Here is a 144,179-nt window from a genome sequence, read left to right as displayed (position 1 = left end):
ACAGTGACCTCCAAATGTCCGAGAATCAGGGCAGGACAAATGTATAGAAGTATGGTGTTGTACTACGATATACAGGCATGTTTAACCATTTTGAACCATCTTTTAGTATACCAATGAAAAGAAAAGTGTGTAACTACTTTGGTAATGATTTCTTTTTTTTTCTATTTTAAAAAGCAAAATTTTTCCTTTAGGACACTATTTTGCAAAAAAAAAGTAATCATGAGTGAATCGATACACCAAAGAGGGGCCTTAAATCAAAGTCCATTTAACCAGTATGACTTGATCTTACAAATTTGAAACGACAATTCAGATACAAATCCAATAACAAAAAGAAAACACAAAATAAAAAAAACAAAAAAACAACAACAACAACAACAACAACAAAAAAAAAAAAAAACAAAACAAAAAAAACAAAATGAAACCTTAGGGAGGGAAACAGAAGAGGGATCCGTTTGTGTTTATAGAAAATGAAAGTGACAAATACTAGTGTTTGACTTTTGTTTGCGGAAAGCTTCTCTCCAGAACCATAAAACAAGTGACCCCAATACAATTCAAAGGTAATGTTAATTTCACACATAGGGGCTCAGATGGGAAGTTTATTTTTTTGTGTTTAGTTCATGGCCACTCATGCTGAAGATGTTATTATGCTATTATAGTTCTCACTAAGAACAAATAAGTTTATTTACAAATATTTTATTAAAAGGCCTAAAAAATTTGTTCTTAAAGGAGAACAAAATCATTTCTCTGTCCTGGTCAAAAAGCACCTTCAGTGTGTGTGAAATATAATCTCTATCTTTAGGGTGCCAGGAGCCACATTTAAGCAAAACTGTGGATTTCTTGTGAAGTATTTGTAGTGTATTTACCATTATTATAAATTTTTAAATTATAAAATGATAGAATCTATGCTTCTTGTAACTGTCAAACAGATTAAAACACATTTAGCATGTAGCATAAAAGAAAATGTTAATTGGGAATTTATCTATTAACTGCTGTAAAGAAAATGCGTAAGACCGTGCTGTGGCATCAAAGTTTGGAGACAAAGGCAACAGGAAGAGAAAATACAGAAGCTAGAGACATTTGAGACTATTTAAACTATGTTCTTTTGACCCTTTTTAAAGCATACCAAGGTTTGTAATGCACATTCCTTGGCCTAAAACTTAGGAGTTCTTTTTAAAATGTCAACTTTCTATTTTATATTTACTTGCTGCTATTTTACACTTAAGGTGATGTATAAGAAGGTCAAGTATCAAAAAATAAAAATGAATGGTTAAGTTGAAATGTTGAGTGACAAGAGATATACATTTTCTTTATCAGATCAAATATAAAGTTATGTATTAAATAATTATTTTGTTTGAGACTATGTTTGCAGACAGGAAACTGCTCCATAACAACAGTGAATCCATCCCGCCTTAAAACAATGTGAAATATGCTATAAAGCCAAAGTAGTGTGTCAGGACGATCAGCTGTTGTCTCTCAGCTGATTTTGCAATCCCACTTTGTTGTGTGTCACCAAACAATGATGCTGCACTGAGCCTTCTGCTTTGTTTCGTGTTAAATGCCAAAGAAGGACAGCCGTGGCTTTAGGATGTCGTATTTGTGCTGATTCTACAGCTCTGTGAAAAGGCTTAAACATTGAAATGGGAATGTTGGGGGTTGGGTCTTCCGACAACAAAAGGCATGGGCAGATATAGTAAAAATATCAAGAGTAGCAGATTCTTTATATGGTAGAGTTAATTATTACTTTGGGATGTAAAAACCAATCCCTTATCTTTATATAAAAGAACCAAAGAGATATATAAGTTTTCCAACATGGTCGCTAACATGTTATTACAAAGCCACTGGTAGCTAGCAATATAATAGTACCATAATATGTCAAAATACATATGTAAATCAGGCATTTGAACCTTATTTGGATGAGTCCTACAGAAATTTAAGACCGTTTTTTTCCAAGCAGCCTTGATAAAGACAATAAGAGCATGAGTCTTTAAAATAAGAGCCAAGCTGACAAGAACCAACATCATCCAGTTATAAAACGGTATAAATAAATAATATATATTCCAAATATAATATTAATCTATTCTATAACTACTATCATTGTGGTAATGTCAATTCAGAAAAACAATAGCAAAATGGAGAATATGCCATTCTATCCTTCTCTCTTAACATAAAGTCAAGTTCAAGATCATTGTTTCCTCATGAAATACCCATAATAATGCACAGGACACCATCTTTGTAAGGACATCCATTGATAAAGGGGAGGAGCAGGTTTTCATCTATTTTTATTTTCGTCCGTTCTCTTTCTTGTGCCCTTCCACTCCTTCCTCCTGAACATTAAAACAACAACCTAAAGGTGAGTCAACTGTCCAGTTACTGTCCAACATAAACTGTCCTTAACCCCTGCCTGCCCACATCCTTCTGTCCCCGTACATGCTTTTAGCAGTCATGTTTGGACCTTTCAGAAACCCTTGTTTAGTCCCAGATTTCTGGACGTTGGTCACCAAGAGACACGTAAGCCAAAGAGTCAAAATGGGCTCTCTCTTCAGTTCCTCCCGCCCTCTCATCTCTGCCTCCTCTGCGGGTGTTTGTCATCCCCCGCTGAGCCAAACAGACGTGTGTTTACCAGTTTACTGTAGCTGGCCGGGGAGGCTTGTCGGTGTGCAGGCCAGCGCTTTGTCTCTCACACTGTGAAACACAACAGCAGTTAGACTTCTCCCTGACAGCATGCTAATCGTCTGATTTAACTCTCCCATGTTTAATCATGAGGGAAAACGAAGGGAGAGAGAGAGAGATTATGATAATTGCATCAAAGTTCTTTTGTGTTGGATCCCATCTGTACACTTTTAGAATGAGGTGTCCTTTTCAACATGACTGTTTCTCTTCTCCACGATCCAGCATGCAAAGGACTCTTCTTTAATATTTCATATTCTGTATGATAACATTTTCCTCTAATTAGTAAATGTATGAGATAGTGGTGTGTACTCCTGCTAAAGATTAAGTTTACAGAAATCTATCAAGAGATAAAGAAATTATTGTGATCAAGACAAGAGAGAGCATTATTTTCGGTCTATTTTAAATATAAAGAAGTACAGCCAAATGACTGATTCTGGCATCACTGGACCTGAGACAAGAAGAATGATTAAAGCTTGTTTCAACATGCAGGAATTTTGCTAGGTGGTCATAGCCTTGTTACCACATATACCACACATACCACAAGCCAGCTGGAAGTCCATTCATTCCTATGGGAATCACCATAATCTCTGATAGAAGCATGAAACAACACCTTCCCTTTTCCCCCATCTGGAATTTGCATCAAGTATGTTAAAATATGTCAATTCTTGCAGTGCTTTTTTTTTTAGAGTGAGACAGACTACAAATGAAGTAGCTAACAGGCTAACTTACTACTAAGTTAAGCTGCTCACTGTGTTTTGAATCTAGGGAGTATTTAGACAGTACTGTTATTTAGCATTTCATACGTCTTCTGTAAAACTTCTGAAACAAAAGATCTACTTTAACTCACCTCTTCTGGTGTTTAATTGCCATCACGTTTGCAGTAATTCTTTGGGTACATTGCATAAAAATTAAATGGAAAAACTAAAATACTGACATTAGCCTCCAATTTTTCCTTCTGAAAAACAAAAACACTTTTCGTATGTTAAATACAAGGAGGCACACTCGATATATCAGTATATAATGTATATTTTAAAATTAAGCACAGCAGATATTATGATTCTACAAACGTGAACAGAGATGGAGATTTTATGCAGCAGATGTTGAAAAGGAAGCAGCTGCAGCATCAGTGTGAGTCAGAGTGAGTTTAGGTGCTCAGCCCAGTAAGAGCTAAACATGATTTTAATGCTGCATGTTGTCAGAAATCCCTTGCAAAATTCAGACAACTTCTAGCCCAACAAGGTTATTCTTTTGGCTCAAACAAGCAACTAGGATGCATCACTGGCTTCGGCAAAAACACACAATGGGATTTCAATGTTGATTTTGTTATAAAGAGTGTTTAATTAGCAGTCTGGGTGTCTAAAAACTAATTTCACTCTATGTTTAGTCGCCAAAACTGACATTGTACCTTGAGCTTGTAAAAAAACACAAAACAAAACAAAAACAAACAAAAAAACAAAACAAAACAAAACAAAAAAAACAACACACAATCAGTTTGCTCAGTTATGAGCTAAAAGAGAAAATATTGATCATTATGAAAATACTTTTCCAAGCTCATGTGTCAGATGAAATGTGACCACACAAAGAAAATTTAAGTAAATCTCATTTTTCATATAAAATACTATAAACATGGAATTATACAGGTTGTAAATGGAAACCAAGATTTTTAAAAACAACTCATCCACAGCATAAAGTGGTTATCATTTGGTGGGATTTACATCTTTAACTGCTCAGTTTGTTCTTCAGTTTGCTCAAAATGGCCATGTGGCACTGTGGTTGTGCCTCTAAACAACACGGATGATCTCTAAATTGAGCTTTAATCTAAAGGTGTCATATTTTGTTCCTGATAAATCGCTTATATCTATGTTGCCAGTCCTAAAAAGAGCTCAGCTTGAAGTGAATGTAATAAAAAAGTCATTAGAAAAACTTTACATTTTGAATTTAACCCTATTGTACACAAGACATTAATGGACCATGTATATTTCTTTTAGATGTTTTTTTTTTCAGGAAAAAAAAACTGCCCAATGGGAGAACATGTGAGATTTACAGACACTACAGTGTGATGGGCTGCCACAACAATCAGAGCTCTCTGTGATAGAGACAATGGTGTGACTGTTTAACCACAGACGTAGAAGTGTCCAGGCCATCTGTCTGCATACTGCCACAGTACAAACATTGTGCTACACACACACACAGACACTCACTGCTGCCACCCCCAAATCAAACAGCACACTACTGTTATGCAAACTCATTCTCTGGTCAAATTATATTAAAATCCAAAGTGATGTTAATATAGACGTTTTTACATCTATCTCACTGAAAATAGATCGCCACATTCATTTATATCTTGATATCAAAAACTGATTTGGTGACAAAACAGCACTGACCTCAATGACTTGATTTGTATATAGCTGTGTTTTTAAGTAATGATTGATTGATGACATTTCTAGTGAATCTTTTCACCTGGAGTCAGGTGAGCTCCAGCAGCCAAGACCCTAAGGATAGGTTTGTACAACTGATCAGTGGACAAAAAATATATATATTTAGCTTGAGCTACTCCAATTGAAGTGATAATAGGCTAAATATCTTATTATTAACAGTGTTTGTTGCACTTGTAAACAACTTCAGCATTATTTGACAGTCAACATTTGAGAGTCAGTCGGGCTCTTTGCTAACTTTCTTTGTATGATTGGCACATTTGTAACTCTTAGTGCTGTAAATATGACATTTTGCTTTTGTTAGTTCAAATATAATGTCTTGTAAAAGCAAATACATTGCTGTAGGATAATGTGATTTATACAAAGTACTATAATGCATGTACTGTTTTGGCAATGATGTTGAAGATCAACTGGAAGCACTATCAGGGGGCATCCCTGTATTTTTGTATTGAAACGCCAACAACACACAAACGCGCCCACACACACACCCACACACACACACAAAGAACTTTACATCTAAAGAAACTATTTAAGGAGCAAAGACAGAGGGCGCATGTGTTTGTGTATGCATGCATGTGTGTACCAGCAGAATAAGATCGGGTCACCATACAGTCATGGTGACAGTTGAGTATTGAAAGGCTGCTGCTGAAGAGAGATGCCTCTGTGTGAGTGTGTGCACATGTGTGTGTGAGGCGGTGCAAAAGAGAAAGGATAATGAAAGAAAGTCTGCCGCTTTCAGACCCGTCCAATCTCTCTTGTCCAAAGCATCAAATTGTGTTTGTCTTGGCGTGTGTGTGCGTACTTACAGTGATTGCAGACTATTTTTTGTTGTTGTTGAAGACTTTATGTGTTTACTTCGTTTGACCCTTCCCCCGCCCCCTCTTTACATGGGTTTATTTTTTTTAGAGGACAACTGGGGTTTAGAGTTTGTTACTGATTTTAACAAAAAAAAAGGGAAGACTGGATCCAATATGATGACATTAATGTAAAACCTGCAATGTTTCCATAATGAAAAAGTAAATAGAAAAAAAAGGCAAGCAGCAACCCTTATTATTGTTATTTTATTTCTTTCAAGATGCTGCCAAAGTTGCCACTTGCCAAAAATTGTACCAGTGCTAACCTTTATTTCATTACAATTTTTTTCAAGAAATTTTGTGAAGCCATCACTGAGATGCGACTGTGGACTTTCTGATATTATATATATATATATATATATATATATATATATATATATTGTTCTTTGAAAGTGGCATTACTGAACTGTGGGATATTTTATTGCTGGAGTTTTTGAGCTGCTCTGATGTTTGCTATATGATGTGCTTCATATTCTACACGCTACCGATAAAAAATTCTTATATAGTCTGCGTAGCCTGTTTAAACTGCACAGTTTGTCTTCTCTGCCTCATTCAGTACTTGCTGCCTTGCACTAAAATAAGCTGCCTGCTTTCTCTGCAACTACTGCTGATGCTACTCGTTTGGTCAACCTCAGCCATTATTAAATGACATCTACCAAGTAAGAGTGACATAATTATAAATACATGACTAAAAAGGACACAAAGAATTAGTCACAATTTGTTTCAGATGGCATGTGAACTGAGTGATGTTGTGTTTTTTCATTGCTTTTTAAATATATGCAGATTAGATTAGAAGTGCTACTTTAGCAGGAGTTGCAATCACTGTTTTAACTGCGTTTGACAGAAGGTATTGTTAAAGTGTTATTTGGGACTGTTTATTGCTACTTTATGTTCCTTCATATTCATGAAACCTATGATTTTTATATATATTTATTTGTAATCATCTAATAATTTCCACATAAATATTGCAAAATTCTAAAAAAAAAAAACCTCCCATATTCTCAATCTCAGTAAGCCTTTTTATGACAAGAAAAGATTAAATAAGTCAGTCAATTATGACAGAGGTTGCTTCAATTTGCTGTAACTAACAGAGCAAATAAACTAAGTTAAAAGTCAGAGAGAGGACTGAAACGATCACAACAGCAATATAATAAATGGATGATGAGTTGAAAGACGTAATGGACTGGATGCATAATTATTGTATGTACAAAAACCCTGCAAACATCCTTTTTTTACATGCGAACTGGTAATTCTAAAAGAGCCTGTGGTCATCATGAATGGTCACTACAGTATATAAAACAGACATAATTTTCTCTCTTCACTCTCTTTCTCAGTTTTTGCATCCAGTAAAATTCTGATTCTTCTTTCTCGCTACTTCCATTGCTTTGTTTCTTTAGTTGTTATGTGTGCAAAGTTTTATAAGCAAATGATTAATAAGGAAAGTGTAAACACCTATGCATTTGTTTTCATAAAGGCTTGCAAAGGAGCTTTTTCTGTTCTCTTTTAAAAAAAAAAAGTAACTTAAACAACTACAACTAATGCTAATCCCACTCAAGTCCACTGGAAACCAGTTTACATTTGCTTCCTGTGAACTGATGAACTTATGGTAAAATTTTGCTGCTGGTTGCACAAGGCACTGAATAATTCTAGGCTCAACTACATCAGATCTTCTGATGCCATATGGGCAATTAAGACTTCTCGGATCATCTGCGTCATATTTACTTTCCATCCTGAGAGTTAAAGACTAATCAAGGAGAATTCACATTAAGCTTTTATTCTATTGATATCTGGACCAAATTTAAAAAACCCTGACGTTCACTCAAAACCTTAGTTTGTTTAACTCATGTCTTCAAACTTTTAATTGATTTGTTACTGGTTTTAATCAAGTTTTTTAATTTTCATTTTAAATATATTAGCTTGAAAATTTATACTGAATATATATTAAAATATATAACTCACTGTATGTGTTCTTTTGCCTGACTGTTTCTTTTGATTATCTATGACATGTGTTATATAAGTAAATTAGCTTTTTGTTACAAATTATAGTTAGGATAAAAGTGGAAATGAGGGAGTGGTATGTGTACATGTAGTCATGGATGATATATATACAGTATATAAAGAATGCACATGCCCATTTCTGTCTGAAACTACAGTTTTATGCATCTGGACAGAGATGTTTTATAGCACACCTCTGAATAATTCTCTAATATTTGCTCTGGAAGTGGAAGGTAACTAACTAATTAAAGCGAAGTACAGCTGCCTGTTTCTAAATCATTTCCAGTGTGGTGTGAAACCTCATAGATGAGACGTTTTAATCCTGCACCTCCTGTAGTAAGATTAAAAACACTTAAAGTGTGTTTAAAATAATCCTCTAGTTACAAACAAATTTAGATTTTTCTTTCTGTTATGAATATTTGATCCATAGTTGTTTCATTTTTGTAAAAGTTTCACTCCAAAGGCAAATTTTAGCTTCCTGTCATCATAATGGTAACTGTTTCAGTAATTTCTGGTTGCTTTAAAAGTTTTGTCCTCAGCTGACATCTAACAAATTCAGATAAAGAAAACATCAACATTATAAACAGAGGCTGGTGCTGTATGTGTGTGCACACGTGTGTTTTTTTTTTTTATCCTCTTTCAGTCTCAATCGTATGAAGACAAAGAAAACAAAGCCTGGGAGTCCAAATACACACCTGCATCTAAACAGAGGCCACATTCATGTCACAGTCTGAATGGTATTACTTCTTTCTTTCTGTCTCTTTATTATCTTTCTTTATTTCCCTCCATCTTTCTTAACTTCTTTTCTTGTATCTTGGGCCTCCAGCGACAGGCTGACCACTATATTCTGCATAACATGCACAGAGAAGCTCCTGTTTTCAGTGTGCGAGACAGTTGGCGGTAACAGTGTAATTCACAGTGAGTGCTGTCACAGTGAGGCAAGCAGAGACACACTCACTGTCTAACAGATGGCTCATCCATGCTGCAGGCTCTGAAAACCTTCTATTCTCACACTCAGATGTTTCAAGGAGCAGCAACTGTTTCAATGCTTGTTTGTTTTGCACACAAATGACAGAAAACACATTTACCAGCTGGAAAGTTGCAGCACTAAATCTTCCTGCTTTGTGAAAACAGACTGTTTGAATTTATTGCCTGATTCGGACACATACCTGTAGTGTAAATAAATGGGTATTATCTTTAGATTGTGACCTTTCTGGTTGAGAGTAAGTGACAAATTTATACATGTTTTAACTCCTATGACACCATGAAACATAATTAATAATCTAAATATTTTGTCATGTTTCCACTTAAGTACACTGTTATCACTGAACTCTTGCTACAGCACTGATAGTAAAAGTTTATGGCAACTTAAATGCTGCTTTGGTTATATTTTAGACACAGCAATTAGAGAAAGTAAAGGAAAGAAAATGCAAGAGCCAAATATGATTTATCTCCTCACATTAGACTGCAATGGCTCAGAGGTACTGCTCCTTAAAGAGGAATAAAATGGCTAAAGTTCACCGAGCACTGTGGAGAGTGGCACTGTGCTCTGTGTGAGCTCTCACAAAGTGATCTGGTCAAGGAGAAAAGCTGCAGATTCAATCTGTGGCTGATATGATTAATATGCTCCGTGGGTGCGCTTAAAACACCTTCTCGAAATAATAATGAGGATACACATCTTTGTTTTTTCCACTTCTACTTCACTAATGTGTGTTGTCCTCCATCTGTAACAACTGTCCGAGTTTTTGACCAGTAAGATTTTATAACTTTCAGCTAACTCAGCTCACCTAAATAGTGTGGTTGTCAAGTGCCCATTCAATAGCTTAATTAAAAACGAAGACAAAGTGCTTCAGTCAAAATTGTGGTTCAGATCTCTTGTCTAGTCCTGACTGCTCTCTGGTACTTTTTCAGCTCTGACATGAACCAATTGTTTACTGTCTAAAAACAGACAAGATCCCATGTCAGAAAAGAAAAGATCCCATCTTACTGGGTCAAAACAAGCCAAGTTTGCCATGGCAAGCCAAGAAAGGAAGTTATCTGCAGTCTGTGTCTTTGTTTAGATCCCCAGCTTTTACTACAGCTATACTTCCTGGGATCTAATCAACTTGAATAGTGACAATATAAAATACTTCTACTCACTAAACATCCCAGTTAGGGTTTCTTCATGATATAAAATTTTACATTAGTGTTTATTTAGTTTTTATTTCATATTCTATGATTCATTTATATTTCATCACCCTCCAGAACCAAACATAAGCTGTAAATTGATTATTAAATATTTCTCATTAAAAAAAATACAGTAAATGACCTCCTTTAACTTTTTGTATCACAATGGACCTGAAGAAGTCTCTCCCTGAACACATCATTTCCTCGCTGTGGTGTGTAGAGAGTGTGAAGTTTTGACTTGTTTCTGTAACAGGTCAAAACAAATTAAGAAATTATTGTTTTAGGTTTTTATTGTATTTTATGCAAAGAAATTTCAGTCTTTCTGAAAATAGGCTTTGGGCATAAAATAAAAAATAAACTTCAGCTGTAAAAAAAAAAAACAAAAAAAATAAAACAATGAAACAAAAAACAAGAAACAGGCTCTGACTTGAAGGACCTGTTTCCTGCTTCGTGAACTTCCCACCTCTTGTGTTAATGCAGTATAAATTGCTTTGATAATGAGGCCAAGCTGTTCATGAAATACAATGGAAAACAAGGAAGCTGGAGCGGATAAATAAACACATTTAAAGTTTTGACTGTGACAAGTCAGAGAACTCCTGAGCTGCTTAGTTTTGCTATAGTGATCAAAGGTCTATAATCTATAAATCATATTAATTTATTCTAATGTCAGGGTTATATCTTTTTGTTCAGTTTGAACAAGACCTGATTCTGCTTTCAGGATATTTTTCATTTGTTGTGAGAAGTTTTTTGGTTTTATTCACTCCCACTGCCCCTCTGAACAAGCACACCTGGAAAACATTTCTCACTCGCATGCTACCCGCCTAATGCCATATTAATTCTTTAGACTGAACAAGTCAGTTGAGTCGGTTCTTCTAAGAATAACCGTAATCTCTCTCCACAAACCAAACAAGTAGACAATAAACAGAAATTTGTTGTGTAACACAAGAACAGAGTAAATATATTGAGTATATAAACCAACACTGCACCACTATAATCATATTATCAATTCATTCAGTTGATGTGTTTTTGGACCATGATGTGTCCTTTAAAGAAGTTTGTAGGTTCACCTTCTTTCCTCTATGTTATTACGAAAATTTGGCTTATGATGAGTAAAGTTATGATGATAATTAGCATCAGAGACAGTAAGTCTCTGACTTTTAGCTTCTTGTGATTTTCTGCCTATAAAATCCACAAGAATTTAAAGTTTTTTTCATCACTCATCAAGTTTCTGATGGTCAAGCTCCATCAGATTTTAAAAATGACATTGTTCTAATATTTTCAGAGTACTTTGCTCTGAGGCTGCAGATAACATATAATTTTTGTGGTAGTGGGCAACAGTGGCAATCTACCAGATTTCTTAGCTAGAGAGCTTTTAACAAATTAGTACATTAGACCTTCAGTTTTTAACTTGGAGATCTTTGCAGAATACACTCTTTAGAACAAATGCTCACGTGGCTGCTTAGTTTGCTTATGCCTCGGACCAGCTCTGGTTGTACATCTCCTGCTGCCTGGGTCATGGCTGAAATTCCCACAAAATAAAGCTAGAATCTTTTGACTTATCCATACAATGCTAACACGAATGAATGCTATTTTGACCTGATATCTAAGAAACACTAAGATTTAAGTAGTCATTGCAGTGTGCTACTAACAGATCAGCACTTTTCTGTAAGAATACGTAAATCTATAGTGACCCATCTCTGGATTATGTTTCCCAATTAGCCAGAATGGCAGTCATTTCTACAGAGACTTTGACCAACATCTGAGACAACAGCCAGTGTATTTAGCAATTAGCTACAGTGTGGCCCGATGGGAGTGGGAGTGTCCTGGCAGAGAGAGAAAACATCAGGGACGAACCTGGAGACAGAGCGGGGTAGAGACAACTAATTTCCCTCAGGAGGACTAAGATGAACACACAAGCAAAAATGCATGAATACAAAACGCACACATACAGACATATGCACACAACCTCACTCACTCACACACTCACTCACTCACACACACACACACACACACCACCACCACCTCTTTCTGTCTTTGATAAAATCCTAGGGGAGTTCAGGGTTTGCAGCCAGCAATTGCAAACTGATTGTTGACCAGTGTGTTGCATTTTCAGTGTGTCGTGTATCTCTTGTCTAATGAGGCGGTGCCAGTTCCACTAGTTAATTTAGCAGAAGACTGTCGCGTACTGACTCACACTGACATTTATAGGCAATTAGGACCTGAGTAAAGTGTTTGCCAGTGTGCATCTGTGTATGCATGTGTGTATGTGGTAAGTGCAGCAGTTAGGTCAACATTATCATCAGTTCAAAACTGACACAACAGCCCCGCAGCTAATTTTGTTTGCATACAGATAATGGGGAGACATTATTTTAATTGTGTTATTACTTGTAGACATTCAGTCTTGAGTATTTTACAAGGTTTTTAACTAGCAAGTAAGTGTGGGGGCATTTCTATACACACAGAGACAACTGAGTTTTGTAGGAATTATGTCAAATTACTGATGGATATTCATATTGTTTGATGCTTGTTTCCCTTTTTGCTTGACCGTTATCAAATATGTCTAAAGAAAACGTCCATTAAAAGTTTCTCAGACAGTCTCGTCACATAAAGAATGACAATAATCTTGTGCCTGTTCATCTTGATTTCTCTAAGGAACAGGATGATTTCCTTGCTAATTTGGATAAAAACCCAGTTTGCTTTCTTAATAGAGCCTTTAACTGATAGTATTACTGATATTATCAAGCATATTGCATAATTACTACCACAGATTAATTCTAATTACTGCATGTTTATCCCGATTCCTGACGATTTTAGGGGATGGAAAACACCAAACACCCTGTACTCTCAGTCCTCAGATGAACCCGTAGCTTTTCTTACTGTCAAAGGTCACCAAACAGAGCTGAGCGGTGTGGCAGTGATCGCCTGGACGATCCTGTGTGATGTAATGCTGCTTGCATCACACTGTATCTCCCCCAGCTGATGACAGTCAGTTCTGTTTCCCCTGCCAGCACATCCCAGCTGCTATGAGGCAATGTAGTCTGCCAGGCACAATACGGCGTGTCAGCCCTCAACAATGGAGGACTTGTGCTCCCTGGATGGCATCATTGTCACACTTTTTTTTTCTTTTGGGGGGAGGGGCTTTGGGGGTTGTTTTTGTTATTGTTGTTTTAGCTTTATGTGTCTTTAGCTTAGAAAGTCATTAACCCTTGCATTGTTGAGTGGGAGACAATGGACAGTGCATGATGATGCACTCCTCATGCAAAGACTGGATGTGGGTCGTGGGAAGAAGAGGGGGTTTGATGGCGGCGTGGGATCACAGGGAGTTTCTGTTTCAGGTTTAAGGGATGGAGTTAGGTACAGTTACAGAAAAATCCAGTCTACCTTAGGGGTCAGGAGCGTCACCAAAGAATACTCATTTCACAGGCTTGATATTTAAATATAGGATTACACTTTTACATCAGCTGGTATGACCCACTTAGTGCATTTGCTTGTTCTGTAAGTACTCCCACATAAACTGATTTTATTAATCACACAGCTTATGTTGATTAAAACTATCCCTCCATCTATCCATCCATTTTTTTTATACCGCTAAGTCCAGTTCAGGGTCCTGGGAAAGCTGGAGCCTATCCCAGCAATGAGCAGGCGAGAGGCAGGGTTCACCCTGGACAGGTTTCCAATCCATCGCTGTGATCAAAACTAATACATTTAATTTATGTCTATGCTCTTAAGATTGGTTTTTAATTCGGGTCTTAGAGGGTGAAATTAGGTACTGACTCTACATGAGGAACCTGAGATAATACACTGGTGATTTGCAGCAAAGGGATGTGTTCAATTATTATCTAAAGTTTCCCATGTGAGTTAATTTTCATCAGAAAGCTGCAGAAAACTGAAGAAATCAGCAACAAACCTCTGGTGAAGTCTGGTGAAGCCACTGATTATCTTGCTAACTTTGCATCTTTAAAGTGGAAATGAACAGCTTTTAAATTTCATATTTGTATAAAGGAAAATGGATATACAGAAGTTTCTGGGAAACAGGATCTACAATGGGAGAATTGGATCAGGGAATCACTAAATGGCAGCTTTTGTGAGATTTATAGATGTCCCTAAGACTTATCGCATTAACTTGTAGTACCAAATCACACACTGGACAATGATTTGTGGAAGAAATGGGACTGGAAAACAAAATCTGAAACTCAGCGAAATGTAAAATGAGATATTTGAATGTGATGCTTAAGTTTGCTTTCTGTGATATCAATACTCATCTGATATCAAGGCCCAGTCTTACTTGAAAATATGTAAACATGTAAAACCTAAAACTCCATAACTGGTTGTGCCAAAATCCATCGTTAAGAGCTGTAAGATGTCAACATATGGTTGACATACATACATACATCCGACCAGATAAGGTGTCGGGTGGGACTGAAACTGTGTGCTGACCACTTAGCAGGTATTTTTCTGGATATTTTCAACCTGTCCTTGCAGCTCACAGTGGTTCCTGTCTGCCTCAAGTTTTCCATCATTGTGCCTGTGCCCAAAAAATCTGCTGTAACCTGCCTTAGTGATTATCACCCTGTCAGTCTGACCTCAGTTATCATGAAGCGTTTTGAAAGGATTCTCATGAAGCACATCAAGGACGTCAGCCTTGCTGGTCTGGACAGTGTTTAACAGGGGGAACTGGTCAACAGAGGATGCAGTATTGATAGCTTTTCATTCAGCCCTGACCCATGAGGAATTCCCTAATGATTACTTTAGGATGCTGCTTGTAAACCTCAATTCGGCATTCAGTACTGTTACGGTTGGCAGTTCAGGATGATCACTGAAGAACAAAACTTTTTACAGAACATAACACAAGACTTAATTTGGCTATATTATACTGTCTAAAAGCAGACAAACTGGCACCAACTGGAGAGAAAACCCAGGCTTACAAGCAGGAGGCAATCAGTCCAGTCATGGGTGATTTAGATGGGTCATCTGTCACACCCATGGAAGATCGGAGGAGAGTTGATGCAAAAATCAAAGGCAAAAGAAAAAACATATGAAAACCCACAGATGGTAACATAAACAAGCTAAACTCAGGTAAAACTTTGTTTACATCCACTTTTTTACACCAGGAACTGGCTAAAATTGGTTTAGCATGCTATGAAATGAATAGCTTCTAAGGTCTGTTGCTACATGCTAAGAACATATCAAGCTGCATGCACTGCCTGCATACTATAGTAAGTTGTTTTGAATTTGAGCCTTTGAGAATTGGTGGCAATTTGTCTGTTCTTGTCTTAAGTAATTGTGACCAAACCAATAAACATAACATGGATACTATAATGGATGCATAAATAGGACATCAAACAAGACAAGACATGAAGAAACGTAGCTAGATACTGGAGGTGCGCACCATCACTGCTATGGAAATTTTCAAAGTTGCTTATAAACTGTAACATTCTCTGTCTTGAGCTGAGGTTGGTCATCATAATGAGCTTAGCAGATCACACAATGAAGAGAGACAAGAAGAAGTGGTAGAAGTGCGATCCATCACTGTGTGAAGTAGCTCATGCGTAATGCGTTTAGTGAAGGCCTTTCCTCTACACACATTCGCAGCTTCTGTCCATACGTAGATATTCGGAAGGCTTGAGTATTAGTTAGTAAAGCGTTAAAGGGCGCATGTACCTGTGAATAACCAAAAAGAGTTTGTCCTTTTCTTGTTGTTGAGTCTTACATGTATGTTGTCACAAAGTAACTCCTGTTCTGACACCCCCCCCCACTCTTGCTCTCCCTTGATATAGAGTTAAAGTCATAATCCCTCACCCCTCCATCTCACCAGTTCCCTTGAGCTTTGCCCGTCCTCATTAGCGGGTATTTTTCCCATGTTTGTTAATTGTGTCATCGTTTTTGCACCACCTGCCCCTCCCCCCCAACCTCTCGCTCTCTTTTCCTCCCCTCACCCCCACCTTCCTGCCTACCCCTGCTCATCTGTGCTCTCTAACAGCCACTAATTGTCATCATAAGGATGTGTTCGCTGTCACAACTGGAGAACAGACTGCAGACCGACAGTGTGCAGCCTGGCTCCTCTGGCCCCTGGAGGCCTCTGAGCTGGTGCCTGGGGCCCCAGTGGACCTTAGCAGGCAGGAAAGTTCCCTCTGCAAATGTAGCTAATAAAGACAGGGTGAGAATTTTACCTGGAAGGAAAGAGAATCAAGGAGCGAACTCAGGAAGTGTAAACTGGGAATTAACCGTAGGACAGGTACAGTGGCTGCCTAATGAGCTATGACTCTGACAGTACAATGCAGAGTAATAGCATGTACACAGGATATCATTTCCATTGTTGATGATTTAATCACTCAGATGCTCACACAGACTCAAAGAGATCTTAATTTGTTTCTGTTTTCCTTCAGCTATTCTAAATTTTTTAAAATTTCAACCACAGAATTAAGTCCTACAAGCTTAAGTCATAACAATATCACAGCAAGCAACAAAGAACTGTGCCAAAAGAAGTTTGGGTTTGTAAAGGGTTCACATGTAAATTTTGTCCAAAATGTTCAGAAATAAAATAAGGAAATTAAATAAAGATATACATTTTCTGAATTTCTGAATATATTTATTAGTAAAAAAAAATATATATATATATATATAGACAAATTGGCTAAAGTTTATTTTATTTTATTTATTTTAAAATTGTTTGGTTCTTTAATGTTTTATGGTATCCCAGGTTTTGATATCCCCTCTAAAGACATCATAATTGCATGTTATTGCTTTTATTATATGTTATAATTGGTAATTTGAAGCACAATTTCTACTTTTCTAGGCTTTTATAAGATGTAACTGTCATAGTCTTTTAACTGCAATATTTTAGAAAGAAAAATATCTTGTGGGAGCATTAGTACAGAACCAGTTTGATTATTTGAAAATGAAATTTTAATCACTTGATACACATCTGTGTTTGCAGTAGCATTTTCAAGGAATTAGAAATTAGAAAGAAACTAATCTCCTGCACAGATTCATTGTCTTTTCAATTACATTTAGCTGGCAAACATGTCTGGCACAGTTTTTATTTTTAATGACTGAAAGTCAGCAGGAGGTTGTTGGGGTGGTTTGGCCACTGTACAAAATCTTCAACTCTTCCACCGGAAGCGATGGTTTGCATTCATTTAAGGCAACAAAATAACTTGGATCATTATTAAGTAAAATCATACCACACATTAATATTGGATTTGTAAGCATATACCCGCACTGTTTTTGGTTTGTGACGTAAAGCTATTTTCTTATAAAAAGAAAATGCCACTAAACATAAAAAAGTTAAATAAAACTTTAAAATGGGAATTAAAAATAAATCAGGTTTTACAATAATAATCAACAGTATTTGCCCAAGACTTCATTTTTGATAAGCAACCCAGTGTTGCTGTTGAAATGTAGTTGTATAGAAGCATCATTTCAAGAAGACAGCATTGCTGTGTTTGTGTTCAGGCGAGCATGTGTCTTATACATGCACATGTTAGTGTATGTGTGCGTGTTTGCGTGCAAGTGGGAATTTGTGCTTTGTGGCATGTGTGCTCTCAGCATGGGACCATGGCGGGCCCCGTGCCGGCCAGCTGGAGGCTCAATCTGTTGAGGGGGTCCGCTGCTCAGTGGTGGGAGGTCGGCTGGACCCACAACGACGCCCCGACCATTTGCCCTGGCCTCCCCTCTGACCGGGATGCGCTGCTTGGCAGGCCCAGCCAGGGACTGACAGCTCTGCACAACACAGTCCACAAGACACTGTGGAGGAGGTGGAGGGGGTGGAAGGTTAGACATACAGGAGAGCGGAGGAGAGAAGTGATAGGATAGGGTGTGGAAACTTTAGGGAAGGAGGGGGACAGAGCTCACAGCAAGACAGTGAAAACAGCAGCGCAGCAAACACCAGCATGCTACCAACTGCAGAGAGAGAGCAGATTGAGACAGACAAGAAGGTAGAGGAAAAGTTTAGACAAGAAGCAGACGTGGAATAGCAGTGAGTGTAGTTTGGAAGCAAGCTAGCAAACCAGCTCTACTCAAACTGTCTGGTGTTCATCGGGTTTCTGAATTCTAGATACATAAGAATAGAAAAATGTCATTCTTCCTTATATAGACAGCATGTTTGGTATTGATGAAATGCAGTAGAAAACCTATACGTGGGTAGGGGACAAAGACTAAAGCACATAAATAAAGCTAGTGCAGTGTCAGCTTTTGGATCACTGGCTTTACATTTTTAAAAACTTGATTTCAGCATGTTAGCTGACAGGGGTGTCAAACTCCAGATTTCAAGGGGCACTATCCTCCAAGTTTTTGTTGTTTTCCTGCTCCACACACCTAATTCAAATCAAATGGACCCAACAGCTTGTTGTCAAGTTCTTAACAAAGACCCTGCAAGAAATGTCCATCTGACCAAGTCTCACAAAATTTTATATTCAGCCAAAACAGATGACAAAAAGAATTGATCCTAAAGCCTAAAGCGAGAGAAACTAAACAAGAATTGAAGTACATGAAATACTATGGTACAGTTGGGGGTAGTGGTGCAGGTGATACAGCAGGTTATCTAATATGTGGTAGGTTGGGTTGGTGGTTCAACTCCCATTTCATTCGGGTCATTCTGGCCTTTGGCAAAAAAAAAAAACAAAGACCACTTCACCAAATATATAGAACTATTCTTGAATTAAAAAGAATCATTGTTTTTGGTTGCTCTTATTTGAAGATCTTTTCTCTCTAAATGAGAAACAACACTGAAAAGAAGCATTAACAGGCTAGTTTTAAGGGGATTTTTACTTATAAAGAACTTGAAATAAGTGTTTCACAATTTGTTATAAGATGTTTTTCAGGTGTCTAAAGTCTAGATATTTTTTCTTAATTCAGGAAATCTTCCCAAGTGTAATTATCTTACTGCAATGGCAGATTTTTTCACTTGATTATAATCTAAATCTTCTCAATTTAAGTGCTCTTTTACTCATATTAAGACTCATTTTTGCAGTGAAACAACAAAACCTGCAGGATAGCGACCATGGAGAATCAGAGTCTGACACCTGTGACCTAGACCAATCAAAAGGACATCAGTAGCAATACATATTATGTCAACCGACAGTGATTATTCAGAAGTGTGCAAAGAGGAGCAACCATAGTAACAGAAACAGAGCAGGTTAAAACAGTCAGGAGTATAGTGGTTTATATGATGGAGAAATCTAGAGGGTTCCAAGAAAAGCTGTGGTTGCTCCAGGTGAGAAACAAACAACAATCCCAACAGCAGGGATTGATTTTTCTACAATTTTTCCAATAATGATGGATTCTTCTATTTTTTTTTTTTTTTTTTTTTTTGTGCTAAATTAACAAACTGTGAGCAGGATACCAAACATGTACAAACCAAATCACAAACTGAGAATTTATTCAAACAGGAGCAATAAAGCAAATTCTAGTCAGTTTATTTTACTATTTTGTTTAGTTAATTGTCTGACCACATATGAGGTGAAATGATTATACGGTTTTATACATTTTTTCTGTAGGCATGTGTGTTTGGGCCTTTTCTGTGTATTTACCAGGCCAGTTTGCTGCTCTCTCTGACAGTTTGATGCAGGGCATCGAGGTTACATCTGAAGGAGCGCTTTTAGCGGTCACCAGTCTACAGAGAGGACGCTAGCTGGCACCATCTGGTCCTGAGATTCAACATTTATCTGGCACAGTCTTGGCCAATGTCCATACCTGCTTGTTACACACACACACAGAACACACCCGTACACACACTTTGTGGGGGTCAAGCTACCCCTAAACAGCAGGCTGAGAGCAGATGTCCGTCAACCCTCCCAGTCCAGTTAATTAAGCATCACAAGCAGCAAGGACACAACTCACAAACATACACGTACACACAGATGCACACACACCAAAAGCATACTGTACCTGCCCACAACCGGACAGTCTAACGGCTGTTTGTACCGTGTATGCATGGTATGCGTGTGTGTGTGTGTGTGTGTGAGACCAAAGATATATTAAGGTGAATGTCACTGAGGACAAAATGAAGAGGTCAGAGGAATCAGAGGTGACTGTTATTAACTGTAACATCTTCTACTCTGAATGTTTTGCAACCAGTTAATGAGTGGGGAGTCTTTTAGTTGCAGGTTTGATTTAACCCAAAAGTCAGTTAAATGCCAAAATGTATGGACATAACTGATGCTTGATCTATTATGTAACAGTATTATATCTCTTTGACGGTAGCAGGAAGACAAGATAAAAACTTGTTGTTTATTAGAAGGATGAAACTGTCAGAGATTTCCAAACACTGTTCAGTTTTATGATATGGAATATGTAAGACAATTGGTATTTAAAAAAAGAAAAACATGGAAAGTGTATAAACTGCTAATCATATACTGCTGCAATGACTGTGGGTATCGACTTTGGCCTCACATGGAAGTGGTGGGTACACAAAATGAAACACAAGATTATAATATTTATATGAGAACATGTTATAGCTGACATTTTCCTGTGTAATACTGGCCTAACTGTGTGATGTCTGCACACTGTAGTCTTTTTTGATGTGCATTGTGTCAACTGACATAAACACTAACAGTATAAACCAGTATCAGCACAGAGCACTAAACATACAGACATTTGAGAAAAGCATGAGAATTATGCAAAGTTCACACAAAGTTCACTTTGAAAGAATATTTTCAGATCCATGGTGCCTACAGTGGCATAGACTGTGTGCATATGTTTAAAAAGAAAGTCGCATTACAATTTACCCCAGAATGTTAACTGGTTCTACTGACATCTCAAATATCAAACATGATTCCTGTGCGCATATCGGGCAGAAAAAGATATGAGCCACTTCATGGTTGTGACGTTAAGTAGTGTTATTTGTTTACAAAGATTTATCAAAGAATAAGAAATCCACAATACAAACATAAGCTGCAGACATTAGCATCAGCTAGCATTGTTAGCATGCTCCAATAGCTCTTTTCTTTATGGTGTAAGGGTTGGTCACGGCGGTCTGTTTGAACCCATTCAGTGTATATCGTCCGTGCATCATTTTTCAATAAAAATGTGAAAATGAATGAGTTTGTTTCAACCCTCAAGACTAACAGTCCTGATGTTCTTAACCTTTAAAGCCTGACCACTCCCCACCTCAAAAAGAAAGAGGAGAAAATTAGAGATTAAATATAAACAAGATTTTTTTTTGTATATTTACCATTTATTACTCCATTAAATGTCAAAATTATTGTAGTACAAAAGGTATCCACCAGGGGGCAGAAGGTAAGTATAAGCGTGTGTACAAAAGGGTATTCAGCCAAGGTACCGTAGAGTGATGTAAAGGTCTTAGAAACTGTATGTATCAAATATACATACTGTAGTAAAAGGTTAAGCTGGTTATTTAACATAAAATCAACAAATATCCTACAACATCTAAAAATATTACTTGTAACTACATGTCATGATAACATGCGGTGATTAAAATATTTAATTTGTTATACTCATCCTGCTGACAAAATTGGATGTGATTTAGCAACATAGATGTAACCACACCAAAATCCTTCCTTTGCAGACTTTGTCCCTGTACAACACAACATTCTCCTTTTTTCTGTCATATTTTCTGCGACCACTACATATATCTGGTGCTTAGAATCCTGTTAAATAGTATATTTAGCTTGTAAACCTTTAAACTGAGTAAAGTGACCTGGTATAACCATGATAAAAAAGCTGTTCATATTCTTCAAATACCTAGGAAAGTTGTACACTGCTTCCTTTTAAATCTCCATTAGTATAGGATACACACGAAAGAAAACGCAGAAGATGATTCTGTCCAAAAATTTACAAAGTTATTTACTGCTGTGTAGGAAAAAAAAAGGATAAAGGGTTTTATAATTTTAATTTCAGTCAATGTTTGGTAAGTTTTTTCTATAATAATTACATTGTGAGTTGTAGAAGCTAAGACCACTTGATTGGGGTTAGAAAAAGATCCCAAATTATCCTAAAATACAATACAATTCTATTTTAATTGAGTACAATGAACACTTTGGCTAAATGCTGTAAGATAGGAGGGACACTGATAAAACACCTGTATGTAATGACTCATAGGTATAACAATAATTTTAAATACATCAAAACAAGATTTTGATCACAGAGCTTCTACTTCTTTACATGTAGGAAAAAGAACATTGTATGATATTTTAGCTGAAGGATTTATGAACTTTATGAAGATTTCTTACATATACAATTGTGCAGGTTTAATGTGTACTTAATAAAAATGGTGGTTGTTTTAATGAGTGTTAAAATTATCCAAAAGAGGAGTTAATGTCACATTTTAGATGCACAATATTTATTAATTTATTTCATTTTATTATTATTTTTTTTTAAACAAAAACAGACAATTATCTCATCTAGAACCTTGTGCATATGTTTTTACTTGGGTAATGCATTTTGCCCTTCCTGTTCATCCCTGTCCACTCATGACTAGTGTTAATACTTTAATCTAATTACTGATTGAACTAATGCCCTTTTCTGCTCACTGTCAAAACAGTGTTCCTCTCATTAGACACATTACCCAGTTTTGATGTTGGTGTGTTAATGGCCTGGCAGCCTGAGTAGTTGACTGTGGCATCATATCAAGGCAAATGAAGGGACTCAGTGTTTCTCCTGCCATTGTCATCACAGCAGGCAGTGGGGTGAAGTAAGGGATTGTGTGATCTAATGAAGCTTGCTGTTATCAGGGACTTCAGCCCCAGTCATGAAGCTGACATCATTCTATTGCCTCATTTTTGAACTGCGTGATGCACTCCAGGTCAGAAACCCCCCAAACCCCCTTCTACTTCCTTATATATCATAAATTATATTCCATTATAAACCTCCACATTTTCATTTGTCCATTATATTTATATATACACATATATACATCCATCTTTTTTTTTATCTGGGGTGGCACATTCGCCAGCTTGTCCAGGGGGATCCCGAGGCATTCCCAGGCCACCCAAGAGATGTAGTCACTCCAGCATGTCTGGGTCTTCCCCAGGACCTCCTGCCAGTGGGACGTGCCCAGAACACCTCACCAGGGAGGCATCCAGGAGATATCCTGACCAGATGCCCTAGCCACCTCATCTGGCTTCTCTCGATGCGGAGGAGCATCGGATCACTGATCTTCTCACCCTATCTCAGAGTGAGTGCCTATAGCCACCTTGCGGAGAAAACTCATTTCGGCCACTTGTATTCGTGATCTTGTTCTTTCGGTCACTACCCACAGCTTATGACCATAGATGAGGGTAGGAACATAGATCAACTGGTAAATCAAGAGCTTTGCCTTTTGGCTCAGCTCCGTCTTTACCACAACAGACCGATGCAGAATCTGCATCACAGCAGATGCTGCGCCGATCCGCATGTTGATCTCCCGCTCCATCCTTCCCTCACACATGAACAAGACCCTGAGATACTTGAACTCCTCCACTTGGGGCAGGATCTCATTCCAGATCTGGAGAAAACACTCCACCCATTTCCAGCTGAGGACATGGTCTCGGATTTGAAGGTGCTGATTCTCATCCCAGCTGCTTCACACTTGGCTGCGAATCGCTCCAGCGAGAGCTGAAGATCCCGGCCCAATGAAGCCAACAGAACTACATTATCTGCAAAAACCATAGACCGAATCCTGACCAATCCGGATCCCCTCAACACCTCGGCTGCGCCTAGAAATTATGTCCATAAAAGTTATGAACAGAATCAGTGACAAAGGGCAGCCTTAGCGGAGTCCAACCCACACTGAAAACAAATCTGATTTACTGCTCGCAATGCAAACCAAGCCAATGGACCCTCCTCTCCAGCACCCTTGAACAGACCTTACCAGGGAGGCTGAAGAATGTGATCCTCTTGTAGTTGGAGCAAATACTCTGGTCGCTCTTTTCGAAAAGGGTGTCACCACGTCAGTCTGCCAGTCTGCTTAGAAGACTGCGTTATAATATCCAAGGAATTTAAAATCCGTACTTACCCTTTATCTACCAGCATTTAGTAACAGCAGTGATCTGTCAAATGCTTCGTCCCTCTGGATGATTTCTTCGCTTTACTGAATTTGGAAAACCTAGATGAACATGGACATTTATTCAGATTACTAAATATGTTCTTATTATAATTCATCCAAGAGTTTATAATTTGTACAAAAACCCATCTGGACCCACTGAGAAGTTTAAAGTACTAATACTGAAGTTTGTAGCATTTTTTTTCCTGAATGTAGAGAGGTATTATATTGGGCCATTATATTGCACTTTTGTGCAGGATTGCCAACTATGCTGCGGGTTTTCCACCTTTCTCTGCTGCAGTGCACCTGATTTACATGACAGCTTGTTGTTAAGTTCTGCACAAGCCTATTAATGATCCATTAATAATTTGACTCAAGTGTATTGCAGCATGAAAACATGAAAGATCTCAGGACAGTGGCTCAACAGGTTGAGTGCATCCCTGCACTAGTGCATCAGAAAAATCTTCATATTTTTTAAAGGGCTTGAAACAACTCTGATAGATGAGTACAGAAAATGTTCATTTTAAACTTTTAAAATTGAATAAAAAAAAAAAAACTCAGTATCTTAAATAATTTAGATTAAGCACTTGCAGACCCAATAAGTATTTCTTACATTCTTAAATCAGCAACAGCTGTACTTTTCTAATAAACAGACCCAGTAAAACCTTGTTGTGTACAGTGGATCTATTCCCAGTTTAACATCATCATGGCAAATCAGCAGTTAATGGAAAGTGACTTCAGTAAATGTCTCATTCTTTTTATCAACACATCCATTAGTGCCAGTCTGATGGAGGTAACATTATTTTCCTACAAAGGTAGTAAGCTAAAGTTTATGCTGCTGTTGCTCTGTCATTGCCTTTTTATATACAGTCTATGGTCGTTGCTAACAGTGATGCTAACATTAGCTTCACAGTACAGTGACTAGCCTCTCCAGATGTGTTTTAAGGTGGATGAAAATGGGTGTGGTGGATTCAGCATCCTGGACTTTTATACCACAGACGTTCCAGTTTGCTGCACTTATACTAGTGTCTTTTTATTACGTTTCTAATACCCAAAAGTTACTGTAGCAACAGCTGTGCTCTCTAGTGCAGTCAACATTTTGACTGGCTGCACACTGTGGGCACAGCTGTGGCGTTAGGTCACTGTTACGTCTGGAGATATGACAGCAGACAGGTAATTGGACGATTGGACACCTATATGTATATGTATATGTATATGTATATGTATATGTATATGTATATGTATATATGTATATATATGTATCAAACATGATCTGAGAATATTACATTATTGTAAACTGTACACAGACCTCTAGAACTCTTAGGCTCAAATATAACAAGTTAAGACCTAATTAACTGGCTTGAGGCTTGACTGAGCTGGCGCTCTACTTGCCTGGGACTTAAAAGTCATGTTTTAACTGTTTGGACAGACAAAGCCAGTGGCATTTCAATAGTTTAAGATTCATTTTTAGCATTTTTTCCTGGCATGCCTTAATATTTTATTATTAGGATTTATTTACCAGCAAGAAAACACCAGGTTTCTGTCAACTAATTCTGCCAGCTGCAGTTGGATCTGTGGGAGATCTCATGAAGAAGAATTTATTTTCTCCTTATTCCAGGCCTGCATGTATGCTCCCTGCGTGCATTGCAAACAGGATGATGTCATGCGTGCACTGGCCTAACAATGTCATCCTTCTTGAATGAAACAAAGCAGAGTTACTGAAAATGAGAGGCAAAAGTTTTACTGTTGTTGTCGGCTCCGATAGTGGATCTTTTGCACCCTCTACTGGTGAAAGACTTGGTGTTGTGAAAGAAACTTTCCCTCTAATTGCTTTTTGGTGATGTAAAGTACACCATAAGAACAAGTAACATCCAGTTATTCTGGGACTGTGTTAAGTCACTACATTTCTATTTAATTATTGCAACTGTCCTGATAACTTCCAGACATAAATGCACAGTAGTTCGGCAAAGGAATGTTGAGAATTCTCTTTAGCAGCATCCACCTTCTTGAAAAGGGGAACTGGTAGTGGATTGCTTGCAACACGTGGGCTTGCCTTCATATCCACGTCGTACATTTGCTGACCTAGAGGGCAAGAGGCAGTAAGACTCATAAGTAGGTGACAATGTACCCTTTTTGCACATTTCAGAGAAAAATAAATCCAAAAATGATGCTTTGACTAGGTCTTGATTCAAATCTGAAGAGCTTTTTGGTCAAAAAGTAACTTTGAGAGCATTTGTTTTCACAATGTCAAACTTTTTGACCTTTATATTTCCTTTGTGCAGCAGATGCAAACTACATTTAATAAGAAATACTGCTGTAGAAACAGTTTTATGTGAATTAGAAAGCTTAACATTGGGATTTAAGATGGCACAGCACAACTGTTTTAAGCTAATTGCTAACATTAGCTAGCAAGTCAGTTTAGCTTTAGCATAAATAAGGAACAAAGCAGAATTACTGCTTTAGCAACAGTGTTATGCAAACTAGACAGTTTAACATGAGTCTATACATTGTGATTTAAGGTGGCTCAGCAAAACTATGTTGTAAGCTATCTGGTAGTACTAGCTAGCAAATAAAGTGTTAGTGCAGCTTTTACTTGCCAGCAGTTGCCAATGATAAAAACACAAGTGTGCCTGTGGTGAATTTTGAAAGATTTTGTTGTACATTTTGCCAAAAACGTATGTTACCAAATTTCACGTTTTTATTGCAACTGATCTAACTGTTGCTGAGGGATTTGTCACATAAAAATCGGATTTAATCTAAATGTAATGGGGTTGTTAAGAATTACCAGACATTTTTATTTTAACTAACCTAAATCTAGTGTGATTATGTATGTTGACCTTTTCATTATCACAGTAGTGCTCCTTAGGTTGCTCGGTTATACATTAACTGAACTCTTGACAGTATTAAAAAGCATGCATTTTCAAAGGTTAATATTTACATAGAATGTATTATTGAAAAAAATGTGGAGATGTCTTGTATAAAAGTAAAGATAAAAACTATGGTTGCACAGTGTTACTTGAACATTAGCAGTATCTGCTGATAAAACCGAAGTCTTAACTTATCAGCTTATGACAAAAATAAAACATTATGCATTAGTTTTCCAATTTTCTTTAACAATATATGAAAAAAATGTGGATGTTTATTTTAAGCTGAAGTGGCTAAACGTTTTTAAATTTGTCTACACCTAACAAAACGAAAAACAAGATATTAGAATAAATGCAACAGATCCATCAAAAGTGATAAATGAGATCAGTATTCATGTTCACAAACGTTTCAATTTTGCATGAATGTGCTTATTATTAAAGTGAAAATCTGTAAAAAAAAAAAAAAACTCCCATCAGTAATTTATGGACTATCACTTCCTACAATCAAGCTTTGAAAATGTTTATACCTTTAATGATGTGAGCGATGTCCTTGCAGACAAATGCAGCATCAAAGGGGCCTTTAATGCCCAGCTCTTTTTCTGCAGGCTTGGGGTAACCGTTCAGGAGGGTGTGTGGCTCACCAACTTTGTAAACAAATAATTGGTCATCCTGGAGAGAGAGAGAAAAAAAACATTGTGTATTATAGCATTCAGTTGGAGGTGATGACAACATCAATACATCTGTTGTTATTCAAATTTACCTTGATAATGTAGAGATGATCCTGATAAGTGAAAACAGTATCAACCTCACTGTGCACTTTTTTAAAGGCCTTCTCGATGGTGTCAGCCTTCAGTTCGTCACTGCCCTCGTCTTTACGGATGAAATGGTGGCCTGCAAAATACGGTAATACCTCATGTATATTTGGAAATGTTAATACCCTAATTAGACAAAGTCAACATGGGAAACTCTTTATCTGTCTAAAGAGTCAAACACAGTACTCTTGTCCTGAATAGAATAGGTAAACAGTCTACTAACCATACACTTAAGTTTCAGACACTGACAAAGAGATTCAACACTGGTGGCAATAAAAACAAGTTTTATCCAACTCTGTTGGGCCAGAAAGAATTTCAATGGGAGCCAACTTACATGTCAGTTTTTATTAGTGGGACAAAATTTAACCAACATATATTTACACTAGCTGTTGACTAACTAAATAACTGTGTGTACTGTTATGTTTTAACCACTAAGTTTCCACTTACTTGAACATAGCTGCGTATTGAAAACACCATATTGTAAAATATTTAGGCTAAGAAATGGTTTAGAACAGGGATGCCCAAAGTTGGTCCTCGAGGGCCGCTGTCCTGTAGATTTTCTAATGTTTCCTGCTTCAACACACCTGACTCAAATGAAATAGATCCAACAGCCTATTAAGTTTTGCACAATGACTCATCAGTTTGAATCAGGTGGTTTTGGAGCAGGGATACATCAAAAACCTGCAGGATTGTGGCCCTTGAGGACCGGAGCTGGGCACCCCTGGTTTAGAATATATTAAATCTGAATAGGAAGGAGATGATACAGGAATTTATTTTGACATTCTGAAGCTGTAGATTTTCTTCTGTAAAATTATTTATTGTTGAATTTCTGGTAAATATGAAAGGAGAAGGATATGAAACCAAGAGAAACTCTATACTGTTTACTTATCTTAATAAGAGCAACCCTGACTGTGTAATTAACACATCATATCCCATTTGCTTATTCTGTACTCTTAACATAAATGTAGATAAACAAGAAGAGCACAGACATACATGTTGGGACTCCATTTAACTATATAAATAACTCAATTGAGTGTATTCTGTTGTCATATCTCACCTCTGAAGGCATATATGTTTCCAGCATCATCAGATGTGATGGCATCCAGGTGCACACGGCTGCAGCGCTCTCTCTCCACATGGTCGCTACTTTCACCTGACAAGCAAACACAAAGTTAATGTATAAAAATAAATAATAAATATATATTTATCAGCTTGTGAGGTCAGCTGAAATTTAAAAATAACTCAAACATGAGCAGATTGAGCTGGGAATCTTTATTTTTTCCAAGTAGCCTGTGATGCTGGAGCACTGATTACTTTAAACTTGGGTTTTAACCTGCCATTGTTTTAAGATTTAGAAGATTTCTTAACAGCTAGAAACACATGCTGTTTCCAGCTACAGAAAGAGGAGGATATTGGAGGGATTGAACAGCACAAAGAGTTTAATGATTTAAAGAAGCACGTTTTACTTACTGAACTTGGAGCACCTCATGAAGTAGTCGCGTGCCTCTTTGGGATATTTGCCATGCACCTCACCAGTCTTGGGGTCAAACTTGGAGAACATGTGTCCTTGGAAGCAGTAGTAGTGTTCCATGAAACGGAAAGCAGATGTGCAGTTTGGCATGGACTTAAACTCTTTCTCGTCTACAGCCTTAGTTTTGACTGTGTAGTGGTAAATGTCGTCTCCTGTGGAAAAAGTAAATACACAACTTTAGATTTTAAGGTAATGTCATTCAACCTGAAAGGTTGTATGAACATGGAATGATAGCATTTAAAAGCCAGCACTCTAGCTTCATATCCAATTTAAATTTACTGCAGATTTTTCCATGAGACAAAACATTTTCAAATCAATTTATTATATATCATGATTACAAGAGGATTTTATTCTTTAGAAACATGAAAATCAGATAGATGATGCTTTGGCAGCACACACTGATTAGTTGCTGTCATATATATACATATAAAGGACATCTACACTGAAAATATCTGGAATTTAGGGAAAGTAAGAGGAAAGAACCAGGGATTAAATGTGGTATTTGTATCTACTTTAAAGAAATTTCAAATTACATTGTATTCATTGACAAAAACACATACTTACCCTTGAAGAAGATGACAGAGTCTTCATCACACTCTGGCTTTGGACACTCCACGGCAGCATCCAGGTGGTTGGGAATTCCAGGGAAGACTTCACTGATGTTCTTAGGGTAGCCAGCCTCCAGCTTGTGTTGGTAGTAGCTGAACACCTTGTGGTCCTGCATTAAATATTCACAAGTATAAGGTTAAAACTGAGAGGATATCTTGCTTTCACAGTCAAGTCACAGAAATGGATTAATCTGTGGCTTGCTATCATTGTCAACACAAGGAAGATGCAGGAAGGTTGGATGGTGCAATTATCATGATTCATTTTACAATGCGACTGTTCATGGATGCCATTTTTTTTACTCCATACTCATTTGCTCTTACAAATAGAAGAGGTTATGTATGCTGCCAAACTCAGATTAACAATCAAGAACATTTTTGGACCATACCAGGAAGAAGAACATGCGGTCATGGTGGGTGGGATCATCCTCGTAGTGCATACGGAAAGCAGCATCTACATGGCCCAGGTGGTGATGGTCATCCAACTCAGCAAAAGACTCATTAGACAGCTCTGCCTTGCCATGGAAGCCCTTGAACAAATGGTCGCCTAAAGAGAATTTAGCACATAATCTTTTAAATACATATATTCCTAAATAAAATAATATGCCTTTATTAAGAGAGGTGAAACTTCATGCAGTGTAACAAGATGCTTTGTTAGGACTTACCCTTGAAAAAGTAAGGAATCCCCTCTTCGTTCACAGCAACAGCATCCATCTCAAGGCCTTCACAACGGTCACGAGCAGCTGCAAAATATCAGGGTCATAAAGTTGTGAATTATGCAGTAACATGTTCGTTCATAGTTTTCATTCTTGTCACAATTATGCTTTTCAACAACTTACCATGTGCATGATGATGCTTCTTTGGCCTGAACAAAAATGGAAAGGACATATTCAGACCTGCTCATTTTGTATACTGTTATGCTGCTAGAGATTTAGAATAAAACTTTGTATTTGTATTTACATCTACATAGTCACATTTTTAGCAATATTTAAATGTTTAGTCCTTCTTATTGCTTCCTAAGGTAGGAAAAAAAAACAGTTTAAGAGCCTTGAAGCTTTGTTTAAGATTATTCTTGGGTGCATTTAGGGTTAGCTGAGGAGTTTGTGAAAAAAGAGAAGAAAAAAACGAGCTTTTCAAATATGCACTTTAGACTAATGCAACAGTGACATAATTGAATCTCCAAAGCCATGTATTACATAACAGAAGCAAGATAAAAGTCTGCCAGCAGCTGCATGGCATGGAAAAAAACATAAAGATGTATTCCTTCATGTTAGACGGGAGACTACTTACTGAGCCCATGACAGAGTAAAGGCTAGGCAAAGACACAGGGTGTAAGCGAGCAGTTTCATCATGAACTGTCCTCTGGTTCAGGTGAGCTGAGCAAAAGGTACCGTGACTGCATCTGCTGCATCTTTTTATATGGATATGTCACGTTGGGTATCAAAGGAGGGAGTTAAGGACAATGTGCAGAAACATTGTGTTTATCACAGACGCCCACTATATTTGACGTCCCCCAAATGTGCCCCAAAGATCTCTACCCCATTTTTGTTTCATCCTGACACAGCAGATTCATAGAATTTGAAGAGCTCTCTTTCCACCATGGAAATCAATAGCTGTATATCTTGTGTCCTTAATGAAACCATGTTGTCTAATACATGCAAATGTCATTGTATAAAAATGTAGGTTTTTTTTTAACAGTTTGTAAAAATACCTAAGCATGATTGATCAGTTTGAATTATTGGATATATAATTGTCTAAAGAATCTGACTGTTAGTGCTAATTAGTTAAAAAACACTTCACTAAAGGCTGACTGATGGCTGATCTATTCCTATGATTAAAAAAAATAAATGTATTAATTGATGATAATTATAATAGCAATAATAATTTCATTATTAACAACTATACATAAAACATTTAATGCCTCCAAACTTTCTATTTGTCAATATTTTGCATAACAATATCCACTCCTTTTAAGTTTTATAACTATGTTGCAGGACATGTCAGAAATCCACCATAGATGGACCTGATCTAACTTTGTGAGGTAACTAACCTCACAAAAATAAATAAGAACTGCTGATTGTTGCACTTTACAATCCTCGAAACAGCTGTTGCGTAATGTTGGTGAGGTGAACATTGACAGAAAATTAAAGATTGGCCTCATTATTTGTTATACTCAATAAATTAAAAGTGTTGCATCGTTTTATGTGTTATAGTAAAGACTCGTCCTTTCTATTTCTTTATAATATTTCTTCTTTAAAAGATGGCCAAAGAAACATACTGATGGCTTTTGTCGGTGAAAGAGGGGTTGTAGTTTTTATGGCTAGTTAATTTACCAGCTGGTAGTTGATCTAAGTGACCAAAGTGCATCCACATGCTTTGTATTTTCTTGAAAGTGCTAGGTCTTTTTCAAACATGTTACTGCAAATGCAAACATGGACAGATGAGAACACTTGACATGTAGAGTCGGACTTTATTAATTGTATATGTGATGCATGCACACTACAGATCAAGCATGCATGGTCAGAACAAATCAGATGACTTGCTGGATTTTGGTTGTACGGCACTTTGGTCAATCCTCTCTGTCTTCAAATGTGTTAAAATAAAATGACTTGACTTGAGCGCTTCAGCGGACCCTTGTATACTCTGATGGACTCAATACGAGTAACCCCTACAGCATGTAAACCTCCTAAGAAGTCAGATTTATCCATCAGATTAGAAAATACTGTCATGCATTCAAGCCATCTAAGATAGCAGCATGCTCGTTTCTTTGTGCAAGCAGCACCATATTTAATTTTAACAACCCTCTTTTATATATCTCTTATGCAGCCATGATTGTATATCCTTTTCTCCTCTGACTTTCTAGGTCCTACCATAATTCCTCAGTTTCCTTTATCCTCATCTGTCCTCTCTCTATCTCTGTCTGTCCCACAAGCTGAACTGTTATCTTGAACATTAACCATATGCACTGTAACTTTCTCTTTGGCCCCTTTACCGTAATTTAATATACAAGTGAGCTTCTTTGCATTAAATTTTCTCTGCAGGCTACAATATTTAATGCCGTGAATGTTCGAATGCCTCCTGGCTACTCATAGCTGTGTAAAGGGAGGGAAAACTACACAAACAAGGTGAGCACTGTTGCTCGAGTTACTGTTGAGCAACAATGCTGCAACAGGTCCAAGCATTAGTGACTGGGGCTGAGGCCTTAACCTTGACTGGGGCATACAAGCATCCAGGTCTGTCACGTTGTGCACGTACAGTTGCAAGAATAGCTGAGGCTCTCTTTTTGTTTTGCTCATAGAATCAGATAAATCTGTTGTGCAAATCTGTTTGTAAAAAGGGGGATTGTTAGCAGAGGCAGGTTAAACATTCTTTAGCTGCTCTAATCATTTTGAATTCTGGCCTAAAGGGGCATTTGGCCACTTGATATTTCAACATATTCTGTCTAAAACGCCACCATAGACATTCATTTCAGGTGCAGAGTCTCAACTTTATATTAAGCAACTTGAAATTTGAGTATAGATTCTAAGAGTACTGCTGTGTGTTGTTAAAACATAATTTTGCCAGTTTCAACTTTTAGTTTGTCAGATTGATTGTAATGTGAAACAAAGCTATATCTGTAATGTACAAAATCTCATAGAATTAAACCAGTCTGTTGGGTTGATTAAAGAAGGTGAGCTCAAGAAAATATGCAGATTTGTGGCAAACTGAGATGCAAAAGTCAAATGTATGTTCACAAAAAAGACTTTTAAAGACTGCAAAGCTGATCCAGTCTGGTCTCAAACCAGACGGTGTAGGATTAACGTTGGTCTACAGCAAAAAGTGATCTTGTTTTTACAATGAAAGCTAAACAAAAAAAAAAAAAAAAAAAAAAGATAGTTAATTGGCTGTCTAAATGTTTAAATCTCAAAAAATATTACATGCCTTATTTTTATGCTCATGTTTTTCATTATGTAAAACTGTTGCAAATGTAATATTCAAAAATGCTTAGAAGGAGATACTGCAGGTTGTTGCAATCAAAAGAGCCATTTTCGGGTTTCAATATTGTTTAACAAATTTTCACTTTACAACTTTGCTGTCAGTCACAGTTTAATGTTGGACAAAAAAAAATCAAGGTGAAGATATAGAATATAATTAGTGACAAAAAGCACATGTTTTGGTTGAATGATGAATAACTATATGATTACAGGTTTGCACCTGAACTCTTACTTTAAAAAATGGTTCTGAAAATTGTTGTTCTTCAGGGTCCTTTTCAAGAGGATGAAGAGAAACTATAATATGATAAAAACCTCTATTAAGAGTCAAAATCAGAAGGCTAAGCTGCAGTTTGAGAACACCTCCAATAAAAGAACCTGGTGGAAAATTATGGAAAGAAGTAAAAAAAAAGCCACCTAAAAACAACCAAAGTTCCTCACCTGTTAGATAAGGCTGCTAATAAAACTGGAACTCAGGTTAGTTTAATTAATCAGAGCAGATCTGCTGCTCTGCCCAACTCAATCTTTCAGACTTTTCCAGTAAATATTTTAATGATTGTTTTAACTTACCCCATGAAAATAATGTAAGCCATCTAGTTTTGTAAAATCTACACAATCACATTTAATTTAAAACATCAATACAACCATTTCCACACATTACAACACTTACACACACCCACACACACACCCACACAATTATAAAATCAAAGAAATCATTCTTATCCACAAAGAGAAAGAAAATCAATCTCATGACAAAGTTTTTTAGAACAAAATGTAACAGCAGGGCAGGATTTGGGAGTGAGTTGTGCACAATCAAATATTTGTCTCCACAGTACAACAATGATTAAACTGAGCACCCTCACTATAGTTGAAATGATAACGCTTGAACTTCTGAACATTTACTCTCTTTTGAATGATGACACTTTCCATAACTCTTATGATTCTATATTTTACAAGCAGTAAACTTCAGGACTGAAATATGGAACCTGTGCAACAAGAGATTAAAAATAAATTAATGAATTAATTAAAGGAAAAAGAAAACTTCAGGGATGATGCCAAAAAGCAGGTCAATCACCACAAACTAAACAAGCAAGTTATATAGAAATTCTCCACCTGCATAGTTTTCACAAAGGACTTTTTCTGTTTTTCTTCTTCTTCTCCTTTTTGTTTTTAAACATCACTCTTTTATTCAACTAGAGGGGAACGTGCCACAGTTCATGTTGTGATTGAAGGGATCCGCATGCTGGACTTAAAGTTAGTGTTGCTCAGCCAAGCAAAGATAACCCATGGCATTCATCTTTTGTTTGTTCTCAAATGTCAGTGATAGCCATTGATCCAGAATCAGGCCGGTTCAGCATTGTGAATAAAAACATCTCAAATACAACGGCACTGTTTTTCATGCCATCTAAACATGCAAGTTGTATAAAAATCTTCCTCCTGTGTAGCTTTTACAAGTGAAAAATTAGCCTTAAAAACTAAAACTAGCTTTTTTTTCAATACCAGTCTTTGAGCACGTTTAATAAAGATGGCCATTTTAAAATAACTTTTTGTTTTTTTCTTGGTTAGTTGGAGATTGAAATACATTTCTAACTGTTTTGCAGCTTATTAGCTTGTTTGAATTAGCTTTAAAATCATGTCAAATTACCTTTTTTGCCATTTAATATTTTACTGAGCAGTAGTAGAGTGAGAAGAAAGTTTATCACTCAAGGGATGACATTATGGACATAAAAAAACAAAATAAACGAAAAACAGAACAAGTTAAAAGCAGTGTGCATGCAGCTCAAGTTTATAGTTAAATAAATATCCTGCCCTGACTGCTGTATCTTCTGAGACATATGACTCGGGACAGTTGCATGCTCACAAATATCTGAAACTACTGTATTTTCCATAGGATGATCACTAAACTTATCAAGAATGTAATTAGCTAATAAATTAGCTAATTGTTGTATTATGTTGTTAAAAATGAATAAATAAAGAAATTATATTAAACAGTAAACCAGATACTTTTGTTCTCTTTTTAGCCAGTGGCTGTCATTAAAATTGCATGCCAAGGCATTTGTGTATCATCATCACTGTATTGACCCAGTGGCAGTCTAATGTTGTGGACTTTTAATGCATGAATGTAAAACCATTGTTGTCCCACCTTAAAAAAGGGCTTCCGTTGAATATAACCAATAAAATACTCCAGCATAAGGTGAAAACCAAACAAGACTGGTTGTCAATTAGCCTGGTATTTTATATGTCCTTGAGGAAATGCAATAAATGTAAAAAGAAAGCTAATCTCCCTGTAACCTTTGTTTCTCTTACAGCCAAATAAGATTTTAAAATTTTGACATCAAGTATGCCAATGTCTCACGACATCTGAAATAGAATAGAATAGAATAGAAATACTTTATTAATCCCTTTGGAGAGTCCTCAGGGAAATTTGGGTACCAGCAGCAATACAACAGCAACAGTAAAGCAGGATAAGCACAAGACACAATATATACAGGTACAAAGCAAAATAGAGGCAACAAGGTGCAAGAAAAGCACAAATAGAATGCAATAAAAAACAATAAAATAAGTTAAATAAAACAATATAAACAAGCATTGCACACAGTAGAGGTGGTACAGATTCCCAGTTCACTATTGCACGTATAAGTTATTGCAACTGTTTATATGGGTTATTGTGCATGTGTTGTATCAGGCGGACTGCACACCTCCCTCTCCCCCTCCTTCTCCCCCACCTGCCTAATGCAGAGTTGTACAGTTTGATGGCTCAGGGGACAAAGGAGTCTCTGAGCCGGTTGGTCCTACTCTTGGGGAGGAGCAGCCTGTTACTGGTCAGGCTTCTCTGTGTACTGATGACAGTGTGCAGAGGGTGACTGGCATCATTCACAATAGCCAGTAGTATTTTTAGTGTTCTCCTCTCTGCCACTGTCACCAGGGAGTCCAGCTTCATGCCAACGACAGAGCCCGCCTGCCTGATGAGTTTTTCCAGCCTGTTAGCACACCTTTTTGTCATGTTACACCCCCCCCCAGCAGACAACAGCATAAAAAAGCGTACTAGCCACCACAGACTGATAGAACATCCACAGGAGTTTCCTGCAGATGTTAAAAGATCCCAGTCTTCGCAGGAAGTACAGATGGCTTTGGCTCTTCTTGTACAGGTGATCTGTACAGCATGTCCAGTCCAGCTTGTTATCCGGCCACAACCCGAGGTACCTGTAGTTGTCTACAATCTCCACCTTGTCGTCCCCGATGGTCCCTGGACGTGGTTGTGGGCTGGACTTCCTGAAGTCAATAACCAGCTCCTTAGTCTTTGAGTTGTTAAGCTGGAGATGGTTCATCTGACTCCAGGTGACAAAGTCACTGATCAGATTCCTGTACTCATCCTCACCATCATCCCTGATACACCCCACGATGGCTGTGTCATCTGCAAACTTCTGGATGTGACACAGCTCTGAGTTGTAACAGAAGTCTGAGGTGTAGAGTGTGAAGAGAAGGGGGGCCAGCACCGTCCCCTGGGGTGCTCCTGTGCTGCTAATAACAGTGTCAGATGTGGTGTCCTTTAGCCTGACGTACTGCGGTCTCTCTGTGAAGTAGTTACCAATCCAGGACACCAAGGAGGGGTCCACCTGCATCTCCCTCAGTTTGTCCAGAAGCATCAGGGGCTGGATTGTGTTGAAGGCACTTGAAAAATCCAAGAAGAGGATCCTCACTGTGCCCCTGCCCTTATCCAGATGTACTTGGACACGGTGTAGGAGGTAGAGAATAGCATCCTCCACACCCACTGTCCGAGATATGTGGTGAGGCATTGGCATAAAAATAAAAAACGGACAAGTCATCAATACAACAATAAATCTGGAGTCAAAAGAAGCAACATCATTGGTTTTCATGACCTCATTAGTCATTTGTTCAATGATCCCACATGCTCATACTTTAAACATTTTCATTAGTTGGCCTTGATGTGTAGTTTCATGCTCCTCTTGTTTTGCAAGCAGTTTCAGCCCATTTTGTTCATTATGAATAAATCCAAACCCTGCTGATGATGCTCATGTTAAATGACAGAAAGATCCTGGTTTTCTGGTGAGGAGGTTGTGTTTTTATTTGTGATAGAAGTTAAATGTTGAACATTCAGTAAAGTCCATATGCTGTGTGTTTTTACAACCAATGGCAAAAATAATGCAACCACAACACTTGGAGTGGAAAACTTGTGAACTAAAATCTTTAGTTCTTTTTAGTGTGCAAGGTTGAGCAATTCCAGCTAGATATAGTTGGACTCACCTCGATGCACGGCTTAGGCTAGAGTTGCTCCCAGTGAGAGGTGCGGAGCAGGTGTGGGCATACTCATTGCTTCCCGACTTGGCACCTGTACATTGGGGTTTACCCCGGTGGAAGAGAAAGTAGCCTGCCTTCGCCTTCAGGTGAGGGAACTGACTGTAGTTTGTGCTTACCCACCCTTTTTGGAGTCCTTGGAAAAGGTGTTGGAGAGGACTCCTTCCAAGCACTCCTTCATTCTGCTGTGGGACTTCAATGTTCATGTGGACAATGACAGTGAGCTCTGGAGGGGCGTGATTGGGAAGAACGCCCCTCCGATCTGAATCCGAGTGGTCTTTTGTTATTGGACTTTTTTCAGTTTCAACCATCTCCAGCAGAGCTTCGACCAAGTCCAAGTGGGCTGTGTTCCGTGCCTCTATTGTTAAGGCGTCAAACTGGAGCTGGTGGAAATCCCTAAACTTGTTGATGGACATAAGTAGTGAGGGATGCCATCAATCTGAAGAAGGAGTCCTATCATGCCTTTATGGCCTGTGGGCAGCTGATGGGTATCAGCAGGCTAAGCAGAACATGGCTTTGGCGGTCACTAAGGCGAAAATTGTGGCATGGGAGGAGTTTAGAGAGGCCGTGGTGGCTCGGGGGGGGGGGAGCAGTGCTCCATCAACACTGTGTACAGTGGGGATGGGGTGCTGCTGACCTCGACTTTGGACGTTGTGGGCTAGTGAAAGGAATACTTTAAAGGCCTCCTCAATCCCACCAACATGTCTTCCGACAAGGAAGCAGAGTCTGGGCACCCTGGCATGGGCTCTCCTATCTCTGGAGCTGAGGTGGTTATGAAGCTCCTCCTTGGCAGGCGCCCGTGGGTGGATGGAGTCCATCCAGAGTTCCTTAAGGCTCTGGATGCTGTAGGACTGTCTTGGTTGACACACTTCTGCAGCATCATTTTATGGACAGAATTTCTAGGCGCAGCTGATGTGTTGAGGGGATCCGTTTTGGTGGCCTCAGTATTGGGTTTCTGCTCTTTGTGGATGATGTGGTTCTGTTGGCTTCATTGGGCCACAATTCGCAGCCACATGTGAAATGGCTGGCATGAGCACCTGCAAATCTGAAAAGGGTGAACTGTTTTCTTCGGGTCAGGAATGAGGTCCTGCCCCAAGTGGAGGAATTCAAGCATCTTGTGGTCTTGTTCACAAGTAAGGGAAGGATGGAATGGTAGATTGATAGATGGATTGGTGCAGCATCTGCAGTGATGCGGACTCTGCATCAGTCTGTCGTGGTAAAGAAGGAGCTGAGCCCAAAAGGCAAAACTCTGGATATACCGGCTGATCTACGTTCCTACCCTCATGTATGGTCATGAGCTGTGGGTAGTGACCGAAAGAACAAGATCATGAATACAAGTGGACGAAGTGAGTTTTCTCTGCAGGGTGGTCTCCCTTAAAGATAGGGTGAGAACCTTGGTGATCCGATGCTCCTCTGCATTGAGAGAAGCCAGATGAGGTGGCTTGGGCATCTGGTCAGGATGCTTCCTGGACAGCTCCCTGGTGAGGTGTTCTGGATATGCCCCACTGAGAGCACCTTGAGATCCCCTGGACGAGTTGGCGAATGTGTCCAGGGAGAGGGAGGTCTGCGCTTCCCTGCTTAGGCAGCTGTCCCTGTGACCAGACCCCAGATAAGCGATAGAAAATGGATGGATGAATAAAATCTTCAGTTTTTATGACAGCTTGAATTATTTGTATAAACTTCAAACTTTCTCAAAGGCCATTTTTTATGTGGAAATTTGCTTGTTTCTACAGGCACTCATACAGTCTGTATGTTATATTGGATCTTACCAAACTCAAGTTTTAACCATCATCTCCTTGTCCAGTGCAGATTTGTGATTCACCACTTTCATCCAACTAACTGCTTCCCTTGAGCTCACTGCATCCTTTCATCTGTCTAGGTGTAAGTGATTAATAATGTTTAGCTTTTCTGAATGTAAATAATGTTTTGTTTTTTGTTTTTTTCTTTTACAATTGACACCAGTTTCTGTCCATTTATTTCTCATTTTTCATTTTTTCATTTATTGAGCACTTCTTCTTTTCATGCAAATTGTTTTGAGTTTTCTCTCCTTATATCTGGCGATATATTATTTCTGTTCTTCTCTTACACCTGTGTTTATTTTTTCACATTTGATAGAGCTGTATGAGTCTTCTCCAAGTGCGCTAACTGCATTATCTTGGTTACTGGATATATTTTAAGAGTTTCTGTTAATTATTTGTCATTACCACAAGTATCCACTAGAGGACACTGTGACTTTGTGATTTACCTTACATACATGAATAAATATATATGTAACTGTGGCCCAATAAGTCCAGAAGGTGTAGCAGTGGCAGTCAAGAAGTTAAAACTTACATAGTTATATTTAGCATTTTACACACCAAGGAAAGGCAGAGACTTGTAGTTTAAGAGGCTGTCAAGACACTTGGCTTATTTCTTTATTAATGATCAAATTAATTAAAAAATAGCAGTGTTGAGTGATTAATTAAGAGAAGATGTGTTTGGTATTCGTAAGTTTGTAGGTTTCTGTTAGAATGCAGAGATTTGGTTAACAGGGTGAAAAGGTCATTTCTCATGTCAGTGTCAGCTCGCCTGTGATTATGAGACAGAACTAATGGGTTGAAACTGAGTTTAATTGCTGTGCAACAAACAAGTATCTGCTACATCTCAGTTCAAGGAAAACATAAATAATGTTTACATAATCTCCATGGTCTACTGATTATAATAATTATATTTAAACAAGTCCATATATTAACTGCACTGGTTGTGGATTTTAAATGATAAAGAATTAAATATTTAATCAATTTAGAAAAAATATATTTAATTACCAAATAGGTGGTGAGACTAAAATAAATGAAAATAAAATAAAAGCTAATATTGGACATGAGAACATAAATTCATCATCTAACTATTTAATCATAGAATCTATCATGGGATGAACTTCAATTTCATTTCAGTATTTCCTTTTCCCTTTTAAAATCTGCATTCCAATAATTTTTGTTTTAATCTAAACATTATACTATCATGGTGAGTTAGTGTTCCTAAATACTTTTTGTATTGTCTACTTTAGTCTAAATGAGCCTTAAACACACACAACTTTAACAGAGGACTGGAAACAGGAGGAACAGATCTCCCGAGAGGCAGAATACTGAAGAAAGTAATAACACAGATTAAATAAATTCCCCTTTAATGTGATGGTACGAAGAAGCGTGTAAGAAGACACATCCGGTGAAATGCTGGGGGCTGTACCGGTGCTGAGAGTCGAGGAAGGAGACGGAGATGGGGACCGTGTCCGTCAGGTGAGCCCATACTTTCAGCAAATCAAACTTAATTGTATATTTTTTTCTAGCAATAATAGCGTGACTGTTAAAACAAAGCATTGTCATAAACAGGTATTTTTTGCAGCGGTTTGTGTTTTTGTTTACAATGGTGTCGACTATCGAAGCCTAGAGTCCGTTTCACACAGTTTCACGGAAATTATTGTTTGAATACCGATATGAGAGAAATAAATGACCGTGTTGCTGCTGGAGTAGATTAGCTGCAGGTACCTGGACACCCGGACAGTAACTGCTTATTGGCTGGACTAGTAAATGCCAGGAATGAGACAAGGAACAGGGTTGATTGATTGATTGATTGATTGATTGATTGATTGATTGATTGATTGATTGATCGATCGATCTGGAGGAATGGGATTTTAAAAAGCTGCCCAATTTAAATGGAAATATAATAATAAAAATAACAATAATATAATAGTTTTGTTGTTTAAAATAATCATACCAATCCTTAAAACGTGTTCAACAAACATTTTAATTAAGTATTTTTGTTTTAACACTGAACCAAATGTTTATGTGTGAACCTGAAGAAGTTTAGAAAGAGTTAGTCTCCTGCAAGCTTGGCTAAGCCGTCCTGGGTATTTGGCCCAAGAAACAAACAGGAAAATAGAGAAAATAAATGAAGAACATTTATTTATTTATTTATTTATACTCCAAAGTATAAAACTTTAGAAAAAAATGATAAGTATGACCATTATAATTTTGCATCAAGCCTTGAAGATGAGGAAAATACCTTGCGCCTGATATAAAAAAGATGGTGAACAGTCATTTGTGTTTCCATTGTATTACACAGAAAAGGCATGTTAAATAGGTTGCTTTCACCCTTTCACAGTTCTTGACAAAAGGTCCCCAACAAATCAGATGATATAGGCAGTTGGTCTGTCACTGTGAAGGAAATTACCCACAATGATTTTGGGTAGATCAATAACACAAAATGCAGTATTATTGTGCCTTTTTTTCCCTCAGGTGAGGAGAGTGTATGAGATATTTGTCTACATAAAATTTGGATCGCTAATGTCTGTAAAGGCAGAAATAGTAAAGCTATCCATGCCATTCAAGTCAAAAAGGAAAACTAGGATTCTCTAATTCTGAATTCCAAGAGCCAGGAGAAGAAGGAATAAGAGTTGCATGATGTGTGATGGAAAGTAGTTTGACCACAGGAAGCCTATCTTGCAACATCAGCCGTCACACACCATCCAGCTGCAGGCAAAGGCCAGCTGTGATGGACTGAGCAAATGATGAGAGGAGGCCAGTGACCACTTCCACTGCATACCACTGGCAATAAACCCAGTGGGAGAGATCTTTAGACTACACCCAGCTAACTTTGATGTCTGATGCCCCCTGTCAAAGCTTAATACTTTTGTTTTTGAAAAAATGTATTTAACACCTGTCCAGTTGGCCTTGTTTTAAATTTGTGAAATTTGCAACAGCTCTGATTCATAGCAGCATCTTTTTGGATCGTTTCCAGTCGCATGAAATATTAGTTTGGATTTGATCACCATAATGTTCGCTTCACGTTTGCATGAATTGTGTTACAATAAATACAACCACTTAGTATTGTGAACAAGCCATGTTAGTCACCTTGTGTGACCAAGCTCAGCATGTAAGGTATCTTAACCACAAGAGCTGTGACTATTTGTAGTTTATGCAACTACTTTAGGGTCAGTTTTAGCTCGTACTTCAGCATAAGTGTTTTCCTTACATTGACAGGAACCATCTGTAATGTAACTGTTCATATTCCTCCAGACCATGCCATTATACAGTGATTGGTTCAACATATAAATTAAACACTGAAACTAACTATTAGAATAAAAGAACATGCATACACTGTGTAAATTGTCTATAAAAGCAACTATTCTTCCTGCTAGCCTATACAAACCCAAACAAAACACAGAAGACTGGCGCAGCAATGAAGCCCAGGATTTATTGAGCCTACATGTGTTGGAATATTTATGATTGTCAGGATTATGCCACCTCATTATTCCTATTGGCAGTGCAAATGCAGCAACAGAAGTAGCCCATGAAGACAATGTTGTTTTTCAGGGAACTCCTGAGTCTCCGTAACCCTCAGAACTTTTTTGGCCCGAATGTGTTTTCTGTCAGCTCTGGTGCACTACTATCATTCCTGACTTAGAAGTCTTTGTTGTGCTCACCAGTAGTTGGAGCCTGGTTAGGCAAACATGTTATTACCTTCTCAACCAGTTGTTGGCACATGAGCATATTTCCAGAAATGTCTCTTTCTCTGTAGTTGTATACAGTGTAATGTATTCCTAAAAATTTCATGTTTTTAGTTAAAGTTTGGTATTATAACAATATCTCAGATGCTGCATTGTCTCCACTGGTTGCCTAGCAACTTCATGTATATTACAAGATTGTTTTAGCTCATTTATTAAATGCCATTGTGTTAAGGAACCTGATTTCTGTAATTAAGTTTGAGGTAAATGTTAGCTGTGTTTTTCTTGACATCTATACTCTCTGCACAGATACATGCTTCTCAATATCTGGGTCAGACAGGGAGACATAATTTTAACTGCAGTGTGGCAGAATCACATTAAAGAAAATTTTATTCATTCTGTTCAAAGGTAAATTCATTTACTGTCAGAAAGTGACTAAATAAACATTCTGCATTTGTTAATTCAGTTCAGTTAGCATTGTAAGAACCAGGAAACGGTGCTTCCTAGTTTCGTAGCCTACTTCCAAATGAAGGTGTGGCAGGGATCTGACTTTTTTAAGCTTTCTGCATTGACAACATGTCAGGGAAGACTTTGGTTTTCTTTCAGCGTTTGTACAGTTCACATGCCAGGTTTAGAACGCTTTGTAAATACCACAAGTAATGACAAGAATGTAGACAACTTAACAGCCTGGTGCCAGATTACCTCTGAGCAGTCATCAGTTTCCTCCTAAAACATATCTCCTCGTTTCCCAGTGAATTGTAAAGACTTTGCACTCATCGACTGACAAAGTGTACAACAAAGATGTGTCGTCCATGTCTAAGAGAGTATTCTTGTTCTTAGAAAACTTAACTTACTCAGCACACTGTCTCATGCAGATGCTAGGCTGTCATGCCATAGCTGATATGTGTGGCAGGGAGTTTTTCTTGCGCAGTTCTGTCAGGCATGAAATCACAGTCACAAACTGCCAGATTTAGCTGAGTACTGCTGTTTGATTAGTCACTGACTTGAAATGAAGGGCAGTGTGCACTCTCATCACCATGTTAATTCTGTCACAGAAGGCTTTGACATTCTTTTACAGGATTCTCTGAAAGTTTTCACCATCTGCCATGATGATGGTTTTGCATCCGAACAAACATAACCCCATGTATCTTGTAGTGTCACGTAGCCAAATATGTCTAAAACGTTTTTTAAGTATTACATGCTGCTCCAATTAAAATGCCCTGTTCAAAGCTGATAACAGAGTCAGAAAATATGAATGATGCCAATAGCCCATAAAACCCTAAATTACACAATGACTGTCATTTTTGATTACAAGTGAAACTTTAAGCTGAAGCTGATCCTTGGAATAAGTTTCATATGAATTGTGTGAGCATGTCGGCGATATGTTGGCAAACTGCCATAAAGAGCTAAATAAATGAAGTTATAACTTAATGTTACATCCAGCCTCTCCAAACAAAATACAATGTGTAGAATTGCTGTGGAGGATAGAAAATCAATGAGTGGATTCAAAAACTGAAAATAGATTCTTAAAAGTGGAAGCAGAGCAGTCTATAGATAACATCTTTACTCCAAATCTCTTGAAGACCACCTCTATTTTATTCTTTCTAAATACAATGGCCACTTTATTATGTACACATTTCTGGTAGTCTGCCTTTTCCCTTCAGAGCTGTCTTAATAATACATGACATAAATTCAGCAAGGTGTTCCTCAGAGATTTTGCTCCATATTGTCATGATAGCATCACACAGTTGCTGCTGATTTGTCGGCTGCACATCCATGTTGATAACTCCCGTTTCACCACATCCCAACGGTGCTCTATTGGACTGAGATCTGACTGTGACTCTGGAGGTTATTCTATTACAGTGCCATGTTTAAGAGACCAGTTTGAGATTATTTGTGCTTTGTTTTCCTCTCTGGTCAGCAACAATACTCAAGTTGGCTTTGGCATACAAACAATTCTAAATTGATATTAAGGGGACCAAAATGGGCCAAAAACAATGTCATCCTGCACCATCAAAACCAGCCTGAACTGTTGATTGGCTGGATGGATCCATGCTTTTCATGTTGTTCAAATTCTGACCCTACCAACTGCATGTTGCAGATGAAATGGAAACTTATCATATATATATATATATATATATATATATATATATATATATATATATATATATATATATACCCGCCCATCTGGTACCAAAAACCATGCCCTTCTTCTTCTTCTGATGCTCGGTTTGCACTTCAGCAGGTCATCTTTACCTTGTCTACAATGCCTAAATGCATTGAGTTGCTGCCATGTGATTGGCTGATTGGCTAACCCTAATCAGAAATTACACAGGTGGACTTAATAAAGTGGCCAGTGAGTGCACATGACGTTACTACTTCACTGCAGCTTACCAAGACCTAAAATTTCTTTTCATTTACTTCATGTTCTTGGAATTACAATAAAACAGCTCTTTGAAATTGTAATCTGTATGAATACTCAGCTCTGTGTCTAAACTTAAAAGTGTGCCAATGTTGAATTTAAATGTAGGGAGGTTTTTTTGTTGTTGTTGTTTTGCTTAGTTTAGTTTGCTTGTTAGTGTCATTGTAAGTAATCGCTTACATTGGGATTTGCATAATTATCTTAGTTCCTTATGTGGAATTACCCTAAGTGAACTTTTTAGGGTGCATTCACACCAGTTTTTTTTAATACAATCCTAGTCCATTTGCTTGGAAAGTCTGCTTCATTTGTGAAATTGTGAATGCACAAATTAATTCTGATTTAAATCTAAGAAGCAGACTCAGTCCTCCTACAAACGCAGGCCTTGGTCCGTTTAAAGTGGACCAAATACTCCTACATCATCTGCACACATAACCATACAGTTGCTAAAGCTAACATTAAGGTTCTTCATGGTCCTCGACTCTTCAGGTAGAAGATTTCTAGGGGCAAGCTGAGGGTTAATGGTCTGCATGGATGACATACCTTCAAAGGCTGCATTTTTGATGCACAGCTGACAGAAAAATCTCAGAATTGATCCTTACTCACCTCACTGACCTCACTGTCAGTTTATTACTTTGTGTTTATTGTTTAGAAGCTAACATTTAAGGCTGTTGTTGATATGGGAAACATGTAAACTCAATCAAATACAATTATTATCAATGTGGCTTAGCATGAAAACATGGAGAGGTGTAGTGTTACCTAATGACTGAACCTTGAACTCAGGTAACTCCTCCCATCTATCAGCTGTGAAGTAGTTTACAGCTCCATGAGTCCTCCCTCTCTCCTCTCACTGGCTGATCTCTTGTACATGTCTTGACATGCCGAGAAACAGTAGGAGAGGGTGGAGACAGGAGAGAGAAAAAAAAAAAAAACAAGAAAAACCAGAGAGCATGACAGACTGAGAGCCAGAGTGAGAAGGAGGTATCAGCAGATGGAAGGGAAAGATCCAAGGGTGTGAGAAAGCGAGAAGGAAATTCTTGTTGAAGCTGCAGCTAAGGCGTTGATGCTCAAAAGAAAAGCAGGACAGAAACTGAAAGAGAAGATTGCGGCTGTAATTAAAAAACGAAGGACGGCTCTCACAAAGGGGTGAGATACAGTGTCACTTAATCTGTGAAAAATGTGCTGCCAGTTTTTTTCTTTGACTCATTCCTTCTTCCTTTTTTGATTTCTGCCTGAGCAGCTTCTCAGCCCCCTGGAGAGGCACGATGAACACTGGTAACCACTGCACTTCGATTCCAGCAACAAAAGATCAGAATGAATGAAGAGGATGAAGACATGCAGCTTTTGCTGACTTGCCATTCCTGACTTTTTTTTTTTTTTTTTTTTGACAACTCAACACTTCAGGATCTACAGTGAAAAGACATGATCCAGTAATAATTATCTCATAAGATTTCAGGAACTGAGAAACTCAATAATTGCCTGGAGCTGTCACAGATTAGCTGCATCTCTTCTTGAAAGTGGGAGTAAAAGTACTGGAGGAGAATGGGATGGGAAGTTGGGGGCTTTGAGTTGTCTTTTGGATGTCAGAACTTCAGGAACAAATGAGCAGCAGTGGATTTGGCAGCAGCTCCAGCTTGCTCCAGGGCCGGCGTTTCTACTGCCGGGAATGGGCCCTGGACAAGCTGCGTTGCTGCCTGGATGCCCGCTCCGTGCCTGGCCAAGCACCAGGGGTGCTGGTGACAGGGGGCCCTGGTGCCGGTAAAACTGCCTTGTGCACTGAGGTGGTGTGGCCAACCTCAAAAGCGGGGCTTTCGGTCGGACTGGCACAGCGCTGTCTGGCCTCCCACTTCTGCCAGAGGGAGGACCTGGAGAGTACGGTGCCATGGAGGTTCGTCCTGGGCCTGGTGGAGCAATTGAGGACCTCATCTCTCCTCTCTCCTGGATATGAAGAGATCCTTATCAGACCATCTGTATCCCCTGCTTTGGAGCCTATCAGCTGTCAGAGAAACCCTGATGACACCTTCAAGAGGTTTGTGTCAATTCCACATTTTCTTTTCATGAATATAACATCAGAAGTTTTGAAAATAAGCATGTCATTACAAGTCTTATGTCCAGTGTTTGATATGAAGCTGAAAACACAGTTATATCAGAATTTAGGGAACTTTCCCATTTACATGGTTGCCAAATGAAACTACAAAGGAAGTTGCTACAATAATCATGAAACCTATCCAGGAGCTCAGCATGTGTGTGCATGTTGGTATATGGTTGATTCCCAGCACAACTCAGCATGATTAATAAGTGATATCACACTCGGTAGATGGTGACATTGTTAATGGATGCCAGCATGTGTTCTCAGAAGTGGTTTATCAGATTCTAACACATATGAAAGCAACCTGATGGAAACCTGCTTTGCAACTTTTTTTGTTTAGTAAATTATCTTTTCAACTGTCCTTTTTTTTTTTTTTTAACAAAAACCTTGTATGACACAATTTATAATAATGTCATCTGGTTTACTATGAAGCAAACAAACCTTTAGTCTCTCAAACTTTACATGTTTTTTTTTTTTAATCATAATCATTATTACATCAAGACTTGTAAAGTATATGTAAACATTTCAGTGCTGCTGAATTTGTCCCAGATTAGCACACCCAGAGAAGGGGGTTCATCCTGCTACAAGCTTTGAACTGGAAGTAACTGAACAAACAGGTGCACAGGTAAAGAAGCAAGCCAGTAATGACATTTTTGGCAACAGCATTATAAACATAAGTAAACTGCTGCTAGAGTGTAACAGACCATCATACCACCACTCTATTTTTCCAGGTGACAAGCTCACCTAGCATAATGTAGCTGGAATTTATCTGACCTAAAACATAAGTTTCCAACTATTTATCTGAAGGATGTGTCCCTTTTTTGGTGTGCTTGTCCTTGTGCACATGTCAGCAATTCAAAGTGGGGGTGTGCAGCTTTTTTGTAAATGCAGCTGCTCATAGTACATTATCTCATATATTGTGGGCTATAAATTGCTATAAATATATTTAAACTTGCATCCACAGACTCAGCACTCCTATAACTATGGGAAGAAGCTGTATGATTAGTATACAGGGGTGCATGGCTTGCACGGTAAATGCACATGCACAGGTGAAGTGCAGGTAGGGGTGTTTGGCTACTATACCCAAAAGTAACATACTCCTGAGCAGCTGGTATAAAAATAAAGTGATGTAAAACTCTCCAGTTTAAAGTAATGAAAAACTTTAAAAATATAAGAAACTAAAAACCTATATATTGTTACTTCTCATAGTGAAGATAAACATTGCAGTAAGGCAAGGCAGTTTATTTGTATAGCACATTTCATGTACAGGACAATTCAAAGTGCTTTACATAAAACAAAGGCATTACAGATATTTAGAAATAGTAAAAGGCATCAACACATAATCACAATAAAATAATAAATTACGTTAAAATGATTAAAAGCAAGATAAGTAAAAAAAAAAAAGTTAACATGCAGATTTCATGCATAGGCGCATGAGAAAAGAAATGTTTTTAACCTGGATTTAAAAATGTCTACATTTGGTGAAAGTTTAATCTCCACTGGCAGTTTGTTCCATTTGTTTGCAGCATAACAGCTAAATGCTGCTTCTCCATGTTTAGTCTGGACTCTGGTTTGGACTAGTTGACCAGAGTCTTTGGATCTAAGAGCTCTGCTAGGTTTAAATTCTCTGAACATATCACAGATGTATTCTGGGTCTAAACCATTCTGGGATTTGTAAACAATCAGAAGGGTTTTAAAATCTATTCTGTGACTGACTGGAAGCCAGTGTAAAGATTTCAAAACTGGTGTGATGTGTTCAGATCTCTTAGTCCTGGTTAAAACTCTAGCAGCAGCGTTTTGGATGAGCTGCAGATGTTTAATGCTCTTTTTAGGAAGTCCTGTTAAAAGACCCTTACAGTAATCCAGCCTACTTGAGATGAATGCATGGATGAGTTTCTCTTGGTCTTTCTGGGAGAATAAACTTTTAATTCTGTTGATGTTTCTGAGCTGGTAAAAAGCTGTCTTAGTGACAGCTTTGATGTGGCTGCTGAAAGTCAGGTCTGAGTCTATCAACACTCCAAGGTTACGAACTTGGTTGGTGATTTTAAGAACCCGAGTCTCCAGGTGTTTGCCAATGCTGACCCTCTTCTCTTTGCTACCAAACAGAGTAATCTCATTTTTGTCTTCATTTAATTGTAGAAAATTATCCTTCATCCAGATGTTTATTTGCTTCAGACACTGACACAATAAGTCTATTGGACTGCAGTCATCTGGTGACAGAGACACATAAAGTTGTGTATCATCTGCATAACTTTGATAATTAATGCTATAGTTCTGTAATATTTGACCCAGAGGGAGCATATACAAGTTGAACAGAAGAGGTCCAAGGACTGACCCCTGGGGGACTCCACAAGTCATGGCCACTTGCTCAGATTCATAGCTGCCGATCGTAACAAAATAACTCCGGCCTTCTAAATAGGACCTGAACCAGTTAAGGACCGCTCCAGAAAGTCCAACCCAGTTTTCCAGCCTGTGCAACAGGATTCTGTGATCTACATTATCAAACGCAGCACTGAGATCCAACAGAACCAGGACTGATACTTGACCAGAATCAGTATTCAACCTAATGTCATTTAACACTTTGACCAGAGCTGTTTCAGGGCTGTGATGAGGTCGGAAGCCGGACTGAAATTTATCAAGATTTCCACTTTCATTTAAAAAGTCATTAAACTGGTGAAATACAAATGAAGTCTTCTGTGCTTCTGGGACTAGAACTGTATCTAAATGGCCTAGTCACACTGCAGCTGTTGCTCAGTTCAACCGTGGACAGAATCTTACACTGACTGGTAAAATGTTCTTTAACATTTGATCTGTGGTTTGTTGGTCATGTGGTTACTAATGGATAATATCCATAGAGGGACTTTTGCTTATGTACATGGGGCACCTGCTAAATCAGCCACCCAGTATCCCTAACACAATTCTTTTTATCGTTGATTTTTTTTTTGCAAAGGAACAAACAGCAGTTCGTAAAGTATCTTATCTGATGGACAGATACTTTAGCCAAACATCTGACAACAAGTCCTCCCTTTTTCAACTACTTTCTTGAGAAGTTCTGTTGTAATAGATTATCCATGTGAGTATAAACCGGCTCTCAACTCTGAACTGAAAAATGATTGCAAAACACAAGAGCACCTTCCTATTATTTAATAGGAGAAAAAATCCATAAAGTTTACAGGCTGTATATATTCTTCTTCCAAGTCTTTGCAGGTTATTTGAATGTCAGCAGACCAAAAACAAAAAAGTCTTAAATGGTGCAAATGTAAAACCTTTTGACCATCAGTGAAACAAGTTGAAGCCAGTCACAGGAAAAAGAGCGCAGTAGCCATTCTTCCTCATCTTATATTTATTTCTCTTCTCATAATGTAGCCCATTCACAGCACATACAATGGGGCCTCCAGTGTGAATGAATGCTACAGTGTTATTTACGACACAACATCCTTTCAGAGAGAGGGGAAAAAGAAGAACAAAGACACGAAAAATAGCTCCCGTACCCCAGTGACCGTCTCAGCACCAGTCAACGAGGTCACCCACCTCTCCAGGACTTTTAAACTTGCTCCCGGAATGTTTACTCTGCGATGAGTCCGAGTCCTTTTACTCTCCTGCTGTGTTTGCTCTCCTCTGGTGTGAAGTACCAAGCTAGATTCCACATTCCCCAAAGACTGGCTCATAGCCAGAAGCTGTTTTGTGTTTGCAGCTGAGAGAAAGTGGCTGCAGGCTAAACTCCACCATGTGAGAACAGCCATCGACAAACTGATGAAATATGGGCTGGAAACTGTTGTAAGGGGGACATGCAGTACGCTGTACAATTGACGTATGCCTTAAACCAGCTGGTTGTTCACTCCACTGGCTGTTTATGTGGTGCTAATATCTCTTGCTTGACAAGATTTTGGAGCTGCTGCTGAAAGAGTTGGTTTCAGTGTTTGAATTTAAATCCTAGTGTTGAAAAACCAGAATGTGGTACTATTTTGTTCTTTCTTTCTGTTAGTCTTGGAAGAAATTGTCAATTATAGTTCAGTCCATGTTCATGCTCATCAATAACTTGCTAAAATAAATAAATATAGCCTTTGAATCGTGGACTGAATTGTAAAGTTGTACTTGTATTATTATCTCAACTTAGGTGGAGTAATCACTTAAACACAAATGAGTAAAATAGATCTGCTGCACAATGGCAGTAATCAAGGTGATGGTCGCTAAGTGGCAACTACAGAGTTATTGATGGTAAGACACATCACAGTGTTTCTTTTTTTTTTTTTTTTTTTTTTAAACTTATGATCAGAGGAAGTCTTCACACTCATAGGCTCACATGTGTTGCCACAGTTACCGAAATATGTCTTTTTTTATGTATAGGCTAAACTGTCAACTATTTCCATATGCAATATTGTGCAAAAGTCTTAAACCATCCATCTTCTATATATAGTTAGCAAAATGGGTAATAGACGCAGCAATCAACTGAAAAGTAGCCATCCAGTAAACCAAAGAGAGGATGTGACGAGGAGTGTGTCGTAGAGCAACATGCTGGATAGCTTGCTGCCTCTCCTGCTACTCATACTGGAATGATTCTGTTGAAAATGGCATTTGGTTTGAACAGCAAAGTAAAGACAGAAACCCCAAGACGACATAAATTTGTTGTTGCTCCATTATTTACTTGCGGTGAATGAGCCTTTTTCAGTCCGGGTTTAATCAATGACACTGCCTCTGGCACCTGGGTCCAACTGGAATCACAGCAGACTGACTACCACTTAATTATGGGGTCCCCTACTGTTTGAATTCTTGCTTGTGTTGTTCTTACTCTCAGATCTAAGTCGCTTTGGAGAAAAGCATCTGCCAAATGACTGTAGAATAGAATATAATGAGCTGGATTTTCCTTCTCCTGCTTTTTTATTTCTTGTTTAGTGGTTTTTTTTAACATGTTGCCTCTAATGAGCAGTTCTCCAGACCATCCTTCTGTAAATGCACCATAAGTGTTCTTCAGGAATAGTTCTCCAGGCTTCTTGAAAGACTTTCCAAAGCTCTTCTTTGGACGTTAACTGCCTTTTGTTCTGTTTTCTGTCAAGATGGTCCTACATTGCAACACTAATGACAAGGTCTGGGCCCTGGGGAGGATTCATAACTCTATCAGATCTTTTGTCAGTGGTTTTCAGTCCAGTTCTCGTGTCATTTGACATACCTCAACCTTTTCTCATGGTTTCCTTTTCTAAAGAATGGCCTCCTAGCAGCCACCCTTCAGTGGAGACTATTACTGACGAGGCTTCAGTCAACAAGAGGATCAACAGATGGGTCTTTCAGGTACTGTGCCAGGTCTTGGCTGTGTTTCTTCCTACCTCTTCAGTAAATCACTTTCAGACACTGTTCATCTGATGTAAATAGACACTTCTTTTGTGCTTTAATTGTCCATTTCATTGCATGGCATGCTAAGATATGCCGTGCTTTGGGATTATGACTCTTCAGGAATCACATTGCTGGTGCGAAAATAAGATTTTATGAGAAACTTTATTATCTTTGGTATTTTTGTAAATGTGGCTAAATAAATGGGAAGAAACTATGTAATATTACAACAGGCTGTTGCAAAGACATCTGTTTTTAAACTGCCTTAAGATGCAATCAGAAACTGTTTTTTGGCTTGTTCATCCCTTGAGTTAGACGTTTTATATATGTTTGACTGATTCATCGGCCAGTGTTAAGTAGCTTAACAAAAACACATCCTTCTGAAAACCTCTGAAAAAAACTGAATAAGTTAGAAAAACAAGAAATGTTCAAGGAGAGATAAAACCATCAGAGAAGCTGAAGACCACTGTAAAAAATAAAAAGAAAGTCTGGCCCTATAGAAGCAAAATATGCCTTCTTCACAGTAATATCTACTTAGCTTATGAAGAGTGCTTGATAATTTCTAATTAAAAGATTGAATAAGTAGTATTTTAGCTTTTGAATTCATTTAATATGATTTTATGGCTGACCCATTTTTTCTTACAGCATAAACTGATGTACTACTTAATCCTAATCTTGTATCTTTTTTTTCTTTTTTTCTTTTACTTTTAAAACTGCACATCAGTTAATAATGCATGCTGTCTTGAAAAATTAAGCTCTTTCCATATGAGTTTAGTTTGATAGCAAACAAATGTAGTGTGTTTAAGTCAACTCAACATGTTGGTCATTAAAACGCATGCAGCAACTGGTAATGTGTGTCATGTTTATCTTTGACACAACATCCTTATTATTGCAGGTGTCATTGTGGCACACTCCCTTCAACAAAATCATTTAAAGCAGAGAATTAAAGGTCGCCAGCAGATGTGTGTCCGGTGCTGCATAGCCTGAATGAAGCGGTATGATATAAGGAAGAGTAAAAAGTTAACTGCACTTCCTCCTCTGTATGTGTGCCCTGCCAGGGAGTGTTGGTTTAATCAGATGACTAAAGCACAGGGTGGTATGATAAGCTTGTTGGAACTTAGATCAAGCTGCCACTTTGGGTGGGGATTAAAAAATCTACTTTTAACTGCAGGATATGACCAATAATAAAAGTCAAGGCTGTTAAGGTGCATTACCTTTGAGTCACACACATCAAGCCTGTCAAATTTTTTTAAGATTTCTGATGAGAAATGTCTCCGTCGTTAATCTGAAGAACTTGGACAAACATCAATTCAGATTAGTTGAGTGAAACCATATCAATCAAAAATACCAAACAGTGACTGCTTCCAGATGGGCGTGTCATGAGAAATACATATTGATAATAACTATGATACTTAAAAACAGAGAAATGAAAATACGGTTTCAAAAATATTAATTGGCTCATTCTTCTGTTAAGCAGAAGTGAATCCAGAGGTGGGGCCAGTGCTGCATGGCCTTTGAAGTGCCCCAGAGTCAGCAAAAGATACTCTAACAGAGACAAAATAGTCTATGTAGAGCTGGCCATTCAAACCAAAGATACCATTGGGCACTCAGCTGATTCTCAGGTGCTGGTTTACTGTCATAATGTACCAATTACCAAAGCAGAACAGCGTTATGATAATGTTGATGTTGTAGTTTGCACTTATAAATTACAACTGATAAGTGAAAGGGACTAAAGGCACATTAATGCTCTTCTGCAATGGTTTTTATATTATACACAGTCATATATCTATGTCATACACACTTTATTTGCAGGTGAAGAGATTTAAAAACCTATTTAAGTATTGGAAGTTACAGATTGCCTCTAATTTAAAAGAGGATTGACCTCCATACCTGTGATTTCCTTATGCAACATTATAATGGTACAAATGTCCAAGCTGTAGGGAAAGGAGCAGAAAAACTACTTTTGAATATTTATGGTGTTTCAGAAATTTTTAATAGCATTGTTCGTGTCTACAGGTACATTCATTAGTGCATTAATTTCTTTCAAAACTTGTCATTATGAGCAGTTTTATGCCAGAAGTTCATCATTACTGATGACTGATTTCTTTCATTTTAAAATGTTGCATCCCACTCCCCGCGCAGATGTGAATCTATGGACTGATATTGGGTCAGTGACCTCAGTTTGTTTACTTTACAGCCTTTCCTCAGTTAGCTGCTCATTTGGCTTCTCTTTGATAATGTAACAAGCTTCTGCGTTTCTACCAGAGTAAACTAGAATTTTTGTGCTGTGTTTATAGCCCTAATGACCTCTTCCTATTGCTCTATTAACACTTCTATTTCTCACCTGATACTAACTGATATTTTGTGTTTATAACCTTGGTATTGCTGCTCTTTTAGCTGTTATAAGAAACGTATTCTGAATATCATGCATAATTTTGATTCGAAAAATTATTCGCTAAAGCTTTTTTAAAATTAAGCTCAGATCTCTTACGGGTGGACCTTGTGGTCATTCTTAACCATAGACATTAACACTAATAACAGTGCACACCCAAACATACACCCTGTCTTTGCTGCAGGATAAATGATTCCAGGTTAGCCCCTGTGTGACCTGTCCATACCAGGCCTGTGACACAGGTGAATTATTGATTGTCTCCTTTCAGAGAAGGCTCTGAGACACAGAATTTAGACAAGAACCACTTTATCATTTCATTCCCCCCAGGATTGTGATTTCCTTGGGGGGGGGGACACTTTTGGCTGAAACCAAAGAGGTTGACTGGTCAATAAATGTGGTCTGTTTTTAAAGTGTTAAAGCAGTACTTTAATAACATTTATGAGGGATAATCTCAGATTTGTCATAGGTAGCTAGTATATGTTAAGCTAGTGATCTCATACCTACTAGTTCAGGCTAAGTCCAGGCTTCCCCATCTCAAAAACAAAATGGGACTCCACAGACATGCACACTGTCCTATAACATACTATCTTTTGTTTCAGTTGTGCAGAAGCTTTCCATGCATGAGCATGCAATCACTCAAGTTTATGTTACAAATGTGTGGATGTAAGTGTGCATTTTCAAGTTTACCAGCAGGAAATATACTGAAACGCTCCCTAAAATCTGATTTCTAATCTAGAAAGTTATAAGAACCACACACACCCCATTTTCAAAATCCATCATGGCGGTAATGATGGATAAACTCTTTATTAGCAACCATGTCAGTTTTAGTCTGTCACATCGCTACAAATTTGCATGCTTGCAACAGAGTAAGTAGAGCATTGTTATTAGCTTGTTTGCCAATAAGAGCTAGCCTGGTCAGTGAGTCCAGCAATGAGGAAATTCTACCAGCTTTCCAACTTACAGCATTTGTTTGGAATGCTGTTTTTCTGAATGTAGATTGATCCGTTTGCATGGTTATAAATATTTTGGCTGCGCTTGTTAGACCAAAGAGGGATCCAATGGACACGTTTTACAGCTAGTGAGGATGAAGAAATTTACATCATGTAGACTTTGTGGCTGAGCAATACAGGGTGAGCATACATATAAGTAATAACTACTATTATTTTACAGTTATAGTGGTGTGACTAAATCTACATTAGTCATTTGGATATATCATTTTTGTCCTTGAGAGTCATTGCTGCTTTAATATAAAATGCAATTTTATTGTGATGCTGCTTTGATGTCCCAGCAGAGTGACCGCAGGAAATCCTTCCGCTTGGACAAATCAATCTCTTTAGGTGTTCTGTCTGTTTTCAAGAATAAGAGCAAAGATAATTGGACTCCAAAAGACTACTCTGCATTCTATGCTCATATGCTTGTTTCAGGTTGTCATCTATCATTTTGGATACGCTTTACTGTCTGATGCATTTTTGTTTCTAATGGACCAAAGCTTTGTTATTATCTTTTAAGGTTGGGGAAAGAAATGGAAACTCACAGCTCAAAGCTATGCTGCAGAAATAGCTTCACTTTCATGGTTGAGAAATTTTATGTAAAAGAAGAACCACAAGAGAATTAGAATAAGTATGTTTGTTGTGTTTGTGTGTGTGTTACATTCACATATATCAGTCCTTGTGTGTGTGAGCATACCCAGGGTGGAGCAGAGAATGTCAGAAGTTCCACTATCCTGAGTCACCTTTAGATCAAAGCAGGGTGTGGGTGTTGGCGGCACTCTTTAAAGGGCAGTTACACAGCACTTGTGGTTTTTGCCAGGTTTTAAATTGTTTTACTGTTTTGTGGTGTGTTCCGGTGTTTAATAGCTGTATAGAGGAACAGATTATCTGCTAGAATCACATTTTATTGTAATCAATGAAGGCAACTAATATCACCACTGTGAGAGTAGTTTAGTTTTTCGGCAGCTTCTCGATTGTGAAGATATTCCTTGAAAAAAATTGCTTTAGTTGTTTTACTGTTTCACACTAACTATAAATGTTAAAAGCCTTCGAGCTATAGCAAGAACGTTTCTAACGTGAAGTGGAAAATATTTAAACAAGCGCAGTAAAAGTGAGTGAAAACAAACATTTCCCTCTTTGACCTCATGGCCTGAAGTCACGGCAACATAAGTTCCTGAATATTGATCCAAACTACTTAATTCAGAATCACTTTTTAGAGCTCTGGCATGCCGTGTAAGTCTGTGTAAAAGAAGATCTTCACGTTGTCCCTCATTCTTCAAATCCCTCACCAGCATGTGATTCCAGCTGTTTTTACATTGCTCTTTAAATTGACCCTTTTCCCTTTGTGTCTTCCTCTTCCTCGCATGAATTTAGAGCAGTGTTGGAGCCCTTGCTGGACCTTCCTCCTCCTGCCCAGACGCTGATGGTGGTTGTAGACGGCCTAGATGCTGATTGCAGGCAGGGTGAAGGAGTTGGAAAAAGTGGCTCCATTGCAGAACTCTTGGGGGCCAATCAGCACCTGCTGCCTGGCTGGTTGCTGCTGGTCTGCTCCATTCGCCGCCAAAACAAAGTTATGTTCAAGATGTTCTCAGGTATGTATATACTGTTTGTAACTTGCACAACGAAACAATGTTATGTTTGGAATTTTGGACTCATTCAAACATACCTATTGAGGGGTGGACATCCAACATGTTGAAATACCCCCTCAAAAACTCCTGATGTGTTCGTCAGTGTGAAAATATGTGTATGATAGAAAAGAATGTTTATGTTTGGATTAGAAAGAATGATGTGAATGTGGTTTATACTCACTGAGCAGTGAGCTGGACTTGAAAAACAATATATTAAGAAGACCATTTAATCTTTCAGTATTTGTACTGGCTTCAGGGCCTCTATTTGTTCAAGCTGCATTAAATAATGTATAATAAATTAAAGAATAACAGAAGTGATATCCTAATATTGCAGTTCAGTTTGTGTCTTCTCTGAGTTTTTTAATTAAGAATAAAAAGAACGAGAGGAAAAGAAAGAATCAATACAAGACCTTAGATGTTTTAAGTCTGAAAACACATGCAAAAACTGAGCATAACATCTGTTCTGGACATCCGCTGATTTTCAGTCTATTTATAAAAGACTGCAAAAATGTGGGTAAAACAATTAATGCCAAACATCACAGGCAAGTAATCAACAAATGTTTTAATAAAAAAATCCCTTTAATAGCATTTTAATTAACAAATGTTATTAAAATGCTGTGCAAAGTCTTGATGTGATGAGGCGGGTTGATTCAAAGTTTAGGCACAGCTACAGCAAAAACTCTATCACCTCAATGCTTTAATTTCCTCCAGGGTATAGCTAGAAACATCTGGTCAGTTGACCTTCGCTTTCTCTTTTGGGAGAGTGCAAAGTTAAAGATTGGAGCTGTAAGAGGAGTTTAACCCATTCAGTGACTTAAAAACAGATGGTAAGATTTTAAAATAAATTCTAAAATAAACTGGAAGGCCATGCAAAGCAGCTGAAACAGGCTTAATGTGGTCTTTGTTTTGTATGCCTGTCAGTATCAAACCGCAGAGTTTTGGACAAGTTGAAACTGGTTGATACCCAAATAAAAACTTTTACAATAGTGAAGCCAGGGCAAAAAACATGGATGAATTACTTATTCATATTTGTAAAAGGACAGAAATAGTTTAATTTTGACACAGGTCCTCAACTAAAGACAACGGCTTCTTTTTTTTTTTTTTAAATCAAATAAAGGCATTTTTTAAGAGGCCGATAAGTCTGTGAATTGTGAGCATAGCAGTCAATTTGCCTGGTGTGTGTTGTTACAATGGCTGTCTCTGTTTTTGCTGCTGTTCTCTTTGCTTCAGTAATTCCATGTTTATGCCTGGAAGTACAGGACCTGGATTTTCTGAACACATGAGTGTGAATATTGAACATAGAACAGAGCAATACCATCTTAGCAAACATGGCATATGAGCTATAACCATCAGTGCAGATGATGTCAATAATTATAAAAATATCCTATTCTCATTTTCAGGTTTTCGTAAGCTCTGCCTGGATGATCTGAGGAAACCACCAGCAGTCCGTGATGTGCAGCAGTACATCCTATGTCGACTGGATGAAGAAGCGGCGCTGCGCCGTCAGCTCACCCCCGATACAGCTGACATGTTGAATCTGCTGCACATAAAGAGTGGCGGCTGCTTTCTCTTTCTAGAGCGTGTTCTGGATGGTGTAGCAGCTGCGCTGGTGGGTCTGCGGGAGATCCGAGACATCCCTGGGACTCTCAATGGCCTCTACCTTTGGCTCTGCCAGAGATTGTTCCCCCGGGGGCTCTTCGTCTACATCAGGCCTCTTCTCAACATCCTCTTGGCTGCTCCAAGGCCCCTAAAACCCCAGCAGCTATATACAGCAGCCTGGACTCAGGACACCTCCCTCAGCATTCAGGACTTCCAGAACAAACTTAGAACACTGTCCCCTCTCCTGATCGAAGGCCCTGAGTACACCAAACTACTTTTTCATGCAAGCTTTACAGAATGGTTGACTGATGTTAAGTACTGCACACAGAAATACCTGTGTAGCCGGACCGACGGTCACAGTATGCTTGCCATGGCTCTGACTCTACAGGGACCCCTACTGGACGTTGAGGACTCTTGTCAGCTAGCCACACATTTAGTTTGCTCGGGTCACCATAAAGAAAAACCCTCATTATTGGCACTGTGGATGCTATGGGCAGGTGTTCCTGTTGTTACACCCAGTCATAGTCGAGCCCTCATCTCATCCTTAGCTCAGCTTCCTGCTCTAGTTAGTCAAGAAGTCTCTCAGCTGCTAATGAGAAGTGGACTCGTCTCACCAGGCTGCTTTTCAGATGAAGACTCGAGTCTTACAGTACTTTCTGTTAGGGAAGAAAGAGATGTATCACAACAGGCTTATGAAAGGGAGCTGTCTATAAAGAAGCTGCTAGACAGCGAGGTGTCTTTGAACCAGAGTTCTACAGATGGACAGACTTTGCTTACCAAAGCAGCTCATGAGGGTTCTATGAATGTAACTAAACTTCTTTTGACACATGGGTCTGATCCGTTGATCAGTGATCACCAGGGTCAAACACCCCTGACTTTGGCTTCAAGGCATGGTCATGTCAAAGTGCTGTCCCTCCTCCTTGAATGGGCCAAAAGTCAAGACCCAGAGACTGCAATGCAGATGATGGAGCATGTTGACAATGAAGGCTGGACAGCACTGCGCTCTGCAGCTTGGGGAGGACACAGCGAGGCTGTCCGGCTGCTACTGGATGCAGGAGCAGATGTAAATGGATGCGACAGTGAGGGACGGACTGCTGTGAGAGCTGCTGCATGGGGGGGTCATGAGGAAATTGTCCTCACATTGCTAGAATATGGGGCTCAGGTTGACAAAGCTGATAGCAAGGGCTGCACGCCACTTATAGCTGCTGCCTATATGGGGCATCATGAAACTGTGGAAATACTGCTAGATCACAATGCAGATGTCAACTTAGCTGATGGAGATGGACGCACTGCTCTGTCAGTCGCCGCCCTTTGTGTCCCTACAGCCCCGGGAATCAAAGGTTTCGGTGAGGTAGCAAGTCTGTTACTGGAGCGTGGAGCTGATCCAGGCCACAGAGACCATGATGGAATGACACCACTGCTTCTTGCAGCCTATGAAGGCCATGAAGATGTAGTTGAGCTTTTGTTAGAAGCCAATGCTGATGTAGATGAAACTGCTGGGCCTGATGGGAGTGTCTCTGCTGCAGCTGCCGTCACTCCCCTGCTGGCAGCTGCAGCAATGGGTCACATGAAGACAGTGTCACGGCTGCTATTCTGGGGTGCAGCTGTGGATGCAATAGATTGTGAAGGCAGAACGGCCCTCTGCCTGGCAGCAGCAAGAGGCAGCTTAGAGGTTGTACGTGCCTTGCTGGACCGAGGCCTTGATGAGAACCATAAAGATGACCTTGGCTGGACTCCACTGCATGCTGCTGCATGTGAAGGTCACCGCAGTGTTTGTGCTGCTCTAACAGAGCAGGGCAGCATGGCACGTGTTGGAGAGATGGACATCGAAGGGCGCACACCACTTATACTCGCTGCCCAAGAAGGTCATTGGAGCACCGTCAAACTACTTTTAGACAGACGCTCTCCTATTGACCACAGGGCATATGATGGACACTCTGCACTAAGTGCAGCTTTCCTGGAGGGCCATGCTGATGTTGCAGAGCTGCTCATGAAGCGAGGTGCTGATACTGACGTTCGAGATGCCGAGGGAAGGCCTCTGCTCTACCTCCTTGTGCTGGAAGGTCACCTTGGTATGGCCACTCTACTTATAGAAAAAGGAGGTGTGCCGCTGGAGTCCCGAGACTCTGAGGGCCGCACAGCGCTTCATGTAGCCTGCTGGCATGGCCGTGTGGAGATTGTGGATTTACTTTTAAAACATGGGGCAAACCCTAATGCACAAGATACAGAGGGGAGACCACCAATGCATTCAGTGGCTTGGACAGGACATACTAAAGTAGGACGACGTCTCCTAGAAGCCAGTGGTGTAAATATAAACCTTCCGTGCCATCAGGGGGCAACAGCTCTGAGCATCGCAGCCCAGGAAGGAAATGCTAATATTGTGACAATGCTTCTCGACAGAGGTGCTAATCCAAATCATATGGATAAATATGGCCGCAGTCCAATCAAAGTGGCAGGAAAACATGGACATTTTAACATTGTCAGGCTCTTGGAGAGCTATGGAGCCAAGCCATACCAAGGCCTGTTGCCTAACTCTATTACTGTAACCCCTGCAAAACACAACAAGGTCCTCTCCTCTGGCATGTCAGAGAGTAACAGAGGTGAAGTGACAGCTGCTACCTCTTCCTCTTCGGTATCTTCTCCCAGTTCCACTGCAGAACGATTTCACTCAATGCAGAGCTCCCAAACCTCTTCTACCTGCCATTCTTTAGCTACGGTGCAGACAGTGCCAGCTGACAGCCTCAGCTTTATCCAGCAAATCCAACAGCACTCCCTGCCCCGCAGCCGTAGCCGCCCTTCCACCCTCCCTCCACCAGGGAGCTCAGGCACGGGCAGTCTCTATGGAAGTAGCAAGAGGCATGCCAAAGGCAGCCCTCCTCCTACTGTTTGCACAGTCACAGCCATGGTGCACAACTGCAGACTGCCTCAGAAAAACTTGTCACCTGGACTTGAATATCATGACAAAATGAACAATAAAAGCTCCAAATTGTTTAAAGCAGATAGGAATACCTACGCTGGTGGTAAATGGCACTCAGTCATGGCTTCTCTTGGTATAATGCCAGGACAAGACAGCCCCCTAGGTGTCAAAAACCGAGAGAGTCCTCCATTGGACTATCCATATGGACTCCAGAGCCAGCTTCAAGGGGAAGCTTGGGAATCTCTAACCCAGAAGAGCATTTTGCCACCTGTTTGCTATGGTATTACCCCATCCTCACCTTGCAGTGCCTTGCCAGAGGATGTTATGTTCACTATGACAACCACAGACCCACAGCTTAATCTTAAGCAGGCCATCAAACTACAATTTGAAGGCCCCACCAGTGCAGCCTTATGCAAGAGAGAGACACCCCTGTGACTGGCACTGAGGTAGGCAAACAGAGTTTGCATTTTCATCACAACTATATTATCTTTGCTTAGTGCAGAAATGATTAGTTTTATTATATTAAAGTATATACAATTAAAAGAATCATATTTTTCAGGTGGAGTTGGACTTTTTTGCAGTACAAGGAGGAAACTGTTGCATTCAGAGAAGGGAAAAGGATCATCTTCTCCACCCTAACAGAGCACCAAACTAACATTCCCATCTTTCTGTTGCAAGTGTGTGCTGAGCAAAGCTCTCATACACTCATGCTGATTTATTCAAAGCTTAAAGTATAACCGTTATAATTTCCAACCTGGGTCATGTTTTACCATTTTACACATAGTTTTTTTTATCAGTCCCAGTTTAAAAAAAGGCTTTCTTTGTCTATTTTAATTTATTTTATTGTCTCCAAAGAGCTAGATTTGGATCTGTTTTAATCTTTGTTTGCTTTTACTGAAAAATGTTGAATTAAATTCTGACTTGTATTTCAAATTAAGTTATTTTTATGGGTCAACAATCTGGATGTAATCTTGTGGCCCCTATTTGTATTTGAAATCTTTACTAATTGCCTTAAATTAATCTACATCCCTTACAACTTGGCTTACAACCACAAGAGTCAGTGCATGCCTAACAAAATCTAGCCTGAGCAGGTTAATAAAACAGAACAAATTACAAGAAAACATCCAACTTACCAAACCATCTCAGTTTGCTCACAGTTTGTCTGCAAGCATGTAGTGAGGAAAATGAAAATTGGACAATTAAAACTGCTGTTTAAATTGAACATGTCAGGCATGTTAATTTAAATTTGTATGTTGCCTAAAGAAAATTTCTACATATTGATATTTTTTCGTTGCATTATTATTTAATTGCATTTACTAATTAAATTGGCAAACGGTGCTGGAAAATTCTCTACCTCTGCTCTGCATGGTTATTTTTATTTTTTTTATTTTTTTTTTTTTTACTGTGTGAGTGTGTAGTGGAGCATCTTATGCACTTAATAACTAAATGTCATGGGCAGCTTCTGAAGTGGTTGCATCATGCAGAGATGAAAGTCTGGCAGCTGGCAGATGGCGGCCACCTGGATAATAAAAACCAAAACGTTTTTTGAACGAGGACGACTCTGCAGATGCATTCACTGGGGATTCTTTCCTGTCTTTCTGATATGTTTTATCTGAAATGTTTGTTGGAACCCATTTCTGATTTTTGTTTCCCAGGTAGCCCATGTAAGTTTTAAGATACTTCCTTCACACTGTACATAAAAGCTTAGTTTTTATTGATTATTATTTGCATTTAGACACAAAGGTCCGAAGCGCAAATTTATCCCTATAAATCACTGCTTTTTAGATTCTTACACCTTTGCAGTATGTTTTCACACAATCCTCAGCTTAATTATTGCAACAGTTTTACACTATTATACATAGACTTGATGACCTAATACAAAGCTTCAACCTTTTCTGTTATCACTGTGGTGACTTATTTTATGTTTTGGTATAAAAAGCTTTACACTAAACTTTATAATGAGGCTCTTGTGGTTTGTACCACTGCAGAAATTCATTGTGTTCACAAAATCTGATTTTAATGTGTTTTGCAGCAGCATGTTCCCAGACTAAGCAGATAGAGACTGTCTTGGAATTACAGCCAAACAGCAAATATATTGTTCCTGGCAAACCTGAATTCTCAATTAGGTCTAAAAGAAGCGATAAGGTAATTTCCTTTATAATAATCCACTCATTTAACTGTCAGTAGTGTACCATTTATTTACGTGCCACAATACACGCCATCACCAAGGTGACAGACAGCAAAATAGCTAATGATAAACTTGAAGGGTCAGCATTATATTTTAACTGTGTTCCTTCATAAGTCTTTAACATGAGGTAAGTAGAAAAACAAACTTGTTTTGAAAGCATGTTTGCAAAAAGGATCAAATGCACTCCTTGCTAAACAGGATTACATTGTAAGCACCAGGTACATACAGGTGTACAAATAATCCAGCCTTATGAGGGGTAGTTTACACATCTCACATCTACTGTGCAGCTTGTTGAGTTTATGTCAAAAAGAGCTGATGCTCAGTCATTCAGAGAGGAATAATTTGGCTTTAAACTAACTTAAAGCTTCTTAAAAGTAAAGAAATTAAAGGTCAGAAGCTTGGTTAATACAGTAATACTCCTATATCCTGCAGCTGTTAGCTGTTTATACTGTACAAATAGATATTTCATGATATCTTATTCATAGGAGCCAACTCATTTCCATAATCCTTCCACTGTTCAAGTGCATATTTAAAGGACTACATTAGAATCAGTGAGCACAAGGTTATTTTCTTAAAGAAATAAATACAAAAGTATGTATGTGTGTAATTAAAACATTTTTGCCCTCAAAAGTACAAAGTTTATGGCTTCTTTTCTTTGGTATAAGTATTTTCTAACTTGTTCTCCAGGGCTGTAGCATCTGGTGAGTCATGCATTACCAGTTTAAATAAAATATAACTGAGTATAAACTATAGAGCTGTGCACAGAAAAGAGGTTGGCGAAGTGAGGAACAGGAAAGCTGGATGACAGGATGGTCAGCGGGATAGAAATCAGTGAGGCTGGTGACTGGAGAACAATAGCGAAACAGGATAGTTCATCAGCTAGGAAACATCTGATGGGGAAGCAGGTGGAGCTGCAGAGGCGGAAACAGGAAGACTTATTCTTCACAGGAGGCGATGCAGCTTACAGAGAAAAGAGAGGAAATAGCCCTTCAGCAGATACAGAGGTTTTGATTTAAAGGTTCAGTTAGTAAGATACTGTATGTATCTTTTGTAATTTCTAGTGTTAATGTAAAAAAGTCACATTGATGTTTATTCTCTTGAAATGAGTATATTTTGTTTAAATGTGTGTGTATTGAGCCATGCTGAATTACATTGTGGGTTCAGTATTTTGCCTTGACAGCCATGCTTGTGATGGAAAGTAAAAGCTTTCAAGCTTGTGTAACCGGTTTGCTGAATTGCCTCACAGCAAGAAGGTCCCTGACTCAACTTTTTGCTAGAGCCTTTCTATGTGGGATTTGCATGTTTTCTTGGCATTTTTCCCCCTTAATTCCTCTCACAGTCCAAAAACATGCATGTTGTGTTGATGCGTCATTTCTAAATAGACTGTCAGGGTGAATGTGAGTGCGTATATGTTTATGGTTGGTTGTCTCTGCAATAGCCTGGCAGGATGTCCAGTGTGCCCTGCTTTTTGTCAATTTATAGCTAGGATAATCTCCAGCACCCCTGCGACCCTGAATAGGGTACAGCAAAAAAAAAAGAGAAACCATAGAAAATGGATGGACGATTGTTGCAACAGTTCTATACATTGTATTCCAACAGGTTTTAACACATTGTATGTATATGAATCATACCTTTCCCGTTTCAAATCATGGTTTTGCCTGTCCATCAGACATAAAGAGATGTGTGCCTGAGGTGCCAAGTAATTCCAGCAAGTACAAAGAAACACTGTTAGAGTGGTAGCAAAGTGGAAGTTATGAAAACAAAGAAAAATAACCTTATCAAATATAGACTGAGGTATGTGTCTTAAAAATGTGTTCATTTTAAATTTGGCAACTGCAGCAAATTTCTAAGTAACTTTGACACGGCCATCTTTACCACAATGCAGCATCTCCTTTTTTTAACACAGCTAAGGTACCTGTAGTGTGAGATCAGTGTTGAGTGTTTATTTTTAACTGGTTTTGTTGTAGTTAAATATGCCGTGACCTCCCTTGAAACAGAAAGATGTGTTGACATAGTATCAAAGAAAAAAGGACTCTGTGTGTTTGGCTTCATAATGATGCACTCAAGCACCATCTTATTAAGCTATAAACACACTCCCATGTGGTGTTTTATGCAACGTGGCTTATTAAAAGAAAGAAAAAAAACATAAATACAACTAGCATAACTTGTTTTATTTCAAAAAGAGCCAACAATGATCCCCCCCAGGGCTTGTTGTTATTCTCATTATCTTTGAAAATATGCAAATGAGCCATGGCTATGGCTATGTTAATGTAAATCTTTACTTACAAACTTGCTTTAGTTAGTTAGCAAGCCACTAAAATCAGTTCAGGTCAGGTTGATTGTTGAGATCAATGGATGAGGCCCACTGTGTTAAATAAATATGTGCTGATTAAAGATATAGGAGTGACTCATTGAGGAAAAACAGTCCAACTTTGTGCAGCCCTGCTATGCCAGAGTATAAACTATCACAGGGATTTGACTGTAATGTAGTAAGGATGAGGATAGTCCTGTTATGTTACCTAATTCAATCCCTTTGGTTTGGGCATTAGATGTATAGTAGATAACTTTAAATGGAACCTGACTAATACGAGTTAATGCATTTAGAGCAAAACATGGACAAATTTGTGAAAGTACTAATGGGCAAATCATGAGGAATGAACAACAGGCATTTCAACAATATTATTAAAGCAGTGAAGGCATCAACATCCAAAGAGGACCTCTGGAAAATCCTTCAAAAAAACCTGAAATGACTACTTATAGAAATTACAAGAAAGCTTGTCTAAGAGGGTTCAGGCTGTATTTCAGAATATAAGTGCTCACACTAAATACTGACTCCAAAGTTTGTTAAAATCTGTGTTTTTGCCTTAAATACTGCATTTGCATTTATGTTATGTTTGAATAAACCAATTTCCTGTTTTCCTGATAATATACAAAGAAAGAAGGGAGGCTCGGGTCAGTAATGTACAGCGTGTAGTAGATAACCAGCAGAGCCAGACCACAACCATCAGCTCTTTGAAAAGGTGAACGTAAAATTGTGAGGTAGTTTTAAAGGAAGAATGGGTCAGTGCAACAGAATGATGTGAATACCCATTAGATTTGGCATGAAGGCACAGTCTGATACTAACTGCAGGGCTTAGTGAAAAACCAAAACATCATTTAATACTGTCTTTTAACTGTTATTGTGTAACTCTGCCATTAATCTTCCAACATAAGTGTCACACCACTTTACCATTATCCAGTGTGACCGGACACCATGACCTCACAAAAATAGGCCATCTGATAAACTTCTCTCAATATGATTTTCTCTCTGTGCAAAATGTGCTGCAGCAGACTGAGTGCCAAATTCGGATAAGCAGTCATTTCACATTTTCAAGTTTTAAAAGAAGAGCGTGCTGAACTGCTGATTAACAGCTGTTAGGGAATGAGGGGGTGTTTCATCCGTAGAGAGGTCGGCTTTATTTTCTCAGATGTTCAGGAAATTGACTTATAATGCAAAGTCCTAATGTAGTACTTTGCTTAGCAACAGACACATGTCAGTGGGTGTTAGAACAAAGAGATTTCTTCTGCAGTTCTATGTGCATGTTCATTTTATGGTTACTTATTTATTTTATCAGCATTCAAATAATTGTAATAATAGTTTATTACAGCATTTAACCCATCCCTTCAACTCTTAAAGAATAATATTACCATCCTCTGGCTATACTCGCTTATTCCAGTGCAGGTTTGTAGCAGGGCTGGAGTTTGTCCCACCTGCTATTCGGTGGGAGTCAGGGTACACCCTGGACTGGTTACCAGTCCATCACTAGGCCGACACAGAGAGACAAACAACCACTCTAGCACACACTCCTAAGGAAATTGAAGAAACAACAATTACCTTACATATAAGTTATTGGATTGTGGGAGGAAGCCGGAATATATTTCCTCTTCAGTAATTACATTTTGTGCTAAAGCAAAAGCAAGGCTTAATAAGAAATGAAACACAGGAGAGACCACATTTCAGTTGATATTGTTTTATTAGATAATCTTAACTGTAGGTTTTGAGGAAATACAAATCAACATATTTTTTCACAGTATATATATGTCAAATTATCTTTAGAATGACTCACATACACAGCTGAATATGTTTGCTCTATAGGACCTGATATGTAAAAACGCTGCATTTTTAAAGGCAACAGCTTTATGTAAGATAAGCTGATGCACTCTAGCATCAAGTAAATGTAGAGCAGAAAAAGCTTTGACTTAAAATGATTTTTTGGTTTTCAAAGAAAAAAAAAAGGAAAAAATGCACATTGACATATTTTAATACTAGAGTCACACAAGCCGAAGAAACGCTTGCATGAGACAGAAAGAAGCATGAGAGCAGCAAAACAACAGTAGAGACACTGAACTGAACTCAAACCAACTCAACACAGAGAACACAGTGCTGAGTGGAGCCACGCACAGCAGATGAAAGAGGAGGAGAGGCAGGTGAAATGAAGATTACTTTTACAATGGACCACATTTTCGATACAATGAAAAATTTGCAGAAGTGTTAATTTGCCAAAAACAAAGGACTTCATTATTCAGAACGGTGTTTTCCTCTTGTCCTTTAAAAAATGAAACCAAAACAATACAGTCTTACAGTGTTGACAGACATGCTTAATAAATTAGATTAAAATTCTACTGGGGTAGACCATGAAGGATTTTAAGCAGGTGGCAAAGGGTAAAAATGGACTATTTTGCATATTAAATCCTAATAACAATAAATAATGCAACGATGTATAGTTACTATATATCAGCTATTTTAAAGTTAAATACAAAATATTCTAAATAGGTCATTTAAGCTCAATAAGCACTATAGTTTATGTGGTTTGAAGCTGGAAAACATAAAAATGATAAGGTTTGCATACTTACTTGCCTTGACTGCATTAGGCGACCTCTAAGTGTTACTGTGGGTTCTCATAATTTACTAAACTGTTTAAAAGTTATATCTATACACACAGACACACACACTTAAATTATATATAATACTTAATGACAGGGTTGATTATTGAAGTTGAGACAAGGGTTGCTTTTTATCTTATCTTTTCATTCATTAACAGTTTTACAGATACATTTTATAAAAACTTCTGTTTTTGAACAGTGATTCATAACCACAACCATAACTGTTTCCTACCTGATCCCTAAAACTACGATTTTCTGATAACAAATTTGCTCCCAACAAGTCATACTGAAACATGAAAACGGGCGGTCTGGTTCCAGTGCTGGTTCCTCCATCGCAGATTCATCCACATGTATTTCATGGTGTCAGTGTATACTAAGCAGAAGCCATCATAAAGTGGAGGATGCACATGCCAGACAACGTTGCTGAAAGAAGTGAGTGGGAGGAGTGAAAACAGCCACTGAGCTGTGCTTATTGTTGGTAAAGACCAGTGACAGCATGGTAAATGGTAGGAATTACTAAATACAATCATGACAAGATTCAGCTTGAGCACTGAAACCCTTCCTATTTAGACACATCAAAATGAAAATGTCACACTTGGAAAAAATGATCTATGCCTCTACACTTAAAATGATCTGCATGTAACTGTATTAGGATATGGTTGTGAATGTGCACTGCTGTTTATCTAGGATTAGAAGACTTTAAAGTCATAGCAAATTAACACTGCAGAACACAAGCAAACTATCCTCTGACCTACAATACCAACTACAGACAGCAAACAAACAACAATCTAGTTTGACCTAAAACACATAGAAGCTGCTAAATCAAAACAACCATTAACCCTGTTTGCTCAGTATAGCGCTTGGTAGATTTAGTTGGTTAGCATTTTCTGGCATTTGCCTGTCTTTATTTATGGATAACCTCTGTCCTGCAAAGGCAGAAACATGATGTTATGTATAGCTTGGCCAAACATCGGTTTATTGGACAAAAAGTGACATCCACAGTTCCAGTCACACCTTAATGCTGCATTCCAGCTAAAATTGTCTAAAAAAGAGATTTTTTATATGTTGTATACCTTTGAATGCCAACAAACTCTCTCTAGTCTTGGGGTGCTTTGTACTGGTATATCTTAATGCAATGATGCATGCTGTCTGATACAGCCAGATGGCCCTCGGGTAGTAAGGTCAGGCCACGTGGACTACTCAAGCCCTGGTTTACAATGGGCCACCCCACTCCTTGAGCAGGGTATAAGACAATTCTGTGCTGCTCTCCCCAGTCTCCTACCAGGACATTACCATCTGCATCCATACAAATGCCCCAGGGGCAGACTAAGACAGGTCCCATACCAGCACATACACCTAAAACTCTTATTGTATTCCAGCCTGGCTCCAGCACTTTAATGCAAGGCACATGCCCTGTTTCATTACCCCGTTCAGACACAGCTACCATACCTGAACTCAAGCAAGCTGCCACTAAATAAGGCCTGTGGAACCCGGTCACCACTGTGCGCTCAAGCCGGGAGCCTGTCTTAGGTTCAAGCTTCAGGGCAATAAGAGTACCTTTCCTGATATCAGCTACCAAAAACTCATCAAGCCTGGTTACAGTCACTCCCCTTGGAGCTTCCAGTTCATCTTTTGTAGAGCCCGACCCAGACCCTCCAAAGGTCTGAAGAAGGCGGCCATGCCGGTTGAAGACAAGAAGAGCTCTCTCTGCTGCACAGCTTAATGCAATCAGACCCTTAGCACTGACAGCAATGTCAAAGTAGTTCCGGCATCGTCTGGAAGAGCCGTCAGCATTTGAAGTCACTTGCTGGAGGACATTGCCCCGAAGGTCAGTCACCTGTTTCAAAGTTTAAATTTAGTTTTAACTTCAACTTTGTTTTTTTTGTAATACACAAAGTGTGTGCACATGCTTGAGATGGTAAATAGAAAACATACCTGGATGCGTGCATTCCCACAATCCACTATAAAGAGTTGACCCTGTGGTGTGGCATGGATGCCACTTGGCAGGGTAAGATCAGTCCGACCTGAGCCTTGTTTCCCGAATTGCCCAATGAGACGGACACCTGTAGAGTTGAATACTGTAAAAGCTGGGTCATCTTTCTCCTCTAATTCCTCCAGGGCTGGCTCTCCTCTTTGTCCTCTGTCTCTCTTTGGCTCTTGAGAGGAACCATCTATGACTGACATGGATAAAGACCTAGCCACACGGGATTGTTTACATCCAGCCACTGTGGCTTTTTTCTGAGGCTGTGGGAAATTATTATGGCCTCTGTAGGCAGGGTACAAGGTGTTATGGCCCCCATCATAGACCCTAGATCCTCTACTGAGAGGTGGAGAGGCTGAAGTGGAGCTCAGCATAGAGTTGAAGTTGCCACACTTGATCTTCCACAATCCTTGCTCATTCTCACTGCTGATCAACGGCCGTGTCTTGTGTGTCAAGTCCACTGCAGACTTTGACAGGCGGCAACTGTAGTTCAAAGAGCTTCTGTTCATACCGTTGTCATGAGATGGACTAACAATAAAAGTATAGCTGGAGTCAAGGCTGTCTGTTGGGGATGGTGCACGGCCAGAGTCACCAAGCGTCCCTAGAGAGTGTTCATCGGAGCTCTGGCTGAGGCAAGAGTGAGGCCGGCCTCTGGAGGTAAGGTCTAGGCAGCTTTGACTGGCATGAGCATCTCTTAGAGACATCTTGGGAGATGTTAAAATACTTTTTCCATATCTCAAAAGCCTACTGTTAGAATCTTGACTCATTTTTCTTTTATCTCCATCCTGGCTCTCTAAACCCAAGCAGTGACTCAGCTTAGTGTGCTCCCGTCTTCTTTCAGGTGAGGGGGATGACTTTCTAGTGCAGGCCACAGAAAGCAGTTTCCTCTGATTCCTGGGAGAGTAATGTTTTCCATTACTGTTCATCTTGTAAATCTGCTCTTTGCCTTCAGTATCCATGTTTTTAAGTACTGTTGGGACAGCCAAAAACACATCCTCTCCTTGAGGGTGGAAGGAACCTGATTCCATGTCATCATCTTGGGAGGACTCCCATTCAGACTGTTCATATTTAGGAAGCCAGCGACTTATCTTTGCAGAGGAGAGTTTCCGTTCTTCCTCTGATTCTAGATCGCTTCGGTTTGAGAGGCTGATCTTTCTAACAATCCTACCCGTTGGTGAGCACCAACCCTTTCCCTGGGGGCTCTTCTCTTTATAACTTTGGTGATTTTGTTCTTCACACTTCATCTCTTGTGAATGGAGAGCACAGAGCTGTCCATGTGGCCCACAGCCTCCAACATTCAAGCAAAGGCTTTGCTCTTGCACACGAATCTCTCCAAACGTGACAGCATTAGGTTGGGGGCTTGGTTTGAAGTTCACCTTCTTGAGAGAAACTGAAATTTCCCAGGGTTGTAGGAACTCAGCAATCTCCTTTAGAAGATGGTTGTGGTTTGCCCCACTTTCATCCAGAACTGGCTGACCCACTTCCTGAATCCGCTGCTGAAGCTGAGCAAGTTTATGTAACCTTTGGTCTAACAGTGACTGGCTGACCCGTGTCGCTGCCATGTTTTCTCTCTGAACCTGCTCCAGATGCTGTTGAGTGTCCCGGTGATCCTGCTCCACCCTCTCCAGCAGGCGCCGCTCCTCTCTGCGTGCTCCCAGGATGGCTCGCTCTACTCCCCGCTTCACCATTTCAGTCTCAGTTGCATGACGCTCTTGTATCCGTCGCAGCTCCGTCTCGGCCTGGGCGAGGTCACAGCGCGCTTGCGTTACCCAACATGGATGGGACTGAGATGGGAGAGCAAGGGAAGGACTATCTGAATGACTTTCTGGACTTGGACTGCTGAGAGGGAGTAGGGAGGCTGGATTGCTTTCCAGAGGTGTTTCCATAAACATCATGAGCTGATGTGTCTTTACTTTTCTAGCATGCAGTCCGGGTGTCTGCTGAAAGACATGACAAAAGTGGATAAGTGTACATGTAAACAAGGATATCATGAGCAATAAAACCAGAGCAGACTTTGTGGGCTTTGGATTCTTCATATCCCCTATAGTCTGAATGAAAAACAGTTCTTTAAATGCATAATGCATTTTAATGCAGAGATCCTGAATCATGCATGCTCTGATTTAGCCTGGCTGAGTAACTTCATTTGATATTCTACTTGCTGCCAGGCAGACATTTCTTTATGGCCAAGTGATGCAGCATTGACAGAAAAGAAGGCTGCATGCAGAGAAAACTAGCATAGACCACACAGAAAGTTGGAGTTTTGCCCTGGGCACTGTACTTGTATTTCAAATAGTGATAGACAACCAGAAGCATCCAGAGTGAGGATAAGAGTGGGAGGTACAAACCGAGTGTCAACACAACAGTACTTCTCAACTCTTCAGTTGTGTGAATAGACCCTCCTTTGATATTTAATTCATGAGCTGAACAAAGTGAAGCAGAGAAAAGGCAGTGACAGTTTCTCTGCCATGATACAACAAACAGTAGAATATTTACGGAGTAACCTTAAGAAATCCAGGGCTTTAGATGTTTGTTTTCAGATTTAGGAATGAGTAAATGTAAGTTTAAAAATGAGTATTATTAACTTTAAATATTAAAACAGACAAGAATTAAGTTAATAAACAAGTGGCTAATGACTCAATATTTGGTGTCAACTTTTCACATGTAAAAAATGAGTGAAAATTCTACATAAAGCTTTATATACTGATGTACTATATATATATATATGATATACTGTAAAGGGCTTTCAAAACTATACCATGATTTTATGATATTATTATATTTATGATATTATTTTTATAAGGTTCCTAAATTTAAAAAGCCATCTGCTACTGTACTTGCTGCAGTGTAAGTTACTTACCACATAAATAATTAAGCATCCAGAAAGCAACAGCATTCATGTGAGTTCTTTGTAGTTTTGAGGCTCAAGTAAACTGTTTGCAACTTAAAATAATGAATGACTTTTTTTACTCTGAGGTGTAGCTGTTGTCTTAAAAGAATATATTTAGTAAGCTTCATCTATCCAAAGAACAAAGAGAGGTGATTATGCGTAACAGATGTTTCTGAGGTTCTGGGTCAGTCCCAGCTCATTATGTGCCACTCTCTACTCACATTACCCACCTGCATTATAGATGAGGGAGGTTCAGTTGCCCATCTTGTGACTTACATTTAGAAAAGTCAACAAGAAACCCACTTCTACAAATAATGAGATTTCATAGTAATTATAGGTAAGACTACAACTAAGTTGTGACCAAAAATGTAAACATTCATAAAAATGATGATAACTTATGTGGATTATTTCAAAAACACAAAATTGACACTAACTCAAAGAAAGTCACATTTTGAATTGTAAGATGAAATTGTTAAAATGAATGAAAAGAAGAATGGTAAAATACATTAATCCATCATCATGTCTTACCTGTGTTCAGGTTACGGTGCTGATGAAATCCCATGCTCCTCTTCGCCTCATCTCCTTCAACTCCTTTACTTTTACCACCGGACCTCCCCCTGTGCTGTTTGTTGCTAGGACACAGCTGACTTCAGTTTCCTCTATGTGCATACACACTGACATTTGTCTTGGTTTTCAGGCTTTGTACTTTCTGCTTAACTCTGACTCCTGCTGTGTATTTTAGAGTTACCACAGATGTGGCTTCACTAACAATCACATCTTTAAGTGATGGAGATGCTCGTTTTACAGATCATTTTAAAGATTAAACACCAGTTTCTACGCTCTTTGTTCCACTTCTTTCTGCATGAACAGAATGTGCTTTTGGTCTTGTTTCTGTGACGCAGTGGTGGCTCCAGACAATCATTGTTAGCTCATTAATAAATTAACTAAAAGATGTTCCATATGTAAATCCTAGGTTTTTTTTTTTTTTTTAAATAAAAAATAAAAAAAAATAAATAAAAAAAATCCTAGGTTTTCAAATGATGCTGCTAAAGTCTCATCAGATTTGTTCAGACATTCAATTAAAAAGAAGACAGTTTGACTGTCGATGTTTGTTTTTAGTGCACATTTATTTTTTGGACATAAATCTCTTATTTACTAATTATATTGGTTAACTTTGCCAGAATAGAAGTCCTAGCTAAAATGTATATTTATTTGATGTAAAACACAAACAATCCAAATCCCCAGCTAAAATCAGATATTTACATGACTTCCGAAATGATTCTTTAATTACAAGTATGAGTTTCAGTACATCATTTGTAACTGAGGACGTAAACGGGTAGTTACAGCTGTTTTTGGTTGTATGTGCATCAGTGCAGTTAGACGCTGAATGCCTGACATCAACCACTCTAAACTTCTCTGAACCCAGACCTAATTTATAAACAGACTTCCCCAAAAGGCTACCAGAGTGCAGTGCCTGCTCCATATCTGGTAAATAATTAATGAACTGCTTATAGGTCTGCAGTGAACATCTTTAGTAGTTTTAAGAGAGCTCATCTCAAGGTTTTTTTTTTTGTATTTCCAAGTTTTTGGTATTTTCTGGAAGTGCTTAAAACTTTAATCCAAAACATTTATTTAAACAAACATTTCAATTTAAAGTTTTAAAAGTTTTTCAAACTTAGTCACTTTTAAGTTTTTGATTAAAACAGAAACATCAGTTTAAACAAACATTAAAAAAAAAAGTCATCTTTCCTCCCCCAGCCGAGGCTCGAACCAGCGACCTTCTTGCTGTGAGGAATCATTAATATTTAAAATACATTTTCTATAAATTTAAATATACAAAACTAAATTTTCTAATTCAACATAAGGTGATGTGTAGTCCCATGTGTAGTCCCATCCAGGACCTATTAAAGCATTTAAACAGAAAATTTAATTTCATGTGGACTTTAATAACAGCTTATTTCTGTGTTTATCTTCAGTCTGATTAAAAATCAAATGACAAACAATTTACATACAAATCATGTTCTTGGAAAGCTGCAGGGGGTTCTGGTTCGTTGTCTTCTCATTAATCTGAGTCTTTAATAACAAAAGGTGAGGAGTGCAAAATGAACACGACCCCGGAGCAACAACGGAAGGAATTAGGGGAAATATGGCCATTTGACTTAAAATATAATTCAGTTCTTTTCAAAGAAAAACAAAAGACACAAAGACAAACGTGATATTGCTAAGCAAAGAATTTATAAATTAATAAGAACATTCCCTTTGTAGTGTTCTGACAGTTTTTCCCACTTTGTATTTGTTTTTTCCCCTAATGATTTTAAAACATAGAAAAATATTTATGAAAACATTCATTGTTACATCATTTGAACATGATTTTCATTCTTTCCTGTTGGTCATTTCACACACCTCTGCATCTTGACCCATGGATTTTTTTCTCTTCTTTTTACAGTATTTACATGGAACATCAATCCACATCATCCTTCAGCTTCAAAGTGGGAACACCAGAGCATGTTTTGCATAGATCACAGGGGAGAAAAGTCAGAGGAGAAAAGCAAAAGCTTTTGAAAGAAAAAGAGTCCTGTACACACTGAACGCCCTGTGATGAGCATCTGAAATCAACACATGAAAAACCATCATCAAAACATGGCACAGTATGAACATGATATGTTAAAACAAACAGGACATTTCGCTTGTGATATTTATCCATCAGGCATGCACCATGAACAAACTAAGGTGTGCCTGCAAAAGAAGGCCTTAGCAGTTTATATGTACTCTTTAATGAGCACAGAAATGGAAGATGTGGCATGTGCTGAGGATGACAACAGCTTCAAAAAAAAAGAGAAAAAAAAACATAATTCTTAATTTGTAAGTATTATAGTCAGTGTCAGGTCAGCTGTAGTGTTTCAGTGAGTTAAGCACAGCTTTAAAAGAATAGAAAAAAAAAATTTCTGCAATACTGAAGGTAGATTTAGGTTTAACCACTTAGCGCTTTTTGTCAAAGTCAGGAAATAAATATTTGATTTAAAAAAAGGTCTGAGATGTATTTATTAGCCAAAACATGAAAATGTATACAAGGTTTTTGTACTGTTTTGTACTGAAAATAGAAAAAGAAAAAAAAAAAAAAAAAAAAAAAAAAAAAAAAAAAAAAAAGAGTAGAAGCGACAAAGAAACTGGCAAAATCCAACATCGCTTTCCCCCAATAAAAATTCATATCAGTAATTGTATTTTCAGTTTTGACCTCTCCTGCCGCCCATTTGTGAGCACTTATTGTTATCTGAACATTAGGTGTGTTCACAAAGAATAAACAAAAATGCATCACAGTGACCACAAGTCCTGTTTTTTTTTTATTATTAATTCATTTTGGGCATGTTGTGTATGTCCATATAAGCACTGCATTAAATGAAGCTCTTCTACAACATGTGGGAAGAGGTCAAAATCAAAGAGGAAATAATTCCTCTTCAAAAATGCCTTTTTTTTGTCTTTTAAACAAAATCTATTCTTTGTAGCTGTATAAACAAAATAGAAAGTGAATTTAGAAACAGCAAGTCTACATCAGCTAAAATATCAGAAGAAATATAAAATCACTGAAGCTCTTAATGGTGCAGCTCCTTTTTAAAACACTGCCTCTGTCTCTATCACAATTGGCACTTTAAAAATAAAATAAAAATAGCATATTTTTCTCTTAAAGAAATGCTGCATGAACAAGCTTTATTGCAGTGTTCAGATTATGTGCCATGAGCCTGTGAATGCCGAAAAATGCATGTTTCAGCTATTGAAGATTGTCTTTGGTGTCCATGAACGCATCACAGAGGAGATCACAACAAGTCGGATCCCATAAGTGACACAACTGAGAAGCTGAGAATGTACAATCATCCTTATAACCTGATCAACTTGCAAAATAACCGTGAAAAAGATGCAAAATTGAGAGAGAGTTTAAACTGGTAAGAAAAAAACAACCTTCTGACCACACAGAACAGATGGACGGACGGATGGTAGCGGGTAAAGCTCACATTTACAGCATGCTTAAAACATGAGATGAAAAAAAAAGGTGTTTGACTAAAATCTGTCTTTTAAAATGTGCACGAAGTCAAAGTTATCAAAACTAGAATAACGCACCCAGATAACGCAGTTGGAGGTCAAGTCCTACATGTAAACACTCAGCTAGACTGAAATGGACCAAGGTGCTCTGCATGTGCTTCCATTATTTTGCATCTTTTGTTAAAAAAAAAAAAAAAAAAAAAAAAAAAAAAAAAAAAAAAAAGGAGTCAAGTTTAAGTTTATATCAATACAGCCGAATTCCTAGCAAAGCTGCTTACCCTTCACATCCATAAATACTGGGACAAAGATGGTGGTTCAGTAAAAAGCAGAACCCTAACTGTTCATGTAACCATGCTGACTGACTTCTCTACTTATTTAATCAGATGAGAGCAAACATTCAGCGTGAAACCTGCTCCTGCTGCCACCACAACCTACTGCATGGAGGCTAATTTTAGCTCAGCACTACTGCACAAACCAAACACTAATTTTTAAATATTATTGAATTACAAACCTGTCCTTAACTTGCATGCAGAAACTTTTAACTATCAGTATTTAAAAAAAAACAAACTATGAGCCGATACGAAATGTGTCTAGAAACTGTAGAAAAGTGACGAAATGAAGTACCACGATTACAAACATGACAACAACGGTTATGGCTTGGATGAGCTGAAGAGGCCTCAACTTGTGAGGAGAGATAAAAATGTTTTGGAAAAAACTGTAAATTTCAGAGATAAGACTTTACAAGACGTCCGGCAGTTTCTCTGCTGCTAAGAGTTGAGAGAGAACAGCTAGTATGTGCAAAAAAAAAAGCCTTATTTGATCAAATCTCGGAAATAGGTTGAAGGTTTTAGAGGCATTCAGTTTTAGATTCTCGCAGACCTTTTCTGGCAAGTCAGCAGAAAAAAAAAAAAACACCTGTAAAAATCATTTTATAAAACAAGTTAATTGGGAAAAAAAGAAAAAAAAAAAACTTCATGGTTAAGATTTTGTCTTGGCAAAAACTTTTAACACTGACTGGATGTGACTTCATTCAATCCCTAAAAACACAAGAAAATAAATTAAATGCTGATTGGTTCCTGCACATTCCTCATGTGCACATTTATACTTGGTACCCAACAATGAAATGATGAAATAGAAGCTATGAAACTAAAAAAAAAAAACAAGTAAATAACAAACAATTGTTAGTGTTAAGAAAATAGCAGCTTGTTAACTTCCTGGTTGAACACCTTAAACAGTTCGGCCTGTCTCACTCAGAGGAACTTCCTATGAGCTTCACTTTTAGTTAACTAAATCCAGACAACGAAAAGACAGTGAATGCCTTGTGACATTCTTGTAAAATCACGTCAAATTAAATGGAAATCATTTCAGTACTTATTAAAAACTATTTTTGCAGAATTGTCTTTTTTTAAAAGACTGAATCAAAAAGAAAAAGATAAGTTTTACAGTACTGCCTCTTCAATCCCTGCTTCTTTTATGTCAAATGGGTTTAATAATGTCTTACTTATGGCCGTAAGAGTTGGCATCAACATTTGGAAAAGGAGTCATCTATCATAAACTCAAATACACAATGACACACATGCTTTCTCCCACATGCTGCTGATATGTCAAGAAAATGGTGCAAATTTCAGACAAACATTTAAAATACTAAAACATGGCATTAATTACCCAACGTTTTCCAGTAAACTTGTGGTAGTCTTGCCGATTCAAATATAGAGAAAGCGCCTCCCCCCACCCCCTCACCCAGCACACTTCTTTCAGCGATGACCAATATTTCAGGCGGAGCAGCTTTTGTTTTTTGTTTTTTTTGAGAAAAATCTCTTGCAAAGCTGCAGAGCATGGTTTTCCTGGGAGCTTTCTCTACTGACCGGTCCTCAACAGAGGATGAACAGCTCTGATTAAAGCTAAAATGAGCTTGTTGTACAGAAATGGGTAAAGTAATTGGAGTACTTTGCCGCTGATTGACTCTTCCTATACCTCCAATGTTTTCCTGTCAAATAATATTTGGTGTTAGTCTTATTTTTGTTGAAGCCACCTGAAAACACCCTCAGATGAAAAGATAAGGAGAAAGGACTAGCACCGATATGTGCGCCTACTTCTTCTATCTGTACTGTCACATTATACCACGACATGGTATGTGTATATACAAGCTCCCAAATCTCAAGTGTTTACTGAGATTTTTCTGTGTATAGACTGTAAATATAATACACGATATGCACAATATCCTAAGTTTACAGATGAGGAGAAAATTCTTCCAGTTCTAGAAGTATCTTATAATATTTTGGTACAAAAATGCAACTGTTTTTCTCCTATTTTTGGTCTGCGTTATTGCAGACGATCCATTTCATTGACAGAAAAGTCAGTGCTTTTTGTCCTCTGTTGAAGGGAGGAGCCAACATTTTGGAGCCTGGATAAAAAGTGATGTTTGAAGGGTAGACATTTTAACCTCTACTCCTCTGCCTCCTGGCTCTGAGGGAAGGGCAGGTTGACAGCGTGCTCCTGAGCCAGGGCAGCCAGCTCCTTGAGGAATTCGCAGAAGATGACGGCGCAGTAAACGGCGTTCTTCACCCGCAGAGCCTCCGCTTGCTTCTCGAAGCCAGACGCGCCACTGCGGAACAGAGATTGGCCGCCATCCCGTACGTGTGCAAGCGCCAGCTGTGCAGCGTGTCTGGCCCGAGTGGGACTGTTGGTGTGTCGAAGGATAAGGTCTCCAAGAGATGGCTTACGACTCTTCACTGGAAGGTAAAAACATTGTTATCTCAGAATAAACAAAGATATGTTACAGCAGAATAATCTGAGGTGAAGGCTAGCTTGCTGTCTTAATCAATTACATTTTTTTATTATTTTAAAGCAAAGTGCCATATAGTATCATTTGGAATAAATCAAGAAGATTTTAGAACAAGATTTAGATCAGATAATAAACTCAAATATATGTTTAAGTTTGCAATAAAATAAAAATATTTATTAACTTTGTATTATTTAGCCTTGATAATTAACTGAACCACAGACAAAGAGAAATCCCAGTCATCACACAGTCCTAGAGACATGAAAGGTAACTTTCATTACCTAGTGAATCAGAGCGCCGCAGGGTGGGAACTGCCGCAGGCGAGTCTGTCCAGTCCACTTTGCCTCGAGCCACCAGGTACTGCTGGGCTTTCTTCAGCATGGCAGGGAAGTCCTCGTGAGAGGCTGCAAAGGCTTCGATGCGGTTCTTCACAGAACCTAAAACCTGAAAGCAAAGTCGGGGAACAAAGAGGTTGACTTACAAAGGGAAAAGAAATATCTTTCATGTTACTATGACTTTCATTTCTCTCTAAAAAAAAAAACTGTCTGAATATGTCCTTCAAGGGAGGCATGTTTATGACATCAATATTAGGTGCTAGACAGAAAAAAAAGCACATGGGGGTCCTTTGAGTTCACTGTTCCACCACTTCTAATGTCCACTGCTTCAACACACCTGACTCAAATTAATGAGCAGAACTTATCAGTCTGTTAGATCCATTTGATTTGAGTCAGGTGAGTTGAAGCAGGGAAACATCTACAACCTGCAGGACAGTAGCCCTAGAGGGCCAGAGTTTAACATTGCTGATTTAATGATTAAATATGCTACTGTGGTCCTGACACTTTCAGAAATAAAGCCTGCACAGAAGCAAGGAGGGCCGGAAGTGACAAAACAGAAACTACTTTTTACTGTTAGAAATGTACTAAAATGAATCTGAACTTGGGCCCAGAGGCTCTTCATGAGCTGCTATATAACAGGAATTGTACCTGGATCAGTGACTTGACACTGGGCTGGAAGACCATGTTGGTGTTGAGCAGGAAGGAGCGCAGGAGAGGCTGAGGATAGCAGGCCAGCTGAGCTACGATGCCAGTGAGCAGGATGTTGACATACAGCGAGTTTTGGAGCATGTTCTCCAGCTTGGCAAACAGAACCACCATGAATGGGCCTGCACAAGGAGGAACACAGATTACTGAATGGAAAGATGAGACTTGTACATTCTAGAAGAATAGAGGTCATACAGAAGTAGCAGCATTGAAAGGAAACCATTAAGAATTGCTGTTATTCTTTACTTTTTGTTGCCACTGAGGAAAAACCAACTTGTTTAATAAAAAAAGACTTACAAAGAAAACAGAAAGAAGATGGAAATACTGATGCTGAAACTTTAAACTGGTAATAAGCTCATCAAGAATGATGCTATTTAGCACTAGCACTCTTCACGCTGAGGAAAAGCTATTGTCCTGAGATGAATGATGCAACTGTTAGCAGCACATGCTACTTCCAAATGCCGTTTTTTTTTTATGGATGGAGCAGTGAGGCTCAGCTTATTACAACTGTTTACAATAATTATTTTTAATACTCTTAAAACCTTTGTTAAAACATCTAGCTAATTGTCTTTTTGTCCTCTCTTTGTCAACTTAGAAATTACAATGAATCAGATAACCCAATTATCATCAGTCAGCTGATTTTTTTTTTTTTTGCATACTTTAAATTCTAGTTGGTACCATTTAACAGTTATGTGACTCTCACCAGTGTACGGTTGGGTGGCAGGCTGGTTAAGTGGTCTTGCAGGACTACAGACGCCCACCAAAGACCCGTCTCCCTTGACGTCACCTGTAAGCTTTGCCTCCAGGGCCGTGGAAAGCTGCTCTTCCTCCTGCCGCTCAGCGGAAAGAGGGTCTGTGGTTGTTTCGTCCTGCTGGCAAGTGGCTGTGCTGCGCTCCTTCACCCGGTCCTCCAGTTCCCTCAGCTCCTGAGTGAACGCCTCAATGCTGATGCCCTGACCGTTGGCGTCTCCTGGCAGCTGCGGGTCTCCTGGTGCCTGTTCAAGCAGCTCCTCAATGAGACTCTCCACAGATTGTTGCGTTTGGTTTGTGTCTGGAAGATCTGAGGATGTGCTGTGAGGGTTTGAGGTGTCACTGGTCAGCAGTTTGGTATCATGGGCTTGTTGAGTGATGGAGCTCTGAGAGGGAATCTGATTAGTGCAAAGAGGTTTTGCATCGTTGACGTCAATGTTGCTGAAAATGGATTGTGGGAGAGTGGCACAGCTTTGGGAGGGGCAGGACACGACTGATCCATTTTGATTTGCATTTTCATCCAAGTCCCTCTTAACTTTCTTTACCTCCAAGCCTCGGTCGTGACTGTCAGAGCATCCATCCCCCTGCCGGATTGTGCCGTTATACATGGCCTGGTAGCTCACAGTGATGGCAGAGTTGGGAATGTGTGGCGCTGGGGATGAGGAGTGTGAAGCCGATAAAGAGGTGGCTGAGGATGAAGAGGGGACAAGGGGAGGCACGGGTTTAGGAAGGAGCTCCTCTCTCTGAAGGCTGCGTTTCTTGGAGCGTGGCGTGAGGCTGATGCAGTTATTTTTGCCGATTGTAACGTCCCACTCGCCACTGTCCCGCTCGGAGCTGCTCCATTCAGACCGTGCGGCTGCCACAATGGCTGCCCTTTGTTGGCCTGGAGGGGTGCTGTTACTTCCCTGCGGGAAAGAGAAGTGCTCGGGGAACATAGACATGGAGGCATTGGATGTGGGGGGAGGTGGCGGTGGAGGGGCTGTGTTTGGGGAGGGGTTTTCTCCATCGTAAGGCGCTGACCAATCACGGCAAGCCCAGGAGCAAAGCTCGATGCCCCGACGAGCGTCCTTGAGGTATTCCAGGTATCCCGCGTCCCAGTCGAGGCAATCTGAGTGGGTCAGCTGCTGGTGCATCGGACTATCAGGGGACAGAGGGTGGGAGCTGGATGAACCTGAATGCATCGGCTCCATGCTGGTCGGGGTAGAGGCACCTCCTCCTGATCCACCTCCACTGCTCTGCTGGCGGATGAAGAAAGACAAGCGGGATGGGGTGCTGGGTCTGGGCGGAGCCGGAGACTCTGTGCTAGGACTGCTCAGAACTGTAGGACAACAACAAACGTAAAAGAACCAGTTAATACTAGAACCACCAAGAGGTTATTTTGACCCCGTCTGCATTTTCATCTTCATGCTGCTCTTTTCATTTTAATCCTTTGTTTATCATACTTCATGACTTTTCCCAAATACTTTTATCATCTTGTGAATTTTAAGATGTCTGCGATACAAAATGAAAGAATCATGATAATTTATATATAAAACTGCCAAAGGAGAGATTTTTACTGCACTGTTTTAATGTACAGAACAGCATCAGCACTGCAAGGCAACCAGGTTGTGATGGCAACAAGTCACAAGAAGGACTGACGTGTGACAGAGCTCAGCAGATTTGATTTAGGCTATGTCCACAAGACACCAAAGCTGGTTCAGGTGTGAAAACGGTGGCAAAAACTAGTAGAAAGGCTTCAACATCCCCACGACACCGCTGTAGTACATACTACAGGCTGTGGGGGGTGCTAAAGAGCTCCAAAGCTACAGCAAAACAGCGCATGCATAGATAAAGGCTCAATGCGTATTGCAGGGAGTTCACATCCACATCTTTGGACTAATAAAAAAAGTTAAGCTTCTTCTTCAAAAAATGCTTGACTATAAAACATAAAAAAACTTGAGGAAGGGTGGATTAGGAATCGGCGCGTGTTCATCACATTGACGTCATATACTCGAGTTGTGCGGCTTCGCTGTACACACAGTACCGCAGACGGAAGAGGACTCAAACCAATCCACTTTGGTACCTGGCTTCAGACATGGTCGGTTTCATGGAGGCCAATGCCTGGCTTCGTGGGGATGAAAGGGTAGTTTGCTAAATTACTTTTGCGGTTTTGCTCCAATCCGGCGTCGTGGGGACGGCCCCTTAGTCTACTGCAGTGGTTCTCAAGCTTCGTTTCAGCATTATATCCTCTGTGGAATCATTTTTCAGCATTAATTTATGTTTGAGTACAGCACAATTAGATCAAAACCCCTAATTTCACCTTTTCTGTAAGTGAAAAGAAGTACAAATACAGCATGAGGATGTTTACATTTAATGAATTATCCTTTAACATTATGAATACCCTGACATTTCCTGAGAAAAAGCTGTTTCAGCAATATTTTGCCTCAGAATTTACACAATATTCATTTTATTGACATCTTTTATATTTTGATATATTAAAAAACTATTCATGATTTATTAAATGAGTCAATTTTAAATGTTTTCAAATAAATTGAAATAATTTTGTACACATTAAATGTATTTTATATTTTATTATGTTTTAAAAAAAATTCTTCTGTTTCATTTTATCTCATTTACATATTTATTTCACATAATTACACATTTATATATTTACTCATTTAAACATTTATTACAACTGACAACTCTCAATGGATCTACAAAATCACACAAGATTTAATCACATGTATCTAGGAGTGAAAAATACAGTATTCTACATTATGATTAGGACTTAATTTTAAATGTACATACATGTTCCACCGCTGTGTACTAACCCTGACCACCTAAACGGACTCAGCACATAAAACTGAAGTCAGATCTACTAAGTAGAAAGATATTACAAGGTATCTAAGTACCCCAAGGGGAATGTGTACTACTGATTATTGCAATTAGCAAATTAAGACAAATTATAGATAGCTTTAACTAAAATTTACCTGTGACTCAGGTCTCTGTGGAATCTAATGGTGTCAGTGATCCATCATTTTCTCTGGATGAGAACTCCACAGAAGATGAGTCAATATGCCAAAAATGTTCTGTTGTGGATAATCCAACCAGTCAGCTGGGTATGAAACATGGCTCTTTTCTGTAGTTTAGCTTTTTCTTGGAAAATTACACAACTAGGTGAACTGAACATAAATATTTATGTTCTCAGTGTCTGCTCCTGAGGAGACAGCTAAAGAAAAATGGTGCTGTGTAGAGTTTAACATTGCTCTCCCTGTGTGCAACACTGGCTAAGTCACTACACAGAGAAAGCAGGTCTAACTATGCAACAGTGAAAACCCTCTAAGTCCCTTTATGAGTCCCATGGATGCTGCATGCAACACAAATAGGTCAGCTGTCGGCCAGCAAATATTAATACTCTTTTTAATTTATATGTAATGGTTTTGTTATTGCTTCCTGTTGATTTAATGTGGAATTAATGCTGTGATTAATTGCTTCTCTAAAGTAATGTACAAAAAGTGTGTGCATATGTGTACACTTATATATTGCATATTTTATATATAATTATTTTACTTAGTTTGATGTTATCTTATTTGTGATTATTGTAAGCTGGCAAAAATTAGACATTTTCTAATTAAATTCTACATGCTAATAAATTTGTTTATTTATTTATTAAAGTTAGTCTATTCCTGATTCACAAAATTGCTATCAAAAAGCAAAGTACTGCCGCTGTAAATATAATCTTTGTTTTACACTGCATCGGCAAGGGGTTAAAATGACCCCCTCTTTCTGTTCTAGGGGGTTGGAATATTGGCAGTTTTGATGTAAATAGAAAATTAACTATCTTGTGAACGGCTAAACATGGCAAATGGTCACTTTGTGGTATTTTGACCAAAGAATTGCAGACGTTTTATTATGACCTCATGAAATTGTGTCACCTTGGGCTGAATGAAACAATATTTACCTCACGTTGACAATCACAATAGAAAATGTTCCCTTTCTGCAGGTGTTTGTTGCTCACCTTTACCCCAGAATGGATTATCATCATCCCGCTCACCAGGGGCTGCTGTGTTCTGCCGGCAGCACTCGGGGATCAGTGACAGGAACTTGTCGGCTGACTTTCCGTACATATCAGTTTCCCTGATAGCACGACGCTGACTCAGCATTACATGAGTGCAGGGCAGCAGATACCTGGGAGCAAAAGCACAAACAAGCTAATTCATACGCAGAAGACGTCAGGATTCACAGAAAGCTGACAGTTTGTTTTGGTTATATAAAAACAAATTCACTTAAAAATTCCACCCTTTAGCCAAATAGACTAGGTTATCTTACTTTGGCAGAAAATGTAAAACTTTACTGAAATAGCACTTTTTAAACAGAACTGCAACCGCAACTTTATTTATAACACTTTAAAATCAACAAGTAGTTGAAACAAAGTGCCACAATGTGCACATAACATCTTATTTAAAATAAATAGTATACAAATGCTAAGGTTAGCATTTGGAGTTGCAATGCTAGTTGCATTTCTTTTTAAACAGTAATGCAACTGAAACTGCTTTACAGAGCAGAAGCAGCATGCAAAACATGGAAATACACAGAAAAAAGCTAAAGAATAACACTAAGAAAAGTAACCTAACCTGAGAACTGAGGGAAATACTGACTTCTAAGAGACAGACACTGTTCATTTGAACAACTTTCAGTTCATCTGAATTATTGAGACAATTTCTGCCTTTTGGAAGTTATTTCAGCGCATTAAATGAACCAATTAAATTAACCAAATAAATGAGTCTTTGAATACTGGCATGTGCCAACATACCTGAGAACAAGCTGCAGCATGACGTCTTCACAGTTCAAGGACAGAAGAGTTCTGAAGAGACTCAATGACACCATGCAGAGCTGCAGCAGAAACAGAGGAAAACTAGTCAGAAAAAAAGCTTTAAGCACAGGTGATCTACAGATGGCCTCTTCTCTTGTTCTTTCATTAAGCCAACGATTAATTTGTACAACAAATGACATCTTAGGTGATTCCAGATCGTCCAAATCCAGTCATTATTGGTACATCAATAACTTGTTTTCAATTTTTAGAGAACATAGAAATAAACTCTTGTACTAATTTTCCAAACACTCTTTGTTCCAGTTTGACAGTAATTTATCTTTTACACAGAATTCATGATTTTGTTAACACATTTCACAGCAGGGCTTATTTTACAAAACATACAGTGTTTCAGACAAAAGTCACAGGATTCAGTCGACAGGGAGCGATTTACTTTCCATTTTTATTCCAACAAACTTCTGTGCTTTACTTTAAGTTTCTGCCCTAAGCCCACTCACCACCCACACAGTTGAGTTATTATGAGGACCTCAAGGCACCCTCTCAAACACACAGTGTGTGTGTGTGTGTGTATATATATATATATATATATATATACCCTCTCAAACACACAGTGTGTGTGTGTGTGTGTGTATATATATATATATATATTTATTTAAAAAATTTTTTTTTTTTTTTTTTTTTAAAAACACAGACCCTTGAATTGCTGCTGATGCGTGTGAGCAGTGTGTCCAGGATGGTGTCATTGTCATGGCGATGCAGCAGGATGAAACGCAGGAAGGTTCTGAGGAGGGAAGTTTCTGTTATACTGCGCAAGAAAAGATCCAGGTAGGCGGTGCTGGCGATCATCTCATCAACAGATGACTACAAACACACACACAGACACACACATATAAAGAAATAAGTACTGGTAAAAAAAAAATGTGACAAATCAGACATCGGAATGAAATCAGGTATTGGACAGTTGCTTTACACATTTTGAAATATTTTATGAACATAAAACAAATGAAATAATTATGCTTCCAGCTCTTATAAATTCTGAATAATGTCTTGTTAAAATAGTTAAAAATAGTCGACCTTGTGCAGGGCGGGACCCATGACGGGTACGAGGAAGCCGTTGTGGAGGTAGTCCAGAAGCTGAGAACGGACTATGGGATGTGCGACCTGCACCACAGCGTTGCAGAACTCAAGAGAGTTCATGAAAAGAACGAGTGAAGACACGCCTATCCAGTCCTCACGCCGCAGGGCATGCCAGTCGTCTCCTCGCACTTCAATCTTCCTGGGCAGAGAGGAATAGAGGGCACTGAGGCCTGTTGCCAACACCTGAGGAGAGGCAGAGAAGAGTCAGGATACATTGGCAGGGTTCTGCAGGGCAGCGGCAGGTCAGCTGTTTGTTCATGTCCAACAGCTGAAAATAGGCAATAACAGTAATAAATGCTTTCCATCCGAACCCTTCTATTTCACTTTTTAACCAACGTTTATACTACAATCTAAAACTTGTGTACTGCTTACTTCAGAAGAAGTGATTTTAATCAGTGGCTGTTCATTAATGAGATTTTTGACTCTATTATTTTTTGTTTTTAGATCAGTGAAAATGTAAGCTGAAGAAACAATAACCTGAACAAGAAAATAAAAAATTTGAGCTGATGATGATTTATGAGAATGTACAGACAGAAAAAAAGGATAGTCAAGCAGAGAAGAGCGTTTGTCCTTGATTCCACTTCAAATGGACCTTTTCAGAGCTAAGTGGGTCAGAGCGAAGCTGCTGGAAGTTAAGATGAGCAGAAAATAGCTGAGCCATCTCGCTAACACCCGTACATACAAGGCGAAAGATAGAAGCCTGACCACAGCATTTAACTGGCTTAACACACGCACACAACGTGATACACTGCTCTGTTACAGTAGTTTTACAACTCAGATGCTGCCAAGTGACCACAACTAAAAACAACTACTCTGACTTTCAAAGGCATGCATGCAGATCCTTGATGAAATGGATCAACATAAATATACATAACATACAGCAACAAGATCAGTGTTAAGCACAAAGTAATAAGTGGCTCTTTATTTACATCTAGTGGCAGCTGTGGGGGACTGCAACAATGCAAACAGTTGCTTTTTGCTTTGGTAACAGGTTTTTAAAAAGCCACATCCTAAAGTTATGAATGCATCTTTTAAAAAAACAAACAAACAAACAAACAAAAAAAACAGTTTCACCTTCAGCTAGACTGTGACGTTTACAACCAAGGCTACGTTAAATGCTAAATCATGTAGCTTGGTACAGATGAATTAATGAGTGTAAAAGCCTGCACATTATAACAGCAGTCAAAACTGTAGTCCAGGTCTCGTACCAACATAACTTTGTTACTAAAACCAGGAAGATACTCAAAAACTCAGGTCATAATTATGCCTTTAATTATCCAGAGAGTGATATCAAACAAAAAAACAGCTCTAAAAGAAGCTCATTTTTGCAAATTTCACACGTCCAATACTGACAATTTAAAAAAGATTCAGTGTAATTACTCCACCTTACTCTTTTTACACTTTCCCAAGCATGTCAATGTTCTCTGTTTTTTTTTTTTTTTTTTTGCATGCTCACAGCAAGCTTTGCGGCCGATCTGATAGGTTGTAGATAAGGATGAACGATCTGTCAGACTGCATAGTCATCTCCTTCCCCTCCATTATCACACACACCATCACTAATGCATTAGAATTAGATAGCATCCATGCACGCACATATCCCCCATCTTTCTTAGGAGCAGCATCGAAAAGCAAGGTCCCACTTTATAAGCTGTCCTTAACTATTACATCAATAAAGGGGTCAGAATCACATTTAATAGACATCATATAAGGTGCAGTATTGCATACACATGCATAAAAAGGGGGTTAGATGTAGGCAAATATTTCTTTCTTTGAGGAGCTCAGTGATATTTATCTTTGAATAAATACGAAAAGACACTGATAATGTAGACATGTAAAACTCAAACAGCTTTTATAATTACCTAAAAAACACAAACAAGCCTTAAAAACAAAACATAAAAAGTAATGGAGGTCTAAATTCACAAAGTCTATCAGGTGTGCCCATATCCTCTAAACACTCCTTATGAGTTATATCACTTACTGGACAGAAGTAAGAGTTCTCAGCGATGTATCGTGCCACAGCCTCATGGCTGGCTGAGGCCGCCATTACCAGCAGTAGAGCATCTCGGGCCTGCTGCCCGATAGCTCCGTCCCGGTGGATGAATGGCACGAGGAGGGAGAAGATCAACAGATTGGTGGAGCCCTGCTGGGCCGGTGCAGCCCGGAATAACATCTCTAAAACCACTGGCTGCCGGGCCATGGACACGCAGACCTGGGAAAGGATTTAAACAATTTGTTTACATTTTGTTTTCACTCGACTGATCTTGGAAGTACAAGCAGGAGACATAGATGGATGACCCTGACCAGATAAGTTGAAAAGCTGCAATTTTACCCGACTAAAACACGCTGCTATTAAACATTTCACAAGCACTTATCGTACACTTTTAACGGCTCTAATGCTACAGAAGAATATCAGACATTTTACAGCCTTCTAAACCAAAATTCTGCTCGATACCATGCAGGCATTTTGAACAAAAGCTGTAAACTGTGCGCAATCTGCATCACAAGCCTAATTCTTAAAAGATGTAGGCTTCACAACGCAACCAAGTCTAGTTTGAGGTGGCTGACTCTTTGTTCAGGTGTTGCCTGTAAAATGAGTTATATGAATATTTTCTCTTGCAAATCAAAGATGACTTGAAAGCAGCAAAATAACAATGTGCACTGTTTATAAAGGGTGATATATTGTTTAGTTTGTCAGATTGCAGGACAAAGCAGTTCATCTTTCACTCTAATGAAGCTCTGTCGGCTACTTTGAGTCTGTTCCTTCGAACTATCTACAATCTAAAAACTATATTCAAAAATTTAAAAAAAAAAAAAAAAAAACGTTATATTTTGTTTATAGAGACTATATGTTGCGGCTTTTTTGTGTACCTGGTTGAGTAGTAGTACTAGGCTGTTCTCCAGGGCTGATGGACAGCCGAGGTCTGGGTCGGCACAGGCTCCCAGCAGCCTCAGCAGGGGGTGGAGGATGGCGGTGTGCTGCAGCAGAGGCTGATGGGACTGACCGATGAGCATCTCAAAGAGCTTGAGTAAGGCCCCCTGGCTGTCTGGGTCCAGGCCACGACGGAGATGCCACTGAACCAGGCGTTCCAGGATATTCTCTGTAACCACCAGCTCCAGGATGGGGCCCATGGGTGCCACGCTTGAGCCACCGTCTGAGCTTTCAGCAGGGCGCTCCTCTGCCAGTAGGCACAACATTTGGTCTGTGTTATTTCTCACCGCTGTCAGGTCATCGCTGGAGGATGAAGTCTCATGCTGCTCCAACACCCAAGACACCTGAGCAAAGGAAACACATGGGAGTAGATTCAGTCTGATGCTCTCATGTCCTCGTATGAGGAGCTCAAAACATAGCAAGAGATTTCTTAAATGTTGGACCCACTTTCTTCCAAGCCAAATGTAAATGATAAATTTAGTTTAAAAAAAAACAGTTCCATGAAGGTGTGGGCTTTGATGTCTTTCAGACAATCATAATTTCAACATTTACAACATTTTGAAGCTGCAAAATATGATTTTACTTAAAAGGAAAATATCTCAAAATGCTTCAGAAAGATGAAAATAAAGTCCTTTTCTTCCATGGGTCGTCCCTTATCTGTGCAAAAAAAGATGTCCTTGTTAACCTGCAGCTGTTGCTCTTTGGTAATTCACACATTACCACACAGAGGTGGCTCAGTGCTGCATCGGTGTGCGCTCTCACTCATGCAGACACCGTGGAATCAGCAGGGTGACAACAGCATTGTCAAAGTGGCATGTGCCATGACGTCGGCTGTTTTACCTCCATTATTAGCCCCTCTTTGTTGGCTCAGGGCTGCATCAGTGCGAGTCCGGTCCTCGAGATCTATCATCCTGCCACTTTTAAATGCAACCCTTCTCCAACACACCTGAATCAAATGACTGGCTCGTTACCAGGCCTCTGCAGAGCTGAATGACATGCAGATGGCATCTGATTCAAGTGTGTTGGAGAAGGGTTGCATCTAAAAGTTGTAGGATGGTAGATCTCGAGGACCGAACTTGGGCACCTATTATGACGTCCCATCTTGTTTGAATTCATGCTTGTGTTGTTCTTACTCTCAAATGTAAGTCGCTTCGGATAAAAGCGTCTGCTAAATGACTGTAGAATAGAATAGAATAGAATCTAAAACTACAAAATCATTCGTAAAGCACATGTAAGCCGTGTGATGGACGTGGAAAACAGGAAAAGTTCAATGAATTCTGAAGTGTTCAGAAAGATTGAGCCAAAAGCAGCAATACATTTTTAAAGACAATGCTTCATGGTAGAAAAGGACAATATAGGTAAAAGCGGGGATATTGTGAAGGTCAGTCATCTCAACCCGATTAAACTGCATTTTATTTAAAAAGGACAAAACTAAAGACAGAAAGCCCCACAATTAACAAAAGGTGGATGAATTAAACAGCTGACAAAGCATGAAGCAGCTCATTTTTATTAAAACAAAAACACCTGAGCTCTCCAAAGAGAGGGTTCTACATTTTTAAGAACTCTATTATCACTCAAAAAATAAAAGCTGCAACTACAATTTAAGCCTTTATCCTTTATACAACTGTAACTTGAGCATGTTCTGGTGATGATTTAGACAAACTAAATTAAGCCAGTGTCCAAATGTTTCTGTACCTGACTGTATGCAAAAACATATACATAAGAAAAACAACTGACACTTTTGTTATGGAAAAATTCAGTTAGAACTGCAGTGCAATTATTCTTTACAATACAACTTAATAAAGCGTAAACAAGGTCTTTCAAAACAGCAGAGGTTTCACAATCTTTTTAGAAAAAAACAAGACTAGAAGTCAGCATGACTATATCAAAGATGACGCTGCAGATGTGGAAGCAGCTGATGCAAGAAAGAGGTGTTAGTGGCTTAAAATGTGTGGTTGGCCGCCCAATGAATAACAACACAGCTGGGACCAACATGGCGAGTGTTTCACCAAAAAAAAAAAAAAGCTTGCTCAGTCATGCTCAAAACAGCTCATTATATCCATGTATTCTCAGATATCCCTGTACATGTAATTGTGTAGCAGAAACCCACATTTTTCAATTGAGTTTCATTTCTGTTGCACCAAGTCACAAGAAAAGCCATGTCAAGGCACAAAGAGAGAAATCTAAGAGATAGATGTGGGAGACTACTTTCCCTTTTTTAAAAGGTCTGGTAAAGACAGCTGTAAAGCGTTCACCATACAATCCCAAAGCAAACATTTCTAACAATCATTCAGTCAAGCAATGTCAACTTTCAGGAAGTGACAAGGCATTGTGACCTCTAAAAAAAAGTTTCAGTCAGTGATTGGACATCAGCCAGTCATGCTGTTAAAGTATACAGGCTGACTACTTGCATCAGCAGAGCCAACTAAATGTGTGAACATCAACACTCGCTGGATGGACCGATAATTATTTACTAAAATAGACATTTGAATTTGAACTGCTTGGAGAAAACTGCTGTAGGGGTGCCACAGATAAGAGTTTAAATGATTAACTGTGTACTTAATTGATAGAAAAATACAATTCTGATCACCAGAAAAAAAGCCTGGCAACATATTTTTGACAATAAGCATTTCTAACTAGCTGGAAAGCAAATCAGAAGTGGACTTATGAAATGTTGTTTTGCTGCAAATATGCACAGACCTTCAAAATCCTTTATTAGACCCCTAGCTGGGAAAATCTGCCTGTTTCCAGTAACTGATTTTGGCTATATTGTTTCATGAGCATGTGGCAGTACAGACTACACACACACTGTATCTCTAATAAACAGCCTAGTTTATTAAAAGTAGTTAAAAAAGAAAAAAGACTAGGGGAAAAAAGAGCAAGGTGTATCTGTCAAATTTCAGTGAGTAGGTTTGTCTCTAGCTCACCTGTCTCCAGTGGTTCTCAAACACCATGAGGCAGGTTTCTGGATCAGCAGTGCAGGGGCTGGAGGGGGCCGCAGTCCGGCCAGACCGACTCCCAGGACCCCGCGGGTTCAACCTACTCAGCCAGCTCATCCTGACCTGGCAGAGGGCAGGTCAGAGTTTCACAAACTCAAAAAAAAAGGAAAAGTAGGAAAGTCTGGGCAGAGAGGCAACAGAGGGTAAGAAAGAAAGAGAGATTAAGAGGGGGCGAAAGGAAAAGATGTGGGCCGGAGGAGGAAAGAAGTGGGATGAAACTGAAGCAGAGGGGAAAGGGAAAGTGTATCCAAACAAGAGGAGAAGAAGAAGAAGAATGAGCTGCCACCGCCAGTCAGAGTACGTCCAGGAGTGATGCACTGCTGTTTAGAAACTGTGTGACCCTGTCCTCCGTATGGACCCTGTCATCCAGTCTGAAGCCAACACCACGCCATAGCCGGTCAGGACAGGCTCTCTGCTCTGTGGAGACAAAAGAAAAAAAATCAGAAAGATCAACCTTTAAAGCTGAAACTACAACAATAGATGATGAGGAACTCCTGTAAGAAAGTCTGTACAGTTACCCGTTACCATGGAAACAGTTCAGTCTTTTTTTTCCCCCCAGCTTATGGAAAACTACAACCAGTTCACCTGCTACTGGCAGTGGAAGTTAATTCCCATCAGGAATGCAAGTTAATGACAAGAGTTGAACATTTTAAAAGTTAATTACAGACTATTAAAATAAAGTATTTCTATTCTATTCATTGCACTTTATTATTCAAATTTACTTTCTAATTAACTCACATTTAGAAAGTTAGTTAATGAATTATTCTTTTTTCTTAAAAATAAAAAAGATAAAACTTTCGAGCTGTAGACCTACTGCTGTGAGATCTGATGAGCATCCCAGATACAGATTAAGCTGGTCTGTTTATAGCTATGAAACCATTTAATCTGTTTTTTTTATCTAAATCTAAATTTAAGTAAATGAATACATGCATTTCTTTTGCACCAAAATATTTTTTTAATAGAAGGGAAATTTTATTTTCATAGCATCTTTCACGGATACAGACCACAAAGTGCTTTACAATAAGAATAAAAAACATAGACAAAGACATAAAACATAAAAAATACACACAGTCATAAAACCCTCGTTCAACTAAAAAGCCTGTTTGAATAAAAATGTTTTCAACTGCTTTTTAAAAGAATCGACAGAATCTAGAGATCTCAAAGAGAGAGAAAGATCGATCGCCTCTGGTCCTGAACTACGTAGAACTACTAGTTTGCTAACACCCTTTTTCTACTTTGCTTTTTTTTTTTTTTTTTTTTGCATCATTAATGAAACAAGATTTTGTTACTACATTTGTAAACTAATATGTTCTTATAGCAGGAGATTTGGAAACAGTGCTTCTCATAAAAAGAAAAACCATTAATCATATTGATTAATAACTCAGTTATGACAGAAAATATCTACAGTAATTCAGACACCTTCAGAGGAGTTTTCAAGCACTGTTGTTCTGGATTCCTTTCAGTTTGTTAACAGAAACTGTTTCTGTTAAACACTACATCTTCCTGAAAAAGTGCTTAAGATATTGATTCCATAAATATCTGAAATGCTTCATTCGATTCATCTAATAGAGACTCACCACTCTGTGATTTTCCCATGCAGCCAAGTAATCAGGTTACTTCAGACTTTTGCTGTAACCTGATTTCTTAATGGTTTTTTTTTTTTTTTTTTACGTGAGTAAACAAAATAAACGAGCTATGGCTGCAAAGTGAAATTGGCCTTTATTGTCTTTCCATAACATGCACAAATAAGTTGTTCAGTCTCATTTTAGCTAAGAAAGAAAAAGCAGAATTAATGTATTTAATTATTTAGTGTGAGGGTTACTGGTAAATGACTAAACAAGTGGATAATAGATGTTGATGCAGCTGTTTGGATGCCTGTTTATTTGTTTAAGGTAAAAGATGCTTAATTAAGCGAGAAAATCTACTACTTGGAAAAAATATATACATATATATATATTTGCTCTGTTCAATAAAAGACAGGCTGCAGGATTTAATGAGCTCAGGACCAAAGCAAGATAAGTTAACATGAATGCAGATTGAAAACATGTTACTATTTGTCACCACATGATGTGGACTAACGCGCCATGATTTACATTTAGGTCAGACACGAATACGAGATTTAAATATGTCTGGCTCAACTTTCCTCAGTCAGTAAGTTGCCCGTGGCTTTCTTATCCAGTTTCTCTTACAGCACATGTACAAATATTGGTGGCACAAATCACAGTGAAAGTGCAGGTTAACAGTGTCCATTATTTCCTTAACGATTGTCCATCCCCTGTGTAATTAGAACTGAATGAGACAGAAAATTATCAAGCTCAATTTTATTCGTTTTCTTTTCCAGTGACTAAGAGACCCTACTCTCGCGTGACTTACTGATGCTTGGCGAGATCTTAGCATATATACACGGTTAAAAGGTTGCGTGTGTCGCATCAGTCAAAGATAAATCTAATAATGGACAGTTAGATGTAGAAAACAGGCTTTTGTATATTTCAGAAGTGAATGCAGACGTTTCATATCAGATTATTACAATTACCCGATTACTCCCAGATATCTAATTTTGATGGTGTTTTATAAAAATAGTTATCTGAGAATATCTTTAATATTCAAGAAACACTGGCTTTGTTACATAAATACTTGTAAATGAATCCATATTAAATTTAATCGAAATCAAATCGAATCAAGTTGCTGTGAACTAAATCAAATCGATTTTAGAAATGAATGATGATATCCAGCCCTAATTCACCATTAGTACCTTAAATGTAGGTCAACTAGTGTCCATTAAATATCTTAACAAAACATTCTGGTCTCGCCATGCAAGCTTCAGCTGATATGAGATGTGACACATACGGAAATTCACAGTATTTTATTTTCAGGTCACACACTTGTAATCATAAAACCCATAAAGAGAGTACAAAGTTCAACTCCAGATTCCACTAAAGGGAGGCTGCTTCCCTCAAGACATAAGTCAAAGCTTAGTGATCGCACCATTCCAGTCTTGACTGTTGCAATCTCAGGTCGGTGAGTCTAAAGGTTGTACACTTATGATCGACTGAAAATAGAAAAATAAGCTTGTTTTCAGAGTTCCTACTACAACCGCCACACCTGCTTTACCCAGACATTTTAAATGTGCTGAAACAGGCCGAGCTCAAGTATCTCAGGAAATTCTGTCCATCTACATTCCTCACATGTCTACTTCTGTCTCTGTTTCTCACTTTTTAACTTTAAAGATCATGTCAAACCAAAAGCTTAATAAACGTTTCAACAGCCACACCAGATGTTTGTCTGCAAGTCAACCACATAAAATCAATAAAAGAAAAAGATCGAAAGAAAAAACTTCATTTCCTTTCAGTAACCACTGCCTAACCACCTAACTTTGTTTTTCTTTCCAGTACATGACAGCTTTATCTTTATGTCCATAATCCAAGCTTAATACTCATGATTAAAAGACAATTGAAACTAAAAAAAAAGGTAGTTAGAAGCATGTGATTTTAAAAACAAAACAAAAACAAAATATTCAAACAAATAAGCAGCTAAAATGCAGAACAGCAACTACTGCAGATGATTCATTTGTTAGTAAAAAACACTCATCACAATTTCCTGGTCCCCAAGGTGACAAACTTTAATAATAAACAGCGCTCCAGCCACAAAACGTCTGACATCCTTACCGTGAATGACTAACCAAAAGCTTATAAAACTTGTTGAAATATTAATTATTCATAAAAATGAATTGGATTTAAGCACAGGAAAATTTCATGTGCAGGCAAGTTTATCGTTAACCCTGAAGGCAAAGTTGATGCAGGCAGAGTTTGATTGATGGGTAACAGTAAACAGAGCTTCAGCTGGTAAAACAGAGGACTTCGTGAATTTGTTGCAATCACTTATAATCACATTTAATCCGTCTTTAAAGAATAAAAAAAATAAATAAAAAAAAAGTCATTTAATGTCATCCCTTCAATTGTCTTTATTATTGTCTTAAAGAACTGGTTGCATCTTACTTAAATCGAGGGAATTGACCTGCTTTGTTTTCGAGTGTATAAATATTATAGATTATTAGATTGTGAAATGCTTTAGCCACAAAGTTTAGAGATACCTGAGCAGAGTTTGTGTTTAATGATCAACATTTAAGCTGATTCCTGACATTCACAGGTTGCATATTCACTGCAGCTTTTGCTCATGTGCTCTCGCTCCTTGCACACCTGAGTGCGTCCAGGTTAGACTTTTGCTGTAACCTGTGCGACCTTGCAGTTAAACAGGTCATTTACTAGTAACGTTACATTTCGCCTGTGTAACGCCTGATCTTTTAGTCTTCATCCTGCATCATATCCCATGTTAGCCGGGCGAGGCGGCTTGCTGAGGTCCGTCGGTAAACAACAATCAATGCATTTCAGTGGCGAAATGGTGTAGCAAGCTAGTTTGTGCTGTAAAAATAATTAGCTAGTTAAAAAATGTCAGCTACGCATACAGTCAGCTGAATTAGGAAGCGGGTGTAATTTAATACGAGATAACACCTAAGTTACATACCTTATATATTCACAGGAGTCTCGGCAGTTGTCGATAGGTGTGAATTTCCTCTGATATTTGCTAGCTGGGTGCTAGTAAGTTAGCTAACGACTAGCTGCTGATGAATTCCACAATGTCAGAGCAATAAACGGAGGAGCGGCACAAATACAACCCTGAAACAACGAGTGAGCTACATCACTCTGATCCAGGACAGCTAACACATTAACCACTCCTTCATCGGAGCAGCTGGGCATCCTGTTAACGACAGATAAACATCCCATTTGATGGTTTCTCAAACACTCTTCCCTTTTCCGCAGCCATCTTACTTTAACTCCTCCCACGCGGCTTCTGTGACTCACAGCGACGCTGCGCACCGCTGTATGAGAGCTTTAAAGTGGCAAAAATCAGACCGCAACACAGTGATCCTCATTATCATCTCTGTTAAATGTACACCGTGTACAAATGCTGATAGGATTGTATTTTAAAAGTTTAAAAACAAGAAACTACTGAAAAATGATGCAGCTGAACATCACTGCTCATACTGAGTCAGTTTAGCAATGTGCAAATTCTGCAAAGCATTTGATTAGATCTAAAAAGTTTTTGTAACCAAAATTAATATTCACCTTGCTGTTTGTTTGTAACTGCAGACCAAAAAAGGCTGTGCATTTTTCCTCCAATCAAACGTCTGCAGATTGGTCCAGTTTGTGTAGATTTTGTCTAATTGAGGCAGTAATAATATAAAAGTTTAACTGTGGGGTACACAATTATTAGAAAAAGAACAGCCAAAATAATGCTAAATATTTCTTCAACTCTTTCTGAATAAGCATAATTTTCATTTGACTCATATTAATTCCACTTTCATCTATATGAACCAAAGATATAAACTAAATATTTTATGTTTTTTTATAATATTTCATTCTTTTTGTAGTTTGACTTGTACACTCCAGTCAATATTGGTTTGCCACAGCATCTCAGAAGCATAAAGAAAGATCCCTGGTTCTCTTGGGGAGGCAAGAATTCCCAGAGCACTCATGACATCTGTTGTTGTTTCCTTCCATAGAGACCAGCATCACTAGGCAGAGCTCAGGTAGACCTGGTTTGTTATCAGAAGGACTATATGTTTGTGCAAATGCAAAGCTTACCTCTGAGCAGTATGAGGAAACTTGAACCAAAGCAGAGATCAACCTAGCTTAGAGTGTAATTTGGCTTAATTTAGCTTAAGGCTTTGAAGAATGGATAAATGGGGTAATGGTGGAGTCAGAAGTAGCCAGTGGCGTAGACTGCTGAGATGGCATTATGGGCAGAAAATGAATGAGGGAGGAGAAGATGGTCTCGAGAATAAAGGCAATCGCAACTTCCTGGGTCTGAAGTTGAACTTGAAGTGAGTAATTAATAAATGAAAACATTTGTGATCAGTATTAAGTTTCTGTATCTGATATATGATAGCGTAAGTGTTTATGCACTTTTTCTGTTTTTTTTTCTTCTGAATAGGTGAAGTTTTAACAAACCTCTGAAATGAAGGAAATACTCTAGAAAGTCTTTCTGTGCATATCAAGACAGTTTGCTAAGTAATATTCATGCAGTTCTGTTTTAAATGTGATCTTTATACTATCATTCAGTACTTCCAAACTAGCAGCAATGGGTAGCAGTATGGAAAAACATTTAAAACAAACAAATGTTATTCCCATCTAGGCCAAGGCTTCACAATTTATCTATGTTTTAAGAACTCAACACATCAAGCTGTGACAGTTTTCTTGTAATTATCATGAGGATTATTAAAAAACTAAAGACATGGGAAGCATAAACCTGTCTGATTTTTCTGTTTTCCTTAAGCATATTCTCTTTTTCATCATTTCTCTCTCAGTTGGAAAGAGTGGGTAATCGATCCAGCAGATCAGTTTTACTATGTCTGGCTACAGATGATGATAGTACCCATTGTTTACAACTGGGTGATCATCATTTTGAGGTAAACAATTGCAGTATTCTAAAAGTTAAATACTAATAAATAGATGTGATGTGATAACTTGTGCTGTGGCATCCTCTGAAACCCAAACTTACTTGTAATGTTTGTCAGGGTGTCTTTCACTGCCATCGCACTGAACTACCTTACTGTGTGGCTGACACTGGACTATCTGTCAGACCTGATGTACACTGTAGATATAATAATCACTCTTCATTCTGGTAAATACCTCTCATTTGTCTTGATTTTGACTCTGAGCACACACTATCAAACATAATAAAACACCATGAAGAAGATGGAATCATAAAAAAAACAACAGAAATAACCAGATATTATTAGACATGCTTTAGTTTTGCTTTACATTTCAAGTTTGGTTGAACTTTACAGATCAAAGCCTTGCACCAAATTTCAAAGAGAAACAATAGCTTTGATAAGAAGTGAATCTTTTTAATGATGTTGGAGTGTTAGCAGTCCTTTTTAATGGGACCTTTATGATGTTGGTGAGATCTGGCAAGTTATAATCAAGAATAATAAAGAATTATTCAGCAATTCTTTCACAGTACACCTTGTAACAAAAATCAGTATGATTTACATGAATCCACGTAGTGATCCAAGTTGTGATCTGGTGTTAAAATCTACTCTGAAAAAGTAAATAGATATGACTGTTTCATGTTTTTTTAAGTGTAACATGCAGTGTTTTATCTGCTTTGCAGCACTGTTTTACCTCTATGTCAACAACATTACAATCAAACAATAACAGGACAAAATTCAGTCATGCCATGACTTTGTTTTCCATTGGGGCTATCCAGTCATGATATGAAATCAGTCCTGTTGCCAGAGAGAAGTTTTGCTATTTTATATTTTTAGGCACACAGAATATGTCACCTCCACCTTTCTCAGCTGCTGATGTAGTCTCATCATCTCTTGCACCTCCTTGTAAATCTTCCTAACCCTGATATCATCCAGATGTCTGAAAACGTCAATAGTAATTCATAATGAGAAATATGCAAAAAAAAAAAAAAAAAAAATCATGAAAGACCAAACTTAATGCCAAGTTAGGAAAGAAATTATGATTTTGCATGAAGTCCAGTCAAACGTAACATCTAAAGTAGATTTTCTTTGTTCGTCCCTTTTTGCCCCTCATCAGGTTACTTGGATCAAGGCATCCTGATCAAGGACCTAGGACGGTTAAGGAAGCGTTACTTGTGCTCTAAGCATTTTCTGTTGGACTTAGCTTCCCTGCTGCCAACTGATTTCCTCTACTTTGCCTTTGGCATTAAAACTCTGGTGAGGATCAACCGCCTTCTGCGTATCCCACGACTCAACGAGGCCCTAGATCGCATGGAGACAAGAACTTCCTACCCCAACATGTTCCGCATCACAAAGCTAATGATCTACATCTTTGTGATCATCCATTGGAATGCCTGTTTATACTTTGCGCTGTCTGATTACATTGGCTTTGGGAATGATAGTTGGGTCTACCCCAATATCACAGACCCCATATTTGGCTCAGTGCATCGACAGTACTTTTACTGCTTTTGGTTCTCTGCCCAGATTTTAACAACAATAGGAGACACCTCCCTGCCATGCAGAGAAGAGGAGTACCTGTTCATGATTGCTGACATGCTCATTGCTGTGCTGGTGTTTGCATCAGTTGTTGGTAATGTTGGCAACATCGTCACAAGCATAAGGGACCGTGACAACGTCTTCTTTCCTAACCATGAGCTGGTAAGTTGAAGGGTTGTAAAACGGAGCAAAAAGGAATGCCAGATAATGAAAATAGGGTTCTTCTTCTCTTTCAGGTGAAAGCATACCTGCAAAGCCACCATATAAGCAAGGAGCTTCGTCAGCGAATCGACAACTGGTATCAACATGTTCACATCAACAAGAAAATCATGCGAGAGAATGAAATTCTGCAGCAGCTGCCTTTACACATGAGGACGGAGATTGCTGTCAGTGTTCACCTTCCCACACTCTCTAAAGTCACTATCTTCCAAAACTGTGACAAGAGTCTGCTGGAAGAGCTGGTTCTTAAACTTACATCTCAGGTCAGATGGATAAAAATGGCATTTTTTAGGGGCGTGTAGACATGTATCTGTAGGTATTTATGAAAAAATAGTGTGCTAGGTCCTATTTAAAATCAAACAAGCATATATTTGTACATTTTCTTTTTAGGTTAACAGCATCTGCTTTTATTGTAGAGCTAAAATACACCTGCTACTCTCGGGTGCAATACTCAGCTCATGGCTTGGTGACAAATTCTTATCTCGTAGATTTGTATAAATGCTGATTTGTGGGGTTGCGCTCTCATGCATTTTATCTTGCAGGTGTTCAGCCCTGGAGAGTATGTCTGCAGGAAGGGAGATGTGGGCCATGAAATGTACATCATCAGAGAGGGAAAGCTTGCAGTCGTAGCAGATGATGGGGTAACAGAATTTGCCGTGCTGAATGCAGGGAATTTCTTTGGAGAAATTAGCATCCTCAACATCAAAGGCAAGACGTAGTTTGGCACTTATTTCAGAACAATTATTAATGCATTAAATGGGTCAGTCCTTGAACCAATATGTCAATGAATACGTCGAAAAGTTGCTGCTGAATGTCGTTTTGTTTTGTCTCTGTTGAAAAACTTGAAAAGTTGTATTTGAGCCCATTTAAAGACCGTCGAAGACAAGATATATTAAATATCTTGCATATAAAGTTCTTAAATGCTTAATGCTAGTTTTTTGACATGGAACAATGAAACATGAAGGCCAGAATGGTGGAAAATAAGCAGCTCCATGTGGTTTTGCTATCTTTTCCTCCTATGTAAAAAGGTTAATAAACATTTCCTAAATGTTTCATTTGCTTGATCTAAGACAACTTTAAAATTGCTGTTTCCAGTTTTTATTAAGTTAAACAAAACACAGAGCAATTCTTTGTGTTGAATGATAATGGTTCATTTATGCATACACATCTCACGTTCGTAAACACAATTGTTGATCAAATGTTTAATTTTTAACTTCAGTCAACTGGATTTTTTGTTCTTAAGCCAATGAAAGAGGTTGACAAGGACAAACACTGGGAAGTAAGATGCTTCAGTAATAATGGAAACATTAGCTACACATGGTGTGTAGCAACCATCCATCAGTCCGTCCGTTCTTTCCATCCATCCATCCATCCATCCATCCATCCATCCATCCATCCATCCAAGCACAATTCGGGAAAAAATCTGCCATAATCCCCCTTTTTACACTTTCTGAACAAAAAACTGAAATAGTTGAAGCACTAACTTAACATCCCTAAGATTAACCTTAATAAAAAATTTCCACAAATATATTAACAGGGCTATATATCATCCCATTAATATTATTCAGTATTATTATTATTAAATTATTAAAATTTAATCAAATCACATTAGATGTATAAGTACGAATGAGTTCTTACTCTGACTTTTTTGTCACCTATAAAGGACTATTTCCCATGAATTAGCGAATGCTTCTTAAATCAAAATTACATTAATAAGTACATACTTAAATAAAAATGCCCATGAAAAGGGGGGGAACTAAAATAAACTTGAGAAAATAAATCACGATCAACTTTAAGACTCACTTTGTAAGCGAGTAGGCCTTGACAATCAAGCTTGGATTTATTCTGCATCAAAGGACCAAACAAGGCAGCTATCCTGTACCTTTTGATGCTCTCAGATATAGCAGTATGAAAATAAGTCAGAATTTGTGTGCTCACACTATACAATCTTAGTCTCCATAAAAAGTGGAGTCTTTGGGCCAATTTTGCACGTAGATAGTCTATGCAGTCTATGTTGGTACAGTTGGGGTGTGTATTAACTTTGCATACGCATCATAAAAGTTTGAATTTCAACAAAGCTGATGCAGAACAGTTGGTAGTGCCTGATAACGCCTCTGGAGCTGACCAGTCATAGCAAAGTTGGCTTTCCAGTTTCTTTTTCAGAGGAAACACTCAGGCACTCAGTGAATTGGTTCAAAGGCCATAAAAACACAAGACAGAAGGCACATATTTAAAATACACCAGTATTAATACCTGTATTGTGGAATCTATATTTTATTAAATGACTTGCTTTTAAAACAGCAACAAAAATGTGTTAAGGAAATTATATTTGTTTTTTCATTAGGTAACAAGTCAGGCAATCGTCGCACTGCTAACATCCGGAGCATTGGCTACTCTGACCTGTTCAGCTTGTCCAAAGAAGACCTGACAGATGTGCTATCTGAGTTTCCTGCTGCCAAATGTCACCTGGAGGAGAAAGGCCGACAGATCCTCACCAAGATGGGCATGCTGGAGGAGAATGCAGCGGCAGAGGAAGTGGAGGCAGAGAAGATTGAAACCAGGATAAGCAGACTGGAGAGTAACTTGGAAGACCTGCAAACAAAACTTGCTCGACTTATGGTGGAATTAGAATCAAGCAACCGGAAGATGCAGGCCAGGGTGGAGCGGCTAGAGCTGGAAGTTGCAGCGTTGGAGAGTCAGCTGCCAGAGCATGGGCAAGACAGAGAAAGGGAAGAGGGACGGGGAGAGGGTGTGGGCAGGGAGGTTGAATGGGAGAGAGAAGAAGCAGAAGGAGAAGAGGAGGAACATTCAGATATAAATGCAGAAACACAGGGACAGGAAGGAGATAGGGATGATGTGACCAAAAAGGGGGATGGTGAAAGCACTAAAAGCACAAAGGAAGAGATTGAAATAGTGGTGGAAGGAGATAAATCTGGTCTGGGGGAGTCAGATAATCAGAAAGATCAGAAAGACGATGATGGAGAGAAGTGCAGAGAGAAAGGAGATGATAGACCTGGGAAAGGCGATGGAGCTGAGATTGAGTCTCGAAATAGAAATGTAGAGAAAAGTGGTGAGAGAGAATCTGAAGAGTGGGTAGAAAAGGCTGAAGAAGACAAATGAAAAAGAAGTGCAAGAATAAAATAAAGAAAATTTAAAGAAAGTCTAAATAAACAGATGCAGGGATTGAGCATGAAATGAATCTATGTATTTTTGCAATTATTTGTCAAGTATTGCAAGTACTTCTGCCACTTATCTGGAGTCGGGTCTCGGGTCCTGGCAGAAAATAGATGGATGGATGGATTTGTCTCTTTCATACAAGTAAAAAGCTTTAAGAGATAATGACACTGACATACTCTTTGCAATAAAACTTATTTCCCCTTGATGGCAGCATTGTGTCACCTACTTAAGATGAATTTATCACAGTAGCTTAACAGCTGTGGGATAAATGTGCAAGCTCCTCTCCAAGTCCCAATAATTGATGTTGAAGATTAAATAACTATTTGCTTGTGAAATTAATTTTACTAAAAACAGTTACATTTGCCTATTTTTTGCTGGTGGTGCTTCTCAAAATATCTCAAGATCTTATGAACAGATTCCAAAGTTTTGTTTGAAAATTATAAATAGTTTTTTATATTTAATGCAATTTGTTCAAAGAATACTACTAATGCAAAATCCCATATAATAAAAAAGTAACTTTCTCTGCTATTTTTCTACAGTAATATATAAAGAAATATATATTTTAGGCTATTTCAGCTATGGATATTTTTGTAGTACTTTAATTATAATATTGTAATACAGAGCTTTTAATTACTTCTTTTTTACACATTTGAATTTAATTTTCATTCAGCATTTCAAAAGAAGCTGAATTTTCCTCCATCCATAAAAACAACGCATTTTGCTTAATTTGCTCACAAAAATTCACAGGTTGGCCCTTTAATGACGCACGGTTTACGCACTTCCCGGAAGTGCAGTGGGGGACACAGGCCCCATCGATTCAACACAACTGCATACATAAGCACTTACTAATAATAAAGCCCTGTTTGTATGTCATTTTCATGGAGTACTACTGCTAACACATATGGAGTGTCAAGAGGAAAGGCCAATCATCTATACCATGGAAAACAAGCCGATTGTGACATGTAAGTGTTAAAAGGAGACGTCCAGTTTTATTTTTTCTTGCCTTGACAGTTAGCCTTCTAGCTATATGCATTAGCTCCTTAGCTAAGCTAGCTGTCACCCTCATATTAAGCAGCTTGGAGACGCTGCTTGTCCGTGTGGTGAATGGTTACTTTAATTCTACTTGCCAAGATTTAGTATTTTATTTTTTAAGTACATGCGAACTACATTGCTGTCTGGGAAACGTTTTTTTCTTTCGACTAACTAAAATTTTAACTGATAAACAGGCCGAGCTAACGATATAACGTCACGGCTAGTTGTTGCAGTTTTGAAAATGATATCATATTGTTTCTTTCAGTTTAACCTGTTTTCTGTATTGCTGTTCAGACAGTAGTCCCCCGATCATATTTGGGAACTGGATTAGGTTGCCATTCATAAATCCCTTGGAGTATAATAGAAGCTTGTAAGAGGGGTTTATTTCAGGAATGGATGCCAGCTTCGTCCCACAACGCTGACTTACACTTTTAGTACCTTGCCTCGGTGTAGAGGAATATAAAGACATGGGAAAATAACAATTTATTGTTAAATGATCGATGAGTCAGTTTACAACGTAAACTTGGTGGCATATTAAAAATCTTAAACACAAAGGTGACAGTGGGATTTTCTGAAGGGTTGTCAGATACCCTGCCTCAACTGTATACCGTTGACATTACAATTATTTTATTTGTTTTACTTAGATAATTCTTTAAAATACTTAACACATTTAACAAGTTTTAGGGCATATTCGGATTCCTCTAAAGTTCATAACCATTAGTAAAAGACTGATAAACGGTCAGTTGACTAATAAGGTCACTACCATTGGAGATAATCTGCCAGTTAATTCCCCAGGCCTACAAACAAACAAACACACAAAAAGGAAGTGAGGTACATATGTAGTGTAGGTACGCACTGTGAACAAGTCTTTTTATTTTTGAATAATTAATATATATATTTATATAAAAGGTGTGCTACACTACAGAATAAATCAAACAAAGCAATCAAGACAATACCGACATAACTTAAGCAATTTTGTCTCTTTGGTTAAGCATTGCAATATATTTAAAACTGGGTTATCAAAGCAGCCATTAATTTAAATTCTTAACTAGAATTAATGAAAAAAAAAAAAAAAACAAGGCAGATATAGATAAGGGCACAGACAGAAAGTTGGAATCCTTTTTTTGTAATCTATTCTCTGTTAATTATCTACCATGTGAACTTGTATGCAGAAAACCTACTTCTCTGTGTGAGTGGTGGTTAGCAGGTGGAGTTGGGGTCACAGTTGTCAGATGCCTTTCTAGGCTATTATTGACCCCATTCTACCCCCATGGTTAGAGCATGCATTATGGCAATGTTTTCTTTTCTTTTTTTGTGACCACTCATTTGAATCTAAATCACCCACAGACCGTTTTCAGCACATGTACCTCATAGTGTAGATGTGTCTGAAAAAGTAAACATAAGCCAAAATTACTCATATTATTTAGAATGTTTAAAGACTTGCATCAGATTGAGAGTGCACCAAATTGCTCATCAGCAGAAATGTGTTGCAGTTTTGCTTTCCAATGTGAGTAGAACTGGCTCTTGCGGTCAGATAGATGTTTGCCCTGCAGAGTTGTATTGATAACAGCCTTTGAAAGGCTCAGTTAACATTCAAAGTTAAGTTTTTTTTAAAGGTTACTAAAGCTTTGAGATGTTAGAAAAAAGTCATGGCTAATCAACTAGTAAATCTGACATTTAATGTATTGGTTGCTGTACTTTAGTAGTATTATGGCTCACACATTCTAACTTGGGATATGAAAATATCACTAAACTTCTGTACATGTTAACAGCTATGAACTCTTAAGAATGATTCATGATTTGTCACTGTTTTGACCATGCTGCATGTTTATGTATGTAAACTGATTTGGGGGGTGAGCATTAAAAGCTTTTGCTTCTGCCTGTATACCCTTTTCAGACTGTCTTTAAGTTTTTTCTCTTTTACATGAATGTGCATTGTATGTATGTGTATATATATATATATATATATATATACATATATAATATATATATATATATACATATATAATATATATATATTATTATTATTATTATTATTATTTTATCTAAAAAGATGTCTGATTAAACTGTTAAACCTTCATTACTCATTTATTTGCCCATAGATTTTATCCTAACAGTTTGGTTGTAGTCATTCCCACATACTAAACACTGCTTCCAGTGATGTCACTTAATTGTCAACACTGGGAGTCATATTGGTACAACATTGGATTCAACTGAGCTCTTTATTAGGTTAAGTGCTGAGACTCATTGCAGGTTATTTGAGGATATTTGCATCAATACTGGGCAAATTATGCTGTACTAGTTTTTTTTTCTATGAGCTGATGGAGTTTAGATGTTATATGTTCTCAGTGAAGCTAAAACAAGTACCTTAGTCAGTGTTGATTGAGACACACGCATCTAATCTGAAATAGTTTGCAATATTGACTAAGTTGTGTGAAATATGCAAAGAACAAGCCCTTATCTCATTTTCTCTCCTTTGTACTACCCCTCAATCTTTTAGAGGTAAGATGATCCTTTTCTTTTGAGATCAAGTTGTAGTAGTTGACTAACTATCCAAATGACCGCCAGTGCTCCAGTTAGAGGGCTCAGTGACAATTACTCATTTGACCATTTGACCAAGATAAGGAATAGAAATGAGGCCCAGATGTTTGTCTTTCCATTTGAAATGGCTGATAAAGTTCATGTGGCTCACAGGGTTTATTATAAATATTTTATAGAACATTAATAGTGATGAAAAGGGAGTATATTTAAAAGAAAGTCATTGTTTCTCAGTCCTTGTTTTTTCTTGTGGTTTGTGGCAGGTGAGTGCTTTAGCTTAGGATAATGACTTGGGCGTGCATTTCAAGTTCTCACGGTGCACAGGTAATATAATAAAACAGTGTCTAAGGATAGCGCGTTAAACTTTGGATCTATAGATAATCTGACTAAATGTTAACGCTCTCAGACTCATAGATTTGTATCACACTTGTCAATTACATAATGATGAACAGGTTTGCTTGAAACATCCTTTTGCATTTTGTTGTAAGTTTGTTTTGGTCCCGCAGTAATTTGTCATTTTCACTTTACCCTTATATTTTGGGCAATGAATTTTTCATTTATGTTCATATTGTTAGAGTAGAGCTTTTCAGATCATTTAAAGAGTTAATTTTATCTGAGTTACTTCTTTCTTTTCTGGTTCTTTATCTTCCCTTTTTTATTGCAGGTGCTGGAGATCAGGGCTTGTTCACGTCTCTCTATAACTCATTGGCTCAACAACTTCCTAGGGAGCCAATGGAGTGGAGGAGGTGAGTACTGCCCCACGAAATGTTGATGGACAAATATAGTAGAAAAGATCAGCATAATGCAAACATGGTAATTGGGTTCCAAGTAAATCAGCTGTTCCTAAGGAAAAGTTACAATCTTTTTATGGTGTAGTTAAACAATATATGGGGTAATTTAGCTGCATATTCAGTAGTATGAATAGGAGGAAGTAGTGTATAAGGATGTACATAAATCATCACTTTGACATAAACAGGTACAGTCAAATAGCAGATGGGAAGAAACCAGTTGTTTTGGCCAAACATGGGTACAAAGTTCCGGGTCAGAGATTATTTCCTTTCCCTTGTTACTCTCTGATAGAGGTTTTTAAATGATTAATGGTAATATTGGATGCCTTCTTTCTCTTTCTGTATTAGATGTATGTTTTAGTCTCTGATAGTCAGATTCCTCACAAAATTGCAGGCCAAAATTTAGCAAAAATAGCAGAGAAGTGGAAGATATGCATAGAAGAATCCTAAGATTATTTGAACAGCTAAATTCCTTTCCTTACAACTGCATTGTAAGCACTGGGCTGAATGGAGGTTTGCTGTCTGAGCATCCTTGTAGTTTATAATGTGATTTAGTTTAAAGCTGAACTGACAAAGTGACACATGGATTTTTTTTCTTTTGTTCTGTATGGAAATATTGCAGCAAAGCAGACATTTTTCCTACCTTGGAAGTGTCATGATGACTCAAGTCCCTGCTGGGCTTTTGTATGATGTGGTCTGTATTTTTGTTTTTATGTTCCATTTTAAGATTTTAAATTTAAAACTGTTCATAGACAGTATGAGAGAATTCTGGTGATACACTTCTCTTTTCTTCAAAATTGGCAACATTAGTTTGTCATTAAACTGCCAGTGAGTCTCCTTCATTAAAGTTGTGCTGACGTTATTCAGAAAGGAAAAACACGCTGCCAGGAATAGCAACCAGGGGAATGACATAAAGCAAGATTTATATGAAATACCGTTCATGTCTTATTATTGCTGTTTCATAGTAAACATAAATATTTTTCCATTTTAATAAAGGACTGCATTAGTCAAAAACTATATTAAGAAAAAAACTGTTTCCTTTTAACCCTTTCTACACAACTGTGCGGTGTACAAAAGAGCTGCTTGTAATTGGTTTCACATGAGAAACCAAGACACTGAATTATATTTTCCTTACAAAACACTGTCTGTATTCCTTCACTGAATTCCAAGAAGTTTTTTTGTTTTATCCATTCAAAATGGCCTGATATTTAATTATCTCTCATAAATCTGATGTGCATGTAAGCATTTAAAAATAGTGATTTCAGAATATAAATAGCAACCCTAATCTTTTGATTGACACCTGGCATGACACTAGGGGAGCTTCAATGACATGTCCACATGTGTCAACCAGGGTAGCAAGAAAATGAACCAGCTCTAAATGAGCTTGTTACGAGGAACAAAAAGTTGATGAAATTCCAAAAATGATTACATGCCTTATTTGATACCGTTCTAGAATACTTCTCTGTTTTACTTTGGGTATGCCGTGGATAGACGTTTTGGGGTAATTTTACCAGAATAAAAAGAGGTCAAATGTTCTCAAACTAATTTTTGGACACAGCTGTTCTTCCAGTGAATGACTGAGTTTGAATGTGAAGTTTGAATTCATGCTTTGTCTTCTGTGCAGGAGTTATGGCCGAGCACCAAAAATGATCCACCTTGAAGCTAATTTTGTCCAGTTTAAAGAGGACCTCCTCCCCAAGGAGGGCAACAAGGCTCTTCTTACCTTCCCCTTCCTCCACATCTACTGGACAGATTGCTGTGTAAGTAGATTGAAAACACACACAAACAAAACAATTGTTTCTTCTCAGTTATTATTCCCTTAAAATTTCTTTGAGGTTCTTCTGGTTTGATCAAAGTTTTTTAAATCTGTAATGACATTCATGAAAAAAAAAAAACCTTCTTTTTCTTTCATGTGGCTAATAAAATATTTCATTATATTACTGTTGCTTTGTAAGCTATAGACTAACAGTCCATTAACAACAGCAAGTTAAACATCACTTTAATCACCTCCTCTGGAATGTAGTGCCATACGTACATACAGCTAATTAATACATAAGCTAATTTAGGTGAGTTTCTGTGCAGCACTATAAGAGGCATGTGCAACTAGGAGGCAGAAAGCAGGACTGATAGCAGGTTTTTAGCATAGCCAAGCTTATAAGCAGACACGGTAAGGCTTTTCTGCTGAAATAAAGATGGATGGATATTCAGTGTTCTTAGGAGATCACAGCTCTTTGTCACAGCAGCAGAATACTTTAGAATCCAGTAAAAAAAGAAACGACACTTTGATCTCACAAGGTCACAAAAAGCAATAATTTCTCTACAGCAACCATATTGTGCCTAAAAATACTCATTTCTGATCCTTTGTCTTGTAACAACACAGATAATATAGTATTCATACAGATATGTAAAAACACCTGCCATGTTAATTAAATATAAGTGTAAGGTCAGTCAACTACTTGCTTCACTAGATATAGTGATTTATTTGAACATGCTGAAATAAAACATTAGTATAGAATAGTTGTAACAGATAGCATGCTCAAAAAGGGCAGGAAGAAGCTCAAGCATATTAGTTCCACCCCTTTTCCTCAGTGAGTCAGTAAACCAGCTTCCTGTTTACACCCAGTGCTATTTACAATTTGAGCACTTGGTCAAAACTAGTTTAGGGTAATTTATTAACATGTTACATAACAATTTAAGCACAGCTGGACTTCAATAAAAATCCAATAAAATTCAGAAAGTTGGTCAAAAAAGTATTTACAGCAGAATCTTGACAATCTTTGATTAACTTCTTAGGATTAATGTAAGACATGACTACTTGTCTACCATCCAGACGAGTACCTGTTGTGATCCTGTCTGGTTGAAAAATAGGTCCCAGACATTTCTGTATGCCAGATATGCAAAACCCATAATTCACCGAGTCAGTAGTCATATCAGCAAAGCTCTGTCTGCCAAGGCTGACATTTTAATACAGCTGGAATAGGAAAGATCATTTTCACATGGATGATAGGGAAAAAAGCTTTCAAATCTCTCTGTATTACTGTACATCTGGCTTTAGCTGATACGCTTTTTGCAACGTGCAGTCACGGTCTTTAACCAAACAACATCTAATATTAAGGAATGTACAGAAAGAGCAGACTGGAGAAAAATGATAAAGGAAGCAGGAACCTGCTGCTGCTGACTGAGCTGCTTAGTATGTGGAAGTGCTGTCATCAGCTTGTGACTCATGACATTTCCTAACAGCTGGGAGTAATGAGCCCGTGTGTTGATAGTGTGGACGCACCGGTACCTGTGCAGTACAGCAACTTCATGCAGTGCACCTGAAGGAAAGTCTGCCTTTTTTGTAGGTTTTAATAGGACTGCTTGATGAGTGAGAAATAAATCAAGGTGACAGCATGTCAGACCTTTTAACTACATTTAGACAAAATGGCTCCCAGGTTTGATTTCTAGCTTCGTCACCAGCCCAAATAACTGGAAAAACAGGCTTGAGTTTGTTTTGCCCAAAAGGTTGAACTTGAAAACACCATTAAACTGTTACATTTTTTATGAGACTGTGTGAGTAGCAATCAATGTCTCCCACTCGAGTAACTATGAGCAAGTTTATTCTTTTCAGCTAAACAGCTTTTGTAAATTTAATCAACTCTTTGAGTTATTTGTCTGCACTCCAGGCTGATGAATCTTTAATATGTTGTTTATTTGTATGGATTGCTTGTGCGCAAACATGAGAATTGATGAGCAGAATTATACAGCTAAAACTTGACCCTTTCATGCTCTATTAGTTTTACAGTTTTCTGTATGCAGTTCAGTGTGACTACACGGGATGTGACAGATGCAGGAACAGTATCTACTCCCTTTTTAAAAGCAGAGTAAATGGGGAGGTAAACTGTTTTGGGAAAAGGTGAAGCAAAGCTAAATGAACGTTTTGTACACTTCCACATAACCTTGTTCATGAAAACAACACAAATATGCTGCAGCTCTTCTGTTTTTTGTACAAGGAGTTGTAAATCTTGTTTCCTGCAGCATGGCAGTTTTACAGGTGATAAGAACAGGTGGGCTGTGTGGTAAACGGAATATGTTGATAAAACCACACTAGTTTACACCAGTAAGAAACATCCGTTTCTGTATCCTGTAGAAAGTTATTTTCTGCTTCTTTTTTTGCTTCTTTGCAGCTAAATAAATAAATTAAGGCTCTTCAGTTACTGGATAGTGAGGCAGAATTAGTCAGAGTGTAATTAAAAAGTTAATTTAAGATCTATGTTGTGGTTGCATACACTTTGTTACTGTACTAATTTCCAGTATTTCAGAAACACTGTACCTCAAGGTCTTCATTTCTCTCTCTGCCAGTCGACTGTTGCGTAATAAGTGACTCATCATATTATAAGCTGCCTCCTGCCCATTTCCAGCCAATTTAGAACAAACACTACCCTTAAGCAACAGTCAGTGCTTCATGCAGGAAACCCCAGTCACAACATTCTCATCAGTCAGTATCTTGTGGATGAAAATGAGAAAGTGTGAACGTGTTGGGCAGCGTTGTTTTATTGTTTCTGATAGGCTTTGATGTGCAAATGTCTTCATTGACTAAAAATGCAAGACACTTGAAGGGAAAATCATTTTTACAGTATCCTAATGATAAATACTATCAAAGGATGAGACCATTTGTTTAATGTTTTACTATTTTTCTTTTCAATATTCGTTTGTACCGATTAGCCTTAATTAAATAGGTCCTATGCAGGTCATGCTGACGAAAGATCTGACCAGTCAGGTTGTAGACAGTGAGCAAGTGAAGTTCTTCTGGAGAGAAATGGCATCTTTTTCGATTGTGTTTGCTTTGCACAGAGGTCATTGGAGGCCATTGGATCAGATCAGATTTGGTATCTGGGGAGTTTGGAGGCCTGTTGTATTCTTTGATGTCATCCTTCGCAGTTTTTGGGACCCACTGCTCTCTTGCTTGGGAAGGTTGCTAATTTAGGGAGATATTGGGGTGTGAAGGTCTACAGAAATATTTAAGAAGGAGGAAGATGTCAAAGTAGCATCTAAATGAATGTCAGGATACAGGTTGATTGACTTTTACCTTCCAGTGGCTGTATGAGCAGTGTTGAAAAGTTTAAAAGTAAAAATTAAATGTCATCACCATTTTCTTGGGATTTTCCCTGAACATTTTTTTTTTTCTTTTTAATCTCATTTCCAGGATTGTTCCAGCATCATGGATTTGCACAGTTTCTCTGGATTAAGGATGTTTCTGTGTAGTCTGCCTCTACATGTAATCCTGCACTTAATGTTGAGATAAGGGCTCTGTGGAGGCTGTACCATCTGTGGCAGGACTCCTTGTCCTTGATGTAGCTGAAAATAGCTCTTAATGTCTTGATTGTCCATTTTGAGGTTGTTGTCACGCTGTAGAATAAATTTAGAGCAGCTCCGATGCCTCCCTGGTGGTATCATGACATGCAGTAATCAGAATCTCTTTATTTAAAGTGTCTTCAAGTGTTATGCAAAATATGAATGTGTTAATATAAATGGAATATGTAGATAATGATGTTTGTGTTTCATTGTAGGACACAGAGGTGTATAAGAGCTCAGTGAAAGAGGACATGATGCGCTGGCAGAACAGCCTGAAGACCCACGGCTCAGCAGACTGGGTCATCATCGTCGTGGAGACTAATGATACAAAGAAGAAGAACAAGACGAACATCCTGCCTCGGTCTTCCATCGTGGACAAAATCCGTAGTGACTTTTGCAACAAGCAGAACGACAGGTTAGAGAACTTTTCTCTTTTGAACAATTAGATTTTAATTTAATTTGCAGAGGATGGAAAGAAATCATAACACGCTGATTTCCTTCATACGACATCGTTTAGCCTCAGTTCCTTCTTTTTCTTCACAAACAGTCAGAGATGATCACTCTTCTTCTGTACATAATGTGATATGTGATCATTGATAAACCTACTTGTGTCTAAGTTAGTCGGCTCTTGGATCTTTTTCTTTTTAATTTAGCTAATATGTGTTAGCATTTCCTGTATCGTTATTAATGTGAACAGTGCTTGTTCAATGAGACCTTAACCCAGATTTTTCTCTGTAGCTAGAATTTAAAGATGTCCTCTAAATAATTAAGATGCAGCTTAAAAAAGAGAAAAGGGAATGAGAGGAAAATTGATAGTGAGCTAGTTGAGCAGTGCTAATGCTAACTGAGACAGCTGCAAAATAACCCAGTGGGAATCTGGTAACCATTTAACGTCATCACCAGGAAATGAACTGAACCTGTTTATAGGCTAATGTGTTTATCTGTGCTTACATTTTCCTCAGGCTTACGGCTACAATGTGATGATGATGTTTAAATGTCTCACAGTGACGGTTGTCTGTAGATCTGAAAGCATAACAAAGCAACTCCAGTCTCGATGATTATGGCCTGAAAATAAAATAACAATGTACACCTTCCCAATCCAATTTTTAATTTCAATTTTATTTTAATTTCCTTCTTTAAAACAGACTAAATAATAGAGGAATTATTCAGAAGTTTTATTCTTTTTTTTTTATTTTTGACAAATTGAATTAAAGTAATTTTCTCCTTCTGGGATTATGCAACTGAATTACCTTTAGACTTACACACAAACTTAAAAAAATCTATGAAAACAGATCCTATCACTGGAAACTTAATTTTTAGCAACATTTCTGCAAATTTAGTGCCTTAGTTTTAAGATTCTATTCTGAAAATGTACACATCTCTGACAATAAAACAGTCCATCTTCAGCCTTGATTCTCCCGAGGTGCTTGGGTATCTGCTTATGTCTGTCATAGTTCTGCTGCTGTAAGCTGGGTTCCCTGTGGTCCAACCTCCCTCTTTGGTCTCACTAGACACCAGAGAGCTGGACAACTGCTCTCTCTGCAGCACCCTCCTAAGTCTCAGTCTCAACAGACTTGATTTAGCATCAGTGTTCTGTGATCTCTGGTTGTGTTGTCCTGGCTGTTTCCTCCCCATTAGAATACAATGTTTATGGTACATGGAGATCATTGGTTTATTAGAGTAATGTGCTTTTAAAATTATTTGCACTTGTAATTGAAAAGGAGAATAAGTTCCTTGTCATATATTCTTAGAACAGACATTGTAAGAAGGATCCAAGTATATTCAAACTTCTCGTGTAAATAAACGTTGTTGCCTTTCAATCTAGGTGCGTGGTTCTGTCAGATCCTCTGAAGGACTCATCTCGGTCGCTGGAATCTTGGAATTCCTTGCTGCTGAAGCTGCGAACTCTTCTCCTCATGTCCTTCACCAAGAACCTTGGGCATTTTGAAGATGACATGCGTACGCTCCGAGAGAAGCGCACCCAGCCTGGCTGGAGCTTCTGTGAATACTTTATGGTTCAGGTATGTAGACGAAACACAGGCAGTTCAATGTGGATTTTTAATTTGGATTATATGCCACAAGTGAGTTAAAGAAAAACATGCCTTTTCTCTTATTACTACTTTTATTTTCAGTGTCTGTAAAAGTAATTTACACATTAAACTGGCAGGATGCTCAGTTATCAGACTCAATACTTTATTGTTCTCTCATCGACCCTCATTTATCAAACAAACGTGGAAACAAGCTCACATCCTATCGCAGGAATGATCTTATGATTGGATCAACATATCATTTATGAAACATTCGTATCTGAGTTATTTCAGCGTAGGAATGATCAGGCCTTGATAAATGTGGCGGCTGAAATCCATCGTCATTCACATGTTACGTCCTAATTATTCGCGGTCCAGAGACCTCACCCAGTGAGGTCAAACCATGGAGGTCGAGATCCAAACCCTTACTTGTGAGGTGGAAAAGAATAAAAAGGTGCTGTTTGGCAGCCTAAAAACACGAATCAAAGGAGTGCACAAAAACGCTACATGGAAGAGGATCACAGAGACAGCCTCGCCGTTGTTGATACGACTCTGGCTGAGGAATGAAGAAAATTCTCAATAAGTGGCATATATATGCCCGTGATAAATGTTTTATTTGTTTTATTCATTTTTAATTTGGATAGCAGCCCATGCCTGATAGCTGAAAGTCAATTCTTTATGTTACGATCTTAAAAAAATAAACAACATGCTAAGAGATCAATGAAAACATTAAAACAGAGAATAAAACTCGTTCAAACTACTAAACGTTTTCTGTGATTACTTGCATTAGTTAAGCATTATTGTGTTCAAGGTTCTGTTATGTGAAGCCACTTTTTATTACCTAAAAGGAGAAATTTGGTAGCTTATAGCATTTCCACCTCTCCAGTAAAGAACTGCACATTTTAGTGCACAGCATGGGAAACATTAGCCTACTTATTAAATAGTTTTAAGGAATAGACTACTTGTTAGAAAAGATGGATCGGCTTGTGTCTCCTCTGTGTAACCCCAGCGGAGGCTGTGCTGGCCACGGTTCCCCGGGCATCCGCTCCTCTGGCTGTGCATCATAAGGCTCAATTAGCTAGAGCAATATTGTTCAAGACTGCACAGGACAGAATTATGAAAGTCCAGAGACTTTCTCTGGCGAGTACAGCAGCGTCCACCCGCTGGTCCGAGACACGTCCACCTGCCATTCTGCAGCGCTCCACCGTGGCATGCATGCGTGTGTGCGCACTGTTGAACCTGCGCTCCTGCTCTGTGGCAGGGTTTACCAGCAGGGTGATGAGAGTGAATATAGGTATGAGTTTGTTTGCAAACGCAGAGCTTTCTTTGTATTTATCATTATTTCAAATTGTAGTGTATAATGATTTGTGGGCCTATTCATTAAATTTGAGCTATTCTTGTTATGTGTTGGCTTAGGCTGTTTATCAAATTTGTGTTTTTTCCCAAATTATTTTAAGTGCATGCATCACTGCACTCCAAGCATATCAGTAAGCTATTTATTTTATTTGTTTTGGGAATCCATTTAATTTCCTATTTCCTTTTTTTTCTTTTCTCTTTTTTGCAAATGGGTTCATTCAGTACTGAATATGTGGCTGCTTATGCTTAGATGGCCGTTTGAAGTTTGTTCAATAATTATTATTAGCGTCTGCTATGCTGAACCACTAATCCACACTGACTCAATCTTGCATACACGATCTCAGACCTGTCGTGAGATTTGATCGTATCCTACGCTCACGTCCAAATTGATAAATGCCAAACCTTGCCTGGAAATGGTCGTGCCCACAGATTTCCATTGTACGTTTGTTTGATAAATGAGGGCAGCTGTGTCTATCTGCAGTGGTCATTACATCGACAGTCTCAGTTCAGTGATGTTGTGTGTGTTTGTGCAGGAGGAGCTGGCCTTTGTTTTTGAGATGCTGCAGCAGTTTGAAGATGCCTTGGTTCAGTATGATGAGCTAGATGCTCTTTTTACTCAATATGTCCTTAACTTTGGAGCTGGAGGTGTGTGGCCTAAATACATAAACAAATGTACATGTTTTTCTTTCCTTATTTTGGTTTTGACTAGTTTGTGTGTGTCCACAGATACGGCTAACTGGCTCGGCTCATTTTGTGCCCCGGTTCGTAACTGGAGCGGCTTGCTGCTTCGGCGGCCGATCGATATGGAAAAGAGGGATAGCATCCAGCGTGGAGAGGCCTGCCTGTTAGATCTGAGAAGCTACCTGTTCTCTCGTCAGTGCACTTTACTTATCTTCCTACAGAGACCCTGGGAGGTCACACAGAGAGCCTTAGAGCTGCTCCACAACTGTGTGCAGGAGCTACGCCTGCTGGAGGTAAACACACTCATAAAGGGACATTTTTCTATGTATTTTAACACACATACCATGCCACTCATTCTAAAATATTTTTGTGTTTTTTTTGCTGCTGTTGAGGTGTCGGTCGTTGATGGGGCGCTGGATTGTTGGGTGTTCCTCAGCTGCTTGGAGGTTCTGCACAGAATTGAAGGCTGCTGCGATCAGGCTCAGTTAGCTGCAAACTGCTCCCATACTGTCGGCCTCTGGGCCTACGCTACAGACAAGGTGAAAGAAAAAAAAAAAAAACACCTGAAATTTATTTCCACAAACCTATTAGTTTCACTTTGTTCCTGTGAGAAATAAAAGCTAATTATTAATGTTAGTTTTCAGAATTTCTAACGCTACAAGGAGGTTATTTGCTTATTGTTTTACTTAACAATTAAAATGGCAAAAAAGGAAAATACCTGTATTCATATATTAAATTTTTGTTGTTCTTTCACCTTCGTTCTCTAGCTGAAGTCTCTGGGAGAACTCTGTGGCCTGGTGTCAGAGAAGGGACCCACATCTGAGGACCTGAACAGGACTGTGGATCTGCTGGCAGGACTGGGTGATGAGAGGCCCGAGACTGGTAAGTTGTCAAGAGGGTTGTTTTGAAATCTCAACCTCTACTAGTGACACATATTTGTTAGAGGAATTTTTATGGTCCTGTTTCTCCACTTAAATTTTTGTTGTTGTTGTTGTTTGTTTTTGTGATGTGGTCTGCATCGGTGGTCCTACTCAGCTCCAGTCAGCTTCATCAGCAGCAGTTCAGCTGATTCAGGACTGACTAGATGTCTTGTGTTCCACCAGAATAATGTGTGATTTAGCACTTTCTGGATATTTTTGTTTCTCTCTGCCTGCTCCCTTTTCTGCCACAAACATCCTACTAATTCACTTCTGTGTAGTTATATACATATAGCACCAATAATTATAACAGAAAATATCTCAGGGCACTTTACAGAAATAAACAAGACAAGTCCTTATTTTCTGAAAATAACAGTATAACAAAACATGTCAGTTCCTTTTTTCCCAGTTTTTTTTTCCTTTCATCAGTTGCGATCATAGTGTATTTGAACATGTCTACTGAAATCCATTCAAGAAATTTTATTAAACCATTTTATACTTTGATAAATCAAAGAATCTTAAATCATTTTCAGATAGTTAAGGCTGAAAGTATTGTGATTTGTCAATGATTTTGGTCTATATATGTTTTTTCTTACAGAATTTGTCCATTTCGGTGAAACCTTGAGGCTAACTGACAGCTGAAACTAAAAATAATTTTTTTTTTTTTATGTCCTTGTCTTCCTCCACAGTCAACAGTTTGCAAAGCCCTTACAAAAAGCTGAAAGAAGCTTTGTCGTCCGTTGAAGCTTTTGAAAGGCACTATCTTGTAAGTCTGACACAGCTTGGTGTTCTGTTTCAGTAGTTTGGAAAGTGGAGACTCTTGGCCCAGTTTTTAATTAATATATTTTCTGATGTAATGTCCTGGAAACAGATAATTTGATTTTCCTTTTCTGCTCTTCTTCTCCCTCTTCCTCCATCTCCACTTTGTTGGCTCCCTCTTGCATCAGGAACTTTCTCATGCAGCTATGGAAATGTATCGGGCCATCGGCCGGCTGAGGTCTGCTAGACTGGTGGGGAAAAGCCTGGCTGAGTTCTACATGTAAGCTGCTGGCCATGCTGATCAAGTTTATTTAAGCTGCTTAGGCATCCTCACAGATGCCCCCACTAAATTACCACTAACAAAACAGTTTGATCAGACAAAATATGCAAAAGATAAGAATGTGTGCAGAAACTCGTGTGTTAACACTATTTACTTTTTAAAGATACAGCAGATTGAAGTGGCTTTAAGAGTAACCAGCACAGAAGATGTATTTTGTTCAAATTGTTGTTTTTAACTGTCTGCTGCATGATGTTTGTTTTGATGTTTTGTCTTATGTTTTAACTGATTTTAATTGTCTTTTGTGAGGTGACCTTGGGTCTTGAAAGGCGCCTTGAAATAAAATTTATTATTATTATTATTATTATAAATTAAGGAAACTGACTGAATGACATAAAATTAGTAGGTTTTGATTAACACAGGTGCTACAGAAATATGCAGTTTTCATGTCTGTACTGGGTTGTATTTCATTATCACAAAATGTCTGTTTAACATAATATGCTTCTAAGTCACTGAAACGGAACAAAATTAGGCAATGTGTTTATGTGGGTCTTTTAACAGGAGGAAAGGAGACCCGGAACGGGCAGAAACCTTCTTACAAGAAGCTCTGAAGTCATACGTATCGGAGGGATGGAGCCTCCCTGTGACTCACACCAGGAGACAGATTGCTGAGTGTCAGAAACTGCTGGGAAAAACTGAAGAGTATCCTTTTTTCTTTTGTCACATGTGTCAAATTCACACTAGCACTAACATTTAACTGTCCGATTTGTTGAGTTAAGGATGCAAAATTGCTCTGTCCCTTTTTCTTTTGAATGCTTGCTGTGAGATGCTGAAGCTACTCGCCACCAGTTTTCCCACCAACCAGACAGGAAGAGTATATCTGGATGATTTTCAAGATAAAACTATTTCCAAACTCCCAATCATAAACCACATCAGCACTGGTGACATCAAGCCAGAACACACCCAATCTGTGTGTTTTAATCTTTTGATAATGGCACAAAGAATCATCTCTAGAGATGTAGAACAGACAAGAAGAGGAAACTGCAGATTTTTGGAGCAAAATCTTCTTTTGCCCAACTGAACAGAAGAAGGAGAACAAAGCTTTATCACAGCTGATTTTTTCATACAACAGCATCATGTGGGATCCAAGAATAAGATGTTTAACACAGAAAAGCAACTTTATTAACAGAATTGGTTTTGCAAATAAAACTAGAGTTTTGTCAACAAAAATCAGGGAGGGAGGTCAAAAAGTATCAGTCAGTGATGCAAAACTCCCTCCAATGCACTCTTCCTTTGAGAGTAAAACACCTTTTTTTCTGGACTGCAGCAGCTTGCTCTAGTATTCAGTTTCCTTGACAACCCTTTGCAGCTACTTGCAAACCAGTGCCTTGTTGGCTGGTGATGTGAATCTGACCACGGAGGACAGAAAGCACTTTTGTCAGGAAATTCTCAGCTTTGCTGGAAAGCCCGGAGACCACTGTGAGTAGTCATGTTTACAGCTGGTGTGGATAAGAAATGAAGCAGTAGAGTAGAGCTTTATTGTTATGTCAGTACTGTCCTGGTATAATTTAAAAAAATATTTTTATTTTGTGTCCTTTCTTGCATCATATTAACACTGTTTGTGCTGAAATTGTTGTGCAGTAAACAACCTCAGCACAATGCTTTCACTCAAAGTGGGGACATGGCATATACCATGTTGATTCCTTTTAACTGTTTCCAAATCAGTTTCTGGGGTAAATTTTGTCATTGTCAAAAAATGTAAACATCTATATTTCATCCATACCCTTTTTTTTCTCTTTCTCCAGCTTACAAAGTGACCCTCAGCATGAATGTTTTTGCTCAGCTCACACGGCTGCAGTTCCAGCCAGCGGCCTCGGTGCATTCTGGAGCCGTCCTGCAGGTGGAGCTCACTCTGAAATGTTTGATGCCCATTTCAGTGCACATACAGCAACTAGCTGCTAGTATTCACTTTGATGTGGATCATGGAGGGACTCATGGAAGGTCCAAAGGAGCTCAGAGACAAACATACCCAGGGACAGTAGAGTTTAAACAGGGTAACTCGTTAGCTGGTCTTCCTTCCTCTGTTTCTGCTGGTCCTTCATTAGAACTGGACGAGATTCAGGACAGGAGTCCTTCGGACAATTCTCTCAACTCTACTGGAGTTGTGTGTAAAAACACTCATCTGGTAATGCGTCGTCATGACAGCAATTCACCACCGGACACACCCAACTGTGTCAGCCCTCCTACTGTTTCTATGAAAGAAGGCTCACAGATGTTGAAGGTGCAAGATGTAACGTTAGAGCCTGGAAATAACAGCATCGTCTTCACAGCACCAGTAAGAGCCACTTGTTATTCAACAGTTTATTCAATAGAAATTATAAATAGTCTTTATGTTTTTTGTGATTTTTAACTGGTCTGTCTCATAAAACAGCCCTCTTACTATCATGTTTTCTACCTTTGGCTTCGTCGTTCTTGTCCTCACTCTCCTTTTCTTCACAGAGTGGGCAACCAGGTTTTTACACATTGCGGCAGCTGTGCGCCACAGTTGGTGGAGTGCAGTTTGTCCAGTCTCATATCTACCCATCAGTCCGGTATGAAGTATATTCTCAGGAGCCCCAGCTCACTGTGGAGCCGCTCTCAGGTCTGAATCTTCTTCTGAATCTTTGAGTAGCTCTTGTCAATTTTGAAGTTGTTTTAATGATGTCAAATTCATGAAAGACTACAATAAGTCTGAAACATCCCAACCCCGTTGTAAAAAAAGTACTTCTAATAAGCTGTTTACCCTACAGCTTGTGTGTATTTTGCTCAGATTTATTTTTGTTTATGTCTTCAGAGCCTCTGTTAGCCGGTCTGACTCAGAAGGTAAAGTTCACTCTGCTGACGGGTCACTACACTGTGAAGAAAGGAGATGCTCTGCAGCTCAGCAACACAGACACCATGCCCATCCTGCCCTCCACCAGCTGCACCGCCTGCATCAGCAGCCCATCTGCTGGTCAGTAACTGTATTTACAAACCAAGAAATGAGACTTTCTCACAGTTTTTTGTTCAGTTTCACTTGATTGAATCACTTTGAAGTGAGCTTTCCTGAGTAAATGTTAGAACCATGTTTGAAAGCTGGCTGTTGCTGATAATTCAGGGATTCCAGCTAATTTTCTGTATTTATTGAATGCATTCAGAGTTTGTGGGTGAAAGCATCATGTCCATCCAGTCGTCTGAAAAGGTGACCAGCATCAGCTTACCTCCCACCCCTCCCTACCACATCCTGGAGTTCCAGTTGGAGGTTTTGTGCATCATCCCGTCTGGGTCTGACCGGCCAGCCAATGAGAGGCTGACCAATGGGGAGGTCCGTCATCGACCACGCAGCTACAGTCATCCTGACACGCCGATGACCGCCATCGACCAGAGGGTGAGGTTAACGCACATTAACACATTAGAGTTTAGGAGAAGGGTGACAGAATCACACAGATGGTTTGGTTTGGGACTCTTGTTCAAACAACACAAAATTAGATTAAATCATCTAATGATGAAATGATGATGAAAATATGGCAGTCTTTTTTAAAAACACTAAAAAAAGATGTTGGTCCTCATTTGGACTAGTTTGGTACTTTTCTTATCAAACATCATACAGTATTAAGAATATCTTGTTATTGTCTCTCTCCAGATGTCTATTGACTGTCCGTGGTCGATCTACTCTACACTGCTTGCCCTAACCTTCTACATCCCCTTCAAGACCAAACACTCCCTGCTTTCTGCTGGTAACAGGTAAGATTTTCTAATCACAAAAACACATGCAGTTATCGTTTGCGAAAAACATTTAAGTAATTTCTACTAGAAATTTAGCAAGATGATGTTTAGCTATTCCATAGGAATCCTGCATGAAGCTTATTTTATTTATTCATATTTTATTATTCATATATTTTTACCAGTCAGTAAATGTACCCCCAAAGCACTTTTTTTGTTCTTCTTTTTCATCCAGTCCACCATTACTACTACTACTACTACTACTACTACTACTACTACTACTACTACTACTACTACTACTACTACTACTACTACTACAGTATTTAACATCAATTTCCCCTCCAAAAGTTCCAATACAGAACCTTATTTTAGTTCAGTAGAACAAATATTTTTTGTCCTGTCATCCACTTCACTTTTATGCCTTAAGATACACTACCGTTCAAAAGTTTGGGGTCACTTTGCCATGGGATTCAACAGGGAAGTGACCCCAAACTTTTGAACGGTAGTGAAAGTAGAAAGGAGAAAAAGCTTACGGAATTAAAATCTGCTCAGGTAAAGGGCACACTGTCATCCTTTATGATCAGTTTTGAACAAATGCCACTATTCAGGAAGTTGGGAAGGTTGGAGAAGATTCTTCCATATGGTGAGGGAAAAAAATGGAAAAAAATTAGGATTTAAATTTTCTTCTCCTTTTTGTAAGTTGAATTAAAACAGTAATTACTAATGCAATTTTGTTTACAGTTTGTTACAGTCTTTAGAAAGAAAACATCAGTCAATGTCAGAATCAGCATGTTAGCCCTGTTTTTTTTTTCTTTGTTAGTTTTTTGTTTTGTAAAACAAAAAAGTCTGAATGAGTCGGGGAAATTGGAGCTGATGCGTCTCTAACATGGTGTTCTTCACCCTGCACCTTCCCACTGTCACTCTGTCATGTCTGATATGTGACAACGGCCATCTCTCCACAGAAAGTACATCCAGGTGTGTGTGCAGAATGTGTCCGATGTGAACTTTACACTAGCTGACATGAAGCTGGCTGAGAAGCAGCACACGTCGTTGGAGCTACAGTCCCTCAATATTAAAACACAACAGGTGAGAGGAAATGAATAAATTAAAAACAATAAATAAAGTAGGTGGAGCATCGCTGATAAAGATGTAACAGTTAAAGAAATGAAGTATTGACAGAACAGTTTCTTGTGGTCTGTTAAAACAAATAAAGGAAAAATCTTTAAATTTGACATAAAGACCTTCAATTTTGCTTTATAGAGCTTTAAATGTGAACAAAACCATTGATATTCACACACAACACACACCTTTATCAGGCCTGCATCATCTTCACTCGGAGTTAGAGTAGCTGGAAGACTCATTAGCTGTCTTTAGATGAACCAGTATTTTCTCAGTTTTAGTAGATTTTCATGGTAATTAAGTCCAAAAACGACTCAAAATTTTATATATCAAAGCACAAACCAGACCAGTGTTTGTAATATGAGCAAAGGATGAGGAACACATGCTCAATTTGACCTGGTCTGCAAGTGAAATTATGCTGGATTATAACTAAAATATGTCCATATCTTGTTTTGTCGCTTCCGACCACCAAACCTCTTCGTCGACGCTGCCGGCATCATTCATCTATGAATGAATAAACTGCTTCTCTGTGTGCGCTGCGCGTCTAGTGGTGGGCGTGGCCAAGATGCAGCAGCATTGCTAACTGACAGATTGCTCACAATAGACAGAAATGTCGTTCATTTTTAATGCTGGACAACTAGCACTGGAACATTTTCGTCTCGTCAACGAAATTTCACAAACGTCTCGTCATGTTTTTGTCATCAGAGAGCCATTTTTAGCTCGTCACCGTCTCGGTAATGAAATCTGTGAAATCTGTGCCTCTTCAGAAGGCTTTCCTGTGGTTGTATTCTTCAAGAAACCTCAGAAATGACACATAATGATGTCTGAGCTCCCCGTGTGAATAAGCTCATATATGATATTCTGTCACTGATCTCAGTTCAAATAAAGGTGACATTCTCTGACAAGGATGCCTCTGACTGTCAGTAAAGGTGTTGATTTAGTTTTAGAGAACATGCAAGCTACAGTACATTATCCATGAATCACTCTAATTTGTTGTGTGTTTTTGTGTGTGTAGCTTCTGTGCAGTAAGCACAGTGTGTTCTGCTTGTGGGAGGTCAGGTGGAAGGATGACCTGCCTTCCTGTCTACAGTGTGTTTTCTCTGCCAACTTCTCTCCTCTCAACCAAGACGCCTCTGCCTTTAAACCCTTCCACTACCAGTTCCAGCTTGAGAGAGTCACTGTAAGTTACTGAAACTCTTCCCTCTGAGTGAATCTGTGACTTATAATCTGTAACCATAGCAACTGTTGTTTTTGAGGCGTTGCTGTCTGAGACTTCCCCAGCATAGATAACCTCTCTGTCATGCTGTCAGACATTGTATAGCGTGAGAGCGGAGATCATGCCTCCTGCTGGCGAGCAGCACTGTCGCTCCGGTTTACTCTGCGCACTCGAGGTGTTTATAACACGACTGACCGAACCTGCAGAGGGAGAAATAGCAGAGGACAGCAAAACTGACACTGACGGCCTAAAAACCACTAAACTTATGTATGAAGGTATGTTATCAGCTGGGCTTTCACATTTGGTACTAATAAAAACGAGGAGAATATATACACCAGTCACATGTTTGGACACATTAAACCATTAGATTTAATGGGAAAAGTGTGTCTAAACATTTGACAAGTACAGAATATCATTATACAACAGTTTAGAAATGCACCATTGTGAATATTTGCAGAATTTTCTAAATTAATACCACATATTTTTTAATTTTTTCTTTTTAAACATCACATAAACTTTTTTTTGTAATTTGTGATACAAGTTATATGATTATGTGATAAACCTTAATGGGAATAGGTCTTTATTGTTTAGATAATAATGTCATATTCCAAAATTAATGATCCAAAATGTACAATAAAATGTACTTTGTCAACTGGAAAAAGACACTGAAATAGTTTTTTGTTTATTTGATACTTATTAATAAGCAGCTTTATTAAAGATCAATGGCTAAATCAAATAAATTGCCATGAACTTGACAACTTTTTTTTTTCTTTTAAGTCTTACTACTGATTTATTGCATTATTAGTGAATGACATGAAATGAAAGAAATATTAGATTAATGTCGGGGTGACATTATTAAGTACAAATATAAAATTGGATGAAGAATAAACTGAAAATAATGTTAAACGTCAGGCTAAACTAAGCTTACCATCAGTCATCTGCTCAGACTTTTTATTAAATTTTACTGGCTCTGACATATAATACAATTAGATGATTTGTGATCATTTTGCAAATCATTGCATAATAGCTTTTCTTGCTTCCTCTGTCATTGGATAGTCTTTAAAAGAAACAAATCATGAGTTGTGTGGCTTTAACTCGGATGTGCATGTGTGTCTGCAGTGGCCGACAGCAGCAGTAACTGGGCAGTTTGTGGCAAAAGTTCAGGGATGGTGTCCATGCCGATGAAGGCCAACGCCACACACAAGGTGCAGATCCAGGTGATGCCTCTGTTTGCAGGACACCTACCCTTCCCCAAGATCAAAGTGCTCAAGTATCTTCCTCACACCGCTGCAGTGGCCATTCAGCCAGACCCTGGTAAGACCACCTGAACATCAACACGCACATTGTTTATGTTTAGTGAACAAATGGAGAGTTGAGGTCATAACACACCGGCATCAAAACAACTGCTCCTGTATGATGTGCTGCTCATCTACTCTTAACTTTGTCCTGTTTTCAAGCTTTGCTGCTTCTGGGGAAACAAAAAAACAAGACATTTTTAAATCATAATCACTCCATGCAAATACATCCCAGCTCCCACCCTGTAGCAGCTCTTCTTCTATGGTGCTTTAGCAGTTTTCTTATGTCTTTTCTTCCCTACGTTGTTTTCTATTACATGCATTTATAAAATGGATGAGGAAATCTTAATAGTGGAGGTAAAGAAATAACCAGAGCTGTTTGAGCCACAACACTGTTATTACAAAAACATAATTCTTATTACTCTTTAGATTTAGAAATCAAAGCTGTGTCCAAATTCAGGGTCTACGCACTTCAAAGTGCAGGTTTGTCGGCTACATACGTCACAGCGGCGGCCAAGCACTGTCCCATATAGAAGGCGCCTCCAAATCCACCCTACAAACCTGCACTCTGTTTGGCCTGTCGGGAAGGCTACTGGTGGTGCATCCTTCACGACCTCTTTTTTACCAGAATTCATTTCACACAAGATGATGTTGAATGAGCAACAAAGTTCCAAAGAGTATGTTTTTCATTTACCTCACTTTGTTGAAATATGACAAAACCAAATATATTAAAAACGTTTGTTAAACGGTGGCATTAAAACGTGTAATATTTAATATTATTGGATTTTTAGGGGGTTAATGAAGAGTGTGTACCTGCTAGAAAACAACAGATAGCCTCAGAGAGCCTTTTTAAATTTATTCTTTTTTTTTTTTTGACATTATTCAGTTAAAAAGGTAAGCTAGTTAATGTTCACTAAAGTGTCCGATGATATGCAAAACTTAAGAATTTCAGAGGTTTAAGTGAATCAAACAATATAAATTAATATAATAGTAATATTATGGTATAATTATACTAAGTCAACATCCTACATTGCTGTTATGGGAAATTCTTGTCTGCTAGGTAGGCTGTCTCGCTTCATGAATGGTAAACGGCTTCAGAGTGCAGACTACGTAGGACTACTAGTCTGTGCTTCGAAGTGTGTAGACCCTGAATTGGTACACAGTTAGAGTTTAACTAGTGTTTATCCACAGAAGTTAAAACTAATGTCTGAATGTGACTAGAGACATTTCAACTGTAAAACCTTAATAATTATATTAATGCAAAACATATGTGTGTTAAAGTTTATGGCATTAAATCCCACTAAACTGCCCAACTATGCCACCTACTGATGGAAATTAGTACCTGCATTGTTGTTTTATGAGTAAGGGATGAATTGTAATAACATTAAAGTAAATTTAGGCTCTATGTCGTCAGAAAACAACAAAATTATTGTTACCTATCTGCTGCTTTGAATAATATAACTGATCACAATACACATTTTCATGAAATTATTTCAAAATATACAACTAAAATCTGGAATTTATAGTTAGTGACCACAAACTTTGTTTGAGATGCAGGCAGCTGTGCGACATTTCCTAATGGTTCTAGTGGTGATAAACAGCAGTATTTCAGCTTTATTTCTTTTGAAAACAAGCGGGTCAAACTACATAAATGGCATGTAAACAACAAGTGTGACATTTAATCCCTGCATGAAATGTTTGGAAAAGAACTTGTAAACACAAAACTGCCTCATTCTTAGTTCCACCAAAAAGCTGCTTCCACACAATGTAACAGCTCAACAAGTCAACTTCAGGTTCAGCTCTGGATGTTCGCCATCACAAAACTGGTTCATTTCTTGGTAGGCTGCATCACCATGGCAACATATACCTCATGACAGGTCAGGGGATAAGAGATTGGCACAAGTAAATTGACCACTTCCTGACGAATCAGTTCTCTTAGAAAACTGAAAAATAAAATTCTCTTGGTCAGGGAACGTCTTTTACTCCAAGTTTGATTCCATCTCTGCTGTTAGACTTTCAGAAGCATCAAGAAGGTGATTTGCCAACAAAACATTTAGAGAACAGATGTTGGATTTGGTGTTTGTGGGGATCTTTTGCTCCAGCAAATCTGAATTTGTTCCATTTTTTTCCACCCACAGACAGCTGTGTGGAGAACGACAGTCTGTCCCTGCTGGACAAGACGCTGGACGACCAGGCGGACACGGCAAGCATCCGCAGCCGGGGCAGCATCCACTCTGTGGGCAGCGGCGACCAGCAGCAGAAGGGTGTGGCCATGCCACGTCTGGAGCCCTTCAGTCCCGGACAGGTTTTCAACCACAGCCATGGACGGCAGGTTCTGGTGCTGCCCGCCACCGACGACCACATCATGGAAGTCAACGCTACATGACCCTGGCGTTCAGATCACCCATGCACTTCTTTGTAGGACATAGTCTCTGGATGAACTCTGTTGAGCTCCAGGGCTGATCAGGTCCAGGATTCCATGTCAAAGACCTTTGCAGGTTGCTGGTATGGACTCCATCCCCTAAGCATGAAACGTTCACATCACTGGAGACATTACAGACTAGACAGTGAAGAGCCGACAACTGATGATAAATTTAGATAAAACAAGAATCGTTGCCATACTTTGTACATAGGTCATTGAATGGATTTATAGATATAAATATATAAATATATATATGGACTGATCAATCAGATCTGCACCTGTCATGCTATTTTGAACTGGGAGAAAAAGAACTACTCCTGATTGTCCCACAATTCACCAAAGCCCCAGATGTGTGTTTGCCTTGATCAGCGACACAAGTACTGTAACTTTGACTGAGTGTGAAGAGCTGTAAGTACTGTTCTGCTTGAGACCTTTGCCTTGATGATCCCACATTAGAGAGTAAGTTTGCTTTATTTAAAAGAAAAAAAAATCTTACTGAAGACATCCTTAACCCAGACAGACTTTTCTGTCCTGCCCAGTTCCATAAATATTCCCTAAAAGAAAAGAAAAGAAATATTAACTGTGACCAGACTACACATCTGACATGTGTGAGACACCTGGAATAACACCGGAAGGACAACAGCAGCACGATCTGGGCTACCTGCCGAGTTTAGAGACTCCTGCAGTGTGTTGTTTCACCATGACTTGCAGGACCCCCGACCGCCCTTTCTCTGCACAGCTGTTAGCTAATCAACAGAGAAGTGATGACGCTTGTGCTGAGAGGTGGAGTGTGTGATTGGCAGTTTGTTGATCAGCTGGTTGCCAGTCCAGCATATCTTCATTGCTGTGTAACAACTCAAACTGATGATCATTATCCGATCTGACAACAGTCATCCTGAAAGTCTAAACTGATGCGTAGCCGCATCCTGGCAGTCACTTTCTCTTCAGAGCTGTTGTGTTGTCATATAGAAATCATTTTTTTTTTTTAACAAGAACATAAAATAAGTTAAAAAATTGATATTAAACTAGAAATACTGTGTTTTATTGAATTTTGGTGCTCTCCAGTTAAATATTCAGTTAGAGATTCAGTTTGATGAATATATCTGCACCCAATGTTAAGTGTGTATTAGGGCTTTTTTCTTCTTTATCAGTTAATGAAATGGTGGCAATTTGTAATAATTTGTGTTAAAAAAAAAGGGACTGAAAAGGCCCATTTAAGTCTTAAAATTTAGCACTTACAAGATTTTTCATGATTATTTATCATTGTCATTGTTTAAAAAAATCATTTGTTTTGAATGTAGACATCAAGGCAAAACTCTCAAATACAAACCCAGTGATGACACAAGAGGTTCAGACTGTGTGTGTGTGCGCGCGCATGTTGTTCTGTTCTGCTGTGGTTCTGTGTACCTACATAGGTCTTTGATTCTGTATGAGTGTGCACCATCAGGTGAGACATTTACACGATGATCAGCCTGTGCACACTGTTGTCTTACCAGTTGTCAGTGGATTGTGCTGCGTGTGCATATTTATTCTGTGTGTGTGCGTCACTAATTCTGTGTCCGAGCTATGCACACATACTGTTGATGCTGAGTGAGTTAATGAATGAGATAAGAAATTTAGTTCATATTCATGTATTCATTTGGAAGGAAGAATGTTGGCTACCCCCCCCACCAGTCCTCTCCCCCCTCTCATGTATCTACAGCTCTTCTTTGACCACTGTACATACTGATCTGTAAATAATGATTAAAATCAAAATCATCTTTGATTGCCAACTATATTAAAAAAACAAAAAAAAATGTAAGTGACTAGATGTGTGGTGTTAATAATGTCATAATTCTTGCTGCCAACAATGAGCTTTTGAGGCTTGCTCAATAATAATGTGAGACTCAAATTAGGTTTATTTTGATCCAGAAGCACCTTATTCCCCATATACCTTCATATAATAAAGGAAACACAAGTCACTTACCCTATTTTACAGTAAAAAAAAAAAATTCCCACATTTCGCTGATTTAGTTCTTATGTTCTCAGCTATAGAAAATTCACACTATGAACTTTATTGGATATTTCCTACATCTTAATTTTTCACTTGGTTTAATAGGGACTGTTATTTTGTTGTGAAGGGAAACACTGACACATTTATAATCTACGTCCTGGGTGATCCTTTCAAAAGTGGACAGATATATATATACGTGTTCTCACACCTGGTAATGAAATATGTCCTGAGTGATCACTTGTGATTAGAGCTCATTTAGCTTCTCTGCAGGCCAATGATCACCTGGTTGCACACAGTAAGCTGTGATGAGCAGCTAACAGGACATCAGCATGTCAGTCAGCTCATCTTCTTTGTCATTCACACATTGACACGTTAGATTTGCATTTGTTGTGGAGTTATTTATAAGCATGGTTGTGTAACAGAGGCTGACTGTGTATCTGTCACACATATGATTTACTGATAGGTTCCTCTGATCTGACTGATGTGGAGTATTTTACAATATGGTGACGACTGTAGGTTTAATCAACAATAAAAAAAAAAATCACTGATGCACCTTGGCTATAAAGCCTCTTGGTGAGCCAATGATCAATATTTTCCCAAGAAAAATATTTTGGAAACATTCCTCAGAGATTGACATGATCGCATCACACACCCGGTATGGTTCTCTGCTGCTGGAGCCCATCTGCTTCAAGGCTGGAGGCATTCTGTGTTCAGAGATGCTATTCTGCATACGTTAGTTGGAGTTATTTGAGTCACTTTTACCTTTTTATCGTCTCTTACCAGTCTGCCCTTTCATCCGGTGCCCTTTTTTTATTGATGCCTCACTTGAACAAGCTTCCATGTCGTGTCCACAGTCCATGTTGCATGAAATCTCACGACCATTAAAAACAGCTTGTTTTGGGGCAAGGTTTACTAAAATGTGACTCCAAGGAATGACAAGACAGATCCAGATTATTAGAGTTTTCTTTATAGATTCTGCAGGAATTAAAAGAGAGTAAAATATAAAGAATTTCTGTGAATTGCACTGTTTCTGGAAACATGGAGAGTGACAAAACATCCTACGGAAACTGCTGCTTACATTAAGTCATGTCAGGTGAGTATGGGGTCCTTTCCTGTGACCCAGGACATGTTTGTGTTCTGACTGCTAAATGAATGTGGACAAAAGGCATATTGGACCAGCTGAGTGATCAGATCTAAATGCACTCTCATTCCATCCCATGTGTGCTGTGAGTGTTCTCCACTTGTAATTGGATCCACCCAGGATATGCTGGCACCAGGTCTGAACAATAGCAAGACACCAGGCAAGTAGTTAACTCAACCAGTGTGTGCCACCCAGAAATCTTTCCATTTATCTGTTTAAGGAAAACCTTGTCTGTTTATCGATGGACAACAAGTCAGTTTTGCTTTTTAAAAAGTTAAAAGCTGAAGATTTTCTTCACCAATGTCTTATCTGGATGACTGAGAAGATAAATATCTGACTATATTACTGTGAATTTATTTTATTATTATAAGAAGGTACCCTCAATGTCCACTAGGTGGTGCTATAAACACACAGCAAAGAGCAAACTTGCTCAGGCTTAAAGAAAACTTTTTCTCTTTAGTACTTTTTGGCTTTATCCACCTTCAAATCTCGGTATTTGTATACTCTCATAATCATAATTATAATAATAGTTATTATTTAAGGAGAAGGAGTGGAGTATTCAGGAATATGTATTTGTATGAGTTATTTGTTTTGTCATATTTGTTTTTATCTCTTTTTTGTATTTATTTTGTTTTTCATATTTTAAATAAACATCAATCAATCAGTTATACTCTAGCACAGTAGATTCCACTTGTCATGTCTGAGATCCTTTCCAATAATTTGTTGATTTGTTTATTAGTAATCAAACCATGTCTGAAAGAAGTCATATCAGTCACACAGCAGTCACACTAATGAACAGAAGAAGCAGGTGTAGAGTAAACACCTTTTCTGTCTTTACATCCCTCTTGTGGTCAACATCATCAAGATTTGTCACACACGGTTATGCTGATGAAACCCAGGAAACGTTTCATTCAATGACAGTACAGAGATGAAGGTCAGGTAATTCTGCACTTTTGAATTCTGATCATAAAAGTACTTTGGATGACATTGTGTGGTCTTCCGGGTCTATTAGGAAGAACCTTGTCTTTTTTTGACCACGATTTGTCCTTTAGCTTGCACATTTAAAAGATCTGCAGAGCAACTTTTAGCTTTTATCAGGAGCACTCTGAGGTGGTGCTGAAAAACTGGTCTGTGCATGTGTCTTCTTATCCTGAGGATGTCATGTCCCTTTTCATCAAACAGAGCAAACTTTTTGGTTAATTGTTTTTTTTTCTCTCTTTAAGTAATTGTGAACTTGTGCACTAATTGTTTTTATATGCGTTTCTTTTTTGTGTCTGCAAAAACTTGAAAATATTCTTTTTACTTTGCCTAGCACAAGTTATAAATGTGTTTGTGTTTTTCAACTTGCTCCTATATCTGAAAAGATCTCTAAGACGCACAGTTCTAGGAAAGTGAAGTGAAAGGTTTCACTGCTGAGCTCTTCACTTGCGAGGTTTTCCAGGCTGTTGTTTGAAGAATCTCACTGTTTCTCTCCGGGGATCTGATCTGAGATCAGTCCTGGTGTGTTTCCTCCCCCACCCGCCTCTCATTAGCATAATAACGCAGCTGCACACCGGGAGGTCTCTCGGGTTAAAACAAACGTTACAGGTGAGACCAGAGCAGAGTCTCACAGTTCAGACATGACTTCCTTGGTGCTGTTAGCCTTGTGTTTTGTCAGCGTGCGCGCGCTGTCGAACGTGGAGGATATGAAGACACAGGAGCGCCTCTTTCTCAGCTCTCTGGGGCTCACCGGGTTGCCCCGGCCCGCAGGGGGCCACCAGCCCCGGCGCCAAGTTCCCTCCGCGCTCTGGAGGATGTTCCGGAGGTCAGAGAACCTGCAGGCCCAGGAGAGCGACCCGTGCACTGTGTCTGAGTACGGAGTCCGCGGCAACATCATCCGATACGTGCAAGATCAAGGTAGGAATAATGTTAATTTAATTAGGAAAAGTTGGCAAATTGAGTTTACTTTTAGCTTAGTTTAACTCTCAACGAACCCTTTGAGATTAAATGAACAGTTAGCTGCAGAAAGGGACAGTTTTACAACAAATGTTTAATCAGTTTCCACTGATGCCAATTTACAAGCATTTGAATTTTAAGACGTTTTTACATCTGCAGCACAGAAAGCATATTTTTGTTAGTTATTTTTTAGTGTGAATTTGTTCACTGAAGAGCAGGTTTAGTCCAAATAGGAAAAAAATAATGAACAGAATTTGAACACAAGTAATTATGAGAGAAAATTCTATTTATTGATGAAAAGTTTTATCCAGTAAAGATGCAGAGCAAACCAAACACCTGCCAGCCTAAATTAAGAAAAGCTAGGGGAAAAGCTGTTATTTTTAAGGTGTTTGCTTGAAATCACCCTGGAAATGTGCTTCAAGAAAACTGTTGAGATGCTACTAAAAATGCAGAGTGAGTACAGGCACAGTGTGTGTTTCAGGAGGAGGTAATCAGTTGTGAGAATTTATTCTTCACGTTGCCATGCACACATAAAGGGAGAGTCCTTGTTTAAGTGCTTCTCTCCCTGCTGATGTGTTGCAGGCAGGTTGGTGTCAGGCTGGAGCAGCAGCTGTCATGCTTGTCTGGAGAAGCAGCTTTTCTTTAACATGTCTGTCCTGCAGCCTGTGGAGCTGCTGTCTCTGGCTCAGCTGGAAATCAAGCTCCACTGGAAGCCTCTCAGACCTGCAGAGTTCCTGCAGGGCTCCCGAGCCATCAGCGTGTCGTTGTATAAAGTGATCCGAGCCACACTAAGGGGGGGCAATCCTCAGGCCAACCGCAGACTCCTGCTGGCGCAGTCAGTCCAGCTGCAGCTGGAGCCCACCACCATCACCATGGACCTCACTTTGCTGGCAGAAAGCTGGCGCAAACCAGGACACAACTACGGTTTAGTTTTGGAGCTTCTACCTTTCAGTTCAGAACCAGAGGAGCTTGTTTCTTTTTACTCTGGTAACTCCCTCCCAATGGAACCAGCCCTTACTCTTCCACTGATTCAGGCCTCGCTGGTCGTTGTGTCCCTCAACCCCCACCAGTGCCGCTCCCGACAGAGGAGGAGCGCCATCCACCTCCCTGTGACACCCAGTAATGTCTGCAAGGCTCGCCGGCTCTACATTGACTTCAAAGACGTGGGTTGGCAGAACTGGATCATTGCCCCGCAGGGCTACATGGCCAACTACTGCCATGGCGAGTGCCCGTTCCCGCTCAGCGAGAGCCTGAACGGCACCAACCATGCCATCCTGCAGACTCTGGTACACTCCCTGGACCCACAGGGTACACCTCAGCCCTGCTGCGTTCCCATCCGACTCTCCCCGATCTCCATGCTCTACTACGACAACAACGACAACGTGGTGCTTCGACATTACCAGGAGATGGTGGTGGATGAGTGTGGCTGTCGATGAGGCAACTAGACCTCACTCCAACAAGATGTTTACCCTTTTATTTAGTCAGTGTATGATTGAATGTTTATTTAGTTATTAGTTTTTTCTCCCCTTTTTAAATAGGTATTGACGTTTTATCACTTTCTTTTTCTTTCTAAATTAAGGGGTCCAGGGCCCGTTATCAGGAGGGAATTGGGGTTTAATAAAGTTGGGTTTTAATTCACTTTTAACAGTATTCATTTTCTATTTTCATATATAAACATGAATAAAGGTCTTATGTTACCTAAAAATCATCTCATAAAGTCTTTTGTCTCTTGTCCAGTAGTTTTCTGCCTTTGTCCTTTTTAGTATTTTAGTCTTTAAGGTTCCAACACATCATGTCATAACTGCAATTCACGCATGGCACATGCAGGCATTCTGCTTAACTGATTATTTTTATGTAAAATAGCCCCCCCACCCATTTCCTGTCTGAAGGATCTCATTCATCCAGGTAATGGACCTAAGTTATATAGATGGGGTGTTTAGTTTCTTAAAGATGTTCTGCTCTCATCTAGAGGAGCTTCAATAGTTCTGATGGAGGTTGTAGAAGATTTCACTAAAGTAACCTTTGAAACCATTGATGTTTTTAAGTCTACAGTTGACGGGAGTTGTGACTCACCTGAAGTTTCAGGTCCTTGTCCATGGTTTCACTCAAGGCCAGGCGTGCAAATGTGTAATCAGTCTCCTTGGGAAAGATGAAAAGATTCTACTGTAAATGGGAAAGAGGTGATGTCTCAGTCCTCCCCTGTTAAGGTTTCTCTACTTTGACAAAGATGTCCTCTTTCACTTCCCACTCAAACCACTAATCTGTCCAAAATTTTAACACGATGGTCCTCAAATCTGTGTCTTTTATCAAGATGAATAAAAAGAGCTGAGTTGTTTCTCCTGTGTTGAGTCATCTGTCTAGCAAGTGGTTGTTTGGTTTCCCCGATGCAGAGCTGACTACAGTCCTCATTAGATTAAACTGCATGCATGAAGTTGCTTGTTTTGAGTGTGAAGTCGGGTCCTTAGGATGAACCAGTTTATGTCTGATGGTGTGCCTGGGTATTAAAGAGGGTATCTGGTGTTTGTTAAAAATCCTCCTAAGTTTCTTAGAAGTTCCATCCACTTACAGGGTGACAATGCCCTCCCTTTTCCATTCTCATCCTTTATTCCAGTGATGGTCTTGTTGTATCCCCTAGTTTAAAATGTGTTATCTTTATGTTGTTTTATCCTTTTTATCTCCCAACCTTTTGGTTATCCCCATAAATGATTACATAACCTCTAAAGTTGACGATCAGTGCATTCAAGCATTTGTCTAGATTATGACCCTGACTGCAGGAATTATTTCAGAATTTAAGGATATTTATTACACCCTGCACTATTTACATTTGCCACATATATGTATGATAATGTAAATGTTAGCAATGTATTTTAAATAATGGCAACAACAAAGATCCTCACACCAAGGGAATTTCAGATAACCATGTTTATGTAAAAAAAATAAATAAAAAAATCACACTTTAAGCATCTTCAGAGCTTCTTTGTGGCTTAAATGTTTCACTGGCCAAGATCAACAACTTTTATCTACGCAATGAAAAATGAACTCTCTTATCTCACCTCCCTGCCTGATAACACCCCAACCCCTAGAAAGACAAACCACTAGGGGATTACCATGACAACTGGTTTCCACAGCAACCGGGAGAAGCTGACAGACTTTAGAGTGTGAATAAGGAGTGGGCAGAGTGGATCTGCTAGAAAATACTTTGAACAACTGCAAAGTTTTCAAAACTTTATGTTTTTCCCAAACATGAATGTATGCACGTTTTGGGATTAAATTCTCAAACTTAAATTCACTCAAAAACCAAGTGAGTTTATTCCTGCTTTGAGTTTTCTCATCACTAAAAGCCAATGAAACATTTTAATCCTTTTAAACTTTCCATGTTTTAACCTATCATCAGTTTCTATATTTAAAAAGAACAATTTCTCCTTCTAGCTGCCTGTTGTAATACTTATTTATATGGCTCAGATATGCTTTAAAAACCAAACCCAAGACAAGAGGGAGGCCTTGTTACTGTTCCATCGCTACCTCCATGACAAAGCAGACAGATCTCCTTCATGCATCTTTAGTGTAGGTTGAATTGAGACTAAAGCACACATAGCTTTGGATAACTGTGCAAAGGAACAGTTTCCAGCATGCAAAAGTTGACCCCCCCCCCCCCCTTTTTTTTTATCTATATTATACTTAATATCTCTGGAAAATGTTTTTATTTGCCTTTTTCAATCATATTGTGGCAAACTTGTTTCTTTATCCTTCTCTGATGTGCAACATTGCTGAACAGACACAGAAGATGAATGAAGGCGAGAGTGAGCAGAGCGGCAGAGGGAAACAGGAAAAGGAAGAAGCCTCGGGCACTTCAACAGCTCTTTTCTGTCAAAGACAAAGTCATTTCCACTTCGCCCTCTGGGACCAGCAGTACACACTCCATCTCTAACAGTCAGATGCACAATAGTGTTTTGCTTCCTGTCTTTAAAACTGAAACACTCCTCCTCCTCCCAGATGAATCTTCACTCCGTGATCCTTCAGCCGCAGAGCTAAATTATCTTTGTTTTGCTTAACATCAGTGGATCTCTCACAGGTGCCTAGCAACAGCGAAAGCAAAGCAGAATGTTAAATCTTCCGTGTTCCATATTAATTAGATTGACTGCTATAAAACATGGACAAAATCCTGGTGATTTTAGTGACCCATCCTGCTTGATTGTAGTTTTGAGTTAAATATGTCATCAACCATTACACGAGTCAACGTAAACATCAACACTCTGATTTAACAGCCTTTAATTTCTTGCACCTTATAAAACCCATTAAACTGTTTTCATTTATGACAAACCAGCAAATTTAACTGGAAGCCTCAGCTAACCTTTTCTGATTCCCACTTTGGCATTAAATGCTTGTCTTTTAATTAGCATCATTGATATACACCTACTGTGGGAATATCTCATACAGAAACCAAATCTCCAGTGACTTGATGGGGCAAAGCTTAAGGAGGCAGGAGGGGTGGTGGTGGATTTAACCAATCAATGTCTGTTCTGGACATTTAAATAATGAGTTTTTATTTATTAATTTAGTTTTAGTTTTGATTTTGATTAAGTCATATGTAAGTGCCTTTGAGTACAACAACTGCACAGAATGTGTTTCATGAAGATTATGAGAACTGAACAACGTTTAGCCTATTTTCAGTTTCAGCCAGTTTCCACCTTTTTGTTCTTGTCATGGTTGATCCCCACATGTAGCTGAACTACCAGTCATTTGTTTGAACTAAAAGATAAGGTCAATGTGTCACTTCTGGTATTTAAGACATTCCATTAGACATTTCATGCATAAGAGCATAAGATCTTTGGAAATCCTCAGAGCTTCCTGCCTACAACCCACTGGAATGCCAAAGGGTTAAAAACAATTCTGGTATATTCTTTTTATACCAGTAGAATACAGATAACACAAAAGCTTGCAAAGACAGACTTTAGCAAAAGTTGCCCCACCCTTGCTTTTTTCCTTTTTTATTTTATCCTGATCATATTATTGCACTTAAGATCTAATAACTACATCTTAACTTTCACTCCCTTTCTCCTTCTGTAGTTTGACTCTCCCACATGTGCACAGGCAAAGAGAAATGGATAATCAATACCAGTCAACATGGAGCCCGCGGAGCTAGTATGACTCAGCCATCCTGACTAAATGTGGCCACTTCCTGTCTGTATTTTTATCCCTGTCCCCGTACCTTTCCCCCTGTTTTTTAAACCAATTTCATTTCTCTGGATCTGGTTGTATTTTAGATTATAGGGTGCTTTCTTATTGATTTTCTGAGGATTGCACAGGCCCCAAAACTATATATATATATATATATATATATATATATATATATATATATATATATATATATATATATATATATATACACTACTGTTCAATCAAAAGTATGTGGTCACTTCCCTATTGAATCCCATGGCAAAGTGGCCCCAAACTTTTGAACAGTAGTGTATATATACATATATATATATATATATATATATATATATATATATATATATATATATGTATTGATCACACAGCTCTTCTTCTTGTGTCCTTCATACTATACTGTATGGTTGTATGTTGTGCTGCTCAAATTAATTGCCTCAGGTGGGACTAATAAAGTTGTTTAAGTCTAAGTCTAAGCTCAGTCTGTTCAGCACTATGAGATGGAACCGGAAAATGCAAAGTGTGAATTATTGGATTTGATTTTATTCATCTTAAAGATTTTTTAATTGAAGCAAAATGGTCTTAAGTAAAAATCTGAATGACTTGATGAGATTTTTCTGTATATGTCTACCTTTGCACTGACAGGTATTAATCAGTAATCACTTAGTACTGTAAGTAGAAAATCTTTTCAATTTTTGAAATAATCTATAGTAATTTTTAACAAACTGAGCTTATGTAAGACAATATGGAAAATGAAAGTCTATATGAAATGATTTTGACATGAAACAGTAGAACCAAGCTGGATCATCTCCAAGATGAAAAATTCCCATGTATTAAAAAATAGTTAATTTCAGTGTAACATGCTAAAAATATTTCACCTCTCTGAAGGATCTTAGCCTTGAAGAAGTTTGGGCACTTCTGATTTACACTCCTGAAATATTCCTATATCAACCAGCAGGGGGCAATGTGGCTGCAGCTGCAAACCCAAAGCTGCAGCATGTGTGTTTGTCTCTCTGGTGTGTGTGAATACTATCAGCATGAGGTAGCTGGTTAGTGGATGCGTGCTGAGCTGAACACTGCAGAGCCCATCAGCAGTGAATCTCTGTAAGGATCAGATTTTTGAGGTACTGTGGAGGGGGATTTTTTAAAAATGTTCATTATTGTTTTTATCTTGGTTTAAGTCTGGTAATAAAACATGAAAATCAATGTCACACTTCATATTTATTCTAACAATCACTGGAATCATGATATGATAACAATCTGAGCTCACAGAGTAATCATCCATCACTTTCAAAAGGACTAATGGGTCTCCAAGTAAAAAGTGTCTCCCAGTGGTTTGATACTAAGTGTTGAATGAAAAATGTGTATTTTAAAGTAGCATCAGCATTACACCTTATGTTATATATCTGGCCATTAAGAGAGTGTGTACTATAATGTACTGTACAAGATTAGTATTGTTTGTTGTTTATTTAAAAAAGGGCTTAACTTAAAAGATATATCATTAAAAATGGCTGC

General features: G+C 38.5%; 6 protein-coding genes across 8 annotated transcripts; 4 read left to right on the top strand and 2 right to left on the bottom strand.

Annotated features, from left to right (window-relative positions):
* Nucleotides 1-16,093: 16,093 nt before the first annotated feature.
* hpxa (hemopexin a) lies at nucleotides 16,094-31,307 on the bottom strand. The gene is made up of 12 exons (XM_042002173.1): nucleotides 31,204-31,307; nucleotides 30,753-30,778; nucleotides 30,579-30,656; nucleotides 30,303-30,460; nucleotides 29,873-30,026; nucleotides 29,248-29,460; nucleotides 28,835-28,930; nucleotides 27,726-27,856; nucleotides 27,493-27,634; nucleotides 26,057-26,183; nucleotides 17,677-17,945; nucleotides 16,094-16,290 (listed from the first exon to the last, which is right to left on the bottom strand). Exons 1-12 carry the CDS (start codon nucleotides 31,263-31,265, stop codon nucleotides 16,094-16,096), a joined length of 1,653 nt encoding a protein of 550 aa, XP_041858107.1. The 5' UTR covers nucleotides 31,266-31,307.
* Nucleotides 31,308-41,395: 10,088 nt separating this feature from the next.
* ankrd50l (ankyrin repeat domain 50-like) lies at nucleotides 41,396-65,845 on the top strand. Of its 3 annotated transcripts, none has more exons than XM_042002478.1 (5): nucleotides 41,396-41,476; nucleotides 47,343-48,131; nucleotides 58,272-58,489; nucleotides 59,926-63,487; nucleotides 63,601-65,845. In XM_042002478.1, exons 2-4 carry the CDS (start codon nucleotides 47,683-47,685, stop codon nucleotides 63,474-63,476), a joined length of 4,218 nt encoding a protein of 1,405 aa, XP_041858412.1. In that variant the 5' UTR covers nucleotides 41,396-41,476; nucleotides 47,343-47,682; the 3' UTR covers nucleotides 63,477-63,487; nucleotides 63,601-65,845. The 3 variants fall into 3 exon arrangements, with proteins under 3 accessions (XP_041858412.1, XP_041858411.1, XP_041858413.1); XM_042002477.1 differs by lacking the exon at nucleotides 41,396-41,476 and adding an exon at nucleotides 46,880-47,248; XM_042002479.1 differs by lacking the exons at nucleotides 41,396-41,476; nucleotides 47,343-48,131 and adding an exon at nucleotides 53,404-53,477.
* Nucleotides 65,846-79,260: 13,415 nt separating this feature from the next.
* fhip1b (FHF complex subunit HOOK interacting protein 1B) lies at nucleotides 79,261-100,324 on the bottom strand. Its single transcript, XM_042002067.1, has 12 exons — nucleotides 100,024-100,324; nucleotides 95,431-95,919; nucleotides 92,443-92,847; nucleotides 91,553-91,783; nucleotides 89,512-89,757; nucleotides 89,131-89,298; nucleotides 88,420-88,499; nucleotides 87,625-87,794; nucleotides 83,581-84,945; nucleotides 82,821-82,999; nucleotides 82,119-82,281; nucleotides 79,261-81,787 (listed from the first exon to the last, which is right to left on the bottom strand). The coding sequence occupies exons 2-12, from the start codon at nucleotides 95,557-95,559 to the stop codon at nucleotides 81,501-81,503; spliced, it is 3,423 nt and encodes a 1,140-aa protein (XP_041858001.1). The 5' UTR covers nucleotides 95,560-95,919; nucleotides 100,024-100,324; the 3' UTR covers nucleotides 79,261-81,500.
* On the top strand, nucleotides 99,795-106,952 carry cnga4 (cyclic nucleotide gated channel subunit alpha 4). Its single transcript, XM_042002068.1, has 7 exons — nucleotides 99,795-99,865; nucleotides 101,867-101,968; nucleotides 102,077-102,183; nucleotides 103,110-103,690; nucleotides 103,765-104,010; nucleotides 104,290-104,455; nucleotides 106,092-106,952. Exons 2-7 carry the CDS (start codon nucleotides 101,922-101,924, stop codon nucleotides 106,865-106,867), a joined length of 1,923 nt encoding a protein of 640 aa, XP_041858002.1. The 5' UTR covers nucleotides 99,795-99,865; nucleotides 101,867-101,921; the 3' UTR covers nucleotides 106,868-106,952.
* Nucleotides 106,953-107,724: 772 nt separating this feature from the next.
* trappc10 (trafficking protein particle complex subunit 10) lies at nucleotides 107,725-134,232 on the top strand. The gene is made up of 23 exons (XM_042001947.1): nucleotides 107,725-107,886; nucleotides 111,159-111,240; nucleotides 112,907-113,042; nucleotides 116,832-117,031; nucleotides 118,442-118,637; nucleotides 120,533-120,644; nucleotides 120,726-120,973; nucleotides 121,073-121,219; nucleotides 121,448-121,562; nucleotides 122,287-122,363; nucleotides 122,545-122,636; nucleotides 123,195-123,335; nucleotides 124,003-124,112; nucleotides 124,439-124,968; nucleotides 125,133-125,274; nucleotides 125,467-125,625; nucleotides 125,810-126,039; nucleotides 126,295-126,395; nucleotides 127,337-127,460; nucleotides 128,509-128,673; nucleotides 128,804-128,984; nucleotides 129,829-130,023; nucleotides 132,143-134,232. The coding sequence occupies exons 1-23, from the start codon at nucleotides 107,826-107,828 to the stop codon at nucleotides 132,388-132,390; spliced, it is 3,792 nt and encodes a 1,263-aa protein (XP_041857881.1). The 5' UTR covers nucleotides 107,725-107,825; the 3' UTR covers nucleotides 132,391-134,232.
* Nucleotides 134,233-136,950: 2,718 nt separating this feature from the next.
* On the top strand, nucleotides 136,951-139,008 carry gdf3 (growth differentiation factor 3). Its single transcript, XM_042002003.1, has 2 exons — nucleotides 136,951-137,456; nucleotides 138,078-139,008. The coding sequence occupies exons 1-2, from the start codon at nucleotides 137,180-137,182 to the stop codon at nucleotides 138,929-138,931; spliced, it is 1,131 nt and encodes a 376-aa protein (XP_041857937.1). The 5' UTR covers nucleotides 136,951-137,179; the 3' UTR covers nucleotides 138,932-139,008.
* Nucleotides 139,009-144,179: the final 5,171 nt, after the last annotated feature.

The sequence above is a fragment of the Melanotaenia boesemani genome, chromosome 12 (genome assembly GCF_017639745.1).
Source record: "Melanotaenia boesemani isolate fMelBoe1 chromosome 12, fMelBoe1.pri, whole genome shotgun sequence".
Lineage (NCBI taxonomy): Eukaryota > Metazoa > Chordata > Actinopteri > Atheriniformes > Melanotaeniidae > Melanotaenia > Melanotaenia boesemani.
This window is presented reverse-complemented; position numbering and strand designations above follow the sequence as displayed.

Coding starts and splice junctions, on each gene's coding strand:
- trappc10 (XM_042001947.1), top strand. CDS start 107,826: ATGGAGTGTCAAGAGGAAAGGCCAATCATCTATACCATGGAAAACAAG. Junction 107,887..111,158: donor AAACAAGCCGATTGTGACAT/GTAAGTGTTAAA, acceptor TTTTTATTGCAG/GTGCTGGAGATCAGGGCTTG. Junction 128,674..128,803: donor TCCAGCTTGAGAGAGTCACT/GTAAGTTACTGA, acceptor TCATGCTGTCAG/ACATTGTATAGCGTGAGAGC.
- gdf3 (XM_042002003.1), top strand. CDS start 137,180: ATGACTTCCTTGGTGCTGTTAGCCTTGTGTTTTGTCAGCGTGCGCGCG. Junction 137,457..138,077: donor CCGATACGTGCAAGATCAAG/GTAGGAATAATG, acceptor GATGTGTTGCAG/GCAGGTTGGTGTCAGGCTGG.
- fhip1b (XM_042002067.1), bottom strand. CDS start 95,559: ATGAGCTGGCTGAGTAGGTTGAACCCGCGGGGTCCTGGGAGTCGGTCT. Junction 92,848..95,430: donor TTGAGAACCACTGGAGACAG/GTGAGCTAGAGA, acceptor TCCTTTGCTCAG/GTGTCTTGGGTGTTGGAGCA. Junction 83,000..83,580: donor TGCCACCCAACCGTACACTG/GTGAGAGTCACA, acceptor CTCCTTGTGCAG/GCCCATTCATGGTGGTTCTG.
- ankrd50l (XM_042002478.1), top strand. CDS start 47,683: ATGTCAGAACTTCAGGAACAAATGAGCAGCAGTGGATTTGGCAGCAGC. Junction 48,132..58,271: donor CCTGATGACACCTTCAAGAG/GTTTGTGTCAAT, acceptor GCATGAATTTAG/AGCAGTGTTGGAGCCCTTGC. Junction 58,490..59,925: donor TATGTTCAAGATGTTCTCAG/GTATGTATATAC, acceptor TCTCATTTTCAG/GTTTTCGTAAGCTCTGCCTG.
- cnga4 (XM_042002068.1), top strand. CDS start 101,922: ATGATGATAGTACCCATTGTTTACAACTGGGTGATCATCATTTTGAG. Junction 102,184..103,109: donor AATAATCACTCTTCATTCTG/GTAAATACCTCT, acceptor GCCCCTCATCAG/GTTACTTGGATCAAGGCATC. Junction 103,691..103,764: donor TCTTTCCTAACCATGAGCTG/GTAAGTTGAAGG, acceptor CTTCTCTTTCAG/GTGAAAGCATACCTGCAAAG.
- hpxa (XM_042002173.1), bottom strand. CDS start 31,265: ATGATGAAACTGCTCGCTTACACCCTGTGTCTTTGCCTAGCCTTTACT. Junction 30,027..30,302: donor ACCGCATGTTCTTCTTCCTG/GTATGGTCCAAA, acceptor TATTTAATGCAG/GACCACAAGGTGTTCAGCTA. Junction 27,857..28,834: donor AAACATATATGCCTTCAGAG/GTGAGATATGAC, acceptor CGTATTTTGCAG/GCCACCATTTCATCCGTAAA.